The sequence below is a fragment of the Oryza sativa genome, chromosome 6 (assembly GCF_034140825.1).
Source record: "Oryza sativa Japonica Group chromosome 6, ASM3414082v1".
NCBI lineage: Eukaryota > Viridiplantae > Streptophyta > Magnoliopsida > Poales > Poaceae > Oryza > Oryza sativa.
In genome coordinates, this window is record NC_089040.1 from 4,454,609 (window position 1) to 4,592,684 (window position 138,076).

Genomic DNA, 138,076 nt, shown 5'->3' on the forward strand with positions numbered 1-138,076 from the left:
GCCAACAGAACTCATTAAGGCATAGCCAACCTGCCTTGCAGCTCACGAGAGTATATGCATCTTCACTTGGATAGGGTATATATATTGGTACTCTCCTCTAGTTTATTAATGGTTTGTTCTTCCCAGGATCTAATTCACGGGATCTCCGATCACATAGACTGGGTTACAACCATAGTATAACTCACATGGGTCTCAAACCCATCTCCTTCGATGCATTGTCTATCACATTTCGTGATAGTCCCTTCGTGAAGGGATCTGCCAGGTTTCTCGCTGTTTGGATGTAATCCAACGTTATAACTCCGGAGTTTCTTAATTTCCTGATAGACTTCAATCGTCTTTTCACATGTCTAGACGATTTCATATTATCCTTAGAACTATTCACTTTGACAATTACCGTTTGATTGTCACAGTTCATAAGGATAGCCGGCACCGGTTTTTCAACAACAGGCAGATCCATTAATAGATCACGCAGCCATTCTGCCTCAACAGTAGCAGTATCCAGTGCCGTTAGCTCTGCTTCCATGGTTGACCTCGTCAAAATTGTCTGTTTGCAAGACCTCCATGAAACAGCACCACCAACCAGTGTGAAAACATATCCACTAGTGGCTTTGATCTCATCCACATCAGAGATCCAGTTAGAATCACTATAACCCTCCAGTACCACAGGATACCCAGTATAGTGAAGCCCCAATTCCACAGTACCTTTCAGATAGCGCATTACTCGCTCAAGCGCACGCCAGTGATCATCTCCCGGATTAGAAGTAAATCGGCTCAACTTGCTCACAGCAAAGGAGATATCAGGCCTAGTTGCACTAGCCAGGTACATCAACGAGCCAATGATTTGGGAGTATTCCAGTTGATTCCTAGCAATTCTCTTGTTCTTGCGAAGCAACAAGCTAGGATCATAAGGTGTTGGAGAAGGCTTACTATCAATGTAGCCAAAGCGATTCAAGATCTTCTCCACATAATGGGACTGCAAGAGTGTAATCCCATTCTCACCTCTAATTAGCTTAATGTTTAAGATAACATCAGCTACTCCCAAATCTTTCATATCAAAATTTTGAGACAAGAATGATTTAACCTCATTTATCACCTCAAGGTTTGTCCCAAATATCAGTATGTCGTCAACATACAAGCACAAAATAACTCCCTCACCCCCACCATGGCGATAGTACATACATTTATCTGCCTCATTGACTGCAAAGCCTGCAGATGTCAATGTTTTGTCAAATTTCTCATGCCATTGCTTAGGAGCTTGTTTCAGACCATACAAAGACTTCAACAATTTGCACACTTTGCCTTCTTGACCTTCAACTACAAACCATCAGGTTGATCCATATAGATCTCCTCATCCAGCTCTCCATTAAGAAAAGCTGTCTTAACGTCCATTTGATGAACGAGAAGACCATGTGAGGCTGCTAGGGAAAGTAGCACACGAATTGTGGTCAATCTAGCAACAGGTGAGTAAGTGTCAAAGAAATCTTCGCCTTCTTTCTGAGTATAGCCCTTAGCAACAAGCCGAGCCTTGTACTTTTCAATAGTACCGTCAGGCCTAAGCTTCTTCTTGAACACCCACTTGCACCCCACAGGTTTACACCCATAGGGTTGCTCTGTCACCTCCCAAGTCCCGTTAGCGATAATGGAATCCATTTCACTACGGACAGCCTCCTTCCAGTAGTCTGCATCAGGAGATGCATATGCTTCTGAAATTGACTTAGGAGTGTCATCCACGAGGTACACAGTGAAATCATCACCAAAAGACTTAGCCGTCCTTTGTCTCTTACTCCTTCGAGGAGCTTCACTGACATCCTCCTCAGAGACAAGTTCATGTGTATGTTCAGTTTGTTCTGGTGGTGTGATTGAACTGGGAATTATTTCAGAGGGTTGGTTCGAACCACTATGTGTATCCTTCATTGGGAAAAAGCTCTCAAAGAAGGTAGCATCACGAGACTCCATAATTGTACCAACATGCATGTCCGGTACCTCGGATTTAACTATTAAAAATCTATAGGCAATGCTATGATGAGCATATCCCAGAAAAACACAGTCTACAGTCTTAGGTCCAAGTTTGCGCTTCTTCGTTATTGGTACATTGACTTTCGCCAAGCACCCCCATGTGCGCAAATAAGAAAGTGATGGTTTTCTACCAATCCATATCTCATATGGTGTTTTGTCCTTATTTCTGTTAGGAACTCTGTTTAACACATGATTTGAGGTCAACAATGCCTCCCCCCACCATGCCTTAGGCAGTCCCGCGGTGTCCAACATGGCATTCACCAAGTCAGTCAGTGTGCGGTTCTTCCTTTCAGCAATCCCATTAGACTCGGGAGAATAGGGAGGCGTCCTCTCATGTATGATGCCATGTTCCTCACAGAATAAGTCAAACTCGTTCGAGAAAAACTCTCCACCACGATCAGACCTAAGCCTTTTTATCTTTCTGTCAAGTTGATTTTCAACTTCTGCCTTATAAATTTTAAAATAGTCTAGAGCCTCGTCTTTCGTTTTCAACAAGTACACATAGCAAAATCTAGTAGCATCATCAATCAATGTCATGAAATATCGTTTTCCACCCTTCGTCAACACCCCATTCATTTCACAAAGATCTGAATGTAGGAGTTCTAGTGGTGCCAAGTTTCTCTCCTCGGCAGCCTTGTGAGGCTTGCGAGGTTGCTTCGATTGCACACAACTATGGCACTTAGAACCTTTGACAATGGAAAACTTAGGAATTAAACACATGCTGGAAAGCCGAGACATCAAGCCAAAATTAATATGACATAAACGTGAATGCCAAACATTAGCCTCATCATCCACACTGCCACAAATATGGTTCACAGACTTATTGCAGAAATCAGAAAAGGAAAAGCGGAACAGGCCTCCGCACTCATAACCTTTACCAATAAAATATCCATGTTTAGACACGACTACTTTATTAGACTCAAAAACCAACTTAAATCCGTCTCTAGTCAGACGGGAGCCACTAACAAGATTCTTGTCGATAGAAGGGACATGCTGCACGTTCTTCAGCTGCACGATCTTTCCCGAAGTAAACTTTAGATCTACCGTGCCAACACCATGAACAGAAGCATGTGACCCATTCCCCATTAGGACGGTGGAACCCCGTGCGACCTGATAAGAAGAAAACAATGAGATGTCAGCACAAACATGTACATTGGCCCCAGTATCAACCCACCAATTAGTAGATTGATTAACTGAAAAAACAGTAGGTAAATTACCATACCCGCTTCCATCTCCAGTGTTGCCAATGGTCACATTAGCAGACTTAGAAGTCTGCCCTGCAGGTGCCTTCATCCCCTTGCGCTGTGGACACTTCCTAGCCAGATGACCAACTTGGCCACACACAAAGCAAGTCCTCTCATCCTGATTAGGATTGTTGTTGTTCTTCTTCTGCTTCTTGAAGTTGGTGGTCTGCTGAGCTTTGTATTTCCCCTTGCTCTTGTTCTGGGCCTTGTGCACAACATTGGCACTGGACTGCCCACCATCGCCCTTAGACGCGGCATCTTTTTCCCGAGCTTTCTCCTCAACATCAAGAGACGCAATCAACCCCTCAACGGAGTATTCCTGTCTCTTGTGTTTGAGTGCAGTACCGAAACTCCTCCAAGATGGAGGTAGTTTTGCAATAATGCACCCGGCCACAAATTTGTCGGGTAAGACACACTTAAGGAGTTCGAGTTCCTTAGCCATGGTTTGTATCTCATGAGCCTGTTCGACTACAGAACGGTTGTCAGCCATTTTGTAGTCATGAAACTGCTCCATGATATACAGATCATTGCTAGCATCAGTAGCACCGAATTTAGTATTCAGTGCATCCCACAACTCCTTAGCGTCGGTCATATGCATATACACCTCGACCAGACGATCGCCAAGAACGCTAAGAATGCATCCCACAAAGAGAGTAGTGGCTTCCTCGAATTGCTTCTGCTGTTCAGCAGTAAGAACTCCTTCAGGTTTGCCCGTACTCACCCAGAAGCATTTCATAGCTGTCAGCCACAGAGTGACCCTGATCTGCCATCTCTTAAAATGCACACCGGTGAATTTATCCGGCCTCAGTGCACCGGCAAAACCAGCCATAGTAAAATCACAGTGCCTATAATAAGGTTTTTTGGATTGTTGAGATTATGGGCATATAATGATTTAATTTATTCCATAAATAAATTATGACATTACAGATGAAAACTAGCATGAACGCATCATTAGATCTACACATGTAAACTACGCAGAATAACATGAACATATCAAATATGCGTAACATATTGAACACGTACCGAGGTGACGAAAAGACCGGCTGCTTGGTCGAAACTTTTCGCAGGTGTCTACGAAGGCACGAAACACGCGAGCGAAGAGGAAGGCGAGCCGTCGCGAACGAACAGGGAGCAGTCGCGCGAAGCGCTTCCCAAAAACCTTATTGACGCCTTCTCCCGGTGCAGGACGTCAAAGGCAGAGGTTCCGGAGACCTGCTCTCCCGATCGCTGGTGCACGCCGGCGAGCGGGATGGAGTAGTCTACGAGCGACGGCGCAGTACAGAGTAGGAGGCAAACCCTAGATTGATTTTCGCATATATTGCGTGAAGACGGCGGGTCGGTTTATATAGAGAAGGGTCGCTTGATCAGGGCGCCCGCACGATCTCTACTGCGCGTAACCGAACCGGATAAGTCGCGCGTAACTTATCCGGACTCCACGCCGTTTGCACGCACCGGATTTTTCGGAACGTTTCCAAAACAAAAACGAATCCGAATTTGCAGCAAAACAAAACTGCAAAAGGAGGCTGCATTTGCGCAAGGGTGAGGAGCCAATTTTTTGGACCATTCGACGCGTACGTCGTGCACGCGCGCCGCCTGCCCTGCCAGGCGAGGCGAGCGAGCGCGCGCGTGTGTTTCCCCTCTTCTCTCCACCACACATGCTTCAAGTGGCTAGGAGGGCATCCTCCCTTTTAAGGAGGTCCCCCTCTCCTAGAATAAGTAAGGTGGTACTAAACTCCACATGCATGCCATCCCATGAGGTGGGCTTTTGTGATTTTCCAAAGAATTAATCTTCGAGTGGGCTAAGGCCCATTCATTAATTCCAACAGATGACTTATACGTATCGTGACTTATTTGTATAGGACACTTTGTAATGCTTGCTATATATGTGACTTGTGCTAGTTGTGTCAAAATTCTGTCGAAATGTTGTCAAAATTTTATTCAAATTTTGGTCAAATTTTGTAATTGCCTAGTATTTGTGATTTTTTTTAAAGTACAAAAACATCACAAGAAATGCTCATATTTGAATTATTTATAACAATCACACCAGCTGAAATCACAAAATAGGGGCAAAATCACACAAGGCTGAAAAAAATAGAGGCCAAAATACAATAACCACCAAGGGTATAAATGTCCTTTTCTCTACAACTAACACTGTTAAAACTAACTGTTAGAAGTGATGGTACACGGCTGATTCAAATTTAAAAGGTGAGGATAAAAATGCAAACCCTAAAAAGTGGGGGTAAAACCGTAATTGGCTTTCAAAGTAAGGGCATGGATGTAATTGCCCCTTGAACAAATTACCATAGTTCACATGTATCTCATTTTTGATAGGAGTCTCGCTGTAACTATAGTTTCACTGTAACTACAAATTTTATTTTTAATACTAAAAAGATGTAAACTGTATGACCAAAACAGGGAGGTAAGAATATTTTTCTTAGTAATGTACTGCTGTACATCACCAATTCACCATCGGGCGTGCTACGTCCTACCTTCGTTTCATATATTATAATTTACTTTGACTTTTTTAAAATATCTTCTTAAAAAATTAACAAATATATAGAAAAATATAATAATATTTATAGCATTAAATTAATTTTCTTAAATCCAATATTAAATATATTTTAATATTTTTTATGTTGAAATATTACTATATTTTCTTATAAATTTGGACAAAGCTAAATAAGTATGATTTGTGAAAAAGTTAAAATAACTTATGAGGTATGCGTGTTTAATTTACTTCAGTCAAAAGTTGCACGATGCAAATCTCTGTCCAATTAAATTTGCTAGTAGTGAATTTAAAGTAGGTTCCACCGGATAGGCAATCTAGCAGAATTGGCTAAAGTACTCCACAAACCCCCACAATTTAGACCTCCACGGTTGATGGTATTCGTTCATGATGAGTGGTCAAACTGCCCTTTTTTTCCAGACTTATTGCGGCCACCACAACACACGAAGCACTGACATGTAGTGCACACAAGGGCTCCTCTGAATAAAAGGAGTGAGAAAATGAAGGAATAAGTAAAATATAGGATTTTGATAGAAATTTTATTACAAAATAGAGGACTGTAAAACGTAGAAAAAAATACAGGAATAATCGTTTAATTAAACCGCAAGAAAAATATAGGAATGAGATGAGAGAGATAGACTCAATAGAAACTCATGAAGTTGGACCTCATGTTAAAAATCCTCTAAAACTTTGTGGATTGAGACTTTCCTTAGAAATTTCATAGGATTCAATAGTTTTCAATCATTTGTTTCAAAGGGTCATATAGGAAAAAAAATCCTATAGGATCATAATCTTACAAAATTCCTATATTTTTCCTCCAAATCAAAGGGGGCCTTACACTCGCGTGTTTTAACAAATAATGAAATCATGTACTTATTAAAAATCCGTACATAAAACTTGAATCATGCTCTGAATCTAACTATTTGCCTCCCTTACCAAATGTCACTCTTCAAATGTCTCTATTGCATCTGTCTTTACAGTCACAATATTCGGTAGTCGATCAAAGTTATGAAACTTTAGCCATTAATTTTAGGTATCAGGACAAGTTAATAAACTCTAATAAGATCATGATAACTTTTAAGGCTAATCTATGCATATAACTTTTCTTTTATAAAATACTAAGCATTTGAGAAGTTTTATTGGTGGTCAAAATTCAACTTTTTTTATTAGATGTAGTCTTAACTGTCAAATACTGTATTTATAACCAATGAGAGTATCATAGCTTCAATTTAATTGTAGAAACTGTTAATTTTAGAGTAAATTGTAGTTTAGAGTAGGTTCTTTTTACCAAAGTTTCACTTTTGGACTACCCCCAATTCAAAATTTTCACATAAAGCTAGGTATGTTTACCCCTTTTACATTGTGGGCCACTCTTTCTTCAGCTCTCTCTTCTCCACCTCTAGCTCCCACCACCACCTACATCTCTCTGTCGTCTTAAACCGATGGACTGCCCTTGCGTCATTCTAACCTGGCGGCGAAGCTTGTTGCCACCTTGCTGCCCCTACTTTTTGATCCAGCGGCATCGGTGGTTGAGACACTAGGGTATCCGAGGGAGAAAGAGATAGGGAAGGAGCTCACTGGTGTGGGAGAAGAGAGGCTCACCGGTGCCTCATCAATCAAGCTCCAGGTGGTGATTGGTGAGAGCTGGACGTGGCAAAGAAAGAGATGGAGAGGGTGATCCAAAGTGCAAAAGAGGTAAACGTATCTCAGCTTTATGTGAAAACTTTAGGTTAGGGGTAGTCCAAAATGAAAGTTTGGTAAAAAAAAATACTAACCCAAACTAGAATTTACTCTAAATTTTAAAATATATTATGGAAAAAGTGTAATTTACCCAACGGCGGAGGTGGAGCGACCTCTGGTGCCGATGGTGGAGGCGGAGGTGGAGCAAACTTGGGCGGTCGGCGTCAGAGGCAGACGCGGAGCGAGCTCGGGTGGCTAGCAGCAGAGGCAGAGCGATCTCGGGTGGCCAGTGGTGGAGGCGGCGAGCTCGGGCGATCGGCGGTGGAGGAGGAGGTAGAGCACACCGTCCGGGCCAACCGCCGCATCATTTTTCTGGATCCGCGCTGTCTGCACTCCAGCCCGTCGCCGTCCTCGGCCCCCCTCTACCACCCCCAGCTGGCCGGCTTCGCCCCCGCCTCCGCCGTTCTCAACTCACTGCTGCCGGTGAGTGATGGAGGTGAGGGGAGGGAGAAGAGGGAGAGAGAGAGAGAGAGCGGAGGGACGAATTGGGGAAAGAGATAGAATAGAGAGAGATATAGAGAGGGTGAGAAACTGACTGGTTGGGTCTTCCGATTTTTGTAAAAAATGTTTGTTGACTGGACTACCACGTAGGACCAAAATAATTGTGGATTAAGCCGGGAGAGAGAGGTTATTTGTTCGGTTTAAATAGGTAGGGGTGAAAAATGTCTGGTTTTGTGGTTCAGAGAAATAATTCATACAGTCTGATAGTTTAGAGGATAGTTCGTACTTTTTCTGGGTATTATTGCACGACCGAAGCACAAAGCTAACAATATTTTCCAACGACTGTACGTGTGCGCATCACCATCCGTCATGCATGCTAGTTGCTACGTGTGTATGCTTCACTAACTTCAGTCAAAAGTTGCACGACGCAAAATCTGTGTCCAATTTCCACCCGTCAAGTAATCATGGGTATGCTTTTTCAACCGGAAAAGCAGTCTCTAAGGATGTGTTGAACGCCTCTGAGTTCGTAACTAATTCGTTCGGTAGAAAAAAACGATACACCTCATCAGCTAATGATGATTAATTAATTATTCCCACAGTATTTTAATGTATGACACCGTTGACTTTTTATCAACATTTGACCATTTGTTTTATTTAAAAATATTTATGTCATCCTTAAAAAAATGTTTGATGATAATTAAATCAAGTCATAATAAAATAAATTATAATTACATAAATTTTAAGAGTAAATTTCATAAAACTACGTATACTTTGCACGATCTATCACAAAATTACATATTTAAGAACTTATTTCACAAAACTACAGATTCAATGTCTTCGTTTATCATAAAACTACAGGTACTTTGCACAATATATCACAAACCTACAGATTTAAGATATTGTTTCACAAAACTATAGATTTAATATCTTCATTTATCACAAAACTACAGGTTTTAGTGTCTTCATTATCACAAACTACATGTTTCAGCATTGTTAAAACCTGTAGTTTCGTGATAATGGAGATACTAATTAAATTTGTAGTTTTATGATAAATGAAGACACTAAATGTGTAGTTCTGTGATAAACGAATACACTAAATCTATAGTTTTGTGAAACAAGTTCTTAAATATATAGTTTTGTGATAGGTTGTACAAAGTACCTGTAGTTTTGTGATAAACGGACATACTAAGTCTGTAGTTTTGTGAAACAAGCTCTTAAATCTATATTTTTGTGATAAATTATGCAAAATACCTGTAGTTTTGTGAAATTTACTCATTTTTTAAATAAGACGAATGATCAAAAGTATATAAAAAGTCAACGGCGTTATACATTAAAATACAATAGGGAGTATTAGCTAAAAACTTTTAAAATAAATAAATTATTCTGATTTTTTAGGAACAATTTTCTTTATTTTTTTAAAAAAAAGCGTGGACGCGAAAAATAAATAAGCAGAAGTTGAGAAAGAAATTGTATAACCTAGCCTCAAGCCCCATGATTTAAGACTTTTATGGTTGACTGTATTCACTATGAGTGGTCAACCGCCGGATTGTTTTTTGAAAAAAAAAAGCCTACTAGGAGTGCCATGCATAGACTTGCGTACATATCTGCAACTGCAAGTGCATACTTAAACACTTGCATATTCTATCCTAACAATCTTTTTAATCAAACGAGCAAGCATTCAAATTTAAACCCGACAGAGGAAGTACTTAGGGGCGAACCAAGAAATGGGTCAACACCAGACCACCTTAGTCTATTTTTGGACCGAATATTTTGCTAGCCGGTGTCTGGTGACATTTTGCCCACTTTTTTTTTTTTGAGAAGACATTTTGCCCACTTCAACCAGGCTTCCTAAGTTCCTAGGCTCCTGACCATGGACTGGCCGAGTATTTGGTCCATTTCTAGGAGTATGCAAAACATAGAAAAAGTATCCAGATTACGTCTCTTAACTACGGGTCAGTTCGTGATTTTCCTCCTTAAACAATAAAACTTAAACAATAAAACCAAACCAAGTATATGACCTCTCTTAATTATTAATATCGGTTTATTTTACCTCTCTAGGTGGTTTTGACGATAGTTACATCCGATGTGATGTATATGTGGCATTACATTCAGTAAAAATACAAATGGAATTAACCTGCACGACAACGGGTCTTCTTCCTCCACCTTCTCTTGCTCCTCTTTTCCCTCTCATTCCTGTGGACTACACCAACAGCATGGCTCCAAGTAGGTGGCAGCCTGGTGGCCGACCGCATGATAATGGCGAAGGGGGATAGATCGACGAGGAGAAGGTGGATGTGAAAGCGGGAAGGATGACCTGGAGGTGGTGGTGAAAACAGATCGCACCGCCTAGCTCCCCTACCATTGCTATTGAACTCCTTTTGTCCTTGTCCTCCCCACGGACTATCACGAAACCCAGGTGGTGATTATGGTGGATATGGGGGTTGCACCTCACGCTGGCCCTCCTCGAAGCATATTGGGAGGCTCTACACCGCCACTCGAGCTCTGCACCGATTGCCACCGCCACTTAAGCTCGAGCTCTAGGAGGCCACCGATCATGAAGCCTAGAAAGCTATGGCGAGGGGTAACCAATAGATGGAGAGGAAGGAAGCAGGGAGGCCGGTGGTGGTGAGGCATGAGAAGACGGGCAAGGAGGAAGGCACATCAGTAGAGGAGGAGAGGAAGGTGCGGGGTAGGGGGAATGGATGAAACCATAGGAACGGTGATAGGGGCAGCGAGATAAGAGAGGAAGGACCATCTCAACAAATAGTGAAGGAATGTAAAGTAGACTTTTGCCATAAGACATCCACATGAGAGAGTTTGTGGGAGAGAAAGAATTGAAGTACTCCTGGTAAAATATGACCTCTATCTCATAACGTAAGGAATTTATCCATTCTAGTTTTGGCCTAAAATTTTAAGGGGTTTTGGTGCGGTACTTGTCTCATTAATTAACTCGAATTCAAATTTATTCCCATTATAGCCCTAGACCACCTTTCTATCCATAATCATACCTCAAGGGTATTTTAGTCTTTTTTTCATCCTTAATCTCTTACTAAAAACGGTAAAAGTAGAAGGGGGATTATAAGGTCCATATTGCAACATACTAGGAAGATGAGTCACTATCACAAAACTTTTGGTAGGGCTAGCACTCATACTAAACATTATTAAAAAAGCACCCCTACAAATAAGCACGTGGAGATCGCATCAGCACTAGCTAGCTTAGCAAGTTCAATTCAAATATTGTGATTAATTATGCCATGCCTGCTTGAATATACACTACACCCTTCACTTTCATACGTGAATCCGGAAACTCCAGATTTATGTATATCTTATATGTATACGCACGGTAACATTCTACATGTACGTACATATATACGTACAGTACGTACATGCATACACATTACAGACTTACATCAAGCTCGATCGTATACGTATACGAAATGCCAACGTACGTAACGTTTACGTGGACACCATGCATGCAACCGCAGGGAGCGTCGTGTACTCGTGTCATGCCAATCGCGCCACCTCGTCGGCGAACACCTTCCTGAACTCCGGCATGCTCTCCGGCTCCAGCGACAGCGCCAGCGCGACGGCGCCGTCCTTCCCCGGCGCGTTCATCACGTACACGAACCCGCTGTAGTACATGATCGCCGGACCCATGAACGCCGGCGAGCCCCACCCGAAGTCGGCGTCGGCGAGCGACATGCCCAGCCAGCTGATGGCGCGGAGGTCCGCCCGCGAGACGCCGCTCCTCGGCAGGTTCATGGCGTCCACGCCCTCCAGGTAGTCCACCACCGACCGCGCGTAGTCCTCGCCCTGGCTCGTCGCCGCGCGCGCCCGCCGCGCCGCGTGCCCCACGGGGCTCGACACCACCTCCCCGGCCGTCGCCGCCGTCGACGTGCGGATCACCGCGTTGCCGAAGTACCCCGGCGGCAGCGGCGGCGACAGGCGCTGCCGCGTGTCGATCATGGAGTGGAGCCTCGTCTCCGCCTCCGGCGGCAGCGCCCGCGCGCGGCACGCGCACTGCCACACCAGCGCCACCACCGCGCGGAACGTCGACGCCCCCGCGCACGCCGCCCTCAGCGCGCCGACCTGCTGCTTCGTCAGCGTGATGATGGCGCTCGCGTACGTGGACGCCGTGGCGGCGCGCGCCGGCGGCGCCGGCTCGGGCTTGTACTCCGGGTGGTCGTACAGCACCGCGCGCGCCGGCCGCGCGGCGAGCAGCCTGTGGTCGAAGCATGGCGGCACGGGCGCGTCCGCGGCGGGCGCGCCGCGCGCGATGCTCGCCCACGTCTCCACGAAGTGCGCCGCGCTCCGCCCGTCGGCGATGGAGTGGTGCAGCGCCATGCCGAGCACGACGCCGCCGCACCGCAGGTACGTGACCTGCACCAGCAGCAGCGCGCCGCCGCGCGGGCAGCAGCTCGCCGCCGCCGGCGCCGCGGGCACGAACAGGTCGCGCATCTCGTCGCACGGCACGAACTCGCCCATCAGGTCGTCGAGCGCGTAGTGCCCGGACCTCGCCGTGGCGAACACCACGCCCTCGCCGGTGCAGTCGACCTGGACGCGGCCGTCGCCGTCGAGCCCGAGGCGGCCGGCGACCGGGTAGAACGCCACGAGCGCCCTGGCGAGGCTGTCCCTCATGGCGTCGGCCGCGAAGAACCCCGGCTCGCCGTTGTGGCGGTAGAAGAACACCGTCGGCGTGTAGCCGCGGCGCGCGGCGAGGTCGAGGTTGGACAGCCAGACGGCGCCCGCCGGCGTCTCGCCGGCGGGGACGACCACCTCCGACGTCAGCACGTCCACCGTCGCCATGGCTTCTTCACGAGCTAGCTACTGATCAGTGGTGAGATGGTAGTGCAGGTTTCTGCGTGTGTTTCGTTCGCTTAAATAGAGGCGAAGTTCGTGGTTGGTGGAGCTGACAGTTTCCAATTCCAAATGAGTTTTTGGCACTGAAGAATTGATGAGTTCTATTTTTTCGATCGACTAACTATTTAAGTACCCGGCTAATGATTAAGAGAGTGAATTTAATTTAAACTATGGAGGGGACGTCCCCTGGTTATTCGTACGTCATAAAATAAATTAAAAAAATTTGAAAAAAATTATTAACATGTGATATATCACTTCACAAACATGCAAATTAAAATTCAACTTCTACAAGTCACAACGAAAAAACAAATTAAAATACAACTAGTTTACGTGTATTCACAGTCAATTTTTTTCGTTGCAAAATGTAAAAGTTAAATTTTTTTCATAACTATTTAAGTGGCATGCAAATATCGATGGGACGTCACCTTATAGTTTAGAATAGTTTCCCCTGATTAAATTGAATGTATGCTAATATTGCTTGGAACAAATTAATTGAAAGTTCTTTTTGACAATTTTGTCCCTTTGCATGTATATGCCTTTGCATAATAAACTTATATTTTATATTTTAAGATAAAATAATGTAGAATCATACGTAAAATGACTTTTATATGTAAATATGCAAAGGAAGAGTAGGTAAAAAAAATATAAATAAGTAATAATACTCTATACAATATTTGTTAGTATTACAGATAAATTATACCAAATACTTTTGTGTTAGGCTCGGTGAGGCCCACTATATATCAAGTCTTATACAGAATCAAGTCAGCTTATATATAGAAGGTGTTCCAGATAAAGAAGGAGAAACATAGTCCTAGGACTACTTGGATAGTTTTTACATACCTGTTTCCCTAGTTTTACTTGGATAGGAGGGTACTTAAGGGTATAAATACAAGACATCCATAGGAGGTTAAGAGAGAGACTAACATGGAAGACAAGACAAGACAATATATACCTAGATAAACCCAATATGGTGCAATAGAGACCGACATGATGAATCTAGAGCTACCCAATATATTTAAGAAAGCTGACTACGCTAGTCGCCGACCACATGTGAGTACTCTATGCTGTTAGGCTGATGGAAACTAGATTAGCTCATACCATATATTGTACTTGTGTGATTGATATATATATATATATATATATATATATATATATATATATATATATAAAGGCAATACCGGCTTCGATAAATAGGAGTATGACTATTACCTGTTAGTTAGGGGGTTCGAACGAACCTATATAAAATCTCTGTCTCCTATCGCTTTTACCTCAATATCATGTATACCCTAGTACCAACGATTCTTATACTATACAAATACCGTAGACGGGTATAGCCTGTCAATAGTTGGTGGAGGTGGCAACTTCACTGTCATAATCACTGCCTTATTTTGAAAGAAGTATAGATACTGAAAATGAGTTCATTAGTGTATGTACAAAGCTAGTGATGAGCTCTTAATTAGTTACACATCACTTAGAGACTATTATCTTAATATAGTTGAAACAATAAGACATCTTAACTAATTTGAATGAGAGGATCTTAGCAAATTATTGTCTTAACAAATTAATTCCCATATTAGCTCTTATGGTGCTAGCTGGTAATACCTCTGGTCTTTTTCGAAAAGCTCGATATATATGAGAGGAGGAGCTCACATGTTGATGTTTACTAATGCTATTCTCGGTTCCGTGGGTTGGGAACTAACACTCCTGCACACGCAAAACAGAGTAACTTAATAGCGTATGATTAAGTAATAGTTAATTTTTTTGAGAAATGGATTAATATGATTTTTTTTAAAAAACAACTTTTATTTAGAAAATTTTTACGAAAGACACACCATTTAGTAATTTGAAAAACGTACAAGTGAAAAACGAGAGAGGTGGATTTGGGAAAGTGAACAAAACATCTTAACTCAGCCTAAAAGGTTGTGGAGGCTTTAACTTAAACCGGCTAGCCCACCACTTATAATAAGACTCTGGGACTTTTTCCTTTATGAAAAATTTGAAATATCCGACAATATTGCAGCTGCTTAAGATTTAAGAAGCAATGATCTTTAGTGTGATGCGCGTGTATGCAAGCATCCAATTATCCAAGTGTTCTCTCTATTACAAAAGAGATTCTTAGTCAGTAAAGTCATGCATGATTAGAGAAAATTGAGCCACAACATTACTAGAAAGCCAATCTTGCTAATCTTGCCAAACTAATGTGGGCCTATATATTTAATATTTTTATGGATAGTAACTAAAGTTTGGTTTACCAAATTGTCTGGAAGCCACAAATAAATAATCTTGCTAGGGACCTATCAAGCTATGGCAGACTTTGCCTTCCAACCCATCAAGCCAGTACAAGTCTCGTGTGGACAATCTATTCATGCGTGGTGCAGGTTTTAACATCAGGCCATACGTGCTTTATAGGAGTAAAGCAACTGTTTTTTTTTCTGTCCCATTGGAGGAATCTCTGCTAAGAGATGCAGTCAATTCCTTAATCCACAGCATACATGTTAACATGTACTCCATGTATGGGTGTCCTTAATACGAGCTACCCCAGAGAAATTAAATACAGGTCTATATATATATACCAGTCCAGAAATCTAATCGAAATTATTTAAAAAATAGGTAATTTTATTTTCATCACACACCTGATTTTTATCCGTCTCATATCGCCCGACGCCCGCCATGCATCATCTGTCATCCACGCGATCCGATTTAATTAGATTCTGTCCGCCGTCCCGGTATTTTCGCATCACAGATCTCGGCCTCCGTACTGAACAAAGAATTGATACTCTCTCTGTATTTTAATATATGAAGCCATTAACTTTTTGATTAACGTTTGACTATTCGTCTTATTCAAAATTTTTGTGTAAATATAAAAATATTTATGTCATGCTTAAAGAACATTTGATGATCAATCAAGTCACAATAAAATAAATGATAATTACATAAATTTTTTGAATAAAACGAAATGTTAAACGTTTATAAAAAGTCAACGACATCGCACATTAAAATACGGAGGAAGTATGTTTTAGTGGATTTGTCAGAAAACTTACAGAAGTTTTTTGCTCTTAAAACTTTCAGATTTGTGATCATTGGATCACCTCGAGATTTGTGCATGTAAAAAATTATTAAAAAAAATTTCACATATGTCACGCGTAAGATCCTAGTCTTAGCTAACCAAACTATAGTTGAATGCAAATTTTATATATAAGTTATATTAAAGGTACAGTGTAGTTACAATATAGTTATAGTGCAGTTTTATAATATACTTCTATGTTTTAGACCAAGATCGACTATTCGACCCAACTTTTATAGAAACAAGATTTATATATAATCATCGTATACAAATATAAAGGATCCTAGCTATGTACAGCTATACATCCATTATATATGTGGACGAGGGTAGTATATTTCTTTTCTGGAAATACCAACTTAAAAGTAGATATAATTAAGTATGTAGTTAAATAGCAGCATGACCTTCCATGACGAAAGAATGAAAAGTTCGATAAATCCTGGTATGGAAATATATAGTTGCACCGTAGCCATCTGATGAATGGCAAAGCTTACCAACGTACAGGATATCGAACAGTAGAAGGTCGATCGTTCTTCCTGAGACATATTTCCAGTGCAAGTATATACATATATACCTTATCTGCCTACTTTGATTATGGAAATTAATGACATACCAACGAAGGTTTTGAGAGAGTTTTTAAGCTACTGCAGTTTCTTCCATAAATTCTTGCTCCCCAAAACAAGTTCAGATTCTCACCTAGATCCTAATAATTTGTAGTTATAAAATTTTAAAAAATATACTTAAAAAGCAGAAGCTGAGAAACCCATGTTCTTAGAAGCCGACTACCACCAGCTACAATGCTACATCACCGAACGTTATGTGCTACCGCTACTGGTTGTTCCCTTGATTGGTTAGACCTTATTTTAGCAACACCTGTAATGCATTATTGTTACGATCTAGCTATTTCTTATCAGATTTCCCTGTATTTTTTCTTCATTCTACCATTTTTTTTAATTAAAACACACATACCACTACAAACACGCACATCTCATGTGTCAGCGAGCACTATCCCTTGGAACATGCTCAAATAAGAAACAAATACCAGCGACATATATATCCGGCCTCGTTGAATTCCTATTGAAATGCCACCTCGTGTGTACGTAATATCCAGACATCAGGATTTGAATTCTGCAGGTGGAGTCATGCATGCACCACACACCACATCACCGGTGTTTTCTTTTTCAAACTCTACGTTAAGTTGATACACAGCTTTGATAGGAAAATTTTTCATATAATTGATCCTTCAAAAACCCTTTATTTCGAAGGAAACTATATAGTACTAAGTAAATGTACAATTTTCTATACTCCTTCAAAATGATCTAGTAACACTACTCTTTATAGTTTACTCTTTATAGTTTTTTATAGATTGACCATAATATTTTTTTGATATTACATAATATTCCAATGCTTGGTTTAGTCATGAATACCATATATTTGAATAAAGCGAACAAGTGTTATAAAAACATGTGTTTCCAATGAAAAATTATAATGTGTTTGTTGAAAACATAAGCATATTTATATTTAATTTATTCCATACTTAAATCATAACATTAGCCATATAAATTAATAGAACTATCGTATTTGATCTAGATATGCATACAAGAAAGATGCACATGAATAGATGAAACATAACTGAGATGTACTGACGGTTTTGGCTCGGTTGGGGATGTGGAGCAGCATGACGCACCACATAAAAAAAAACTGCAAAAGAAAACCGTATATTCACAACAAGTATATATATGGGTGGTTATTTGGTGATCAATCACACACATGTTGCGTGCATGCGGGCGCTACCCATGCCTAGTGAGGCATGTGAGTGTGTGCTCCTCTGGTTCTTCTCATCGCGCATTACTTACTCCCTCCGTCCCAAAAAAAAACAAACCCTGGTTTCCGTGCTCAACGTTTGACCGTCCGTCTTATTTGAAAAAATTATGAAAGAAATTAAAAAGACAAGTCACGCATAAAATATTAATCATGTTTTATCATCTAACAATAATAAAAATACGAATTATAAAAAAATTTCATATAAGACGGATAGTCAAAGTTGGACACGCAAACCCAAGGTTTGTCTTTTTTTTTGGGGACGGATGGAGTAGGTGGCTAGTATAATACTCATTCTTTATAATAAGGTCTCTCCTAGAACTAATAAGACAGTATTAAAAGTTCACATGCATCTTTTTTATAAGGTAGGGCTATGTGATTTTTATAGAAATTAGTTTTAATTTAAATGAGTTTTAGCTCACATTTTCAACAGTATTTTGTTTTATTTATAGTAAAGCATGGTCATATTCAGCTAGCAGTATAGAAAAGCGTGGAAGGAAAGATTGAATCATTACAGCATGCAACTAGCTTGTTGCCTTAGAGCAAGTTTAATATAGCCCACTACTAGATCCAATTCATCTATAGCCAATCTAATTGCCAATCCATACAATAGTTGCTTACTATACTATTAGTATATGGTCTCACCTGTCATACACACATTACGTTTTGGAGTTCGTGCTGCAGCTGGCTACAGATCTGTAGCCCGCTACTCTTCTCTCTCATCTTTTATCTCATTAAAATATATTTACAGCTGGTTAATAGCCTGCTATTTTACCTGCTCTTATTTTAACCCAATCATGGCGCGGTCATGATCACGACGACAACATTGCATAACCTTTTGGAGAAACTAAAAATTAATTGGACACAAGGGGTTGGTGACAGGCGGCCTGAACAATAGGGAGAATATAAATCAAATTATACTCACTCCGTACTCGTAAAGAAAGTTGTTTAAGACAGTGATACGGTCTCCAAAACACAACTTTGACTTCATGTTTCCATAAAAAATATTTATTGAAAAGTGATATATGTATACTTTTATGAAAGTATTTTTCAAGACAAATCTATTCATATAATTTTTACATTTTTAAACTCAACAACTTGAGAGATATTCATGATTTATATTCTAAATTTTTTACTTAAACATTGTCCTAAACGACTTCTTTTATAAGTACGGAGTAAGTATTAATTAGTAACTCTGCCACTTCAAGCTAGATGGCAAAATAATTATTGGCCAGCCATCGTATGTCACAGTGTCCAGCTTGATCAAATATTGTGGCATCACGTCAAACTAAGTTGACTCTTGGTCCTCTCAATAATAATAAAATAAAATGGGGCAGTGCTTGTTTCTGTCAGTAGTTTTCTCGTACCTACCTAAATCCGTGCAGCAAAGTTGGGCGTCTGGTGGAGTGGCGCCACCAACGCCGGTGACTTTTGTTGACTAATATTGCTCCATTTTCAATCACATATGTGTTCACTATAGGCAAATACTCTCACCGTTTTTAAATGTGATGTTATTTGTTTTTTATATAAAAAATGAGTTTAACTATATTCCTAAAAAATTTAGTACAAATTAAATATGTAATCCATATATGTAAACCATATGCTTAAATTAACTGCTTTTGATGATAAAATAATTACCTACTACTTTACATAGTTAAATGATGCACACGTGTTTTTAGTAAGATAAATAGTTAAACGTTATATTCAAAAGTTAAGAATAACATACACTTAAAAAAGGAGGCATTATTTATATTTCTGTATTATATGGAGAACCCACACGAGGACACACTCAACACCTACGAACTTCTACCAAAAACTTACACATCTGCAGGTAAATGTGACTACTATGTTTTGAACAATAGTAGGTAGAGTCACTCGCGGATTACTCTAGCTACCCATTAGACTGAAGATGCTTTCTCATATGTACTTCAATGTATGTCGATCTAATGATAGGGTATGCTGGATTTTGGAGTCAAAGTGTAAGCACAATTTTCTTGCTTTTCTAAACAACCTTCATTATTTATGTCCCATCTGTTCACATACCTTTCCTATGCAGTCAAAAATGTGTAGATTGATTGAATGATTTGCCACCAAAATAAAAGATATTCTTGTGCAACAAGGGAGGAAAAGAATTGTAGGACCACAAGGAACAGTCAGGCATATTTTAAAGAGTAAATTCCACAGAGCCAGCAGTTGATGGAAAGTTGGAAACCCAACTAATGAAGCAAATAACTTTGACTATAAAGGACCACGGCTCAAGACATTTACTAATATTACTACCATAAATTCTACAAATAGAGCAGTCATTTGATCAAGTGGACTTATCTGCCTCCTTCAGTTCTTGTAGATGTTTTAAGGTGATTGGATGTGTTTCAAGGTCATTGTACTTACTTTCAGTGTTTGTACTATGTTTCTTAAAAAAAACAATCTTAAATCAACACAAGGACAATACATATAAACGTATATACTAATTCATATGCATGCTACAATTTCAATGGTTGTACTATGTTTCTTAAAAAAAATCCTTAAATCAACACAAGGACAATACATATAAAAGTATATAACTCATTTATATATGCATGCATGCTACAAATTTCAATGGTTGTCCATTTTCTCATGCATCTAACCCTTCGTCCTATACAGGAGCAATCTTTGCTCTATCGACATTCATGCGCTCCATGATCAATCCAAGAAACTAATGTGTTTTTATATTGCTAGATATATATATTGCTTGAAAGGTAATAGGGATTAATTAAGAGCATGCACAGGATGGTTCCATTTATGATAGCATACGTACACAGGATGGTTCCATTTATGATTATATATGCGTATAAAATGAAGACTTAAGACACAATTAGTAGTTTTTTTTTTGCATGTGAGTGAACATGACGGATGATCTGTACAAATGCATATAGAAACACCCTTGATTTGTCCTCTTCTGTTTGTTAGTGCTGTACACGGAGACATGCATGGAGCCACGGAGGCAAATACTGCTAACAAAATGCAGAATTAGCTATAGGACATGCATCATGAAACTGTGGCATTAATTTACCATGTCGTCTAGAAAAAAACAGTGATGCTGCAACATCTTCCACCAAATCATGATTCATCAAAGAAGTCCATGAGATAGGTACATGCACCATCAATATAAAAGATCTTTATATATATACCTGCTTGTTGTCTTGTATATATGCACATTGTCCATCTACTATTGAATTACAACTGTGTTGTTGTCTTTATACATCAACACATTTCAGCAAGGCATGAACTGTATTGTGGTTTATATATTTTTTTTCGCATCATATAGATCAACAGAAGGACAATACTTCATTTTACTACCCAAGCTATTAGATAGTCCACTTAACCCCTAAAGTTTGTGACATCATCTTAAATCATCCTCACATCACAACAACACAGTAATACAGTACATTTGTAACGTTGAAGCCATAAAGCTTGTGTCATCATCTTTACATGATCTTAAAACCAGCAATGGGACAAAAATCGTGCTAATTGGTCTATACCCTCAATATTAATAGTCATATCAACCTATAAAGTCATGGCCTCACATCATCTTTTCATTATTGAAAACTAATTGTTTGTTACAATAATTGATTACTCTATTTCCCCACGCAATTGAGGTGGACAAGAAGGGATGAGGTAAACTTTTACCAGCGCATAAATAAATTAAAAAAATGCTGGTTTAAACTTCTCAACTTTTAGCGTAGTTAAATTTCCTTTCTAAACTTAAGATAGAGCCAAATTTGAATTTTAAAATTATTTTAGATAGTTTTTTATTGTCTGTTTTTCAGCCTTAATCTTTGGGTTGCTAAAGTAGATGTATAAAAATCTTACTCCAAAATCATTTTTTGGTTGCTCCGTATATTATTCTTAGGTAATAATAAGCCATAGCCCAAGCAAAGATGATAAGAGATTTAAGTTGCACTCTTTTGGTATTCGAGAGAAAATATATATATATATATATATATATATATATATATATATATATATATATATATATGATATTAGAATTCTGGGTGATATGAAAACTAAATTACAAGCGGAGTCGTCCTCCTTTCATCACCTCCTCCCAACTCGACTCGCGCAGCACGTACTACGCGAAAAGTAACCACCAGACCTAGTATTCTATTCTTAGTCTCGCTCCCAACCCCTCTTTAATTATATGGGTATGATCTGTTAAAATATATGGGCTCTTTTTTAAAAAATTATATAAGCTTGGCCCGTTACAACATATGAGTACATGATGTAACTAGTAAAGCAGAAGAATTTTGTTTTTCAAAAGGAATAAGTTCACTTTGACTCCCTTAAATGTGACCCGAATCTAATTCATAACCCTGAACGGCAAAACCAGATATCTTGACCCCTAAACTGTTAAAACCGGTGCAATTTGACTCCCTCAGCGGTTTTGGAGGGCGGTTTTGCTGACGTGGCGCCTACGTAGCAATATTGACCGAGTCTTTGTTCCACGTGGTGTTGATGTGGCAATTACGTGGCATTAGAATTAAAAAAATGCGTGGGACCCATTAGTCATTCACACAATAAAAAATTGAGCCCACTGACATGTGGGACCTCCCTGTCTCCTTCCTTCTTCCTCCTGCCTCTCCCTTCTCTCTCTCTCTCTCTCCCCCAATGCGCTGCAGCGCCTCGCCGCATCCGTGCTCGTCGTCGGCGCCAGCCTCGCCGCACCGCCCGCCAGCTGCTCCGCTTCGGCATCCGCGTGCTCATCCTAGAGGGTCACGCCCGCCCAAGCGGCCACGTCTACACCACTCATCTCGGCGGGGGTCAGGCCGCCATAGAGCTCGGCGGCAGCATCATCACGCATTTTTTTGTGTGAATATTTCTTTTTGTATGAATGACTAATGGGTCCACGCATTTTTTTAATTCTAATGCCACGTAAGTGCCACGTCATCGCCATGTGGAATGAAGACTCGGTCAATATCGCCACGTAGGCGCCACGTCAGCAAAACCGCTGAGGGAGTCAAATTGCACCGGTTTTAACAGTTTAGGGGTAAAGATATCTGGTTTTGCGGTTTAGAGTTATGAATTAGATTCGGGTCACATTTAAGGGAGTCAAAGTGAACTTATTCCTTTCCAAAATGAAATTCCCAACCACTGATCAATGATTAATGGGCCTTAGATCACCATTGGGCCTAGCCCGTCGCACGGCTAATCCATTGGATTCCACATTCGAAGTCCCAAATTGGATGCGCTCGTGCAACGAGGAAACCCAGAGTCCGAGACTCCAATGCACCCGCCGGCCGCGCATTCCGTCGAGCACCTGGCGCGCGCCTCCGCTCCCCGCGACGCCTCCGCTCTCGTCCTCCTCCTCCCGGCATGCGGGACCCTCCGCTCCCTGCGCGCGCTCCACGGGCGCCTCCTCCTCCTCACGAGCGGCCTCCTCCGCGGCATCCGCGCCCGCACCAAGCTGCTCAGCTGCTACGCGGCGCTCGGCGACCTCGCCTCCGCGCGCGGGGTGCTCGACGGGACGCCCCGCCCGGACGCGTACGCCTACAGGGTCATGCTCGGGTGGCTCGTCGACGCGGGGAGCCACGCCGACGCCGTCGCGCTCCACCGGGACATGAGGCGGCGGTGCCCCGCGGCGGCGCAGGCCGACGTCGTGCTGTCCCTCGCGCTCAAGGCCTGCGTCAGGTCGGCGGACTTCCGGTACGGGAGGAGGCTGCACTGCGACGTCGTCAAAGCCGGCGGCGCGGATGGATTCGTGATGAACAGCTTGGTCGACATGTATGCGAAAGCTGGAGACCTGGAGAACGCCCGGAAGGTGTTCGATAGAGTTCCTGAACGGAATGTGGTGTCGTGGACGTCGATGCTGAGCGGTTCCATCCAGAATGGTATAGCTGAAGAAGGATTGGTTCTGTTTAATGAGATGAGACAAGACAATGTGCATCCGAGCGAATACACTATGGTGAGTGTTCTTGCGGCTTGCGCCATGCTCGGTGGTTTGCACCAAGGGAGGTGGATCCATGGATCAGTTATCAAATACGGGTTATCTACTAACTCTTTCATCAGTGCCTCTCTGCTAGATATGTATGCCAAGTGCGAGAAAGTAGAGGATGCTCGACGTGTGTTTGATGAGCTCGAGTTTGTTGACATTGTTTTGTGGACGGCGATGATTGTTGGGTACACACAGAATAAGAGGCCTCTTGATGCACTACAGCTTTTTCTTCACAAGAAATTCGTGAGCATTGTTCCCAATTCAGTTACCATAGCCACTGTTATTTCCGCTTCTGCTCAGTTACGCCACTTACCCCTGGGAAGATCTGTTCATGCTATAGGGGTTAAGTTGGGAACGATGGAATCTGATGTGGTCAGGAATGCACTTGTCGATATGTATGCAAAATGTCAAGCTTTGCCAGAAGCTAACAGCATATTTGGAAGGATTTTGATCAAGGATGTTGTCGCATGGAATTCAATGATGGCAGGCTACTCTGAGAATGGGATGGCCAATGAATCACTGGTACTATTCAACCGGATGAGGATGCAGGGTATATCACCTGATGCCATCTCTGTGGTGAATGCCTTGTCAGCTTGCGTATGCTTGGCAGATCTGCATATTGGTAAAGGTTTTCATACTTATGCGATAAAATATGCATTTATGTCCAATATCTATGTCAATACTGCTCTGCTGAACCTGTACAGCAAGTGTGCTGATCTCCCATCTGCTCAGAGGGTTTTCAATGATATGACTGACCGTAATTCTGTCACTTGGTCTGCAATGATTGGCGGTTATGGCATGCAGGGTGATTCAGCTGGTTCTATCGATCTTTTCAATGAAATGCTGAAAGAAAATATCCACCCGAATGAAGTAGTGTTCACAAGCATACTTTCCGCTTGCAGCCATACTGGAATGGTTACTGCAGGAAAGGAGTATTTTGATAGCATGGCACGACATTTTAACATCACCCCTTCCATGAAGCACTATGCATGTATGGTTGATGTGATGGCCCGTGCCGGAAATCTGGAGGAAGCATTGGAGTTCATACAGAATATGCCAATCAAAGCAGGAATTAGTGTCTGGGGATCCTTTCTCCATGGGTGCAAGCTACATTCCAGGTTAGAGTTTGGAGAAGAAGCCATCAAGAAGATGGCAGCACTTCATCCTGAAACACCAGATTTTTATGTGCTGATGTCCAACTTGTACACCTCGTATGGAAGGTGGGATAAATCTCAAACCATCAGGAGATGGATGCAGGAACAGGGACTCGTGAAACTGCCTGGATGCAGCTCCGTGGGGCATGAAAATGGATGATGACGACACAGAGGTGCTTGCAAAATAGAAAAGACCATGGAGCTGTATCATTTGGTGTTTGGTAACATCTATATGCACTGTTGAGGACATATGGCAGTGGTAACATGAAAGCAAGAAGTTTTTAGATGTGCAAAAATATTATACTGGTGAAGGATTACCAAAGAAGCAGAACGAGAATAAGGCAGTAATACTCTCTGTATGGAGTGCACAATTCCTTGTGAATGCATGGAAGTTATGTGTACCAGCTCATGAAGAATTGAAGATCCATTATTATCCCCATTGAGCTCCAAAAATGTCACTTTCACAAATTGAATGGTCTACAGAGTCTAACTACAAGCAGCCAAGCACCGATGGACTAGGTAGGAACAAGTAGTCTTGCTTCTCATTTAGTTTGGAAGTTATCTCCTCTCTCAGGAAGCCTAACAGTCATCGACATTTCTCATACATTACTCTTAATCTTTTGATCAACCAAGCTACTTAAACAATCATTTCTTCATACTTACAGTTCAAAGATAAATATTTGGCTCCTGCTACTACTGCACAATAATATAAATTGACTATATTTCACAAATATAGTAATATTGCTTGAAAGACGCTAATATAACTGTGTCCAATTGCAACAGGAAGGCTTCTAGTTGGAAAGATGACACCCATCTGCAAGAACTGTTTTCCCACATGTACAAGTTTGATTATGTACATGCACTATCACAACCATCAAATTTGTCTCAAGATTGATACAAAGCTTCAAAGTTCAAAGCATTGAAGCAACCTGCCCATCTTCTATTCATCAGGATGCATGTGAACCTTGAAGCAGTTGGAATGGGCATAGAAGCCGATAGTTGACACAAGTGAACATGCATATAGAGAACTGGAGATGCACTTATCGCCCATCTGCTGAAGAATTTTCAAATGATCAAGACAACGAAACCCCAAAAGCAAACGGAGCACAATCGATGCTGAGATACTGCAGTCCTTTCAGCATGTTAGGCATAAAATGTATAGGTGTAGATTTGTTAAAGGAAAAGCAAGCAACTGATATAGATCGCATTTGACCTGGAGTAATTTTTTTGTGACTTCTTTCACCATCCTATTGGGCACTTGCAGACTGTTACAAAGCTTGTGTTTCCCTCGTAGTTCGTGAGATGACTTCTCTCATCATTCTACTGGCGAGAGAAACACTTATAGAGGCATAGACTGACATACTGTTTTCCTCTTCCTAAGTCAAGTTATGCCATTTAAATCCAACGCCAATGGCCAATTGGCAAAAGATTCACTTTGTGATGCATTACAAATGTGCTTGTTCCAACACTACGAAATTGAATCTGTAACCTGCTATGTTAGTTTATCGGTCAGTTCTGAAATTCTCCTGGTCCAATGAAAATTGGCTTTCTATGGTTGCAATTCTTGATCCCAGTGGCTCAGATACTCTTCCAAAGAGTAAGAGACGATCGTTTCTTTCATCACCAGAATAAGTCAATCATATGCTCGGGACCAGAGGCACTTCATTCAGCTGAATTGAATCACCAGTAATCTCCACAGGAGCAAACCCCATCTCTGAAATGATGAAACCGTGAAGCATCCCTAACCACAATCAGCCTCTGTGTCACCTTGGATATGAACTTGGTGGCGTTGTGGCAGTCTAGGCACACCCTAAGATTCTTTATGATCCTGATTTCCGTCCCCGGTTCAGTACTGAGTAATCCAAAGGCAATTGCCAACTTTTCGCTATGCACTTTCACCATGTGCTCCTTCTCTTCCTCCTCGACATCATACAATGCTGCCTCTGTCTCTGGTCGGTATCCAGCCTCAATCATCTTTGCAGTTAGCTTCTCCAAATACGAATAGATGGCCTCAGACTGTGGGTGGGCACGGTCACCGGCCATGAAAACATGTGGCTTATTGCCTATCTCGATTAGAGTATACCCTGGTGTTTTTACCAGCTTCCTGCTCTTTGCCTCCTGCCTTACCACAGCTGCTTCAGAGTATTGCTTCTTGGATGTGTGCAGATTAGAGAGCAGAACATAGTAGCCGCTGTTTTCTGGATCAAGTTCGAATAACTTCTGGGAGGCCAATTTTGCAAGATCACTATCCTTATGAACCATGCAAGCGCCAAGCAATGCCCCCCATACGCCAGGTCCGACAGCGCTCTTGGGGAATTCAGAGATGAGCTCAAAAGCCTCCTTGAGCTGGCCAGCTCTGCCAAGGAGGTCCACCATGCATGTGCAGTGCTCAATACCTGGATTGATCGCATAATCATCGGTCATTGACCGGAAAACTTTCCACCCTTCCTCAACCAACCCTCCATGGCTGCATGCATAGAGTACTGACAGGAAGGTAGCACTTGTTGGAAGAAGATGTGCATCCAGCATGTCCTTGTAGAGCTTCAAAGCTTCAGCACCTTGGCCATGAAGGCCATATCCAGCTATCATTGCATTCCACGAGACCACATTCTTGTTATCCATAGTGTTGAAGATTCTCCGAGCTTCAGAAATGCTTCCACATTTTGCATACATGTCGATGAGCGCTGTCATGACATAGACATTGGGCTCCAAGTCCTCCTCAGTGATAATCCTGTGCAGCCACTTCCCCAGGGACAAAGCTCCAAGCTGTGCACATGCGGAAAGAGTGCTTGAGATTGTGATTGGATTCGGTCGCACATTAAGCTTCACCATTTGCTCAAAGAGTGCCACTGCCATCTCTGTCAAGCCATTCTGAGCATACCCTGATATCATTGCATTCCATGATTCCATGGTCTTCTCTGGCATCGTATCAAAGGCCTTTCTTGCAGACTCCATATCATTTAACCTACAGTGCAAAGTTGTAATTGCTGTTGACACTGGAGAATTGGCAGTAAACCCAGACTTGAGGACAAATCCATGTAAACATTGAGCAAGCAGATCATGCCCAAATGGACTGTGCACTGGAATCAGTGCCACCAGTGTGCTCGAGTTTGGCCACAACCCCAGGGTCATCAACTCAGTAAAGAGATTAACTGATGAACCAACCATGCCATTCACAGAATAACCAGAGATTAAAGCATTGTAGGCAACTAAATCTGGCTTCTCCATCATGTCAAAGAGACACCGTGCTGATTCCACATCCCCGCACTTGGAGTACAGCGAGATGAGCCCGGTAAGAACATGCTCATGCTCTGCCAACCCGCATTTCTCTGCGAACGAATGCACGCACCTTCCCATTGTTACATCTGCCACCTCCGCCGCGGCTGGCAGGACGGAAGCCAGCGTGGTCGCGTCAGGCCGCACCGACCCATCACACACCATCCGCGCGAATGACTCCACGGCCTCCGAACCGGAAAGCCCAGCCAGCAGCGTGTTCCACAGGACGGTATCCGGCGAAGGCACCGTGTCGAACACCTTGCGTGCATGGTCGACCCTGGACAGCACGAAGTACAGCTTGGCCAATGCGGACGCCACGAACGTGTCCGCCGCGTAGCCCGCAGCCACAGCGAGCGCGTGCAGCGCGCGCGCCGCGGAAGACGACGCGGCGCCGCCTCCACGGGAGCACAAGGCGGCGAGCGAGGTGGCGGCGAACGCGAAGGAGAAGGAGTCGGGGCAGGGGAAGAGGAGGCGGGGGCGGAGCGACGGGAGGGAGCGGAGGAGCGCGTTGCGGAGGAACCGGTCGGGGCGGGGGAAGCCGCGGAAGAGGCGGAGGAGGTGGCCGGTGGGGGCGCGGAGCGAGGCGTAGCGGAGGAGGAGGGAGGTGGCCGGGGCGGGGTCGAGCGGGTAGTGGCCGGAGGCGAGGGAGACGGCGAGGATCTGGTCGAGGTGGCGGAGCGTGGAGGAGAGCGCGACGAGGCGGAGGTAGGGGCGGCGGAGGGCGGCGGCGTCGGCGGCGGAGGGCGGGCGGCGGCGCGGAGGAGGCATCGACACGCGCGGCGGTGAGGGAGGGAGACGATGGGTGGTCTCGTCAGGTTCAAACTTCAGTGTAACATGGATGATCGACCGTCCGATCGGAGATGGATGGTCAAGATGAATGTGGACTTGTAGAGGGGTTCGATCCAGCGTTTCGGGCTGAGTTGATAGACGTACGGATTAATCAAGTTACTCCCTCGATCCCTCAGTTTCATATTGAAGTGTTTTTTAAAAAAAAATTGTTAAGTTTAAACAAATTTAAAAATATTTAGCAACTTCTAAAATATTAAATTAGTTCTGTTAAATTTTAACATTGAAATATGTTTGTTTTGATAGCATGGAGTACTATATTTTTCTATAAATTAGGTCAACTGGAAAAAAAAGTCAAACGACTTATAAAGTTATAATATAAAGTGGAAAGGGGAGTATTAGATATACAAATTTAAAAAATAGATTTGTTTTTTAAAAAATACACTGTTAAACGGTTTGAAAACGAAAAATGAAAAAGTAGCTCGTACTGCTATTTGGACCCTAGTAGAATGGATACCATTTGGATAAGTACGAACAAAGCCACTAAAAAAACAATTTGCTTTTCAGAAACTAACGCTGAAAAATAGACTATGTTAATAAAAATCATAAAATCCTTTAAAACTAAGTTTCAAAAAATTATTAGTGTCTCTAGCTGATAAACCAACAAGCACACGTTAAGTGAAAGCTCGCATGCGTCTTAAAAAAAGATGTTGACCTTCTTATAAACCTCCTACAAAATGGTTTATGGGGTACCCTCCAAACTATCACATTCCAAAGGATTAAGCAGTCCAGAGCGACGGCAAACGAACCATGTGCCACCACAAAAAATGGGCAAAAAATAAAAGGGAAAAAGAAAACAGTAGTACTACAGCTCCAGGGGCCTTAATAAATGCAAGACTCTGGACGTTGCAACGAAGCGGATAAGGCGTGGGACTAAAACTTTTCAAGTCCCTATCACATCAGATGTTTGGACTCTAATTATAAATATTAAACGTAGACTATTAATAAAACTCATCCATAATCTTGGACTAATTCGCGAGACGAATCTATTGAGCCTAATTAATCCATAATTAGCCTATGTGATGCTACAGTAAATATTCACTAATTATTGATTAATTAGGCTTAAAAAAATTGTCTCACAAATTAGCTTTTATTTATGTAATTAGTTTTGCAAGTAGTCTATATTTAATACTCTAAATTAGTATCTAAATATAGAGACTAAAGTTAAAGACCCTGGATCCAAACACCACCTAAAAAGATGGTGACAATTGCCTGGTGACAATTTGTTCTACGTTCTACCCATGCGCGGAGGCTCTCCCACTGAAAATGACCAACACCCGCCCAACGCTGCAACGCGCGCGAGGTCCCGCAGCATTTCACGTGTCCGCTTCCCCACCAGCCCACAGCACCAGCTAAACAACACCCGCCTCTTTTCCACGTAACACCCTTGGGGTTCCTACAATTTGGATATGGTCCAAACTTTTGGAAGGAAAGACTATGCGCACAATTTCGAATGCGGATGGCAAATTAAGGGGTTGTACTTAGAGTTGTCATAGAGTTTAAGCTAACTTACCTAAGATCTGGCCAACAAATTTGGCATGACTAACTTGTGGCTAGAACCAAACACTATACTAACTTAGTCAATTCTACTTGCCATACTTGTGGTAAATTGAGGCAAATTTTTGTTAGTAACCAAGCAGCCCCTTAAAGCCACACTTTAGGATATGTTTGTCACAGCTCCAGCTCTATGAGGGGTGGAGCTGGAGCTGGAGCCTAGCAAAACTAGTTAGCAAGAGATAACCTTGCCACACTTTTTTTAGTCATTGACTAATGACTAATTTAATGGATAAAAAAAATATGTGAAGTGTGGTTATGAACTAAACACATAACTAATATAATCGAACCTGCCTCACTTAATATGTGGCAAATTATGATATATTGTGGTTTTCAACCAAATAACCCCTCAATGTTAAATTTCTCGAATAATGGTATGGAGCTCACAAGGTTAACCTCTTAAACACAGATAGTCTTTGGTCCACAGCTTCATGCATCCATCATATCGACAAACAACCCAGGAGAAACTGTTGTTCAGTCTTTTGGTCATAAATATTTGATCATAAAAATTAACTAAATCATGTTATAAAAATTAAATATTAATGATCTTAGGGAGTATCTCTTGGATTTTTAGTATATCTTAACGTAGCATTCAATCCAAAAATCTCGTACTCCTATATCATTTTCTCAAAAAAAAAAACAAAAGGAGCAAATCTAATGCAGCACAAATACTATTCCAGAAATCTGTTCTTCCTCAGGGCCGTATCCACAAAAATTCCCCCGCTCCTTAACCAGAATCGCCGCGAGCCAATCCGGCGCCGCAACCACTACGCTAACCAGTAACCACCCCTGCCGCCTCGCTTCCACTTCCTCTCCTCTCCCCTCGACACAGCCACACGCGGCGCACGCCAGCGCGAGCCACATGGCGTCCACCACCACCACCACGGCGGCGGCCGCGGCCCGCTTCACCTGCCTCGCGCCGGCCACGCGCCCCGCCTCCGCCTCCGCCTCCGCGGGCCGCTTCCTCCTCCCGGCGCGGCAGTGGGGGGCGGCGACGACGCACGGGAGCGCGGCGGTGCCCGTCGTCGCGGCGCCGTCGCGGAGGTGGGCGCCAGGGGTCGCCTACGCCACCGCCGCCACCGGGAAGAGCGTCCACGACTTCACCGTCAAGGTTGTGGCATTTCGAGCCCTCGTGATTTCGATCCCTTTTGCCCCTCGTGGTACTGGTACTGGTACCGCCCCCGCGCTTTAGTTTGGATTCGTTGCGTGTGATGTGACGATGGGATATGGGTGAGGGCATGAGGCGCGTTAGGTTTTGAGAATTTGGATGTTGCGGTGTGTGTGGTTGATGTGGCTGGTAGTGTTGTTGAGGTAGGTACACCTTGGAAGCACGTATATATCGATAGATTATCGTTTAAATTTTGTTCTGTTGTTGAACGTGTTTGCAATTGGCTGGGTCAGGTGAATGCTGTTTTGTTTTTTAGATAATGGAAACGGATTAAGGTGAATGCTGTTGTATTTACAAAATCTCCTGTTTTGACATTATTTTTTTAGATAATGGAAGCTTTGATTGAACTCAACAATTACATCAAGGCGATACAATTATCCTGAGAACACTTCCAACCTCTCATGTTATGACATTATAACATTAGCAAATCAGCTATCGCCTATCAGGGGCGTCCTGTATCAGAATTGTTGGTACTTAGGTAGAAATGATGTGCTGAATTTCAGTAACTAGGTATTTTTGAGGTTTGTCTGAGTCATAGGCTTATAAGTGCACATAACTGTAACCATAGATTGATCACCGAAAGATGTGTCGTTGAACGTGATTGAAATTTAGCCAAATCAGATTAATGCAGTCAGAAGCTTTGTTGGTTTGTACTGCAAATTGACATGTCACAGCTCCAGCTATCAAGGGCACATTGTGCCAGAATTATAGGTTGAGATGCATGCCTGAACAAAATTGCTCTGTTTTGTGCAGGACATTGATGGAAAAGATGTTGCGCTTAGCAAGTTCAAGGGAAGGGCGCTGCTAATTGTTAATGTTGCATCTCAGTGGTATTTTTTCTTAATACATTGCTCCTCTGATATACTGTATACTAATATAGTAAGTTATACAGCATTACCTGGCATTAAACTTCACGCTGTTCTTTAAATTAAATTCCAGTGGGCTGACAACAGCAAATTACACGGAACTATCTCATCTTTATGAGAAGTACAAGACTCAAGGTAATATAATCACTGGTTTAGGTTTTGGTGCATTGAATTGTTCAGCTATTGCATAAGAAACTAGACAACACTTGGCTCTTTTATTTTCTTTTTTCAAAGCTTCTGTAGGCATGGAATGAACATGGATTCATATACTGTATGCGATATCACCTTAGTCCAATACTTCATCTGATTTTGCAGGATTTGAGATTCTTGCATTTCCTTGCAATCAGTTTGGTGCACAAGAACCTGGGTCAAACCCGCAGATTAAGCAGTTTGCTTGTACAAGGTTTAAAGCTGAATTTCCTATTTTTGACAAGGTATGTTAACTCCATTGTAAGAAGCGATTGGCTCAATATTTCCTGCCAATTAATAGTATATGAATGCATGATGCATTTCTGTGCTTGTACGTGCAATGGCAGGTTGATGTCAACGGGCCTAACACAGCCCCTATTTATAAGTTTCTTAAGTCGAGTGCTGGAGGATTTTTGGGTGATCTTGTGAAATGGAATTTTGAGAAGTTCTTGGTGGACAAAACTGGAAAAGTTGTTGAGAGATACCCACCTACAACTTCACCATTCCAGATTGAGGTGAATTTTGTTTCTGCCTTTATCATAACACCCTTGCTTTATTGTATTCGCTTGGTTTGCCAGATTGAGTTCTCGAAATATATTTTTTTCTGTACAACTTTGAAGATCAATGAAATAATTCATATCTATCAATATGTATTGTAACCTTACTAACTTCAGTTATCTGTCTCTACTAAGATTCCCAACATATGTTACACTGCATTTGTAAGAAGATTAATGGACTAGCCTTTGTGAGCCTACCATGTATGCATACTTTTGGAAAGAAGCAAGCATGTTTTGCATATTTTTTTGTGTACCTAGGTACTGATGGTGAGGCAGCCCTAATAGTGGTTGCAAGATATTGTGCAAATCTCTTTGAACCATGCCATTGTCGTAATATATATTTCTATGCCAATTTTCCCCAGCTGTAAAGATTCAATCTAGAATTTTTTTTCCTCTTTAGTAAGAGTTGACATTACTAAAAAGTCATTACCTCATTATTATATTAAGAATTAATGGATACAGTCCCTTGGTGTGTTGTTGGCGTCCACCTAATTATTGACCTTTCCAGGTCTAACAAAAATGAACACTAGAGCACTGATCTGACGGTCTTACAATAGTGTTGGGGAGCCCTTAGATATACCTATTTGCACCAGAGCCCAGATGGCCTGAGGCTGCCTATGGAGTTTGCATGGGCTCTATTGGCTATTTGCTTTAATATAGTCCCAGAACTCAGTTGAGAGTTGCTCAGTTGGAATGCAAGCTGCAAATAGATAATGTGGTTCAGAACTTCAGATGGTACTAACCGTTAAAGGATATATCCCTAAACTGTAGCCATTTCATCAAATATGGAGCTTTAGACTCATGGTGCTTGCTTTGGTATAAAAATATACCAATTTGCAGTACTAGGTGCATTGTCACATGTAATTGCGTTGTGTTATCATCACAGAGTGGAAAGCCAGAGTCCATCAGTCACAAGTCAATTTTTCTTATTATTGAATCGATTCACTATTTTACTTTCGGCCAATTTTCATGCTATATTTTAGTGTCATGAAGATAGCTTTGCTAAATGTACTAATTACCTTTGAATTATTTCAAGTGCTTTCCATATAAAAGTTTATGCATTTGGTTGAGATGCACATCCCTGAACCCTCTTTTGGTTATAATATTCCAAATCACTTGTGCCGCATTATTCTGTTTAATGCATTGTGCCATTCCCCGTTGCTCACAGTCTTCTTTATATACATCTCTTGCAGAAGGACATCCAGAAACTCCTTGCGGCATAAGTACTAGAGGTCACACTTCAGCTAAGCTCTTCTGTACATATGCCTTGCCTCATAATTAGAGTTTTACTTGATTATATATCATTTTTTTCTTGTGTAAAATTACTCACCGGTTATATATATGTGCACGTATATAGTTGTAACATGAGACTTATAGGATATCAAATCTGTAAGCTTATCTGGCCCCTGTAACCGTCTCTGTTGCAGCATCCTTTTTGTTCCATATATTTTCGTGAAGTTACATTCCAATGCATTTGTTCCTTAATACTCCCTCCGTGCTTAAAAAAAGCACTTCTGTTGCAGCATTAGAAGTTAGTTTTTTTTCTGGTACGGAGGTACGAAGGAAGTATCCGTTGTTGTGGGTGTCGTCAGAATCTACTTTGAGGCGCATATATCATCACTTTTTTTAGATAAGGGCATTTTTTTACCTGGCCTCTACATCCAACCATATATATCATCACTATGTCATCATTTTTGCTCTATCATACTCCCTCTGTGTCAAAATAAATTAACCCTCGTATTAGGATGTGACAACAAATCTGGACATACTTTATATCTGATTCTATTTTAAGGTTGGTTTATTTCGAGACAAAGTGAGTAAATTGGTACTCAGGTTTTGGGCTGTACATGGAATCATTGATACTCGTACTGTCCTACATAGAACTCTCTGGCAGCACCACAGCATTGGACATTGCATCGTTATATTTGGCACTTTTGATTCTTTGTATAGGTTTATTTATTTATATGATTGTTTGGAATATGGGAACATTTCCAAATTCATAGAAAATTGAATTGTTCCCACACTTGTTCATTCTGGTGTGTACCATGGGATGGTGTTAAAATTTTAAATGGTAACTTGGTAAGGGAGTAAAGTACACCAACAAAAATGTGTAATGCGTTGGACGATGCTTTTCTTGCTCACAGACAAAAAAGAAAAAGAAAAAGAAAAAAGCATCGCCATTCGCATGCGGTTCAATTTTGTCCAATCACCTGACATGATCATCCCATTAATTAATCAATCACAGATTTGCCATTATCCACTATCCACTATCCAGCCTAATCGTTGAGTGAAAATTTGATGGCAAGAAAGCATTGACCCTTCAATTCAACGGCTGGTAGGACCCAGTTGACCGACCCAATAAAGCTTTCCCTCCATCTCACCATTCATCCAACATTGCTCTTCAGCTTGCACTTACTGTACCTAGGGGTCCATCATTTGAAAATAAAACGCTATCAAAATTGAAATTTTAAAACTTAATTTGGAGTTAATTTTAGGGTGTTTTAACGTACTTCCTTTTTCAGCATTAACTATTAAGTCGTTAAGGATACATCCATAAAATTCTATCTATAAATTATTTTGATAAACTATTAGAGCTTATAATCAGCTCTGGGCTAACCGAAGCCGGAATGAAATTTCTCCTATACAGGGTTTGCAATTTCGCAATTTTGAAACAGGGGTTTTTACTGGTGGGGGCCGAATGAACTGAAATCACCGAAATTTTGTAAATTTTGGTATTTTTTGGCCGATTTTTTTTTTTGAAAATTTGACGAATTTGAATAAACTTTAAACAAATTCACAAAACTTTAGAAAAAAACCGAAAATTTCGAGCGAGATATGTGCTTGCATGTGGGGAGTGAAATTACCGATATTTAAAAAATTTCCAAAATTTCATTCCGAAATTGCAAACACTGCTCATATACCAATATACCATCTATAAATATCTGTCATTAGCCATAGCCTCTCTTCAGAACTGGAAGGTTAGCTGGTCCCCATATCTAAGCTAGAGCTGTCATTCACTCATTCTACACTCCAAAGCAATTAGTAGCACAGGTTAATTAGGCACTAATATAACCTACTATCTTGATTTGATCCATGCATGCATGCACATCCTCGTAACCCCGTTGACAATGCCTAGGTTCCTCGCCATCCTCTCCGCCATCGCCGTGGTTGCTATCTCCGGCCATGCTCCACCCGCTGCTTCCACCGCCGCCACCGACCGCGCGGCGCTCCTCTCCTTCAGCTCCGGCGTCCATGGCAACCTCTCCGACTGGGGCTCCCCGGCTGCTGCCATGTGCAACTGGACGGGCGTCAGATGTGACAATCGCTCCGGGCGCGTGACCGGGCTGCTCCTGTCGAACTCCAACCTCGCCGGCGTCATCTCTCCGGCGATCGCCAACCTCTCCATGCTCGAGAGGCTGTATCTCGACGGGAACCACCTCGCCGGCGGCGTCCCGCCGGAGCTCGGCGCGCTGCCGCGGCTGAGGGAGCTGAGCCTCCACTACAACCTCCTCGGCGGCCAGATCCCGGAGGCGCTCGGCCGCCTGACGAGCGTCACCTACCTCACCCTCGACGGCAACGGCCTCGCCGGCGGCATCCCGGAGGCCGTCTTCTGCAACTGCTCCGGCCTGACCTTCATCGGCATGAGCGGCAACTCCCTCACCGGCGACATCCCCCTCCGGCCGCGGTGCCGCGGCCTCCCGGCGCTGAGGCAGCTCAGCCTCTTCGGCAACGCGCTCTCCGGCGTGATCCCGCCGGCGCTGTCCAACTGCACGGATCTCCGGTGGCTGCTCCTCCAGGACAACTCCCTCTCCGGCGAGCTTCCGCCGGAGATGTTCGGCAGCATGCCGAGCCTCGTCTTCCTCTACCTCTCGCACAACCATTTCTCCAGCAGCGATGGCAACACCAACCTCGTGCCGTTCTTCTCCTCCCTGGTGAACTGCACCGGCTTGCTGGAGCTCGGCGTCGCGTCGGCCGGCGTCGGCGGAGAGATCCCGGCGATCATCGGCAACGTGTCGTCGGCCAACCTCTCCTCGCTTTTCCTGAGTGGCAACGAGTTCGTCGGTAAAATTCCTCCGGCCATCGGAAACCTTGTCAACCTGACAGAATTGTGCTTGTTTGGCAACATGCTGGAAGGGCCGATCCCGCCGGAGATACTCCGGCCGCCGCGGCTCGCGCTACTAGACCTGTCGAACAATCAGATCGTCGGCGAAATACCGAGATCCGTCGGCGAAAGCCAGCGTTTAGAGACCATTAACCTGTCTCAGAATAAGCTCCAAGGCACACTACCAGAGTCATTATCCAACCTAACTCAATTGGATCACCTTGTTCTTCACCACAACATGCTGTCAGGAACCATACCACCTGGCCTCAATTGCAGCCTGATATTGGATCTTTCTTACAATAAGCTGACAGGCCAGATTCCTTCAGAAATTACAGTGCTAGGAAACTTCCATGTGTATCTCAACCTCTCTAACAATCTCTTGGATGGCCATGTGCCACTGCAAATTGGCAACATGGAAATGACCGAAGCTCTTGATCTCTCCATGAACAACCTCTCCGGCGCGATCCCGGCGACGATCGCCGGCTGCGTCGCGCTGGAGTACATCAATCTGTCGGGAAATTCGCTTCAGGGTAGCTTGCCAACCTCCATTGGCAAGCTACCAAACCTCCATGTCCTTGATGTCTCCTCCAATGGCCTCACCGGCGTTCTTCCACCGTCTCTGCAAGCGTCGCCGGCGCTCCGGTACGCCAACTTCTCCTACAACAAGTTCTCCGGCGAGGTGTCCGGTGAAGGCGCCTTCGCGAACCTCACCGATGACTCCTTCGTCGGTAACCCCGGCCTATGCGGGTCTATCGCCGGAATGGCTCGATGCGACCGGAGGAGGCATGTCCACCGGCGCCTCCTCTGCATAGTCGCCGTCGCCGTCGCTGTCGTTGCCGGTGTTTCTGCCATGGCGTTGACATGGTTGAAGAAGTTGACGACAACCTCAGTCAGTCCACATCTAAGCAGCGGCGGCGTCATGGATGAGAGAAACAGCGAGCATCCGAGGATCTCACACCGCGAGCTCGTCGACGCGACCGGCGGCTTCTCGGAGGCGAACCTGATCGGGAAAGGGGGGTACGGCCATGTCTACAGGGGCGTTCTCCACGGCGGCACGGTGGTCGCCGTGAAGGTGCTTCGCGCCGGCGATGATGTCGTCGTCGCCGGCAGCTTCGAGAGGGAGTGCCGGGTGTTGCGGAGCATCCGGCACCGGAACCTCATCCGCGTGATCACGGCGTGCAGCTCGCCGGAGTTCAAGGCGGTCGTGCTCCCGTTCATGGCGAACGGCAGCCTCGACGGCCTCATCCACCCGCCGCCGCCGCCGCCTCCCGGCGGCAAGCCGGCGGCCAAGGCCCACCGGCGGCTGGACCTGGAGCTGCTGCTGAGCATCGCAGGCAACGTCGCCGACGGGATGGCGTACCTGCACCACCACGCGCCGTTCGGGGTCGTCCACTGCGACCTCAAGCCCAGCAACGTCCTCCTCGACGACGACATGACGGCCATCGTCTCCGACTTCGGCGTGTCGAAGCTGGTGGCGCAGCAGGAGGATGCCAAAGATCCAGACGCCATTGACGACGACGACGACGACGCATCATCCACTCCTTATCCACGCAGCTCCATCACTCGATTGCTCCAAGGCTCCGTCGGCTACATCGCTCCCGGTAATCGATCAATCCCGTATCTTCACAAGAAATAGTCCAATTCATATCAAAACTTACTACGCATAATTTCATATTAAACAGTACAATTCATGTACTCCGTCCATGCTAAAATTAACTAACCTTGTACTGCTGTCCAGATTCATCGTATTAGGATGTGTCGTATCATTTCATATGAAACAACCCAATTCATGTGCTCCATCCATTCTAAAATAAGTCAATCTCACGCTGATGTCTAAATTTATCATACTAGATGTATCATATTTGGTACGAGGTTGGTTTAGGTGTTCAGATTCATCGTATTATAATGTATCACGTCCAATACGAGGTTGGTTTATTTTAGTGCGAAGGGAGTAGGAATCAAGAAAAATTCCCGCGTTCCAAGCCGAGTTTTAAGATTTTTTGATCCATTGATGCAGAGTATGGATTGGGGTGCAACCCGTCGACGCAAGGCGACGTGTACAGCTTCGGGGTGCTGCTAATGGAGATGATCACCGGGAAGCGGCCGACGGAGGTGATCGCCGAGGAGGGGCACAGCCTGCACGAGTGGGTCAAGAGGCGCTTGTCGTCGGACGACGATGTGGTCGCCGCCGTCGAGCTCTCGGCGGCGACGTCGCCGCGACATGAGACGCATGTCGTGGTGGAGCTGCTTGAGCTCGGCGTCGCGTGCTCTCGGATCGTGCCGGCGATGAGGCCCACCATGGATGACGTGGCGCAGGAGATCGCTCGCCTCAAGGACGGTGCTTGGAGGAAGTGTTGCTGCGAGGATGACAACGACCACTGCATACGCTCGGATCCAAGAGACAATAGTGTGCTTGGAGAGGGATTCTAATTATCCCATGGGCGTCCACTCGTATTTTACATATCAACTACACGGTTAAAATAATTTAAAATAAATTATAATATAGATTAATATGTAATATACCACTCTATAAACACACGGCTACTGTAAATCGTATTCATGTCAAAATTGTTACTTTCGTTATAACTGGAAGAAGTTAAATTTAAAATTGCTTGTTTTATGAGGTGATATATTACATATTAATCTTTTTTTTTAATTTTTTAAAAAAACTTTAATCATTTAAGTGACATTTAATAAACGAGTGGACGCCTACCAGGAAATAAAAAGAGTTTCCCTAGTGTGCTTCTGCACCATTGCTTCAGTTTGATTCAAGGTTTGTCAAAAGGAAATGCCTAATTTCCACGTAGATATTGGTGATATCATGTAGTTTCTTCTCTTTTTTCAATTCAAGGTTGAGGTGCTTATGACATTGTACTTGCACACAGTTTCTCTTTCAAAAAAAAAAAGAAACTCATATTGGTAATGTCATGTCCGACTTACAAAAATACAGGTACTATTCACCCACTATTCACTCTACACATGAAGAAAAAAATATTTGCGCTATACGTACTATTTGTTGTCTAATTTTATTATTTTTGTTTATTTTCTCTTATTGTAAATTGAACTTACCTTGCATGTTTATCTGTAGATTTATATCATTGATGTTATCATTTTTTTATTTCTTTTATAATTATTTGAGTCTTGTGTAAATAACAGGTGAGAGTGAGATTGTATCTATGTGTAAAACAAACATTGTTCTAGTGGATATTAGTTGACTATCCTATGGATAAATTCTCAGGGTGAAACACTCCACAATATGGGGTGACGTTTCGCGTTGAAATGTTAGTGTTTCAGCACGATTGTGAGACATGTTATTGTCAAGTGAAATACTATATAGTAAAACATGTCACGAGTAATTGTCTGAACTCGAGATCGCAGCCCTTTGGTCAACGGTCAGTGTTGATTTGTTCTTTAGACATCTATAGTTTTAATCGAAAAGTGAAATCCCCATTAGAGGCCAAAGAACTCAAAAATAATTTGAACAAACTAAATTAGCACTGACTTTCACCAACCCAGTAGTTCATACTTCTTTTTACAGACATTCTCTTTAACTATACATGGCTTTTGAAAAAAAAAACATATATATGTATACATTGATACTTCGTTGCATCTTCTTCCACTCGATTAATCAAGAGAGAAATTTCAAAAAAAGCATTGTGCTAACACTAAATGGCACATCAAAATGTCCTAAAATACGAGTTAAATTTAAGCATCAAAATGTGCAGTGCATGAAGTTTGTATTACACTACACTACACCACGAATTAATCTTTTTGGGCCATAACGCTAGTAACTCAAAGACGAGTCCGAGGTGGAGCACGACCGCTCGCTCGCCGTCATCGCCACCGACGGCGGCGCCGCCGCGGCCATCACCGTCGCGGCGGCGACCACGTCGCCGCCGCTGCCGCCGTGCCCGTGCTTGGCGAGGTCCTCCTTGAGGAGCGCCATCTCGTGGCACACCTCCACCATGGTCGGCCGCGCCGGCGGCGAGTGCTGCGTGCACGCGAGCCCGACGTTGATCAGCTCCGCCACGACGTCGTAGCCCACGGCGGCGTCCGTCAGCCACGACCGCGCCACCACGGCGGCGACGTCGTGCGGGTAGTGTCGCCTGACCCAGTCGTGCAGCGTGAGGCCCTCGTGGAAGATGACGTCAGTTGGCCTCTTCCCGGTGATCAGCTCGAGTATCATCACGCCGAAGCTGTACACGTCACCCTGTGTAGATGGATGCCCTCCTAATCCATATTCTAATCACAAAATCAAACACGTAATTAGTTCAAGATTAGAAGATGATAATTAAGATTAGTACAAATTTTGTGATGATTATAATAGCTAAGTTGATTAGTTAAGTATACCTGGTGCAATGTAGCCGACTGAGCCTTGTAACAATCCGGTGATGGAGTTGCAAGGATCAGATGAGGCGGCGGCGATGCTGCCGGAGTTGGTGGTGACGTCGCCGTCGGCGTTCTTGACCAGCTTGGCGATGCCAAAGTCGGCGACGACGGCGGTCATGTCGTCGTCGAGGAGGACGTTGCTGGGCTTGAGGTCGCAGTGCACCACCCTCACCGGCGCGTAGTGGTGCAGGTAGGCGAGCCCCTCGGCGACGTCGGCGGCGACGGCGACGAGCTGGGCGAGGCCGAGGCCGCGCCCGGCGCGGCCGTCTCGCGGGTAGAGGCGGCCCTCGAGGCTCCCGTTGCGCATCAGCGGGAGCACGAGCGCGTGGAAGTCCGGCTGGCTGCAGGTGGTGACCACGCGCACCAGGTTCCGGTGGCGCGTCCGCCGGAGCACCTCGCACTCCCGCTTGAAGCTCCGGGACACCTCGCCGCCGCTCTTCGGGTCGAGCACCTTCACGGCGACGCGCGTGCCGTCGCGGAGCGTCCCCTCGTAGACGCGCCCGAACCGCCCGGCGCCGATCAGGCTCGCCTGATCGAAGCCGCCCGTCGCCTCGGCGAGCTCCCGGTGCGAGATCCTCGGGTGGTCCCTCTCGCCCGGCTCGTCGCCTGCGCCGCCGGCGAGCAGCATCGACCGGCGCGCGTCTCGCCTCACCACCTCCGCCCTCGCCGCCGCACGGCACGCGACGACGCCGAGAATCGCCAGCGTGAAGCCAACCACCGTGACAACAATCGGCAGCAACACGCGCCGGTCATGGAGCACGCGGCGCTTCTCGCCGCGGCGGCCGCCGCACCGAGCCATGCCAGGCCTCACCCCGCACAGCCCATCGTCGCCGAGGAACGCGTCGTCGGGGAAGCTCGCGAAGGCGCCATCACCCGGCACCTCGCCGGAGAACCCATTGTAGGAGAAATTCACCCGCCGCAGCGACGCCGCCGCCCCCAACGACGGAGGCAGAGCGCCCGAGAGGCCATTGTAGGACACGTCAAGAACCTGCAAGAACGGCAGCGCGGCGACGGCGTCGGGGAGGCCGCCCTCCAGCGCGTTGCCGGAGACGTTGACGTACTCGAGCGCGACGCAGCCGCCGATCTGCGTCGGGATGTCGCCGGAGAGCCGGTTCGACGACAGGTTGAGCACCTGCAGCATCGCCATCCTGCCGATGGTCGCCGGGATCATCCCTTCCAACAAATTACTCGAAAGATTCAAATAAAGCAGCCCACTCAGCTCCGACAAATCATCAGGGATCTTGCCTCTCAACATGTTGTGAGAGAGATCAAGATTCTGGAGGTTCACGCATTGCGCGATGCCGGGAGGGATGACTCCGGCGAGGTGGTTGTGATGCAGGACGAGCCACCGGAGCTGGGTGAGGTTGGAGAGCGCGGCGGCCGGGATGCCGCCGGCGAGCCGGTTGCGCGAGAGGTCGACGAGCCCGAGCCGCGGGACCTCCCCGAGCGACGGCGGGATCTCGCCGGAGAGCATGTTGTCGGAGAGGTACAGCCGCTCTAGCCGCCGCATGCCGGCGACGGCCGCCGGCGGGATGGAGCCATTGATGAGGTTGTGCGACAGGTTGAGCGCCGTGAGGTTGGTGAGGTTGGAGAGGTTCGCAGGGATCGCGCCGAAGATGCTGTTGTACTCGAGGTGGAGCTGCGTGAGGCCCGGGCCGAGGCGGCCGGCGATCGGCGGGATCACGCCGGCGAGCTCGTTGCCGGCGACGCCGAGCTCCTTGAGGCTGGTGCAGTTGGTCAGCGAGGCAAAGAAAGGCTCAAGGTTGGTGTTGTTCTCTGGGCTCCTGAGGTAGTTGAACGATAGGTACAAGAGCTCTAACTTCCTCATGCCGCCGAACATGTCGGCGGGGAGCTCGCCGGAGAGGTAATTCGACTCCAGCAGAAGCCATTTGAGATTCGTCGAGTTCGACAGCGAGCGAGGGATCTCGCCGACGAGGTTGTTCGCCCACAAGACGAGGAACATCAGGTTGGGGAGCGGGCAATCTATGGGGATCTCGCCGTCGAGCGAGTTGGAGGAGAGATCAATGTACTGCAAGGAGGAGAAGTTGCAGAAGATGGCCGGCGGGATGCGGCCGGAGAGGTTGTTCTCGCCGAGGTTGAGGTAGCTCAGGTTCGACATGCGCGTGAGCTCCACCGGAATTTTACCCTCCAGGAGATTGTTACCAAGGCTGAGCTGCTGAAGCTTAGAGAGGTCGCCGAGCTCCGGCGGCACTTCGCCGGTGAAGAGGTTTCGGGAGAGATCAAGTGTATTTAGGCTAGAGAGGTTCCCAAGCTCAGCCGGGACTCTCCCGACAAAGGTGTTCGACGAAATGTCAAGCAAGGTGAGTCGGAAGAGATTCCCAAGCTCCGGCGGAACTCTCCCGGCGAAGAGGTTCCCCGAGAGATTGAGTATATTAAGGTGGGATAGATTGCCGAGCGCGGGAGAGACCTCACCGGAGAGCTTCTGGTCTCGTAGCATCAGCTTCACGACACGCCGTCTCGACGCGTCGCAAGAGACACCGGTCCAATTGCACACATTGAGGGATCCCCAGTTGGCGAGTGCTCCATTAGGATCATTAGACACACCAGACTTGAAGGACATAAGCGCGGAATGGTCATTTGACCCGAGAGTCGGTATCGAGCCGTCGAGGAGGAAGAAAATGAAGATGAAGACGAAGACGAAGACGGAGATGGGCACGGGCGCCATGGGAGGGAGGAGGAAGAGAGCATGTGGTTCTAACCTCTTAAGACATTGGGTGCAAAATGCAAATGCTCTTGATAGCTACGTTTGCTACACCGCTGGGGATTTTAAAGGAGGGAAAGGAAGGGGGGGAGACATGGCTGCCTAACTACCGTTTGGGCTATAAGCTCTAGCCGCAGCCGTTACACCTTGGCGCCAAGTATTTGACATCGTGCGAATAGGACACGTGGCGCAACGTGAATGGGCTCAGCGTCTCCGGTGTCTCACTGAAAGTTGGGGCCCATTGGTGTGGATATACATGTTTGGTTTGACCGTCGGAATGGATTAGGGATGGAAATGGTTAAATAAATAATTGACAGTGGGTTAGACAGGGTGATTAAAGTGCTAGCTGCGTGTGATCATGTATGCGTGCGTACAAAAAGGTACGGTGCACGCGTACACAGCGAAACAGTCCTATGTTAATCGCGATTTGATCGAAATATATTAGTACTACTTAGTTATCTAGTAGTAAAATCTAAGGTAGAGTAATGTTTTAAAGCAAGAGATTATGAGAAGCAGCGGATGAGAATATGAAAAACCCATGGTTTTTTTTTATTGTCTACTAATTTCTATATTTTATATACTATTAACTTTCAAAAAATAATAATGAGTTTGAAGTGTTTAGCGAGTTAGAGATTCTTTGAATAGCTCTGCAGTTGCTAAATCCCCAAAACTGAGGCCAGACTAATTACTAGTACTTAGCTGTATGCCGCTATATGTTGATTAATTAACTGGCTTTCGGCTGAGATGCGTGTTCGTGTTTATGGTGTGGACCGGCTGGCATTACTCACAAAGCAATAGGTCTATTAATTAATTAACTATAGGTCTTTGGGGATCTAGGGTTAAATCTTAATTTTACTTTGTTGGTAAAAGAAATTCTTATTTTTACTTTAACATTGTTTTTCCAATTAAGAAACAGAGTTCAAAGTGGCACATTTTTCTAGTGAAGTGGCACAGATTCTACCTCCACAAAGGCAGCAATTTTAGTTAGGATTACAGGTTGTTGCAATCAAGAAATACACATTTTACAGAGGTAGGTCAAACCTGCTCTCTGAATATGCTTGTGTAGCCTACATTGTGTAGATGCTTGGTAATGTCAACAAAACAACTGAATTTTAAGTTTAGTTGATACTCCTGCCTAACTGATTACTATTGGTGCCAAAATAAGCTTCTGAGAATCGGCCTGGACGCAGGGGAGGAGATTGAAGGATGTTGCGCCGCTTGTATACGTAGCCTCCAAAAAAAAAGAACAGAACGCTTCAACAGGCTTTGCAAGCGAACCAATGGCTTCTTGACTTGGACCTGCCAGGGACTGCGGGCTGAACGACAGACCTGATTGATCAACTTGTCGGGGTTTGGAGCGCTGTTCAGGCTATACACCTGGTAGAGCACGAGGAGGACAATATAATATGGAAGCTTACTAACCATGGGCGAGTACACGACAGCATCGGCATATAACGCACAACTTCTTGGAACCACCGCTACCAACTTCAACAGGCTAATCTGGAAAGCCTGGGCGCCGCATAAGTGCAAGACCTTCGCCTGGCTAATCATCCAAAATAGAGTCTGGACCTCTGACAAGCTGGCGACAAGAGGTTGGCCAAACGGTTCCATTTGCCCCTTATGTCGTCGGACCCAGGAAACAGCCCTGCACCTCCTCGCAGCATGTAGATACACAAGGAGAGTCTGGGCAGCGCTAGCGGAGTGGGTAACGTGCGAGCAACTAAATCCTAGCCAATGGAGGCAAACTTCAACGGTGCTAGATTGGTGGGAGGCTACCGCAAATATACAAGAGACACCTAAGAAGACACTCCGCACTTTGATGTTGTTGGTCGCCTGGAAGATATGGAACGAAAGGAATCGTAGAACCTTCCAACAGAAGGAGCTTTCAGCTACCTCCCTTTTAGCCAAGATTAAGGAAGAGGCCAAAACTTGGGTCTTAGCAGGAGCGATAAGTCTTAATAGCTGGCTTTCTTTTAGTTAGCTCGGACCAAAGGTCCTAGCTCCTTTCTTTTTTCCTTTCGCTTTGTAAAGTTCTCCTTCTCTATTCAATGAAATTGGCGCTCGTTGATTCGTTAAAAAAAACTGATTACTATCGTTTTAAGAAGTTATAGTAATAAATCACAGTCCATTAATGCTTCTCATAGACAAAGCTAATATAACTGGTACGAAACATAAACATAGTTGATTATTTTAACGTAGTTAGTATATGATTAAATTAGCATTTCGATTTAGGATATTAGTTTTAATTTAGTGGATTATCTTCGTCAATATTCTTCGGACCAGTTTGTCGATCTTAAACTGAACAGGAAAGCTAATTATTGGGTAGTATTCATGGGAAACTAGTTTAAGCTCTTGAGTGATGTATCCTATGTATTCACTTCTTTAGTGATAAATTTGGTGGTTCTAAAGCTTTTGTTGTTGTGAATAATTAAGAGTAGACATTAAATCTTAAAGAACTAATAATATTCTAATGTCAAAATTATCACTAGTAGAAGTGAACTCAACTATTGATGTATGAGCTTTACTACCAGTTCAAAAATTATTCTACTATTAGTAGTTAAGATAATAGTATAAAAATATGATCATTGGATTAGAAAGCATAAATAATTTAGATTAATTATACTACCAGCAAAGACCATTATAAAACATCTCTTGTAGAAAACTAGTTTATGTGTTCGGCGCCCCTTCTTACCAACCTATTTCTCTCGTTTTCCGCGTGAACGCTTTTCAAACTGCTAAACGGTGTGTTTTTTTTAAAAAGTTTTTATACGAAAGTTTCTTAAAAAATCAAATTAATCCATTTTAAAAAAATAGCTAATACTTAATTAATCACGCGCTAATAGACCGCTCCGTTTTCTGTGTGGGTACTTCGTGTTGGAAACCAGGTGTTCCGAACACACCCGACATCGAGTGCATGTGTCCTAGCTAGTACTACTTTAGTGATAATATTTGGTACTTCTAGGAAGGTTTTGTTGTTGTGAATAATTAAGAGTAAGGATTAAACCTTGAAGAACTATATATAGGTAATTCCAAATTGGAAGGTAACATGATAAGACATGCAAGGAAAGCACTAAAGCTACCATCATCTGATTCAGATCATTAGATGGATCACACTCTGAAATGGAAGACCTGTAACCTTTTCTTTTGTTTTGTTTTTGTCTGCAGTTTTCTTTTGCAAAGAAAAGCCAGTGGAACAGCATCTTTTGTATGATAAAGAGGAGCAAACAAATCAACCAAAATGCGTCATACTGCCAGTTTGGTACGCAATTGCAACATGAATGAGAAGTCACTCACACCTTTATCTAGCTAGATCTTAGTTACCATCACATCAATCTTTGCTTATTGCTGATCTGCCTGCAAGACTGCAACAACAATTGTAATTTATACTATCTTATTATTATGCATGATCTGTCATGTGTGCATGCCCACAATATTGTTCAGTTCTTTAAGGCTCTTTACCTTGCAGAGATCATCTTGTATTTCCTGCCATTGACTACATATCTTCAGTACTTTGTTCTTTCAGTTTAAGTTAATGAAATGATGTAAGGTCACTAGTCAGAGTAAGTATGAACATATAAACACAAGATCACACTTTGAACTACATTGCCTTACCCTTTCTTACACATCTTACAATATCCTGATATAAAAGTCTGACTACTAGAACATAAAAGTCCAAAAGCTCATGGATGCAGAACACTTTGCAAAGTCGCCACTAGGTTTTATATATTCAGGTCAAAACCCCACAAACACTAGCAATTTAAAACCTAAAATGCTTCAGGTAACAATCTTCAATTCATATCTCTCAAAAACAATCTTTAATTCATGAGTAAAACCAGTATATTGTGTGTCAGTCGCTTTCTGCTAATCCTGAACCTGACTAAAAGCCAGCAAGCGTGCTAATTGAAAAGCCTAAAAAAATCTGGCAGTAGCATGGAAGTTCTTGTCAAATCAAGAACAAAATTAAACTACATTGCTGGGTGGTGAATTGGAAGACAGCATGATATCATCAGATGCATCGAACAGTGACGACTTTTGCAGCATTTGGATTTGTTTATGTTTGATCATTAGCACCTGAATAATGACCTAACTGATCAAGATCCATTTCTCTTCCTCCTTCAGCTGTACGTTGTTCTTATTCAAGTATATGCATGGCCGGTTGCTAATGGAGTCCGACATGTTTGCAACATGAACAGATTAATCGAGTGCAGCTTCCATTGATGAATTAATAACAGAAAGAATTTAGCACTAGTTAGTAGGCGATCCCCTAACCATCCAATAAACCAATATACTAATCACATTCCCTACCAAGGCAGAGATGATTAGAGATCATGAGAGCTAACTCAAATGCGCTACGAGAAGGAAGCACTAGTGATTTCTCCGATCCTTCTCAAAGGTCTCAATAATATTAACAATGGCGAAATGAGGATTGTGACGAGAAGTTTCTCGTGGCTAATTAGGTGTTAATTAATTGGAGAACAGCGAGTCGTCCTTGGTCGTCGACAACGACCTGCCGTCGTCGTCGTCCTCGTCCTCGTCGGTGGCGGCGGCGATGGCGGCGGCGGCGGCGGCGTGCCTCCTGATAGCCTCGTTGAGCAACGTGATCTCGTGGCAGACGTCCACCATGCTCGGCCGCAGCGCCGGCGAGTGCTGCGTGCACACGAGCCCGAGCTCGATGAGCTCGACGGCGGCCACGTCGGCCGCCGCCGGCGACGCCGCCGTCGACATCGGCGACGGCGCCTCCCGGCGCCACGGCGCGTGCGCGACGACGGCGGCGACGTCGTGCGGGTAGTGTCGCCTGACCCAGTCGTGCAGCGTGAGGCCCTCGTGGAAGATGACGTCGGTCGGCCTCTTCCCGGTGATCAGCTCGAGTATCATCACGCCGAAGCTGTACACGTCACCCTGTCGAGATGGATGCCCTCCTAATCCATATTCTAATCACAAAATCAAACACGTAATTAGTAAGGGACTATCTTAAAAAACTGAAAAACTTTCAAATCTAAATATATATGTATCTGTGATATAATTTCACTACAACTATAATATAATTTGTATATATAATTTTATATGTAACTTATATAGATATTACAATATAGTTATAGTACAATTACACTATAATATAACTATATTATAGTTATAATATAGTTATAATATAACTATAGTATAATCATATTATAATTACTACAGCTATAGTATACACTATAGTAACGTTCGAAAGTTTTTTTTTTCTCAGAATACATGCACAATTCCGATTAGTAATAAGATGGTGAGATAAGTGCAAGTTAATTGCAAAAAAGTTGTGTGAATGGATGCATGGATGCATGCGACGTGCACGTACCAGGCGCGATGTATCCGACCGAGCCTTGCAAGAGTCCGGTGATGGAGTTGCACGGTGCGGACTCGTCGCTCGTGCTGCTGGCGCCGCCGTCTCCGACGGCGGCGGCGGCGCCGGAGATGAGCTTGGCGATGCCGAAGTCGGAGATCACGGCGCGCATGTCGTCGTCGAGGAGGACGTTGCTGGGCTTGAGGTCGCAGTGCACCACCCTCACCGGCGCGTAGTGGTGCAGGTACGCGAGCCCCTCCGCGACGTCGCTCACGACGCTCATCAGCCGCCCGAAGTCCAGCCCGTCGCCGCCGCCGGCGCCGCCGCCGGCGCCGCGCTCCGGCGGGTAGAGGTGGCCCTCGAGGCTGCCGTGCGGCATGAGCGGGAGGACGAGCGCGTGGAAGGTGGCCGTGCTGCAGGTGGTGATCACCCTGACGAGGTTCTTGTGCCGGGTTCGCCGGAGCACCTCGCACTCCCGCTTGAAGCTGCCGGAGACCTCGCCGCCGCCCTTCGGGTCGAGCACCTTCACGGCGACGCGCGCGCCGCCGCGGAGCGTCCCCTCGTAGACGCGCCCGAACCGCCCGGCGCCGATCAGGCTCGACTGGACGAAGCCGCCGGTGGCCTCGGCGAGCTCCCGGTACGATATCCTCGGGTGCTCCCTCTCCGCCGCCGCCTGGTAGTCCTCGACGTCGACGAGCCGGACCGACTGCCGCTTCGCTCTCGCCGCCGCCATCGACCGGCACACCACCGCGCACAGCATGGCGCACACGGCGGCGACGATGCCGACGACGGCGGGGAGCACCGCGCGGCGGTGGCGCGTGCGTCTCGCCGTCGCCGCCCCGCACGCGGCAATGCCGGGGACGTACCCGCATAGGCCGGGGTTGCCTCGGAACGCCGCCGCCGAGAGGTTCGCGAGCACGCCGGCGCCGCGCGGCACCGCGCCGGAGAAGTTGTTGCAGGAGAAGTTCGCGTCCCGTAGCGACGTCGACGCCTGCAGGGAGGACACAGGCAGCTCGCCGGAGAGCCGGTTGCGCGACACGTCGAGCACCTGCAGGAACGGGAGCGCCGCGACGGGCGCCGGGAGCGCGCCGCGCAGCGCGTTGCCCGACAGGTTGAGGTACTCGAGCGCGACGCAACCGCCGAGCTGCGCCGGGACCGCGCCGGCGAGCGCGTTCTCCGACAGGTCGAGCGCCAGGACCATGTCCATCTTGCCGAGCTCGAGGGGGAGAGGCCCCTCGAGGTGGTTGTTCGACAGGTTCAGGTACAGCTTGAGGCCGCTCATGGCGGCGACGCGCGGAGGGATCCGCCCCTGCAAGCCATTGTAGGAGAGGTCCAAGATCTCAAGGTTCAGGCAGTCGCCGAGGCTCGCTGGAACATCGCCGGAGAGGTGGTTGTGGTGCAGCATTAGCCGCCTCAGCTGCGTCAGGTTGGAGAACGTGTCCGGGATGGTGCCGGCGAGCCGGTTGCCGGAGAGGTCGACGAGGCCGAGGTGCGGCATCTCGCCGATGGATCGCGGGATCTCGCCGGCGAGGAGGTTGTTGGAGAGGTAAAGCCGCTCGAGCCGCCGCAGCCGCGACATCTCCGGCGGGATCGAGCCATTGAGCATGTTATTGGAGAGGTTGAGGTAGGTGAGGTTGACGAGGCCGGCGATGCTGGGCGGGATCGCGCCCGTGATGGCGTTGTCCTCGAGGTGGATTTGCCGGAACTCGCGCGAGAGCTCGCCGACGAACGCCGGGAGCTCGCCGCCGAGGTCGTTGCCGGCGAGCTCGAGCTCCTGCAAGCGCGTGCAATTCGTCAAGGAGCGGAAGAAGGGGGCGAGGTCGGTGTTGCCGCCATGGCTGGACAGGTTGTTGTACGAGAGGTAGAGATACTGGAGCCGCGGCAACCTGTCGAACACCTGCGGCGGCAGCTCGCCGGCGAGGTAGTTCGACTCGAAGTCGACCCACTCGAGCAAGGAGGAGTTCGACAGCGCCGGCGGGATCAGGCCGGAGAGGTCGTTCGACCAGAGGAGGAGGTAGCGGAGGCTGGGGAGGCGGCACTCGCCGGAGTACGGGATGTCGCCGGCGAGGGAGTTGTTGGCGAGGTCGACGTACTGCAGCGCGGTGCAGTTGCAGAACAGCGTCGCCGGGATGCCGCCGGAGAGGCGGTTGCCGCTGAGGTCGAGGAAGTAGAGCCGCCGGAGCAGCCCGATGCCGGCGGGGATGGCGCCCTCGAGGCGGTTGCCCGTCAGGCTCAGCTGCGTCAGCCTCGACAGCGACGCGAGCTCCGCCGGTATCTCGCCGGAGAAACCATTGTTCGAGAGATCAAGAACCGTGACGAACTCCAGCCGCCCCAGCGCCGGCGACACCACGCCGCGGAGCCCACGCCCGGCGAGCACCAGCTGCGTGACCCGCCGCCGCTCGCCGCCGCCGCACACCACGCCCGTCCAGTTGCAGAACTCCGGCGAGCGTCCCCAGTCGGCGAGAGCGACACCACCGGAATCGGCCGACACATTGGACAAGAAAGCGAGCAGCGCAGACCAGTCGTCGGCGACAGCGGCGGCCGCCATTACTGGTGGTGGTGCGTCGACGGCGACAGCGATCGGCACGAGGTAGCAGATGATGATTGGGATGAGGAGCAAGTTGGCCATTGAGGCCGAAAGGGCGGTGGCGTGGAGGTGGGTGAGGTGATCATTTGATAGCAACGTGTGCTACAATGCCATGGTTTTTATAGAGGAAGAAGAAGGAGAGGGGAGGTAGAAGCTGGAGAGGAGGAAGCAAGAAAAAAAGGCGGGAGGCCTAACTGCTGTAGAAAGGGATTTTCAATTTGGCGCCAAATGTTTGACTTTGCAATCTGGATAAGGGGTTGTAGTGTTGGACATGTGTACATGTACATGGGTTGGTGATTGATCTCATATGCAGCTGCCATTTAGGTGTCAAACCTGGGCTAGTTTTGTTTATCATGGAATTATGGTCCAAATTGTATTGAGCTTACTTCGCTGGAGTTTTTTTTTTTTATGTTGCTTGTTTGAGGGAAATGAAAAACATGTAAACGTACGGAACTGTCTATATAACATTTGACAGAAAATCCCCTTAAAATATGTCAAATACAGCAAATGTATAATTATTGTGTAATGTATTGTAAGTTACAATATTACTTGCATATAAATGGTGTGTAACTAATAAAAAATATGCCTTACGGTGGTAGCGTGACGGGACCTCGGTCTAGGGAATAGGATTTGACTCCCGTAGTCATGTGTGCTTTTTTTTTTCCACCTCATGCACAAATCTTAGATCCAATCAGGATCCAAAATCTGACAGATTTTCTTAAGACAATCTGTTAAAAGAAATATAGGAATTCCGTGAACTTATTTATATCAAACTGTTATTGTTAATTTCTTTGGTACATGTGTTCCTACCTTTGGACTGACATGATTTCTCAAATAAAAGATTTTTTATGTGCTAATTATTCTTTTTTGGGTTAACTCTTAGTTATCTTGAGATGATTGTAATTATTTTGAGATCCATGTAGTTGTCGGATTACATTCTCCTATTCAGGCTCTGTGTAGTTCTCAAAACAAAAATTTCCACCCTATCACATCAAATGTTTGGACACATAGATGGAATGGAGTATTAAATGTAGACAAAAAAAACCAATTACACAGATTGCATGTAAATTGCGAGACAAATATTTCAAGTCTAATTGCGTCATGATTTGACAATGTGGTGCTACAATAAACATTTGCTAATAACAGATTAATTAGGCCTAATAAATTCATCTCGTAGTTTTCAGACAGAATCTATAATTTATTTTGTTATTAGACAACGTTTAATACTTCAAATGTGTGTCCGTATATTCGATATGACACCCCAAAACAATTTTTTTTTGCCAACTAAACGGGCCTTATATCCCCTCCTCCCCCGCCCAAAAAAAAAAAAAAACAACCACCACCACCAATGCACAACCTCTATGCCATCTCACTTCAACAGCACCTTCTATGAAATCAGCCACCACCACCGTCACCCTTATTCTCTGACACTATCTAACTACGAGACCAATGGTTAATCCCCCTAGATATATTTATTTTTACCTTTGCAATGTGAAACATCGTACAGTAGTTTCACAAACCAGCAATCGACCTAACAGTAAGCACACACTATTCAACAAAGTAAAAGCATCTTCTCAAATGAGACACCACACATTGCCCCCATTTTCTAGCATCTGTAGCGTCATCTAACATTCAAACATCACTACTTGACTTCTCTTCGAGTTGCAACAAAAAGAACGACTTAACAAATTAAACTATAGTGGTGGTCATATTTGTTTTTTAAACTTATAGAAGTTAAATTTGAATTTGCATTGGTGAAATGATACAATATATATTAATCTATCTTTTTTTAAAAGACATAACTATTTAGATGGCATGTAAGAAAAAGGAGCATCTAGAGAGATAAGGATAGTGTCCTGATCTCTCTCTAATTAGTGAGATATCATTTCTACTTTTGCAATCGGAAACATCATACAGTATTTCGCAAACCAGATGTCGACCTAAGGATATATATATATCACCAAAGGCACACGCTGTTCTACTAAGTAAAACTCTGCACGCACGCGTGATCATTGACCAGTGGAGTCCTCGTGATCACATCGTTTAGGCAGCAGGCCAGGGAGATTTAAGCCCCTATATAACACGCATGCGTTTAATTAGTGACCCAACAATTATAAAACAACAATTCCTAAACGCTACCCAAGTTGTACTCTGTTCGTACACGGAGAATCCCCACCTCTCCTACTGTATTGCTGCGTGTGTGCGCGTGTGCGGTGTGATGTGGCGACCCGTTGCGAAGGATCGCAACGGGTGTGATGGTGGGGTTGGGGAGGCTTGTCGATTGATGTTCTTGTGCTCGGTGATAGTGACATGCGAGTAACGAGAGGGACAAGCGGAGAAGGTGCTTGATTGCTTGATTGATTACTTAACAATATCATATCATAGAAGCCGAAAGAGTTACAGGTCACATACAGTGGGAGAAGCAGCAGCTGTGATGGTAGTAAGTGGTGTGACGTGATCTCTCCAAAGAAAGGCTACTTGCGACAAATCGGCAAAGGGTGACAAAGCTAGCTGTGTCACGTCACGTGTGAGAAGAGGTTTCGGCACACGTGTCAACCGTCTCGCCAATCGAGTAGTTGTCAATGTTGGAGTTAAGCCAAACAGAACTCTACTTGCCCAACTAACACCCTTGTGTAATATGGTTGTGTCTATATTAAATAAAATCCGCACAAAGGCCGTGTTTAGTTTTTCCCTATTTCTAACTTTCCATCACATAAAAAAAAACTTTCCTATACACAACATTTTTTTCAAACTTCCAACTTTTTTCAAACTTCTAATTTTTTTAAGGAACTAAACACACCCAAAGTTAAGTTTTTTTGGAATGTCAAAACATGTAAGAGTATTTTATGACATTCTCTGTTTTTAATGTATGACATTGTTGGTTTTTTAAGATACGTTTGATTATTCATCATATTCAAAAAAAATTATGTAATTATCATTTATCGTTTATTATTTTATTGTGACTTGATTTATCATTAAATGTTCTTTAAGCATAATTTTTTATATATATTTGCATAAAAGTTTTGAATAAGACGAATGGTCAAACGTTTGTCAGAAAGCTAACGGGGTGTCGTGTATTAAAAACGGAGGTAGTATGTACTGTAGGTTGTGCCCCACATCCACACCGATGAAAGTTCATGCGAGGGCATTGACTAGGCGATGTGTTGTGTGTCCACACTGAATTTTTCAAAGCCTAAAGTTTTACAGGATGTCAAAACAGATCGAGTAGTACTAAACAACATAGGTGTGCCCACGCACCCACACTTGATGAAAGTTAAGGATTGGGCATTGACTGGACAACTTGAAATGTTATTTACATTTTTACATAAGCCAGAAGTAAAAAGGTTATTTGAGTGGAAGGTGAATTGGTCATGGAGATCTAAAGGTCAAACATGCATGCCAAATACTTGATAGCAACAGGCATTGGAAATATCTAAGACAGCAGAAAAAGGCAAGCATAAGTTAATTACGGCATAGTGATTATGGCCTTAATGGACAATCGACATAGCTAAATGTGGTTCAAGCATGTGTCCTATGATCCTATCAAAGTTTAATTATAAAACTTCTATAGAAAACAAAATTACTTAGGTTGCTGGTTGCATGCTTCGGTCATGTTATTGACAGTACATTTCAGCTTGCACATATTCATATTATCATAACACTATCAGACATGAAAAGGGAAAAGTATCAAATGTACAACCTAGCCATTCTAAAGTATACTGCTGATCAAGCTAAAATAAAATTTCATGGCTTAACATAGGTTCATCAGGGTGGATATCAAACATAGTGCACAAAACTAATGCTTCGTGCTACAATAACTCCATCCTTCAAAGTGAAAATCTTGGTTGGAAAGACATCACCAATCGAAAAAGCCTTTCCAAAAGGCGCAACTAATAGCAGACGACAAGTAAAAGAACAAAAAAGGAGGCTTCCTGAAAGATAAAAGGGCAAGAATGTGGCTTGGCTTTCTTTTTTAGTGGAGGATGATGCATGTTTCATTAAGTGGTAACACTAAAACCTGAAAAAAAAATGACATGAACAAGCACATATAGAAGGATAAGGTATGCAAACCTTGTGTGATGGACTATCTCCTACAGGTTTTCTGGAAATGGCTGCAAAAATATAGAGGTGTTCATCTGCAAAAGTATTAGTAAGGACACAGATTTTAAAGATGGCAATAACTAGTATGATTTGTAACTATGAATACAGATGACATATGACAGAATAACACTATAGCAATCATTTGTACTCATAGAGAACTATATTGAACAAGTATAGACAGGTAGCAGGAGCATAAAGATTTGTTCATACGGATTAAAGGAAGATGAAAAATAAAACTGGACATAACATTAGCATTCAGCCACATCTTACGGAAAAGGAAATAAAAATGTATGCTGTACACACATCCTGTCGACAACAATGTGAACATTCACCCTTGATTAATAGTTTTGTTATACACAACAATGTTATACACATCCTGTACGACAACAATGTGAACGTTCACCCTTGATTAATACTTTTGTCTTAGGTTCATATCAATATCAACAGACAGTGTCGATTCGTGGCACGAAAACTATTTCATGATTTTGTTCCCTATTTTATTTAGGGAAGAATTGTTACCAATATATGGTACGAGTTCCATGTGATACTAGCAACCCCGTCTGAGTTACCTTTTGTGATCTTGGTAATATATAATTGTAGCCAAAATATGTTACACATCACTGTAAAAATCTTGAACACTGGGCATTGGGCTCCCAGCCAAGAATGATTTGATGAGAATTAGAGCCTGTTTGGGCCTATGCAGAGGAACCTCATGACCTGCGCCCCTCACAGTCACGAAGTTGAGTCCCTTGTACCCTTGAGTCCAGCCACCAACCTGATTGAACACAAACAGATTCAGAAGCTACAACTGGAGGATAGATTCCCCAAACAACATAAATAATTGATCTAGTAACAAACAAATGATAAACACAAAGAATGTTGTAGCCTGAAACAGCTAATGAGCCATATGACTTGTGAGATTTTTCTCCTGGGAGCAAGGGCTCTGCCAGTGATTTCCTGGCTCCCTGCAACTCTAATGCCAGATAATTTCAACTTAAAGTTAGGTGACTAGACCATTAGGAGTTTAGGACATATGTGCCACTAAACCACATACCCACAATAAAACTATGAGTTGTCTAGGACCAGACGTATTGTGCACAAAACAAACCAGAAACTATCAAGCTTTTGAACATTCATGGTGTTTTTTAGTCAAAGAAGAGACCCTACCTCACCATCATCGTCATACCAAGCATTCCAAGGGGTTACCGTTGGAAGTTTGAGGGCATTGATGCTGTATCTAGTTGATGTTACTGGAAGCACTGCATCTGTATCTCCACTGGTCAAAGTAAAAGGAAGATCGAAGCAAATAAAAAGGTGTTTATCATGCATAACAAAAAGGGAAAAAACTTGCAGAATGACAGCGAATTCTGGGGAAAATAATGGATGCAGGATATCAGTTGTACTTGCCATGACAAATTTATACCCACCTTTTTATATCCTAACTATTTTTTTGAACATAGAACCAATTGAAGCAGGAAGCTATGGTAGCAAACGAAATGGATCTAACTTTGGGTGCCTGAGTGGACAAAGACCTATTAAGTACACAATAATACAAAGCCAGGAATCACCTGAACACCCATATACGAAGACCATACTGTATAAGTTCATGATAGATATGCAGCACAGATCTTTCGCAGTCCTTCCAGTTAGTGTTAACAACATCACTGCAAAGAATGTAAGTGTCAACAAGTTAATAGATTAGACAAGAAAAAAACTAGTTTCCTGACCTTCTTATCAACAAGAAGAGAGTTCGAAATTCATGTTTTCCAATTTCAGTTACTTGGAAACACTGGATCACAATAATATATTAAATTGTGCCTTATTGGTCTGAAAAATAATTAACTTAATCTAGGATGCCTAAAAATACTCAGACTCAAATTCAAATAGAATTCTCCCAATGCCACATGTTTTACACTACTGGAAAGTCCTACATTGAGGGAATGAGTGGAGCTGTGGAGGCGGGGTCAAATTTTAATCCTGATAATATATGGAAATAATTGCAGCTATGAAAAGGCAAGAGCCTTCCACAAGGTTAATTGTAGAGATGTGATAAATAATCCTCTTCAAAAGCATGAAGAAATGAATCATCATTAGTACTCAAGCGTGCCACAGCAACAGTAATATCAACCGAGTTTCCAAAAAACATAAGATTTACCTGCAGGTTTCCCATTTAGATTTGTTGATGATCGGACTAACATGAAGTGCCTTTTGCACCTCAGCCAGATTGAAGTATACAGTTGAATGCTTTTCAGTGCATGGATCATACCGCTCTCCCATTTTCCCAACAGACTATAAAAAGAAACCATCACTGTGAATCAGATAAATACAAACCATCACTGTGAATCAGATAAAAACAAACATATACATAGAGGAGTTTATGAGCAGTGTGCGACCAATTGCACGCAATACAAATGCATATGGTCAGATCAAGAAAGTTTCACCTGCTTGTATACAATCAGTTTTTGTGCCCAAGCCCAGAACTCTTTTGGACGTCTTTTTTAAGTAGATAAAATATGGTGCTTTTCACTATACTGTTTTTCTTTTTTTTTCTGGAGAAAAGCATTACGATTTTCTTGATTCCACTAGAGTTACTTAGCAACCAACTCAATGCATGCATGGCTAAGTATTAAGACCATTAAATTTATTTTAATAATACTCCCTCCGTTTCAGGTTATAAGACGTTTTGACTTTAATCAAAGTCAAACTGTTTCAAGTTTGACTAAGTTTATGGACAAATATAGTAATATTTATAATACTAGATTAGTTTCATCAAATCAATAATTGAATATATTTTCAAAATAAATTTGTATTGGGTTAAAAATGTTACTATTTTTTTCTACAAACTTGATCAAATTTAAAGCAGTTCGACTTTAACTAAAGTCAAAACGTCTTATAACCTGAAACGGAGGGAGTATCATGTAAATGTAAAATATTAAAACTCAACTTGAGTTGCAGGAGCTTCAATACTTACATGTAACCTTTTCATGACTTTGTTCCTTGAGGAGGCAAAAGATGCATGGCAAGTAGGTGTGAAGATGCTATACGAATCGATATTCCCAGCTTCGTCACTAGCAATGTCAAGAATCTTATTACACTGTGAAGATGTATGCACAAAGGACTCGTAGTCACAGAAAACATTCAGTAGCCTGTATGTTTGATCAGAAATCAAGCCATTGGTCCACATGAATTGAAATATGCCAAGGTGATCGTGGAAATCATCGAACAGAGCATTTCCTGCCTGCAAAAACATGTCATTACATACAAAGAAAATAAATTAAATAATACAGTTCCTGGGAAAATGGCATGTTCGAAATGAGAATATATGTATTACGAGGTGCATTGCATTTTATCAGCTAATATGTTCAAAATTATTGTAAAAAGAGACACATCTTAAGGGAAGACAAACACAAAGGAAATCACTTCCATCATAATTTCAAAATGATGGCAGCTATGTAATTGGTGCCTTAATCAAAACATATGATTTGCTACTTTTGAACTAAGCAATCAAATTGCATAACAAAATTAGAGAACTAGAAGCAAAAGCACCAAAGCCATACCATATAGCCCTTTAGATTGATCGATTTGTCTCCAGTGGCTTCATGGTGCCTCTTTATAGCTTGTGCTAATTGAGGAACATAGTGGCCTAACCAATTAAGATTTAGTTGGGCTTAATTTTTTTAATAGTAAATACAAGAAATAATGGATGATATAGAAATAGAAGCTCATAAAATAGTCGCTGACCAGCATAACTCTCTCCTGTCACGTAGAACTCACGCCCCTTATACTGAGGAAATCGTTCAATCCACTTTGTTAAGAACGTCAAAGAATCATTGGCTGTGAAACAAGAAGAATATCAGTGAGCAAACTATAATATTGTTACATCTGGGGGACATAACTTTCATTTCAACCACATGAAAAGCAAAGTGAAAGTACCAGTCCTGGCATCCCCATTATTTAATATATCATCAGAGGCGTTTGAGTACGAATAACCAACACCAACTGGTGAATCAAGGAACAAGATATTTGCCACTGCAAAATTTCAGGAATTGTTAACAAGTATATCATACCAACAACCAATCTAGTAGTCCAATAAGTTATAAGACTGATATAACATATGCACTCCAGGGTGACTAGAATTAAGAGAGAGAGAGAGAGAATGCGAAGGAGGGCCAAGCTTCTTCCTTTTTATGAAGAAAAGTATCCAAGTTCATCCTGACAACTAGTAGTAGGGTGTATCAAAATGATAAAAATAAGAGAAGACGATACCATATAAAGGATTTAAGTTAGTAAAGGCAATTTTGCTTCTGTTGAATATTACCTTGGTTCCACGAATAGGGATTCAGATGTACACCCTGTCCATCTGCATTAACATGAAAAGGTCCCACTTCTTCCGCAACGCCATATGCAATTGATGAGCAACCTGGCCCTGGAAGATTAAATGCAGTAAAATCAGTAGTGTGCTCTCAGAACTCAAGGATCGTAGCACTGCAACCAAATGAATTTCATGGAGAAACTAATGCATAATATTTCAGTTAAGGTTCTTAATTATCATTTATCAATACCACAAGAAAAAAAAATCAGATTCACCGACAACATCTTGCCTCATGTAAGAATAGAAAAGTTGTCCTGGTCATCTTGAAATATTTTAAGAGAGAAACCATTTTATGCCACTGAGTTTACTCTAGTTCAACGATTTGCCATCGACTCCATCTACAATATGCCACTGACTTTTTCAATTTTTTATACAATACACCATTGGAGTGTATATTTTTCAAAAACTGCCTAAAATGCCTTTCAAGACTTACAAGAGGTTACAATTGATTGACCTACAAAAATATAAAAAAATTTGCGTAAACTCCTTGCATAATATAGAACTGTGTGTATATATCAAGATTTTCATTTTGCATGTATTATCTTTAAAAATATATAATTTATGTTTTATATGCTAATAGAATACTTTGTGTTAATGTTCTTTTTGTACATCATCATTCACATGTTATATAATTTTTTTTATGCAACTATCTTTCGTGTATGTGATTCCTCTTTCATATGCTATATAAAATAGTTTTTTAGAAAAAAAACATGAAAGAAAATCTTAAAATATACACACAAACTTTAATATTTTGTAAGAAGGCTAAGTACACAAAAACTTTCATGTTTTTAGAACTTCTAGTGGGTCAAATAATTGTCTTCTCTTGTATGACCTGAAGGGTATTTTAGGCATTTATTGAAAAGTATCCACCCCAATGGCATGTTGTAGGAAAAAAATGATAAAGTCAGTGGCATATTATAGAGGGAGACAAAGTCAATGGCAAATCGTTGAAATTAAGGTAAACTCAGTGGCATAGAATAAATTCTCTCATATTTTAACTATAAAAAATTATAATAAGCTGGCTTTAGAGGATGTATATGAATGCTGTGTAGTGGAAAATTTTGATAGGTATTGCTGGAAGCTTGGAGGTTAGTTCAGTAAAGCCTAGTACATGTGAAAACAAAAGGGAAAAATCACAAAATTAAACTATAAGAGTTCTAGATAAGTGCTAATTGTGGTGCCCAAATGTGAAATATGATATGAATCAATAATAAGAAAAACTATACCAATTTTAAGAACCCGAGTACCATACAAAAAATATTTGCCCTTTCGTATCTCCAAAATAAAAATAAGTTTTTTTAGTAAGAAATGAAAATGAGTTTGATCCGGAAATTGTGTAGAGACAACAGCCCCTCCTCATCGGAAGAAGATCCACTGACGTTACTGTTCACCGTGACTGACATGTGGACCCATCACTCTCGGGCCCACATGTCAGCCACTATGTCTGAGGATCTCAATCCTCCTCCGTCTGCGGATACTTCCCCCCTCGAACGAATTACAGTTACTTGTGCATTTCTACCACATCAGTAATAACTAAAACCCTCGAGATATCAAATCGACTAATCTCCATGTACTAGTCTTAGCATAATCCCCACCCCCCAAAACCCCAAATTGTGCATCCGAATCCTGCAGAAGAAAGCTGCTCATCAGATAAGGAATCAACGGAAGGTAGCGACTTTCCCCCAACCACGAACGCAACAGCTATTCGTCGTGCGTCTCGGACTCGGATGAGAAAACAGCAGCAGCAGCAGCAGCAGTACAAGTCAACAAGAGACCAAATCGGAGAGGCGGGGCGGTGGCGGCGGCGGGCGCTCACCTCCGTTGAGCCAGAGCACGAGGGGCTTGGACGCCGGGTCGTCGGCGGCCTCGAAGAACCAGTAGAAGAGCGAGGCGCCGCGCTCCTCGCTGACGGCGACGTACCCGGCGTACTGCGCGAACCCGACGTCGAAGTCCTGCCCGGGCACCCGCGCCACCCGGTCCCGCTCCTGCTCCGCCCGCCACGCCTCCCCTCCGCCGCCGCCGCCGCCCACGGAGGCGGAGCACACCCCTCCCACCACCACCACAAGCAGGAGCACGAGGAGGGAGCCGATGGCGCTCGTCGTCGTCGTCGTCGTCATCGCGGCGATCTCGGAGAAAGTGGCTTGCGTGCTACCAATGGGGGTACCAGTAGTAGTAGTAGTAGCTTGTTATAATGAGCTACTATTCCCCTCGAAATTTTATTTGATTACTACTTACACCGTTTCAGGTTATAAGACTTTTATCAATGTCTATATTCATATAGATGTCAATAAATCTATATATATATATATATATATATATATATAAAAGAATGTGGGCAATGCTAGAAAGTTTTATAATATAAAACGGATATAGTATTTTTTTAATTTTAAATTTTAAAAATAAATATTTTTAAACTACTCGCTCCATCCCATGATAAGCTCATTTTTAGTTCGTCCCAAAATAAGTTTGCTTTTAAAGTTATATCATATCAAAGTCTGTGAAAGTTGGAAATAATTGTATCGGAATTTGATCAAGTATGGATGAGTAGGATGAGTGAAAAATAAACTTATTTTATGACGGAGACAATATAATAGAGTTTGGTTTTATGAGATATATTCTAATACTAGATCAAAGAAAGTGTCCCTTTCATTCTATAAAAAATACAATCCTAACTACGAATCTAGATTTTAAAAATAAAATTTTAAGTAGCATATTTTTAAAAATTAATACAGTACTTAATAGGCAAAATTGCTACAGGACACCCGAAAATCGTGTAATTGGCTGTGAGACACTGCAAAATATTGGCTTTGCCCACGGACATTATGAATGTTGTGAAATTGGCTGTGAGACACCGGAGGCAATATTTTATAATTTCCGAGATAAAAGAGGTCAGATAATTTTCTAAAAGACCAATCCACCCCTGCGCAACTGGTATGCCACGGCATGCCGGCATGGCGTGTGCGCGCCGCGTCGCGCCGCGCACAGACGCGAATAGGCCCGTTCCTGGCGCGTTCCTGACATCAAGCTAGCAGGAGATTCCGCATACAAAGAAAATCTCTCGCTCGTCTTCTCCGCCTGCGCCATTACTGTTTTTGGCTGCTTCTTCCACCTCAATCCTGCACGGCGATGATGCAACTCCTTTTATAATCCACTCAGAAGCTAATTGGTCTATGGCACCAGGAAATATTTGTCACCAAAGGACAACTTAATTAGTTAATTAACTGACAGCTGTGCAGAGAACGTGTCCTCCATTTAGAAACTAAGCTCCGCCGTCCACCGCTATCGGCTTGAAACCGCCGCGCCGCGCACTTGCCGCCAGGACTCGTCGGGTTTGCCACAAGGATCGATTTACTGCGTCATCATCACAGCTCCAGTGGCCGCCGTCGTCGCCGTCCTCAACACCGTCGCTGGCACCGCCACCGTCGCCAGCCCCACCATCGCCTAGGGTTAGGGTTTGAGACTGGGAAATCGGGTTGGGGAGGGAGATGGACAGCTGGGCGCAGGGGTAGATTGATCTTTTAAAAAATTATTTGACCTCTTTGTCTCGGAAACTATAAAATATTGCCTCCGGTGTTTCACAGCCAATTTCACAAATTTCGTAGTGTCCGTTGGCAAAACCAAGATTTTACGATGTCTCACCGCCAATTACACGATTTTCGGGTGTCCTATACCAAATTTTGCCTACTTAATAAGTTATTCCCCTCGTGGTCTCTCGTGGAGTACTGGAGTGGTGGGCTCACCTCACCTGCGATGGCGAAATGATTGGTGGGTGGGTGGTACGGCTGTGTGTGTGTTTTTGGTCGCTCGCCGGCGGAAGCAAAAGAGGAATTTTTTTTTCGCGGGAAGAAAAGGAGGAATCTTGGGGCATCATCGGCGATGGGGACGTGCGACTTGGCAATTCTTTTTTTCATTTTTCAATTCTACTCGCTTTGTAAAAAAAAAAACTTAACTTCTAAAATTTAAATTTTATCCAAAAAAAATACAACCTCTATCATCCTATCTACCCTTAGCATATAAAATAAGGGTGTGTTTGGTTGGGTGGATGAGTCTGGATGGGAGATGGCCGCCGGATTTTCTGTGGTGTTTGGTTGGAGGGCAAGGTGGATGGGGCGGCCCGGAATAGGGAATATTCTCTCGATATGCTGGATGAGTGCATCCGGCCGATTTGGCTGGATGAAGCCATTCAGTTTTGGTCTGGGTGATGTGTCTTATTCTGATTAGGTGTGGTTAGTTTGATTTTCTGTTAAGCAAGCTCCAAATGATTTTTTTCTCCTAAACCGTCTATCTAATTTATGATTTGATTACACCATTATATTTGTTATAATTAAATATTAAAAACAAGATCTCGGATGATTATATTTTGATAAAAAAATATATATGACAAATGGGTCCCACTAACTTATGGCTTTTTCCATCCATGCTATATCCCTGCAACCAAACAAGAAATTGGATTGCCTTATCCATACAAATCAAACAAAAAATTGGATTGCCATATCCAACAAAATATGGATGGCCATATCCCATCCATGCATGTCCGTGAACCAAACACACCCTAAGATGTTTTATCACTTCAATACATTTTACTTCATCCGTTTCATATTATAAGATTTTATAACATTATCCATATTCATATATATAGTAATGAATCTAGCCATATATGTGTACATAAATTCATTAACATCTATATGAATATGGGCAAAGCTAGAAAGTCTTACAACCTGAAACGGAGGGAGTACCTATCTATCACTCTTACTACTTTTTTTAATGATTGAGGATATTTTTGTCATTCTTACTTTTCACTAATTTTGCCTTGGGATGCTAAGAATGGATTTATTTTTTTAAGGACTGAGTGAGTAGGATCGAAGGTGGGACACGTCAAACAAACTGACAGCCATAGATAAAATGAATTCAGATTTTAGCAGATATTCAGATATAATGTGAATTCAGGTTTGAGCAGATATTGGCCCGGCTTGAAACAGTTTTTTATTATTTTTTTTACACGACAGATTGTTTACTTGATTTAACGTAATATCAAGTGGTCTAAACAAACCACTGGAAGAAATGTTCTTGAGAATCGTATTTTCACGAAAATGACACAAATATCCGTCGCAAAAATCTAGAAAAAGAAAAGCGAAGACAACAGGGATATTATGTGAATTCATATCTTTATGGATCTTTTTCTTTCATAGAAAATACTCACACAGACCACTAAATACACAAACGCTCAACACATGTTTAAATGGACGAAATTAATACTACGTCGAGAACTAAAGATTCTAAGAGGATGATAAAAATATAAAAAAAAGTTTCTCATATTCTAAACTCTACTTCATTTTTTAATTTATTGAAGCAGTTTAATACTCCCTCCGTCTCATAATATAAGGGATTTTGAGTTTTTGCTTACACTGTTTAACCACTCGTCTTATTCAAAAAATTTTAGAATTATTATTTATTTTTTTTACTTACTTTATTATCCAAAGTACTTTAAGCATAACTTTTCGTTTTTTATATTTGCATAATTTTTTTTAATAAGACGAGTGGTCAAACACTATAAGTAAAAACTCAAAATCTCTTATATTATGGGACGGAGGGAGTACTAGAGTAATTACTAGCTATAAGTTTGTATTATAGGCAATATATATTTTTAAGTTTGTATTACTAGCTATAAGTTTGTATTATAGGCAATATATATTTTGGGATGGATTGAGTATTTGTCCCGGTAGGTAATTGGGGTTACCGCTAGGTACATGAGTAGTGGTGGTGGTACTAATGCTACCTTCTGTATTAGTATAGATTTGTAATTACTAAGATTTTTTTCTGTATTAGTATAGATTTGCAATTACTAAGAAATTTCTCAGATAGGATTTAAATCACTAATATCACTAAATTTTGTTGAGAGTGTACCCATAGATTTAGTGGTGGAAGAATTGAAAAGGACATTTCTTTAAGGAAAAAAATCCGTGCCAATTGAATTTCTACCTAACCAGAAAAATTACTTTAGAGCACCCCTTTAGAAACTCTACCCTCCAAGATTTTTTTTTTTGGATGATATTTACCTATCCATTTCACATTCACCACGTTAGCATCGAACCAAGTACATCAATTCAACTTTACTCGATACCACCAAAACAAAAAAAAATTGATAATATCTACCTATTCATCTCACGTGCACCACGCTAGCATCGAACCAAATACGTCAATTCCAATTTACTCCCTTGGAGGCTCATTCGATTTAAATAATATCCAAATAATCATTATTGTATGAATTGAAACCTTACAATTTTTTCTATATGCATCATTCATAGATCCTTCCAAATTCACAAGAATAATGGTAGGATTCTTAGCATGAAGTGAGATCTCTTAGAAAAATTCATATGGATTAGAGTAGTGTCATTCTGTTTTTTTTTTCTATTCCTATAATTTGAAAATCTTATGAACCGAATAAGCCCCTAGGCGTGTTTGAGATGACGAAAAATAACAAGATACGCAAAACTAGATGAGTCATTACTTATTAGCGCACGATTAATTCAGTATTAACTATTTCAAACTTTAAAAATGATGAAGATGATTTTTTGAGTAGCTTTTCTATAAATTTTTGGGTAACACGTGTATAAAAAAGACAAGGCTGGGGGTTAGGGAGAGTGTATGACTCAACAAACTGACTTATCGAAGTCGGTAAGAGAGAAGACGCTCATATACAAAACATTGGTCTGTAAATTTAACTCATTTCTAGTTTTCCATACATATTATAACATTGGTCACCCTTTGAGCATTCGCTCGGGGGCTATTTCTATCTAATATTCTTTCCTGAGTATTGATTTCAGGAAAATTCTATTCGACATTGACGAAGGCTCCATGTCTCTATGGTTCTACACCAAGATCGACTAAGACGAGTATGACAAATGTTGACAAGGCTTCGTCGCAGATTCTACACCTTCTCGATCGCTCAAGAACGGTTGGTGGATCTCGACAAGGAATACAAAATGAAGAAATGGTGTACCCGTCGAGATAAAATTTCTTGACTTCAATCCAAATTCTCGATTACAGCAAGACGGGAGACTTAGTCGTATGCTATGTACTTTCTTGGTTGACGTCGGAGATTGACTCAGACAAACCCTTTAGGTGCCCGCACGAGGCTGATAAAGGAATTCTAACGTTATCTCTGAACTCACCGAGAACGGTCACGTGAGCACGATAACAGTTACTCCAAGGTCTGCGCGCGGTTGAGAATATGAATTCGTTCATTTGCATCGAAGTCGGGGGCTACTGTCAGGGTTATGGATACCACATACCTAATAGTAGTTGACTAAATCTCGACAGGACCCACCACATACCATGTCTTATACGGATACAACCTTCGGATATAGGAGAAGTTTCGCATAAGGAAGGATGACTAGAGTTCTACATGGAAACGACAAGGACTACTCGGAATGTATCCATATTAGTTTCCCTAATTCTACTTGGACAAGAGGACACCTATGGGTATAAATACAAGGCCCCCTAGGAGGAGAGGGGACACAGACAACATAGACGCCACAAAGCCACAAGCCAATACAAGCCAACAAACGCCAAGACAAGCCATCGGATATCGACATCAGAGATACGCCTGGATCGACCCTATCCGGTACCTACAGAGGCTGGTCGTAGGGATCTAGCGTTGTCTCTGATCTCGCCGGACACGAACTCGAGGAGGAAGACTGCCCTGTTGTCGACTACGAGTCAAACCTTCAGACCGCCATGTCGACAACAGTTAGATAGGCTACCCCAAATATTGTATTGGTGTGATTATGGTGAATAAGAGCAATACCGGCTTTGGCCAACAGGATGTAGGGTTATTACCTGACAATTCAAGGGCCCGAACCTGTATAAAAATCCTCGTCTCCATCTCTTTTACCTCAGTCTCGCATATACCCTAGTACCAACGATCCCCATACTTTGCAAATACCGGAATCGCGCCATCAAACGTCGACAATAGTTACTCTCTCTCTTTTTTCTGCCGAACGCAGCCACAGAGCTGCAACCGCATAGCATAGTTTTGCTACTCTTACTAGTTATTATGATGGCAACCAGGGGTGGATCCAGCGTGGGTGCTGTGGGGGACTCGAGTCCCCCCTACCCCGCTGGATCACCATCGATAGAAGGGGAGATGAAAGAGAAAGAATAAGGAGAAAATAAAGAGTAGAGAGAACTGAAGAAGGAAGAATGAGATGAGTCCCCCTTAAATCTTAAATCTTGTTCTAATCCACCCTGATGGCAGCTACATCAATATAGCCGCAGCAACATACAACAATCTTAATCGTAACACGCCTAAGTATCGAACAAAACTGACTCTTAATGTGTCTTCCCTCCCACAAATCGACCCTGATGCATGAGCAACGTTACAAATACTAAGTGGGTTCCCACTTATTCAAAACGTTTATATTCGATACTCTACTTTGGTTGAGTTTGTTACGAGGAGATGGGAACAATTCTCCTGCGCATGGAGAACGGAGCGGTCTATTAACACGTGATTAATTAATAATTACTCCCTCTGTCCCAGAATATAAGCAGTTTTAGAGTTAAACACGGTTATTAAGAAAGTAGATAGAAATAAGTGGTGAAGGTTTGCGATTTGATGAGCAATGGAGGTAGGTGAGAAAAGTGAATGGTGGAGGATTATGATTGGTTGGGAAGATAATGTTGGTGAAAAAGTTGTTATATTTTGGGATAAATACCGAGGGCTAAAAATTGTTGTATTTTATAACGGAGGGAGTAGCTTTTTTTTTAGCGGTATTCCTGCAGGTCCACCCTCGAAGCAAAGCTGCAACAGAGAGTGACCGTACTGAGCTAATCAGAAGGTGGTGTTTGGATCCAGGAACTTAACTTTAGACCATGTATTTAGACACTAATTTAAAGTATTAAATATTGACTACTTACAAAACTAATTACATAAATGAAAGCTAATTTGCGAGACAAATTTTTTAAGCCTAATTAATCCATAATTAGAGACTGTTTACTGTAGCATCACATAGGCTAATCATGGATTAATTAGGCTCAATAGATTCGTCTCGAGAATTAGTCCAAGACTATGGATGGGTTTTATTAATACTCCATGTTTAATATTTATAATTAGTGTCCAAGAAGAATGCGACTTTCTTTGGTGCCCTGATTATCTGTCCGTAGTCCGGACTGGTAATTCGTTCTTAAAGATTAAGTTAGGTTTTATCGGTACAGTAGACTTGGAAGCAACCTGTATCTGTGTTAACAAGGGATTCGATCTGGTAAGCTCTCTGCATCGTAGTGCTGTTTCGTATAGAAGAAAAAACAGATTATAGCAAGCGTAGGAGTACACGGCTCTCTCACGAAATTCCAGCTTCTAACAGTATGTTGCTGAAATTCAATCCAATCAACAGCATGGACGCTCCCCGCAAAAAAAAAAAAAAAAAAAAAAAAAAAAAAAAAAAAAAAAAAAAACAGCATGGACGCTGGGTTGTAGTTGAGATCACATTCGTTTCGCATGTTTTCCACAATGTTTTTTTTTTTAAAAACAAACTAGCAAAGGCAAAAGCTTTGTCTTTTTTTGTATTGATAGAGCAAGGACATATTTCCACATTTGAGCCTGTAATATTTGAACTTTGGCAACTCCATATTGCTGCAGTTTGGCGTTCAAAAATCTCTATTGTGAGAAGAGGATGCACGAGTTAATTAGTTTTAAAATTAGTAACATACTCATACGCATTACAATACAATACAATAGATCCATATAATAATTAGAATGGATTGTACCTGAACGCGTTCTATAACTTAGGAATGAGGATATATTAAGAGTATGAATACATGGTGGCACGATGTGGTACTCTGATTTGGCAAACAAAAGCGCCATCAAAGGTGAAATTATTTATGTGGTTGGCCGAAAAAGGACGCTGCCTCACGGCGGATAATCTAAGTAAGCGTGGTTAGTCGCACTAACATGTTTGCCAACTTTGCTGGGTGGGTGATGAAGATTGTGAGCACCTATTTGTGTCTTGCATCTACATGACCAGGATGTGGAGAATGATCAAGAGCTAGATTGGGGTTGGCTTCCTGCTGCCATCTGAGTCATGCTTAGACCTAGGAGAATGGTGGTTAGCAATGTGGCAAAATTTTCAGAACAGCTACAAGGACGCCATTGACAGCCTTATACTGCTTGTTTGTTGGATGGTTTGGAAGGAAAGAAATACGCGTGTGTATTTTAGAATCAGCAGCGCTCGGCAGGTTTCCTGTTTGGTTCAATTAAAGAGGAAGTGGCGATTTGAAAGGAAGTTGTGGTTTTTAGAAATATAGGAGAGCAATCCCTTAGTGTAATCTGTTTTCTTTTGGGAGGTTGCTCTTGTGACAACTTCTATTTACTTCGACAGTTTATTGTTGAAGTCAAAACTTTATATATTTGTTTATATTCCTCAGTCTTAAGTAAATCAGGTTGGCCTATCTTGACCGGCCCGGCAATATCAAAAGTATGAATTGAAATTCAGCTCCTCGCGGATAGGAGGAGGATTGATATGCGACCGATTTTCTGGGTGGTGGGAGGAGAGGAAGGCGGATGAATATGCAAGTAGTACTACTTGAAAAAAAAAGTAAATAACAACTCAAAAATATTTTTTTTCTGCTATTTTATATTGGAGTAGTCCTCCCCCCACCATCGTAGTTTCCTCGTGTAAGAAAACAACTCCCTAAAAATACTAAACCAAAGAAAATATTATTTTCATGCAAAAATAAAAAATATATATTAAAAAACTGAACCAATTATAATTCCATTGCTACACAATGTCATGGTATCTCTACTATCTTAAAAATTCGTCCTCTTTTCATCCCCTCCTCTCAAGTCTCAACGTGCGCAGCACGTCCGTATACCTAAAAGTAATCACTGTCCATCCTTATCACATGGACTTCTCCCATCAATATACGGATTTCCTGTCTATCACTAATCCTATATACTTATATAGTTCATTCCCACTAAATGTAGTTAATGAAATTTCTCTCTTCTCTCATTAATCCACATCACCCTAATTATTTTTAGCCTTTGGATGATAGATATATGATTCAAATTGTCTCTTCTTTATTCTGTCATAAAACCATGCAATCTCAATTATTTTTAGTCTCAAAATTGTACTATCAATTTGTTTTAGTTTTGATAATCATATTACATCTTATTTGTACATATAATAATATAACTTAATTTTCCGCAGCAACATGGCGGGAAATTCATCTAGTTATATTAACCTGACGGACATGTAAACTAGTAAAAAAAAACGGAGCATAGGGCCAAACGAGTGATCTACTCGCATTCGCTTTATTGGGCCTCCATACCCTTATACATGGGCCGCAAAATCCAACCATTGGGCCCTCATTCCCGCCCACGCAGACTACTCGACCACACCACTTTTTTTCTTTTCCAATTTCACACCGGATCCCCGAAATTCTCTTTGTTTCGAACGAACGCGACGCGAAAAAGCACACCACCACTCGCCTCCGCTTCGCCGCCGGCCGCGCCGCCCCCAACCACCACCCCACCCACCCACCCACCCACGCGCCGCCGCGGCTGCGGCTGCGGCCGCCGGGAGACGCGGGCGGCGGAGGTTGCCGGGCGAGAGGCAGGCGAGCGAGCGAGCTGCTGCTGGGTTTGGAATCGGGAGGAGATGAGCGGCGCGGCGCTGTGCGCGGCGCTGACGGAGCTGGGGTTCGACGGGGAGGACCCGCTGGACGCGGACGCGCTCGAGTGGCCGTTCCAGTACGAGGAGGCGCGGCCCCTCCTCGCCTGGATCTGCTCCTGCCTCCGCCCCTCCAACGTCCTCTCCCCCTCCCACCTCGCGCAGTGAGTTGGGGTCTCGATTTGGCGGTTGTTGTTGTTGTTGTTGCTGCTGCTGCTGATGCTTAGGATGAACCAGCTGTAATGTCGTGATTCTCTGCTAGTTGGTGTCCACAGTGGATGCTTGCAGCGCGGAATGGGGGCATATGGTGGTGTTGGTGGTTGCGGGATTCGGAGAGCTGATGGAGGTGGTTTGCTAGGGTTCTAGATGTGGGTTTGTGCTTCTATGAGAAACAATATGGGGGGATTAGTGAGAATAGGCTTTTACAGTAGCTTTTTTTTTGAAGATTTTGCTGTAGATCTTGATCGGGTTGATTAGTTGCACATTTGAATCTAGTGTTTGGCATCTCGGTAAGTTCATTGGTAGCTGCATTTTTGCTTGTTGGCATGTTTGATTCTGAAGACAGAGGATTGTTCACTCGGAAAGTGTGCCCATTTGGGATAATGAAAAAAATGGATTGTACAAATGTGACATATGGCAATGCCACATCGAAATTCTACTGGCATCTCCTTTTCCTGGCACAATGGGGCTTTAGAAGTGACCTATGCCACATAGAGATCATTTATGATAGTTTCTACGCTTTTGATTCCTTGCCAACCTCATTGAACCTGCAGCTAAGGTTTTCGTAGGATTCCTGATTTTTTACAAATTCATTTTGATTTGTCATCTTAAACACATAGCAGTACTCAACATCCTGCGGAACTATTGGGCAAACTCTATCAAATCATGTGCGGCATTGTGTTGAAAAACTTGGTTTTTACTGTATCACTATCGTGCATGAGATGCTTCTAAATTTACATTTTCACTCACACCTGCATTTGTATTGTGTAATCTTGGATGAACCAGGACAATTTACCATTGTTTGGTTGCCATATTTAATTAGTAACATATTTGCATAGATGACTTCTAAAGCTTCCCCTGCTTCTTTTGCTTGAGTTATTCTCAAATGACAAAATAGATTTTGCATTGCAGGTATGAGCAACTTGTGGAAGAGGGTAGGCTGCTAGAGGTATATTCACCAAGACCTTTCTGGAACGTATAATTTCTGTTATCTTTAACAGTATAGGATGTTGCGGAGCTGCTCCTGTCAGATTGTGCAAGCATGGTTCCAACTTCCAAATGTTGGATGCCTCTAGGACAGGAGTTCCAGTTTGTGAACAACTAAGATATTAAAAAAATTTCCTAGATTTTCTGGCAAAATATAAGATATTAGCCAGTTTTCAATGGTTGTCATGGGATGCTGAACCTCAAGGAACTATTCCCATCCAAGATCTGGGACTCTGCTTACAAACTATAAACTCAAAATTGGGTTTTTGTTCTTTACATTCTATAACATAAGCTGTATTGTCCACTTGTGTTTTTGAACACTTATATCTGTGATCCTGCTAAACCTTAAAACTCATGCTATCATTGGCATTGTTTTCTCAGGGTGAGGATTTGGACTCTGCTTTTGATAGTATTTCAGCCTTTTCAAGCAAGAAAGATAATCAAGAGGCTGTATTTGGATCAGAAGAAACAATCCTTGATATCCGGTATGCTTGGAAGTTCAATCTTATAAAATTATAGTGGAAATTGGCATCACCATTGAACACTTACTACATTTACATTGATTCTTGGGCTCAAATCCTAGAACCCAACTGAAATGCGATTATACCTCAGTTTTTATAGGGGAAAAAACTTTGTCCTTTCAGAATTTATATTCCAAACGGAGCACACTACTGAGAACCAATTTCTCAAAAAATCATACTAGGACCAGATTTTGAATCGTGCTGGAAATGATAATTTAACTAGTATAAAACATTGAAATCTCAAAACAAAAAACAATAAATCAAGTAAAATAGCTGTTTGGTGAAAAAGAAACTAGCCAGGTAACGCAGACCATACCACTCAAGTCCATGACTAAAATTCCAAAATGTGGAGAGCTATGTCAAGACACTAGTATTTTGTAGTCTGGTTTAAACTTTAAAACTCCTGTGCGGAGCCCGGTTCCTGCCAAATGCTAGCTAGTTGAAGTTACCAATTGGACATTGGATGTGCTTTTCCTGACATGTATTTTATTATGCTATTGCTGCAGAGAAGAAAAACTAGCATACAGAGCTGAGGTTTTTGAATTACAGAAGCAGCTTGCGCGGCAACAAGCACAGTTTGATTTGCTTGCAGGGCAAGCTTCTACTCTTATCCAAGGCAGACGGGCACGTGTAACTGCCATGTCTGCAGTTAGTGGACAACTTATATCATTGGATGAACAACTTTCTTCTAGAAACTTAGAGGTATATTTCATTATGTTGCATCTTATATTTTTCTTTCCAACAATCTCCATAATTTTGATCTCCTATTAGTATCTCCTTAAAAAGATTGAATGTGGAAGTTCTATCTCAATCATATGCTTTGTTAACCATGATTCATTTCCGAACAGTGGCATATATTTATTTATGCAATAAGATATTTAAGATATCTAGAGTTTCTTTCATGAGGAAATTGTTCAATTAAGATGATTCATTATCTTCTAACTTTCAGATGAATGCAGTTCTCGGAAGAATCACTGCTACTACCCAGGAATTGGCCCATTATCATTCAGGAGATGGTATGCTCTTTACCTATAGATAATAGTTCTGTTGTTTTTTTAGCTTATTTTGCAGAAAATAGTAAGGGAGTATTCTACTGGTATAATTATACAAACATATACGTAAACTACATATATGGAGGGGTCCAGGACTCCAGGATTAATGCTACCTTTACATGCATGCAACTTAAGAAAGAATAATGCGCCACTGATGGCTTACGAATCATCAGACAACAAGAGCATAGAGAACTACAGTAATCAGAATGGAATCCTCTTATTATGTACTGTGGCTAAGAAATTTGAAATCTTAAAAACAAGTACCCATCCCAAACAGCTGTTAACATTCCATGTTTTCTTAGAGCTCTCTTTCATATTTATCTATTTCTTAATACTAACACTTATATGAACATTGTGTTTTATCCAATAAGATTCCTCTATAACTCATTCATCATTCATATGTGCAGATGAAAGTATATACTTAGCATATTCAGACTTCCACCCTTATGTTGTTGGAGACTTGGCTTGTACAAAGGAGCTGAACCGCTGGTTCTCGAAGCAATTTGAGAAGGTAGGTTCTCTTTGGCTGTCATGTTATTCTCAGCTTACTTATTTATTTAACACTTATTCTGCTTACTTATTTATTTAACACTTTCTGTCAGGGGCCATTTCGACTTGTTGCTGAGGAAGGGAAGTCCAAATGTTCCTGGGTTAGTCTTGACGACATCACCAATGGCTTGATAAGAGGTAAATACCAGTTATAGTAAATTGTATGCAATGAATAGATTGATTATATTATTTAAAGAGCGTAACTCTGATCCTAGATTAGTATGATGTGCTTTGAATGAACTAATTATGAAAAACTCATTCCTATTATGCAGGAGATTCTGAAAAATCACATCATCACCAGCGTGTGGCTGAATTGCAACGACTTCGTTCAATGTAACTATCCCTTGATTTATCGCTTATCCAAAGTTCCAAACCTTTCTGTTTGAACATATCATAGTTTTTTTTTTTACCATGAAACAGAAGGGGAATCCTCTATGTTGAACACATCATAGTTGCTAATGTTTCATGCAATCTTGTTATATGGTGCCTATTGAGATATTCAAGTGATTTTATTTTTCTTCCTATTGCACTTCTTTTTGCATCAGTCTGCTGGAATTTTGTCATTGTGCTATCCTCTTATATGTCTAGAATTTGCTTTATATCTTTGTGGTGATTCTAATGACCTTGAACTGTAAACTTGCTCTAATTTGGGAACAGATTTGCTACAAGTGAAAGACAGTGGATTGAGGCACAAGTTGAAAATGCTAAACAACAGGCCATACTCTCGATTTTAAAATCACAAGTGTCATCTGACGAGGCTCATATACATAGGGATATTCATTCTCTTAGGTATACATTCGTTACTGTTCATCACTATTATTTTATCAGAATAACTGAAACGAAGAAAAGATAGATCAATTACATTCTCCGTATCTTATTTATTTTAGGAGAAAAGGTTCTGAGCTTGCTGGAGAACTCTCGACTCTTTCTCAAAAAGTACAGGCTTTTGTATCTGAGGTATGCTCTACCCATGTAGAGGCACTGCCTTTTCTTGCAAAATACTTACATTATATTCCCTAGTTACAAAAATTGGCACTTCATGAGTCTGTTTAGCTGGATGCATATGGGTTTGCCTGTCAATTGATGAAATGTATATGGTTTTCGACAGAGTTTTCATCAACGTAATGCCACATCCATTTAATACCATAAGGGTTGAATTGCATACTTGCATCTGGTAGGATTTAATGATTCATTGCAGATTAAATTCCTATTTCAGAAGAAAAAGTGTTCCAAGCACTGTCATAAAATAGCTTTCAGTTGTGAAATCTCTAAACCACGGGCAGCTAGAAATTATAATCTGTTATGCAGATATTAGCTTTGTTCTGCTATAAGTTCTCAGGAAAAAGAAAAACACTCATCACTTATAAGATACTTTCAGCACTTAGAGGATAATATGCCAATAGTAATTCTTACTGCAGTGCATCAGACATACTTCTTTTAGCATATGGTTAAAATTTTCCCGAGATAGGCTTGTTTTTCCCAGTATTCACTCGTTCTCCCCCTCCAGACTATACCATGCCTCTGCTCAGAACTCGCTCAACTTCAAGGCACATATATTTTGCAAGGTTTGTTGATGATATTTACATTACTTTCGCTGGCTTACATGATTCTGTTGTATCATTTCCTTGATATTCTAGCATTCAAATATGTAGGGGACTACGATTTAAAGGTCATGCGCCAGGAATACTACATTAACAGGCAAAAAACGGTATGCACATTCATCACATGGTATATATGTCATGTACACTTATTTATTGTCAGCAGTTCCTTTGTTTGCTTATTGGTGGTATCTTCTATAATGTTATGAAAGTTTATAATCGAGATAACTATTCAGATAGTGTTATTACCTATTTTTCCTTCTGCCTTCAAATCTATGGGTGGTAAGACACTTGCACCAAATAGCCTAGGGGGCCAAATATTCTTGTGACAAACTTTCAATGTTTAGATTTAGTTGGCCCCTGGGAGTATTCATTAGAAAATCTGGTTGTTCTACACCTTGTTGACCCTATTTGTTTTTCGTATACACTCAGAAGACAAATTTAAGTGATCAGTGAAAAATGTGCTGCTAGCTTGCACCAATACATGCTGAGATCACCTTAAGCCAGCTACTTTTGCATTTGATGGAACAGTGTTTTACATTTTTCTGCCAAGGTCATACATACTGCCAGGCATATGATTGTTTTATTACACATCCTTCTGATTCTGCACTGTCTTCATTCTGCAGTTCATCAGTCACTTGGCTAATCAGCTAGCCAGACACCAGTTTCTGAAGATTGCTTGCCAGCTTGAAAGGAAAAACATAGCTAGCGCCTATTCACTGCTTAGAGTAATAGAATCCGAGTTGCAAAGCTACCTATCAGCTGTCAATACCCGTTTGGTAAGCAATCTCATTTGTTGAGAACCTCCTATGTTGTCATTTCTTCTTTTTTATGTGTCTACATGTTTCATGCTACACTCGGTAGTTTTTGTTCAATCTGCCCTTCTTAGTTTTCCAAGAAATGATTCTTAGTTGACCTAACAAAGAAATGTTTTTTTTAATTCTTTAGGGCCATTGTACTTCATTAATTCAAGCTGCGACCGAGGTGCGTGAGCAAGGTGCAATTGATGACCGTGACACTCTCCTCCATGCCGTACGGGATCTCTTATGTGTTCACTCAAGTAAGCTGACAAGTGACAACTCTACTCAGATAGCTGTTTGAACGTTTTAATTTCGATATTCAATGTTTCATGTCACTTCTGTAGATGTCCAAGCAACAATGCCAACATACATGTCAGCGCATGCCTTGGTTCAGCAGATATCAGCCCTTCAATCTGATTTGCTTTCTCTTCAGTCTGAACTTGAAAGTGCTCTGCCAGCCGATCGCAAAAGATGTATCAATGAACTGTAAGTGATACTATAGCTCACACTATGTCTAAATATCAGTTGCCTTTACTTTATCTCCTGCCTGAAATACGCAAAATCAAATTTTTGAATTGTTGCTTTTAGTGTTTCTTCTGATCTAAGCAAACCTACCCACATTCTTGGTTTAGTGAATAGAACAGTAGTGTCCCATGTTGTTAAGGCGGTAAGGCATCCTAACTCCTGGCAGTCCATAGGCAGTATGGTAAGGTGGGCCAGACGCCATTACTCCTGGCAGCGCCTTACAGCCATAGCGACGCTATGGTGATGCCTTGATAACCATGAGTGCGTCAACTGTGACTGACTCTGAGGTCCTCATGTATAATCAAGTTGAATATTGAGACAACCATGAGTGCGTCAACTGTCACTGACTCTGAGGTCCTCATGTATAATCAAGTTGAATATTGAGACAGATGATACTTTTCAAGTTTGCAACGGATCTTTGGTTGGTACGGTTTGCTTGTTGGCTTAACTTTGCGTCTTCACCTATACATGATGAACTGTTGTCTCAGCCCCCTCATCTACTGCTCAAATATAAATTTCCTTTTAGCTGGTGGTGGTGAATCTTCCACGGTGCCACCAATCCTCTACATTACATTTTCTAAAAACTAGCCCCTACAGTTTTTAGCATTACGGATTATAGTCCATTTATATACTGATTTGGCCTCCTTAAATTCAAATTTAGCAGTCATTTTTCATCCTTTCCACTCTTGCAGATGCACCCTAATTCAAACAGTGGAACAACTTCTATTTGCATCATCGACGACTGCAGAACCAATATTGACACCTTGGGTACATTCTTTCATCCTTAAAATTATCCCATTTCTTATATCTCCCGTGTTATTTTCAGCACTCCTTCCTTTTCCTTTTGAAAGTTATGAATTGTTTTTACCTGTGCTTGTGAACTAAATCTATGCTTGGCACAGCCTCTGATGCGAGCACTCGATGATATGGAAAATGCCAACGCACAAGTTGAAGTTTCTGTGGAAGAAGTAACGAAGGCTCGCACCCAAAAGATAAAGGTATTATCATGTGCTTCTTTTCCCTAGTCCCTACCAAATAACATGGCAAAGCTTGTGCGTTACATATTCATCGATAAGCATCATGGTCTCAATTGCACATTAGATCTTTGAGAATCGCGCTCATGAAGTTGGGAGGGAGAGGCAAGTGTTCGTCGATTTCTTCAGCAACCCCGAGCGACTCAAGAATCAAGTCAGAGAGCTTACCTCCCGTGTGAAAGCTCTCCAGGAATAAATAGATAGATAGATATCCCTCGTCTAGTTTGGTAAGCACATGAGATTCAATCTCTACCCCTGTTGCTCATATACAAGCCATAAAATCTCACCCTCTGTTTCTAGCATTTGTGTGCCAGGTCGTCCCGCGAAATGGGAAGCAACAGCCAAGCTCGCAATGATGCTGTTGCTTGCAAAGTTTCCCTTCCTCCAATGCGAAGTTTGGGGGAACCATCGGTTAGTTTGTTGGATGTTGAGGTGCACAGCTGCTGTTGTTATATTTTGGGGATGCAGTCGTGATTGTTGTAAAGTAACCACGAGCCCGTTTCGTCGTCTGATTGATATTCAGGCTAGATGGTGGTTGTACATTTGTGTACTGGTGTTGGGAGACTCGAAAACTAGCATTGCTTAGTGTGTATATTAGATTGATCTTCAATTATTTGAACACTGCTAATGAGCCCTATATTAGATTGATCTTCAATTAAACACTAACATTTGATGCCAATGTGCGCTGTGAGGGTTCCTTCATATTTAGACTGAAAAATAATAAATAATTGGGACTTGTTCTTGCTCGCCGGTGGCGCTGGAAGTTTCATGCTCCGGGATTAGAGATCAGGTGACCAAATCAAAGTCAATATACCTCAGCATTGAAGAAAGTTGTAAACAATTTGACTTGAATTCTAATTTTGCACAAGGGCAAGCCCGAGTTAAAAAGAACCAATGAACACTTTATCCACGACCCATAGCAATCCTGAAAGATACCGACACGATCCGAAGCAACCTAATCGATTACACATTTACAGGGTGGATACTGAAGACTAAGAACAGCTCTCTCATCTCATCCACAGAAGACAAGAGAGGGGGGGTCGGGCTGGCTTATTGCTCAGGTACAAATCTCTTTTTACAGAAGCTTCCCTCATTTAGGGAATGAGGAATTGAGGATCGAAGTCCTGGGATATCCAGACTCAATTCTCAGAATCCTCGGGTATCTTGAAAAGGAACTGGGGCAACGAGGCGATGCGGGGAAGATTCATCAGCAGATCTCCGAAGGAGTCCTTCCTTGACATGGCTGGTGGCTGAGCGGGACCTGTAGTTTTCACTGTGGATGCAGCCGAGCTAAATTCTTCATCGGAACCTTCGGTGCCATCGCCTCCAATGCTATCACTGTCGTTTGGTTCAGGCTTTGGCTGGGCCACCGGTGGCGTATCTTTCTGAATCAAACAGCAGAGGGAGTCCACCCTCGCCATCAGCGATCTCTCGTCGGATGTCGATGCCGGTGGGCCCTGTGCATCTCCGAGAAGGTACTGAGCGATCTCCTCCAGTGTTTCTTTTGTTGGCACCTCGTTGCTGGGCAATGTAGGATTGACTGATGTGATCTGCTCCGAGATGCAGTTTCCCAAGTGGTTTACCAAATCATCCACTGACATAGACGGTCTAAGCCCAGGCACTTTCAGTTGACTCCACCAGCTGGGGATATTTAACTCTGGAGCACCATTTACGTTTCTGCTGACTCCCTGAACGTTCACTGCACTAGGTCCTGGTAAATAACTATAGAATTAGAAAATTCAATCTTGAACACAAGAGAATTTTGTGTAGAAGGCATTGTAACTTATAATCATATTATAACTAGAAGTACTAGGTCAGCACATCAGTCTAACTACATGTGTAATTTAATTGAACAGATATGACGCATCTCAGATGACCAAAAAAATTGTGGTGGAGAATCTATTGAAGTAACTAAATGTAGTAATTCTGAGAAAAATTGCGATGCATCTACCAGCAATATATCTAGTCAAAGACAGGAAGTGCAAGAAGAGGGACAGTGGAAATGGCATCATGGGCAATTTACCTGGGTTTCCTGGCTGAGCAAGAAATCCTGCTTGCGTTGCAATGGAATCATTGACTTCAATCTTAGCAGACATGGATGAACCAGCACAGGGTGACAGAGAACCTGAAAACCCAGATAATTCATGTTCGTCCTTCAAATTAGTAAAACCTTGGCACTTCGATTCAACTGGGTCCTCAAATATAGAGCATCTGGGTTCAAAAACGGGAGAGTCCAATATGATGTCTGGTTGCTGACTCAATTGGTTTAGCCGCTGATCACACTGGAGAAGCTTTTCAAAGTTTTTGCTCAACAAGCTTGAAGGGCACTGTAGAAAATGCCTCCTGCAATTTTTTTGGAAACACTGAATATAAGAGGGTGGGGTGGGGTGGGGGGCACATCGAGATTGGAAGCTCAGCAAGTAATAAACTGAAATGGAATTAGGCTAAGAAACATACTCCCTCCATCCCAAAATAAACCAATCTCATACCAGATGTGTGTCCAGATTCATCGTACTAGGATGTGTCACATCCCGTACGGGGTTGGTTTATTTTAGGACGGAGGGAGTAGTCTCCTACGAGGAGATGATGCTGAAACTTCTTCTGTAGATAGCTGGCTTAAGGCTGAAGAGCTATCTTAAAGTTTATGTTGACTTTCTTTCTCGTAGCTGTGAGCTTTAAATATTTCTTATGACCTTTTTACCTCCAGAAAGAAATCAGAGTTCCCTCAGTAAATCTACTAATAGAAAAGGCACCATAAAAGTAATCTTAAATTAAAAACCAGATTAAGGATGCAGTAACCATAGACTAATGTACTACAAGACACTGATAAGTGGTAAGCATAGTTCGTGTTCTGTATTACCCTACTTATAGAGACAAAAATAACAATACTTGCTGTCCTGTTACTGTAATGTTGGGTTCTAAGATGCAATTTTCTATATAGGAGTTATTTTAAAGAATCAATAAATCCATTTTTCAAATTTATAATAGTTAATACTTAATTAATCATGCGCTACTGATACGCCCCATTCTCTGAGACAACAATAGCTACAGGCAAACATCCCTGCCAAACTCACCCTAAGATCCCATTACACCCTAGCACCTACCCAAAAGAAATGCATTCAAATTTTGCTCTAGCATACATTTAATGCTTTCCTTACCTGTTCATACTTGCTTGGCCACCTGTGAAATCAGATGTAGCTTGCCACAGTGTGTGTTTCCTTGGTTGAGGATCCGTCTCTTTGAAGAAGAGAGGAGGTCGGGCCAACTTCATTAATAATAGAAACCTCTCAGAAAAAAAGCAAGATAGGAAAGTAACATGAACCAATAATCTTTAAAATAACTTACCACCACATCCAAGGTTCCCTGTCCATTTTCAGGGCAAGATGCCTTCAATGCAGTAATATCCGACCACTGAATTTCTATCTTACTCTTCAAACCACCTTCCAGAACTTCCCATACAAGCTTATGTTTTGCGAAGTAACATTTTGCCACCAAATCACCTTCATACCGTGATATATACTGCTCAGAGATAGAATACAGTTAAGATTATGGCCAACAATTGTTCAGGAGAACTGCTCTAAATGTGACTAAACACTAGGTCGTAGATTCAACAACATGCAGGAATAAGGCTTTTGGGCAAATGACTACCTACTGTAGCAAATAATTGGCCATTAGGACAGGATATAGGATGTTTTAATGTTGCATTAACATCTCACAGTGGTGTACAATATAAACTATAGTAAGTACTATGCTTACATAAGATCGGAAGTATTACATGCAAACAGCATCACCACAATGAGACTCAGAAACTAAGAATGTACCTCAACAAAAGAATGTTTCTGTGTAGATAGTAAATAATTTTGATTGAAAGAAATAAAAAAGCAACAGAAAAGGAGGACGCCAAAATTAAATAAATGTCAAGGTTGTGGCAGAACTACTAAAAGCTATATCTAGATTCTTACCTCCCATGTGCCAATTCTCAAAATATTTGCAGGAAAGTTTGAAGCTTTCAAGCGCTCCCCAGCTGTTGATGTGCCTGATTTAAGGTCTTTCTTTTTTGGAGGCTCAGAACTGCAATCATCTGCAGAGGACTGTCCTGCAGTCGAATTTGCTTGAGAAAGTCTCATCTGAATCAAATCCAAGAGAGATGGACTTTTTCTTAACCGCAGACCCAATGGGCTAGGCTCGTCAAGTACATTGTGATACATATCCTGCAAATGTTCAAGTCAGCAAAGAATATGAATACCAAAGCTGCCATTTTAGACTATAATTGGTTACGTATACATTACCAACTAACATTAATTAGTCACAAAGAGGACAAATTTGGAATTTCACAAATAACACGAAGTGGCGAAGAGGACAAATTTGGATTTTCACAAATAGAACAAGTCAAGAAGAGGACAAATATGGAATTTCATAAATAACGCAAGCAATCTTTCGTGTATTGATAAGCAAGCATGCATCCTAGGCAAATCCTGGACCATCTAGCATTCTAGTTTGACCATTTCATTTATGTAGCCATTAACATTTTCTCGTCTTTCCGACCAAAACCGTCTATGAACTTTATGATGACTCTGTTAACCATTACAGTACTACATGCAAACTACACGTGAACTCTATGATGGCTCGTCTATGCACTTTGCATGTCGGCCTGGTAATACACCAACGCAATTTGCATATCAGCTTGATAATATGCCAATGCTCTACTTGAATAGAACACAGTCAGTTCCACAAATAAACATTGATATCCAAGTCACATATCAACACCTAATCAGCAAATCCTGATACGGATCTTTTTCCATGGAATATAGAATCATAAATCATTGAATAGGTTAAAAGGGCAGACATTTATAAGCTATTTCAACTATTAGGATTGCTCTAGCTCCCAAGCGTTAGAAAATGCATGCATGGGATAGTCATATGGCATATTTCACCTATTCCATGGTTCATAAAGAATACCAGCTAGAGATTTTATTTAAGATTGGGAAAAAATGAACTAACAACGCATTTTACTGCCCAAGTAGGAAGCACTCAAAATGGTGTGCTATGCATCGGTTATTGATTATATCACACACATCTTACTGGATTCTGACGAAAAATTTTTATTCCAAGCTCCAAATAGGTACACTACTTGCAAAGGGAAGTTAGCATTGATGATTGGTCCTAGAAAATTTTCTATAACACGCAAAGTACGGAACTTAGCAGTTTGACATACTATAAACAGGCATTACCCTATTACATTGAACAAATGCACATGACTTGTGACATGAATACACAAAGTTAAATATATAAATAAGTGTGCCGCTGCAGCAAATCATCGGACGTCAATGAAGCCCCATCAGCCTCAAAATGGCACAATAATACCAGGCTCCTGCACAGCATATTATCATAGAGATACATCCAAAACATATCCATAAACTTGAACCCCAACAAGCAGACTGTGACCCTACCTGATTCAACTAAGAACAGAACAACCATTTCTCAGTACATTTACAACACAAACCGTGCATGCGATCTCTCTAACAACATCAGCTAGCGATTCCATATCCGAACAATCAAATCACTCCAAAAAAAAAACTGTACTATTCTATTCCATCCACCTATACCCCTCTATTCCATCCATCTCGAGTCCACATATATACAGTATTTTCGGATCAAACGCGTCAAAAACACGCCAGGGAAGAAAGGATTCCCCTCCCTCAAACAATCCAGCACCAAAACGCGCCGTCTCGCCGCCAAGCATTACGAATCCGACGCGCTACCACCTCATCCCCCGATCAAAACCCACCAAACGGAATACGAGAACACGAAACCCCCCCCCCCCCCCGGATCTACCTGCTGCTGCGGGGGCGGAGGCGGAGGCGGCGGCGCGGGCATCTGGACCCCCGCCTTGGCGCGCTTGCTGAGCGGGCCGCCGTCCTCTTCGCCGCCATGCAGCATCTCGTCCGCCTCCAGCTTCACCGTAGCCCCCGCCGCCGACGCCGCCGCCATGGCCGGCTCGGCCGGCCGCTTCCCGGAGCTCGGCAGCTGCACCATGGGAGGGATCACCCCCGGAAACCCTAACCCTAACCCTAACCCTAACTCCCCCCAAACCGACGCCGCCGCCGCCGCCGCCGGCCGAATCGAAGTCGAAATCGAAGCAGAAGGCGAACGCGAGGCGAAGCGAAGCGAAATCGAATCGAAGTGATTCGAGAGGAAGGGAAGCGAGGAGGAGGAGGAGGAGGTGATGGCCTTTGGGGAGAGAGAAGGGTCCAGAAATAGGCGCCCACGCGGGGTGCGCAGAGAGGCGGCGCACCAGTGGATGACAGGTGGGGCCCACGCGGAGTGGGCCCGGCGTGTCGGCGGCGGGTGGTGCGGATCTCGGTGTGGATAAAGTGGCGGGGCCGGGGGGCGTGGAGGTGGAGGTGATGGTGGTGGTGGACGGGTGTCAGTGGCTAGAATGGATGACAGGTGGGGGCCACTGCGTTGATGGTGTGTGAGGGCTTTGGCTTTCACGTGCAAAACGTTTTCCCACCCAACCTACTCTCGTATACGGCACTACTACTCTACTGGTCCTCTACATCCTATACATCCTAGAGTATTTACTACCACCGTACTACACTACTACTAGCATGACAAAGTCGTCGTGGGTTCATTTTATATTATAGATATGTAACAAGTATTTAAGGTATATAATGGATTTAATAAAATAATAAAAATATATATGTAACGGATATTTCATACATCTAAAGGATTAGAATCTAGCTGTCGTCTCGGGTTGCCTCCCGCGGGGTAACTACAGAGGCGCCTAACCCTAGTTGTCATCACCATTCCCAAAATCTTCTCATCGTTGTCACTGGCGCCGCCTCCGACGGGGCTATGGCGATGGGCCGCTCTCTCTCCATCCAAGGTAAGATTAGGCATATCATAGTTCTCATCACCAAAGGCGATAGAATGGATAAATTGAATTAGGAAATGGTTTGTTTTGTCGCCGTTGTCGTCATGGCCTTTCTCCGATGATGTTCCGTCGCCTTTCATTGCCAGATGATTTGATGAAGGGCGTAATGAGATTGAATCAACTATTAGTGGGTTGTGAGGTGTCACCGCCGCTATCACCGAGGTCAACAACTCTTTAGATGGGGTGGCGTTTTGTTCATATTTTGACCGCTAAGGGCCCCTTTGATTCACATGATAGGAAAAATATAGGAATAGGAAAACACAGGAATCGAAGTAGTAGGTTTCTCAAATCCTACAGGAATCAACAAACACATGAAAGACAATAGGAGTCCTTTTATAGTGCTGTGAGAAAAACAAAGGAAAGTTCACAAAGAGGTCATACCTCTTGCTATTTTTCGTATGAAATGCGAAGCATAGGAATACAATCATATGGAAAGTTTACTTTCTTTCCTATGAATCAAAAGGACATGTAGGAAATAAATCCATAGAAATTTGAATCCTATAAAAGTCCTTTGCCAATCATATGAATCAAAGGGGCCCTAAAGGGGCTTGGTGCCTCATAGTCATGTCAATCTGAACAATAATCAAGAGGAGATCCGATCGACTGGTGAAGGGGCGTGGTGGCGCTTTCTTGTCAAGCTGGCATGATGGGTTCTATGTAGATATCGCATATGATTGGTTGGGATACCTATTGGGTGTATGCCTCACTACACTTGGTAGGGGCTATGGGTAGGATACTTGGGGAACCACCATTGTCATTGTTCCTATTTGGGACAGCAAATTGATGATAGGTGGAGTCAGAAGATTCCTAAATAGGCTTATTTCATTCATCAATGAGGTGGATAGATGAGGTCAGTGCTTTGCAAATGGTGTTCACCCTTTGATTTTGCTTGGTTTTAGCCTTTGGTGATCGGATGACAGGGACTACATAGATGGTGACCGCCATTTGGATCATGATGATCGGGCATGACCGCTGAATTGAGCTCGCCACAATCAAATGGCAACATGAGGTACAATTGGCGGAGGCTCTAGGGTGAAAACCCCGATGTGGTCATTTGGATTTGACAACGTAGTGTTTGTTTTGTCATTCCCTTGTTGAAGGTGTCGTTTCAGATTTTGGATGAAAATCTAGACCAGACTTAATATGACAATGGTACACATTCGTCGGATCCTTCTTGAAGGCGTTCTTTTGGATTAGTTGTAAACTTTTCATACTCATTTTGGTTTGTACTAGAGTGAGCTTCCACAGAACTGCATGATTTGTTCTCGATGTCCTTTTTTTTCTATTTCTAGGCCATGTGCATCTTGGTAGATGCAAAGGTCGAGTGTAATTTTGTTTATTAATGAAATCTTCCCATTATATAAAAAAGGATTTGAATCTATACATATGATGGGTATTTTAGGTAATCAAAAGGATTTGACAATACAATTGGATAAATCCGAAATACAGCTTGTAGATGTCATCATTGTCGTTGGTCATCCTCGCTCGTATATTGGGCAACCTCTCTTTAATTTATATCTAGTGGTTTATAAAGTGTTATACCAATGTGAAGGGGGAACAAAAGGGTGAATCTTCAAATATGCAAAGTCTTACACGGGCAATTCACAAAATGTATTGAGGAGACGCTGCGTGGGGTAAGGCTAAATTTATGGCGCATGTTCTAGATCCAACGGTCTACAATCTTGTTTTGAAAATTTTCACATAGGTATAGATTTGCATTACATATTTCCCCCCTAATACGCAATGGACATTTCAGGCGTTGAAATGATTTGGCAGTACAATGAGAAATAAATATATTATATAATGGTCATTTCAGGCATTCAATTGATTTGGGAATACAACGAGAAAAATCTATATTATATAATGGTTATTTGAGGCATTCAATGGATTTGGCAATACAATAAGAAAAATATATGAACTTGCTTGTTATGTTACATGATCTAAACAAAATTTTAGGTTGTTATTAGGTCTAAAATCTGTTTAACGAGATATAGTTTTGATTTTTTTAAAAAAAAAACAGAATGGCTCCAATGGATATATGGGGAAGAGTGTCTGACAAAAAAACCTTTTTAGTCCATGACAACTCATAGTTAAGAGTGCATCTAAAAAAACTATAGTTAAGAATGATTGCATATATCTGAAAAAGGTTTAAATTTGACTTCGAGTTTTAAGTGGTTTTACCGCCCCATTGTTTCGCTTATTTCTCGAATAAGCGAAACGACATATTTGCAAACGAAAAATAATTTGTGAATAAATTTTTTATATATGTGTTTTTAGCGATGTAAAAGCAAAAGCTAAAAAATAAACTTCGATGAAATAACCCCAAAATCAACTCCAAATTTAAGGTTGAAAATTAAAATTTTGGCTAATAAGCATAAGCATAAGCAAAAAGATAAGGCCGTGATTCCAATCAAAATCAATATATCTACCTAGCCTGAAATTCCTGCTTCTAAGAAAGAAATCATATAATTGTTTTAGCATCCACCAAACTGCTTGCACACCGTTCACCTGTTCATGAAAACCTCTGGTTCACTGGACTATACTAATTTCTCTTCTTCCATCCTGCAAGCATGCAGCAGTAGAGCAGGAAGTGCAGGACTACCTAGTTGGAGAAGGGAAAATGCTTACCTTAATGAGGAAGATAAATTCACAGTTGGTAAGACCATAAGTCGAAAATTGCTGGAGCAGTTCAAACATCCCAAGATCGAAATTTCGGGCATTCGATTTTTGTCAAAGGAAAATGTTCTGAGTACAACTGTTGAGTATCTAATGTGCTGCCGTAAAATGAATGAATATGGCACAAACAACAAAAAAACGTAAAACTAATGGTGTGATTTTCTCCTTTTCTATATATCATTTTCAATCTTGTCCTGAAATGAATCCATGCATATAACCTATCAACTCCTGTTGGCAAGCAGTGAAGCCTCGTCATCGTCGTTTTCGACAACGTCCTGATTTTTGCATTCTTGGTGCAAACTACCGGTGCTCGATTTCCCATCCACTGTAAGAGAGGTTAACTCAACATTGTCCATTTGATATTGGGCAGCATCATCCTCAGGTAGCAAGTCAGCTGGAAGGAGATTAGAGTTCTGGTCACTTCTCGGCACCAAAAACAACAGGGCCAAAGGTAGTAACCTCATTGCATTTCGGATTAGGATCGCGGCCCAGAGGTTTTTGAACTCTGTTCTTGTGATGTTCAACACATGAAGGATCAATCCACCTGCCCAAGATCCAGATAGCAAGCCAACATTGTCGATGGACATGAGCAACGCATAGAATGTGCCCTCAATGCCAGGAGGGCAAAGCTTTGAGCTAAGTACCAAAAGAGGCATCCATTTTATGCGGTTGATCATTTTGGAGACACCCTCGTCGATCACAGCAAAGTAGTAGTCAGGTATCCCCAGTTTTAGATTGAGACGAAGTACCAAGATCAGGTCAAGCATTCCTGACAAGCTCAGCAACAACTGACTTAAACAGAGAACGCTGCGAAAAGAATGGTCCTTCAGAATATTTTGGTAAAGTATGACCCCAATAAGAGAACCAACTGACCCAACTGCGAAGATAAACCCAATTAATCCCTGGCAGTAAAAAAAAAGTGATTTGGTCATGCTGCACCAACGAGGGAAACTAACTAGAGATAGTAAAGCTAACATTATCATCAAAGCAACATCTTTCCTGATAAGTTTTCGTACAAAAGAATTAGCTATAGGCAAGCTTTATTCCCATGTAGGCCACGAAAACCACAGAGCATAGCATAAGATTTGTAAATTATAATATACCTCTGAAAAAGATAGCCCTGCATTTCTATCTGTGTACCAATAGAACATTCCTTCTTGAATGTCCACGCTCAAAGCAAGAGACATGTACATGTAAACACATGGTCGCCATACTTCAGGACATTTTAAGGTTGCCATCATTGTTCTACTTGCTTCTACAAACTTCATATGGGCCTAATTTTTTAACAGTAGACAGGAAAATGTCAATCCAGGAAAACAAAATAGTACTTATATCTGACATGAAAAAGCAAAATTGTTTACCAGCTCATATGGAAAGTTGGGCATATGGACGTCCTTTATCATCATTCCAGCTAGGATTACCAGGGCAGAAGGTATTGCCAACATGCCAAGGGCACCCTTGAGAAACACAAGATTAATCTATGATGAGACACCGTCACAAGAAAAACTGAAAAAGCAGCAGTGGATAAAAGAGAGAAGCACCACCACCACCACTTCACTTATATTTATGCAGAAACAGGATCTTTCAGTGGAGAATAATTTAAATTTAAATTGATTGCCAGGACTATAGTAAAGTGGTATAACCATTGTGATTCTCATTTAGAAGTACAAAGTACTAACAAACAAGTAAAACCAACGATACTCACTTGAGAGCCTATTGCATGGACAAGGAAACCACTTATTGAGAATCCAATAAGCCCTCCCACAGATGCACAGAATCCGTTTAAGCTTATCATGTCAGCAGCAAGATGAGGGTGCACTATACTGTTTTCAGCAACACAGGCATCTATAGTTACATCGGCTATTGCCACACTAGCACTTCCGGCCATCAATGCCAACAACGCGAACAATACATGAAGCTTGCTGTGGAGAGATAATACAAGCATCGCGACTACTCCCATGAAGCCTGCAATTCCTCAGCAAACAGGGAGGCATAATCAATAAAAATAATTCCATAACCTGTAACTGAATAACAGTCGCACTTAATCAAAGGAACATTATGTTGAGGAAATAACAGTAGAAAAAAACATATCATCAGACTTGTCAGTACTAAATAAGTCACCGGGAACATGAAACTATGCCACGTTCCTCGTCCCGGGAACGCCGTTCCCGTTCTGGGAACACGGGAATAACCTCGTTTCCCCCCATGTTAAAACATAAAAAATGTAGCGTCCCATGTTCCTTGACCCATCGATCCGGGAACTTTTATGACATAGGTACTAATGCTACCGTGCTACGGCAACAGCTGATATATTTGAGTTAGACAGCAAGGCTGTTTATAGTAATGCACCTACATAACTGCATTGATCCATCCAAATTAGGTAATGGACAAAATTTGCTCCTTCAACCCTTTTATGTAGTTCAATGATCCAAAATATTAATAACTCAATGGAAAACTGTTCTATGAACTTCGGCCTAAATAATTAACACTCCTCAGCTAAAGCCTAGTAATGAAAAGAGATAGTGTCCCAAGGAGCATATCGAAACTCGATACGCTTCCTTGCTACAATTTCAGCATCTAATCATCAGACATCACTACTCTCAGGTCCTAAAATTTCAGTTTGCGATTCATGATTAACCAGTAACTCGTTTTTTTTTAACAAAAGATGATTAACCAGAAGTTTTCCATTGCAATCATCATCAGCAGCAGCAAAATGGGAAGCGTGAAGTACTGTTACCACCTGCGATGACGAAGTAAGGGCGGCGGCGGTAGCCGGCGATGGGGAGGACGTCGGTGAGGAGGCCCCAGAGCGGCTTGACCATCCACGGGATGGAGGTCACCCCCTGGTACACCTGCGCCGCCGACGGCTGCACCCGCTGCACGTCCTTCCAGTAGTAGTCCGACGCCACCCGCATGACGCCGCCGCCGAGCCCCTGGCTGGCGCCGTACGTCGCCACCACGCCCGCCACGAAGCTCCAGTGCAGCTCCCTCCCCAGCATCCTGAACCACCCCACCGGCGACCACGCGCCGCCGCCCTCCGCCGCATCGACGGCGAGGAGGACATTGGCCTCCTCTTGCCTGCTGCTGCTCCTCCCCCCCTTCCCCTCCTCCTCGGCGCGGAGGTCGTCGGCGGCGGCGGTGGCCGGCGACATCTTCTTGCGCAAAGATCTCTCGCCTGGTTTTACCCGAATTGCTCCGGCTTGAATCTGGAGCTCGGATTCCAGCACCAGATTTGGGTTTCTTGAATCCAAAGCTCGGAGCTGCGAGGTAGGTGCATCAGTAATCGAATCGATCCCCAAAAAGTCTTAAAGAATCAAGAGAAAATGTCGGGGTCTTGGCAAGAACATCAAATCCAACTGCTGCTTCAACCTCTCAGCTCCTTTCACATGCTTACTACTCCACACAGATAGAAAACAATCGCCAAAAACAGAACAGAAAAAAAAAACTATATGCTAAATTTGCCGCAGAATGCTGCCTAATTGCATCCAAAAACACCACTCGAGTATATAAACAGCAGAGATTTGGTGCCTGAAAACAAGAAAGAAAACGGGGGAAAGAAGTGGAGCCGAGGAGTTATTAAATTTGCACGCTAGAAGTGAGGAAGTCCAAAGAAATTGAGAGATCCCTTCTGGTTGGTGTGCAGGTGTAGTAGAGGTATAGATGGCCATATGGCCCGAGGCCCACGGCCCGGCACAAAGCCCGCAATTTTGGCCCGGCCCAAGCACGGCCCGGCCCGATTAGGGTCGTGCCCGTGCCGGCCTGGCCCGACAGCCGGGCCGTGCCTGGGCTGCACCCTCGGCACGGTGGGCCGGCCCGGCACGGCCCGATCAAATAAAAAAAATATAGGGACAAAAAATAGACTTATATAATCGTATAAGGCATGGCCCAAGAAAATAGGTATACAAAATAGACTTATTTTCCAGCCATTTAAACACAACCCACAGAGTTGAGGGACCAAAAATAGACTTATTTCCAGCCATTTAAACACAGCCCACAGAGTTGAGGGATCAAAAATAGACTTATTTCCAGCCATTTAAACACAGCCACAGAGTTGAGGGACCAAATATAAACTCTTTCTGTGAGGCAGCACAATAGCCCATCGTGCCTTCGGGCCGGCCCGGCACGGCCCGACTAGTATTGGGCCGTGCCTGGGCCGTGTATGCCGCCCGTGGGCTGGCACGGCACGGCCCGGTGCATCGGTCGGGCCGTGCCGGCCCGACAAGCCTCGGCCCAGGCACGGCCGGGCTTGGGCCGTGCCGTGCCGGGCGGCCCAGATGGCCATCTATAAGTAGAGGAGAGGATAGCCGTTTGTCTTATTAAAATTTTAAAATTTTAAGAGAAAATTCGATCTTTAGTATAGGAAATAAAGCGGTACCAACAAATAACACAAAAAAAAAGTTTCCACTTTCGATCCATAGCATAGGCCACCGATTTTTTTTCGTCCTGTAGCACTTCCGTCGCATTTTGAAGTAATAGCGTTAGATCGGGAGTAGAGAAAATTTTTGTCGGACTCATTTGCCCTTCCTTCCCCACATTCCCCACCAGGTCTCCTCTTCCGCTCCCTCCTGGATGGCGGCGCGGCAACCATCGGCGTGCTGGGAGAACGCCTCGTCTCCCCGCCACCGCCGAGCGAGCTGCGGCGCTCGTCCGGCGCATTTCTTCCCCGCCGGCGACTACTTCTCCTCCTCCACCGGCGGTGGCGGCTGAACAGATGATGATGATGGCGCCGGCGGAGTCCGTGGCGCACTTCGACTCTGCGCTCAGCTCGCTCGTGTCGTCTCCGCAGGGCGGCGGTGATGAGATGGCGGCCATCGGCGACCTGATCGGCCGGCTCGGGAGCATCTGCAACCACGGCAGCGCCAGCGCCAACAACTCGTGCTACAGCACGCCGCGAACGCGAGCCCGAAGCTGTCCAAGGTCGCCGGAGCCGGAGACGACAGCGACTCGGCGGCGGCGGCGGAGGATAAGCTGGAGCCAGCCACAAAGACTACATCCATGTGAGGATGAGGAGGGGACAAGCCGCCGATAGCCATAGCCTCGCCGAGAGGGTAATTAATTAATTACCTAATTAATCAACTAATTAATTAGATCCTAATTAGCTTTTTGCTGGTGCACTAATCCGCGCGGCTCAGCTTCGCCAAGTAGGAGCAGCATCTCCGTGAAGCCGTCGCCATCGTCGTCGAAGATGGCCATGCTCTCGCTGTAGCAGCAGCGAGCACGCTGCTCGACAGCCCGAACCCCGTCCACGAAGTCGGAGAGCGGGACGGTGGGTGCTCGCTGGAGGAAACGGCGGAGGAAGCGCCACTTGTGCTGCTCCATGGCGTGGAGCTCGTCCCGGCCGCGGTGGTAGGGCCCAATGGACACCAGCCGGGGCTCGTACAGCTGCTGCTGTTGTCACGACGGGAGCCGGCGGGAACACGGAATGGTGTGCGGCTGGTGACGGAGACGGCGGCGACGCGACTGGGGACGGGGATCGTCGCCGCGTCGCTGTTTGGCGACGGCGCCATCGTCGTGGGCACCGACCGGAGAGAACGAGATGACACAGGAAGACGAAGGGCAAATGGGTCCAAAATTTTTTTTCTATACTTCAATGTAACGCTGTTAGCTCCAAACCTGATGGAAGTGCTATGGAGCGAAGAAAAACCGGTGGCCTGTGTTTCTAATCGAAAGCGAAAAATTTTTATGCTATTTTTTGGTACCGCTTTTTTTCCTATGCTGTTGATCGAATTTTCTCAAATTTTAACTGTAATTCTGCGCGCTCGCTAACTGAAACCTACCCCTATGCAATCTCACAGCTTCTGACAGGTGGGACATGCTGGTTGGGACCACAGAGCAGTGAGGGTAATGCGTGCCTGTACGACGAGTGACTAGCTTAAAAAAATTATACGAGTTGCTTCGAAAAATCATATTAATCATTTTTCAGAAAAAAAAAATATTAGCTAATACTTAATTAATCACATGATAATAAGCCACCTCATTTTACGTGATAATACGTGTTTTACGACCTCTAACATACCGAACACAGCATTAGACGGGTACAGTTACCGAAAATTGGCCCTTTTACAAAATTTACTGTAAGAGTGAACCATGTCGAAAACTAATTGTAAAAGTGAGTCTGACCTCAGCGCATGTAGATGTAACATCTTAACACTAGGGTTGGCACTGTGCTACTCCCTCCGTCCTAGGAAACCCAACCTAGTATGTAATAGGTGAGTTTTTTTTTTTTTTGACAGATGAAGTATTCTCCAACGTGACTCGAATTTTCCAAATTAGCATAGTTCAGCACCATGAGAGCTCCGGATCGAATGAACCTGTTCATGGTACTACCATGTATGGTGAAGTGGCTCTAGCCTAGTGGTAGAGCACCTTTCACTCTCATGTCTTGGTGGCTGTGGTTGTGGTTGTGGGTTTTTTCTTTAAAATATCACATGTTTTGTTCCAATTTTATTTTATAAATATCACAATAAAAAATGAGAACTTAAATTATAATATTAATATTAATACAATATTTAGCTCAATAACTATAAATTTGTATTTTTTGTACATCTTAATAAATAAAAGTTACATCTTTCTGTTTAAATTTAAAAATAAACTTAAGAACCCATTTGAATCGCAGGATTGAAAAAGGTGATGAATAGAAAAAATACAGGATTCTAATAGAAATGTAAGTGTATAATAAAAGATTGCAAAACACGGAAAAAATACATGAATGATCGTTTAATTGTACCACAGGAAAAACGTATGAATCGGATGAGATAGATTCAAAGGAAATTTTTCAAGAGGTTGGGCTCTTGCTAAATTTCCTCCAAAATCTACACACAACGAGTCATTTCATAGGATTTTAATAGGATTTAGAAAGTTTCAATTCTTTAAATCAAAGGGCCAAATAGAAAAATTTTCTATAGGATTTAAGTCCTACGAGATTCCTATATAAATTCTTTGATTCGAAGGGACTCTAAAACATAGTATGAACTATCAGTAGAAACTAGTTTTCACTTTTCAGAACTTGATGGTAAGCCTCCCGTGAAAAGAAATGGAAAAGATGAAGTGCATGGGGGTTCAAATCTATGATGCAAGGATAGGAGCCACAGACCCGAACTAAATTTGAAAATATATTGTCTATTTATTTTTTCTCAGAAATATTCGGGATTCAATTTTTTTTGCACAAATATACCGTCGGTATCGCTCAACGGATATGCGAAAATGACGTGGGCGTGACAACGCTGACAATGTCGCACGACGACGGCGCAAAACCACTCGTTCTCGCGCAGCGCTGGCGTGAGACCGAGCGGTCTCGCACAACAAAACAGATTATCATTTCAAAATGGCTTAATTAGTGATTAATTAGCCTGATTAGCGAATTAATAAATTATTAATCAATCACTATCTATTATTAATTAATCAATAATCATGACAATTAATCACTAATCAATCAATTCTCAAAACGGTTTCGCTGTTTGGCCGTGCGAGACCTCTAGCATTGTCACGTCCACGTCATTCTCGCGCAGTGGTTAAGTGATATCGATAGTATATTTGTGCTAAATAATTTGAATCCCGAATATTTCTGAGAAAAAACAAATGAACAATATATTTCAAATTTAATTCCCACTAACCCTACAACTGAGCTAAGAACGTTCAAACAAATATGGCTTCCAGCATATTTGGAGGCAGCAGAGGTCGGCGCCAAGCCGCCAACTGTGTTGGCACTGAGATCTCATGACGTACCGAAAGTTGCCACCTCGGACACAATCTCAGCGTCAAGAAAGCTTAAGTGATTCAGACACGATGCCACTACATCTAATTCGTTTCCCGAAAGTTGCCACCTTGGACAATACACCAATAGATTGAACTAGGAGTGTTTTTCCCTTACCCCAAAATTCTTCTTCTCAATGTATGTCACCGCGAACTAAAAGCGCACAACGCGAACTCAACTGGAGCTTCCGACGGCAGTAGAATCCAGCACCAGCCAGAGCTCACCCACCACGCAAGCCGCACAATTAGGAATATCTGATTGAAAATAAGAATCAATTTGCACAATTAGGAATATCTGATTGAAAATAAGAATCAATTTGCCACAATGGCAGTGTTTGGTTTGGTTCATAAATAATTCTTTCGTGTTTGGTTCATAAATAATTCTTTCGATTTTACATGCGTACTGGTCTCCTCCTGGAGCAGAGTGTAGACGCGGCTCAACACCTGTTGTGCTCGTGACTTCGTAACAAACGTAGCCTAAACTGCAGTTTGTTCAGCTCAATCACAACATTTTAGTGCTTACCTTTTTAACGGACCACACAATCTCATCAGTAACGAAAGATATTAGCAAAAACACATAGCAGCCACCAACAACACATACTCAACACATAGGGCATACTCCTGTGTTCTTGGTGGCTGCTATGTGTTCTTAGCACTACGAAAGATATTAGCAAAAAACACATACGAAAGACTGCTCCAAACCGGGATGAAGACAAGATACATTCAATTCTTAAATCTAGCTACAGCACTAACACAATTTACTGCACCCACAGAGCAATGTTTGTCAGGGTAAGTCATCTTACGCTTACCCCTATTCATCTAGAAGACCAATGGGTATCCATAATGAACCGTAAAACCAACCCAACCGTAAAGTCTGTAACCAATATCCCACTAAGACTGCATGGCATCATCTCCTGCTTCACCCGGCACTTCATTGAACATGTACTGGCTCTGATACTCCATCAAGTACTGCGTCGATCTCTTGACGTCCAGGAACAGCTGGTAGACCCTGCTTATATCCTCCATCTCCACAACCTTACCCTTGCGTTTCTGGCAAGCTAATGCAGCCGAAGTGATCAGGTGGATAGCATACCTCAGGGACGTCTCCACTCCTATCTTTGTGAGCAAAACCTTAGCATCTGCAGACATTTCCACATCTTCTTCATCGCACCTGATGTCTAGGATCTTCCGGATATCATCCTCGGTGTAAGGCTGTGTCGTGATGATTAACAGACGATCAAGGAAATCAGGTGGTATCCCATGTGGTGATCGGTAGTTTGTCCCACGTATGGATGTGATCCCTCGGTTAGTTGCAATGACTAGAATTGGAGCCATGTCATTTTCCAATGCACGGTTTAGGAAGGAGAAGCATTCGATATCTAGCATGTGGACTTCATCAATAAACAGAACACCAGGGACAATCTCAGCCTTCCCTTCCTCCCTCCACTCAGCAACTTTTGTATCAATCTGCTCTCGAACCTCTGCACGAATTTCACCAGTGTCACCAGTGAAAAGTGCAAGAAAACCTTGTGTCCTGGACAGCAATAACAAAAAACAAAAATGAGTTTGTGCAAAGATAGTCTCACTTAATTTTTATGGTAGGTAGAAAACCACATCTGAAAGCCAATAATCTTGGTCTAATGACCAAAAAACTACCAAGCCAGTTATAAGTTAGATTTTTGGTGATTAAAAAATGGAATGTTCAAAAAGATTCACCAAAGAATACTATTTAGAACACATCAGATAGTTGTTTGGCTGATAACATACTTAGAGAGAGAGAGAGAGAGGAGAGGGAGACAGAACACATCACAATCACGATCAGTTCATGATTTCAAACTAGTTGAAGCATATTCATGTACCTTGTCTTGGAACATGGTTCATTTATGTGCACATGATACTCCCTCTGGGCTGATAATACTTGTCGTTTTAGACAAGGGTGATGTCAAACTTTAGAATCTTTGATTATGAATCATTTTTAAAATATTTTTCTTTCAAATATGGTGACCACCACATGGATAGATTAGTCTTAAAAAGCACTTTAATAAAATCATATATTTGTTAACACTTTTATACATATTATAATGAAAAATAATGGTCAAAGTTGTTTTTTGTACACTGTGCCCTTGTCCAAAATGACAAGTATTATCAACCCGGAGGGAGTAATTGCTAAGCTATCCAAAGTACCATTAGGCTTGACTAATTTTCATCACATTATGTCCTCTAGCAACATCGTGCAGGTCCTTTCTTTCACAAGAGTTACAACAGGAGGCTGCTCTCTATTGTTATTTCTCTACGGGCCAAAAGAAAAATTAGATCTGATTTGGGCAGCTGAATTGTATTTCAGCTCCAAGCCCAACAAGATCATATATGCCATCCAGTAGTCAGTAGACCATATTTTCTTAGTATTGGCTAACTGTGTGGATGCGGCACTTAGTAGGGAGAAACTGATCCAACTAGGGCTGTCCAAATCCAGTTTAACCGAGTTCTGTCAACCCGCATTTTACATGTCTGCAGGTGAATGAATGAGATGACTAGGTGCGACGTAGTCACTGGAACACTATGGTTAGCTATGGTTTGGCCAATTTTGCTAATGCAGGAATGCTCAACCCTTTGATCTAGTTCCAGCGTCATTCAATAGGATTTGGGTGGTGCTGAGAATGGGACAGGGGTTGTACAGTATAATGCAGGGACTTCCGTGCAAAGAGCATGGTCACAGTGTAAGGCAGCTAAGCAAGATTAACCGATTTCAAATTTATTATGTGATTCTGATCACTGCAGATACACGACACAGAAATTATTTTCCATTCAGGCTCAGAAGCAAAATACAAGATTGTAAGGCAGTCCTTAATTTGGAATTTGGAGCGACAAGCTGACAAGTGATCCTTTGTGTGCAAACGCTGGAACAGATTTTTCAAGACTGAAAAAGAAACTTTGGTGGCTAAGCTATCACCTGGATAATTAACATACAAGCAAGCACACAGCACATATGTCCAGGGTAACTGAAAGTCAATGTGAAATACCAGAGCTGATAGAATTTGAAATACTTCAGTTGGTTATTTCACTTGTATCTATTTTTCAGTTGAGTGATACCAAAGCTGACAGAGACTTCACTTTTGTCCGCTTACTCGTTGCAGTAAGATGTGATAACAAACGCCCTTTAATATGTAGTTCTCTACTATGCCAAAATGATTAAATACTTCAATGTAGATTTCTTGTCAGGTAGTATGAAATATCTACTCCAGTAATGGACGAATTTTTGGGAAGGGAATGTGAAATTACCGGCTATTGATGACATCAATTTCATGTAAGGTGACACAATGCACGACCTCCTTGCGCTTCTGGAGCTCGCCCTCGGGGCACTTGACGAACTTGGTGTGAGGACCAACAGCATCGTAATCCCGCGACCTCCCGATTGAGCGGCCAAGCTTGGTCACCTTCCCGGAGGCCTTGTCGAGCGCAACCACATCCCCGCTCTGCACCTTCTCCTTCCCCAGGGCCTCAATCATCTTGCCGCCGAGCTCGTACACGGTCTCCATGTCCGTGGTCTTGAGCGTGAGGCGCCCGGTCTTGCCAGCCGCGGCGACACCGGAAGGCGCGGAGCTGCCGGCGGCGGCTGCGGCGGAGACGGGGCGGTCGATCGAGATCTCAACGACCTCGCCCTCGATGATCTCCGCCTCCTCCTTGATGCGGACGCCGATGGAGCGGCGGAAGGCCTGGGTGAGCGCCTCGGTCTTGGAGAGGTCGAGGGAGAAGAGCTCGGACGCGGCGACGGAGGCGAAGGGCGTCTCGGCGCCGAGGGACTTGGCGATGCCCATGGCGAGGGCGGTCTTCCCGGTCCCGGGCTGGCCGGCGAGGAGCACGGCGCGGCCGGCGATCTTCCCCTGGCGGATGAGCTGCAGGATGAGCCCCGCGGCGCGCCGCGCGGGGAGCTGCCCGACCATCCCCTCCGACGAGCCGCGGGCCTCCAGCGAGGAGTCCAGCCCCAGCCCCCGGATGTGGGAGTGCGCCCCGATGCGCTCGATCCGCGTCAGGTCGCGGCTCTCCGACAGCCGCTTCAGCTCCGCCATGGCCACCACCCGCCGCCGCCGCCGACGAGGTGCTTTTGGCTTCCCGAGGGTACTAAAAGAGAAGAAGGTTTAAGGCGAAAGGGGGGGAACGAGTTCTAGGGTTTTGCCAGCCAGCTTGGGTTGGGTTGAGTGGATGGATATATGAAGACGAAGACGAAAGGGGGGAGCACGGAGAGGTGTTGCACACCTGCACTTGTGACATAATGGGCCGTTACTAGTTGGGCCAGATGTCTTTTTCGGCCTGTTTGGAACCAAAGTTTTTCCTATTGGATTAAGTCCACATGACGTTCCTAGTCTATTAATCGAGTTTAAATCGCATCCCCGAACCGCAATATCTTTGACCTCCCAACTTGCAAAACCGGGTTGAATTAGGTCCTCCAGTAGCATATAAGGCCGGTTTCGCTGACGTGGCATGGTCAACCTACCTGAGTTAGCATGGGCCCCACATGTAAGTCGCAAAAAAAATCCCTTCTCTCCCTGGCCGAGAGTAGTCGCCATAATAGTCGGGTGTGGCGGCAGCGAAGCTATGTGTCCTTGGCTGCTTGCAGGTCCACCAGCCTTGCGTCCCGGGTCATCGCGTCTCCGTCATCCCTGAGTGGGAACGATGATGGATCTAATTTTATGCAAATTCAAATGGCATGACTACGTATATACGATTTGTAATGCCATTTATCTGAATTGACATATCTGCAATAGCGTGGATCCAATTAACCCTTACATAAATTCCGAATTCATGTGTTTCCCCTGTACCCTACCCCATCATTGAACTCTCCCTTTAATAACGGGGGAATTTAACTATTTGCAACTATTAGGTTTGTCAATTATCTAAATGCCCCTCTTAGAATTGCATTTATTTTTTTGCCATTGAAGAGAGAGAACTTCTTAATTCTTTGCCACTTTTGCATATATAGCACGCCAACAAGGTTGTCCCGTCATCTTATTCCTTCTCCACCTCCTCTCTATCTTCTCTCCCCCTTCTCTCTCACCTCCGGCATCTTGTTGGACAAACGGCGAGCTCCTACTCGTCGAGCACTGAGCCTCGCTGAGCCCTCTGAAGGAGGAGCTCGCTGACCGGATGGTGCCCAAGTATGGCCGTGTCACGTGAGGTTGGGGGTTGCGGCAGACATTGTCGACTGCAGAAGTGTCCTAAGGAGGATGACGAGGAGAGTCCATGGACCGAGGCACAACGATGAAGCGGGGATGCGGCGGTGTGGAGGAGGGAAGGGTGGACTTGAGGAAAAGAGGCTTGCTACTGGCAATGGCGCTCATTCGCGGCTCCGCGACCCGTTTCACTTGACCTCACTGTTGACAATGGCGCTCCTCCTTATCAACATCCACCGCGAGCACAAAACCCTCATCTTGTGCGCCTTGTCCTCCTTTGGTGACAGCAAGCTCCTGGGTCCCTGCCGCGCCACATCTCCACCTAACCAGCCAAGACAAGGGAGCTCGCTGGCTACCCAAGAAGATAGCCGAAGGTGAGGAAGGAGAGAGAAGATAGAGAGGAGGGGGAGAAGGAAGAAGATGACGGGGCGGCTTTGTTGGCGTGCCACGTATGTAAAAGTGGCAAAAAAAATTAAGAAGTTGTTTCTCTCTAAGGGCATAAAATTAAGTGCAATTTTTAGAGGGGCATTTGGATAATTGACAAACCTAATAGTGGCAAATAGTTAAATTCCCCTTAATAACCCTCTAGGGCCAGATTCTCAAATTCTCATCACTCGAGGGGTTAAAATGTAAAAGAGCGAAAAACTCCCGCGCGCCAAATCGTGATGGAACCCTAAACTCCACCGCTCCCATCTCGTCTCGATCCCCTCCATTTCAAATCCACACTCCGCCTCCCCTCTCCGGCCGCCGCCGGCGAGATGGATCTCTCCGCCACCCCGTCCAGATCCAAATCCGGCCTCAGATCCTCCCCGAGGAAGCCCGTCGCCGCCCCCGCCGTGGCCCAGATGGACCTCTCCACCCCGTCCAAGCCGACCCCCAGGCGGAAGCCCAAGGCGCCGCCGGTGGCGGCTCCGATGTCCCCCGTGACCCCGTCCTCCGTCCGCCGCTCCTCCCGCCTCCTCGAGACGCCGACCAAGGTAACTTCCGAGACCCCCGTGAAGCCCACCCCAACCCCGAAGCGGAAGCGCGCCGCGCCGTCGCCGTCGCCGAAGACGCCGACCCAGTCCGAGCCCAAGCGGCAGCGGCAGAGGCAGAGGCAGAGGCAGCAGCCGAAGAAGCCGAAGAAGAGGGCGTACTACCGGAAGGTGGTGTACGACGGCGGGGAGTTCGCCGCCGGGGACGACGTGTACGTGAAGCGGCGGGATGGCGCGGAGTCCGACGCGGAGGACCCGGAGGCGGAGGAGTGCCGCGTGTGCTTCCGCGCCGGCGCCGCGGTGATGGTGGAGTGCGACGTGTGCCTCGGCGGGTTCCACCTGCGGTGCGTGCGCCCGCCGCTGCGGCGCGTGCCGGAGGGGGACTGGGCGTGCCCCTACTGCGAGGCCGAGCGCGCGGGGAAGGCCATCGAGAGGCCCAAGCCGCCGGAGGGGAAGCGCATCGTGAGGACCGCCAAAGAGAAGCTTCTCTCCAGTGATTTGTGGGCTGCACGAATCGAGAGGTCAGTGAAAATTGTGCTCTGTGGTTATTTTGTAGTCAGTATGGTAGGCAGAAGTTGATTCCGTTCAATTATTGTTTCGATTCATTTCAACTTGCTTGAACTAGCCACATTACGACGAATTCTAGTGAATCTTATAGTCAGAATGAGGTAGCATTGAGCAGTAATGACGAACTGGTGGTGTGATTGTGTGAATAGGATGTGTAACGGCGCATCCTTGTCATGATTTAGTTGTTCCAGTAATGAATTCTGCATAGACAATCGTTTGTTCTGGCCTTGAATTAGGTCTGATACCCCATGTCCCCAGCAAAAGAAGGTTGCATCAGTAATTGGGGTTGGTGCAAGATGCACCTGGATAATTTCTGGATGTTTATCGTTGCAATTAAACCTCTAGTTCTCTACTGTAACAATTTCACTCGACTGCTTGTAAAGTTTGAGACATACAATTTCTTACCAATACCGTTGGTTGCAACAGTTTATGGAGGGAGCCAGATGGAATATTCTGGGCAAAGGTAAGATGGTATATTATCCCTGAAGAGACTGCAGCAGGAAGGCAGCCACATAATTTGCGTAGGGAGCTGTACCGCACCAATGATCTTGCAGACATTGAGGTGATAAGTTATTTTCGAGTGATAAATTGGTTCCTTTGGATGGTATTTTTGTTCATTATTCATTCTGTTCCTTGCTTTTATGGCTTTTGCAGATGGAAACAATTCTTAGACATTGTTATGTCATGAGCCCCAAAGAATTTAAGGATGCTAGTGATCAAGGAGATGACGTATTCTACTGTGAATATGAATATGACATACACTGGCATAATTTTAAGCGTCTGGCAGACATCGATGATGAACCTGAGGTACATGTACTGAAACTTGGTTATAGACTGTTCATAGTAGGAGTGTAGGACTCAGGGGCACCATTCTGGTAGTCAAGAAGTGAACCTCATCCTACTCTGTTATTGTAGACAAAGGAAGATCCTGGCGACGAGCCATACAATGCTGGTAATGATTATGTCAGTGACTCGGATGAAGATTCTGAATATGATGAGGAGGAAGAACCTACTAAATGTAGTTCTGCTAGAACACATCAATCACATGCGTTGGCTGCGGTACCAACCATTCCTCGTCCTCCCCCCCTCTTGCCTGTCTCCTCTCTGCTAGTGTTGCACTTCATGCTTTACTGAAATGACATGCCCATTTGCAGAATCTGCGGAAAGGGAGGACATATGGCCTACAAAAAATTGGGATCCGTAAAATTCCTGAACATGTCCGGTGTCATCAAAAGACCAATCTGGAGAAGGCAAAAGCAACCCTGTTATTGGCAACTCTTCCTAAGTCGTTACCTTGTAGGGATAAGTATGTTAGTACATTTTTGCAGCTTGTTTCAACCACTTTCTTTTGCAAACTGCTTTTGAGTTGAAGTCTCATGTCAGAGAAATGGAGGAGATATCTGCATTTGTGAAGGATGCAATTTGCAATGATCAATGTCTAGGACGCTGCCTTTATATTCATGGTGTACCAGGCACTGGCAAGGTAACTAACCATCCTTTACTGTCCCCTATGATGGTTTGATGTCCTTTTCTGTGGCTGAAGGCTAAGCAATATTTTCTGTGCCTACTTTTTCAACCTGTAGACTATGAGTGTACTTGCAGTTATGAGGAGGCTAAGATCCGAGCTTGATTCTGGGAATCTGAGGCCTTATTCTTTCATAGAGATTAATGGTCTTAAATTAGCTTCTCCAGAGAATATCTACAAGGTATGTGAACTTCTATCTTGGTTGAATACTATGATTGTCCTAGTAAACCATATCAGCCATGTTAAAAGGATTATAATGCATATAATTTTAATATATGCAGGTTATATATGAACAGTTGAGTGGGCATAGGGTAGGGTGGAAAAAAGCCCTTCATTATTTAACCGAGCACTTTTCAGGTGGCACTAAAATTGGCAAACAAGCAAACCAGCCAATTATTTTGCTCATCGATGAGCTTGATCTTCTTTTGACGAGAAATCAGTCGGTAATAATTTGTAGCTGAACCTGTTGAGTAGTTCAGCAATTTTGTATTCTATTGTTTGGAAAATGATAATTGTTTGATATTTCGTTTTGTTTGTCACTTTGTTTTACCATGTAGATTCATGTTCATTGACATTTGAGCTAATGTTTTGTCAGGTGCTGTATAACATTCTTGACTGGCCCACCAGGCCAAATTCAAACCTAGTTGTCATAGGTACCTATACTTTTGTTTGTTTTACGTGTGATTTTAGATGGCCTTTTAATTACTCTTTGGCTGTTACTGAACGCAGGTATAGCGAACACAATGGATCTTCCTGAAAAGTTATTGCCTCGTATTTCAAGTCGGATGGGTATCCAACGACTGTGTTTTGGCCCATATAATTATCGGCAACTGCAGGAGATCATTACAAGCCGTCTAAAGGGCATTGATGCCTTTGAAGACCAAGCTATTGAATTTGCTTCTAGAAAGGTTTGGAATGCAGTGTCATGTGTAAATCTTTTCTATTATTCACCCATGTCTTTTCTGTGACTGTTGCTTTGTCCATCCTATTTGCAATTTTTTTTCCTGAAGGGTGAATTTATGCAACATGTCTTTTGTTTTAAGGTTATTTCATTATTTTGTTCTCTGCATATGAATTTTCCATGCCATTAAACACCTTTTTGCTACCGCTTGTCCGATAACAAAAACTTTGGATGTTCTGAGTTCCTAGTCAAACTAATAAATGAGTGGCAGGTGCTGTAATCACTCTACACTTTTCCCTTTTCCAACAAATACTGTACAGAACACATTGTCTGTTTAGTCAATGATTGCATGCCATACGTGTAGCAGTCTTACTTTTGGGGGATTGAACTTACAAACTAAGGAACACCTCATGATCTAGGAGATCAATTATTTGTGTCATCTGTAGTTAGTTACTTAAGACACTTAGCAATTTCTTTTCATTGTAGTTCCTTTTTGTATGTTCCTGCAAGTTCAGTTGACAGTTGACACCAACGGAAGCCAGTGGACTAACTGCATTCACAGCACTGTGGTTTGGTTGCACACTGACTGTTAAGTGTCATCTGTCATTTCATCCCGGATGAACATTACTTATTACTTCACTGAGTTTCATCATTCCATATTACAGGAAAAAGTTATATGTTTCTATAGAAAAGTCAAACAACAAGCAATGGCCCATACAACGCCCCCTCCTGTTGTCACATGCTGTAGGGTTCTGTTGGCATGTGTTTTATTCAACTGACTATTGCCTACTTGTACAGGTAGCTGCTATGTCTGGTGATGCAAGGCGAGCCTTAGAAATATGTAGACGTGCAGCAGAGTTTGCAGATTACCGCGTTAAACAATCTGGGCACACTTCTGTGAATAGAGGTACGGACCACATATCTACAAGCCATTTATTGCAGTCATGGATTCTGGATTTATGTAATCTTGATGAATATATATTCAAGTACTATGGTCTTATGACTTCATCCCTTCATTCGTATCCAATTCCAGCTGTGTATAGTGATCAAACTTTAATCTGATACCTGTAGGAAAAAATGTTGTTTGCATGGGTGACATAGAAGCTGCTATTCAGGAAGTCTTTCAGGCACCACATATTCAAGTAAGTGGGCACTGATTGCTTGTTTTAAGAAATCAGACTCCTAGTTCACTTTGTAATGCAGTACATTATTCAGTTAGGGGTTGGTTACTGCACATACTTAGCTTGCCCTTCCCTAACAAGACCAATTACTTTGGCTAGGTACACCTTCAGGTGTAGAGACCAGGAGTTATCGTCCATTATCTAACAAAACTTAACCAATTACTAATGTTAGCTGACCTTCTAAGCCTCACCTGTAACTTTTTTCCTCTAACAGGTAATGAAGAACTGCCCAAAATTTGGAAAGATTATATTGGTCGCTATGGTTCATGAATTATACAGAAGTGGGCTAGGTGAAGTGATGTTCGATAAGGTGAGCACCCACTTTTTGTTGTTTTAATTTATAGAGCACTGCTACACATACTAGCTTTTTCTTGCTAAATTTTTACTAACAATCATCTTAACCGTTTGATTTAGGTAGATGGAAGTTATAAAAAATTTAGATACTCATAGAATGACACATCAGTGTTAGTAAGAAAAAAAATAGTACATAGAGCCTTTTCCTAATTTATATGTTGCTGGCCTAGCTTTGTGAGCATAAAGAAAAAGCAAGGTAGAGATTGACTTTTCTCTGATTCTAATGCAAAAATATCACCTCTGTTTATTCTCTAGTAGGTGATTCATCAAACTTATTAGGCCTTTTTAGACAGCTGTATCCACTGTCTTTCAAGTTTCAATAGTACAGCATATTACCGTCCTTCACATGACTTCAGAATTCACTGTAACAGTATTACTACAACACATACTGGTTATTTCCCTGAATCAGTACAATGGCCTGCAGGGCTGAAACGTGCAAGTGTTTTGTACTTTGTCATGTATTCTTCATTAACATTTTCAATGCATCGTTTTATTTTAACAGCACCTTGTATTTATGTGAATTGAGGCAGATACAAAGTCTTGTTTTGCTTAAGAAGTTCCCTTGGTGTCAGTACTTTTAATTCTTTAGTGAATTACTTTTGAGATGTCAATAATCCTAATTGATGTTATGCTCATGCTTAATATTGTTGGTGGTTTGAAGGAAGAAATCTGATGGGCTTTCCTATTATGCTGTAGCTGGCAGCAACTGTCCTCTCTTGGTGCCATGTCAACAGAGAATTATTGCCTGGCTATGATACTCTTCTGAAAATCTGGTAAATGAATCTGGTTTTTTGTTTACTTCATATTACATGATTTTTTCCCCAAATGTGGACGGTGCTCTTTCATTTGCTTAAGTTTGGATTGCAAGCGCAGGTGCATTGGCATGCTTGTGTTCCAAGAGGGATAAATATTACTCCCTCCTTCCCAAATTGATAATCATATATGGAATACACAATTTCTCAAATTGATCATCATATAACTGCATGGATACGGATTTCATCGGAATATAATTAATGTAGCATGGGAGAATGTGTGCATGCTAAGGGTGTAATTGGCATGGTGTTTTAATCGATATATACATTGTGGGAGAATGTGTGCATGATGTCTTGATTGATGTGATTTAAATTATCATTGGCCTTGGCGTATAAACATATATGATGATCAATTTGGGATGGAAGGAGTAATGAACAATGAATCCCAGTTCTAGCCAGGCAAAATATTCTTAGAATCATAGAAATGGATGGGGTATTACATCTTCGATTAAATTTCACAAAACTACAGATACTATGACCAAATTATCACAAAACTACATATTTAACTCAGTGTATCACAAAACTACACATTTAACATCAAATTTATCATAAAACTACACATTTAAGATGAAGTGTCACAAAACACATGTTTAGTAACTAAATTATCATAAAACTACGGGTTTAGAACCAATTTAATCACAAAGTAATAATGTTTATAGCTCCACCATAACAATGGTGCTAGGGATTTAAACTCCAAAAGTTGTAGTTTTGTGATAAGTTCAATATTAAATATGCATTTTTGTGATACTTAACCTAAAATCTGCAGTTTTGTGATAAATTTGGTACTAAATGTGTAGTTTTATGATATAACTCCTTAAATCTGTAGTTTTGTGATAATTTGGTCAAAATACCTGTAGTTTTGTGAAATTTACTCTACATCTTCTGATAAAAAAAACACATGTTAAAACATGGCCTGCCCTGCTATCATTTTTTTTCTTCTGTTACTAGTTCCTGCCAAGATTTCATTCAAGTGACAGTATATCTGCTGGAACTTGACCTCTCTCATTTTCACCCTCTCTGCTAGTTGTATGGGGGCATTAAAACATTCACAGTGGTGCTGTTTTATCTTCATTCTCGAATGTGACTAATTTCGTTTATACTTATGTGTATGAAATAACTTGGTGTGTGTTCCTATTGCAGTTGCAAGCTTGGTGAAGGTAAGATAATTCTCTGCGAGGAAGGCACTAAGCACAAGTTGCAGAAGCTTCAGCTTAACTATCCAAGGTTAGCTTGCAAGATTGTGTTTGCCATTGAAATTGGCATTACAAGGCACCTTTATGCCGACTCTTTACTTACTGCCTTTTAAAGACTATCAGAGTCATCTTTTGGGGGAAAATTCAATTTGAATCATTTACATGTTTAAATTATACATCGTGTGTATTGTTCCCTCGTCAACTTAACTTTTTGTTTGAACGAATTAAAGCCTAGAGGTTCTAGTTTTAAGACTTGGCACTTAGCTACCCCATTATTAGTGATCCACTTCGGTCATTGGTGGAGCCTTGACGTGAGCGGAGAACTTTTGGTTAATCTAGCTGGATGAAAACTTAATATGCACCTCTTTTATCATGTAAAACTGTACTGATGATTATTTTTCTTGTCTGGCAGTGACGATGTAACTTTTGCCCTGAAGGAATCCCCAGATATTCCATGGTTGTCCAAGTACCTGTGAAGTTTACACTTGCAGCGGTTGTACTTTCCCAGCATTTCATTCATCTACTCCTGGAGTTGGAGAGCAACGATCGCAACTACTTGCCCTTGATCAGCAGTAAGTTTGAACATGTTCCCTTGTTCATTTTTTCGTACCTTTGCAGAAGTTTGAAGGCCATCTAGTATTTTCTTGTCATGAACCATACTCCACACTGGAGCATGCAACACTAACAAGCCTAGCGCATCTTCTGCAGAATCTCGGAATTTATGTGGGTCCAATTGTTCATCTTCCAAAAGATATCGACTCGAAGGATGCCGCTGCAACAAAATGTAAATGCAGTGTCGCACCAGGACTGTAACATATGTATGATTCGAAGGAGATTGTAGGTCGCCATTTTATTTTCGCCAATCTGTTGTTACCCAAGAAACTTTGCTCTGGCAGTGTTGTTTTCTCTTGCATCCCTCTGTTACGTACTCCCTTCGTTCCAAAAAAAGACAAACCCTGGTTTCCGTGTCCAACGTTTGACCGTCCGTCTTATTTGAAAAAATTATGAAAAAAATTAAAAAGACAAGTCACGCATAAAATATTAATCATGTTTTACCATCTAACAACAATGAAAATACGAATTATAAAAATTTTCATATAAGACGGACAGTCAAAGTTGGACACGAAAACTCAGGGTAAAACTCAGGGTTTGTCTTTTTTTTTTTACGGAGGGAGTACGTGCGAGCTGATTGTACTACTGCACATTTGTAACTGGTTACCTACAAATCATCATCAAATTATCTGTTGTGAAACATTGACAAATGTATGATGGATTGATGATATCTGTTAAAACATTGACAAATTATCTCTTTTTCGCTTGTGAATTCCCGTGGGATATTAATCTCTCGTTTGGAATTCACGCGGGCTCTCTCTTCTTCGTTTTATAGCTTGGACCCATCGCCTTCCTCTCGCCGCCGGCGAGCCCATTACCAATGGCGAACGCGAGTGCAACGCCCAAGACCCCTCGCCGCCGCCGCCGCGTCACGTTCCTGGCTAGGACTTGCCACCGCCTCCTCCGCTTGCTCGCCACTCACCGCCTCCGCCGCGGTGGCCATGGCCTTAACTCCATCAGCGCCGGTGACGACTCCCCTCCCTCCGGTCAGCCGCCGCGAGGCCGGGACGCGGAGGAAGCCGAAGCGACCCAGGCGGCGGCGGCGGCGCAACGGCGGCACGAGGAGCGACACGGCGACGACGACGCCGCCGCCACCGAGGAGGCGGAGGCGGCCGTGGCGGGGAAGTACTGGGCGCAGCGGCGCAGCCTCTTCTCCCTCTACGACCGCGGCGTGCGGATGGACGCGGAGGGCTGGTACTCCGCCACCCCGGAGCCCATCGCCGCCGCGCAGGCCGCCCGCGCGCCGCCGGGATCCCTCGTCCTCGACGCCTTCGCCGGCGTCGGCGGCAACTCCATCCAGTTCGCCGCCAGGCACGCCGCCGCCACCACCTCCATCTCTCTCCATTTGCAACCTCGCTCGCTAACCACCCCGTCTCCCCTGCAGGGGTTGCTACGTGGTCGCCGTGGAGATCGACCCCCGGAAGGTGGAGCTCGCGGCGCACAACGCCAGGATCTACGGCGTCGACGACATGATCGAGTTCGTCGTCGCCGATTTCTTCCACCTCGCGCCCTCCTTGAAGGTATGCTCATCCCTTTACTCAATGATACTGAAAAAGAAACAAAAAAAAATGAAGCGTCAATGCTTCGCATTTAGGTTCAACTCCTAAATTTAGTTTCAGGAGTTAAGTTTGAAATGGAGTTCTGAAGCGGCCTAAACCCAGCTCTATCTCCCTAGTTTAATTTGTGAGAAAGCTTCACCCGGCTTGGCTCCTATTTTAGGTGAAGCTGAAACTGTTCGACTGAGAGCTATGCCAAACATGCCATAAATGACGAAACTTGAGCAGAGCTCCAGTTCGTTTATTTTCTCCTCTAATTTATTTACTCTAGTTGTAAACTTGCAATAACGTTCGGATGTGCGTTTCTGAATTTCAAGCTGGATCAAAGTTTTTTTTAAAAAAAATGGATTCTGATTGTTCTTGTTGCATTGATCAGGCAGATTTGGTGTTCCTTTCACCGCCATGGGGAGGGCCATCCTACAGCCAAGCTCAAGTTTACTCCCTTGATATGCTGAAGCCAAGAGATGGGTATGTTGTTTTTTTTTTTTGCCGATTTCCTGTCATATCCACAATATGAAAAATAATGTGTTTAATCATGCAGATTTACAATTTTCCAAGCTGCTCAGGAAATATCTCCAAATATCATCATGTTCCTGCCACGGAATGTGGACTTAAGCCAAGTAGAGCAACTTTCTTGGTTGTCTTCTCCCCCCTTGGATTTTGTGGTACGATCTGTTTCATAACCTTTTTCTTTTTTTTCATCGAGCATTTAAAACTTTCAATATGTGAAAAAATTGACATGGTATTCCTGTTGTTTTATAGAGCGAAGAGAATTACATAGAACATAGATTCAAAGGGATAACCGCCTACTTTGGAGGTTTGGCACAAGAAGTTCTGAAGCAAGGATAAATTTCTTTCTAAGGTTTCAATGTCTAGCTTCCCCTGAAATTCTGGTCTAATATCTTGCAAATGCCCCTTAGTTGGTGTCTCAACGCAAGAGAAGCTAAGGCTTGATGGTAGCCCAACGTTTTTATTTGATTCAGTATATGGAAGGTATATCCCATATTTTTGGTTCACTACAAGGTCTCAACTGTGTCGGTGGCGTGGTGGGAGATTTGGTATTGTGCTGCTCCACAAATTTGGCTTCGATTATTTGGCATTCTGGCCTTTTAGCAAATTGCTACCATCATTGTCAAGATTGCCCCTAACTCCACATGCAGCGAAGCAGTCCTATCTCGTCAATGCTAAATTTAGAAAATCTATAAGCAACCCCAATTTACTGGAGAAAAATACATAGAGGGAAAACCACCATCACTGCTTCCATTCCCTTCAGCAACAAAGAAATAGTTCTTTTGGGAGATGGATTTTTGTCCCTAGAGAGAATGTCCAATGTCGTCTAAAAAGTCATTAAAAGAGCTTTAAAAAAATTTGGTAAGATAGAACTTTTAAATTTGACTTGTACAATTAGAATTTTACAAAAACAATAAAATTACCGTGAATTACGTGTTCTATTTGAAGTCAAATTTATTATTTTTGTTTCTGAATTGACCATGAGTTTATTATTATACAGAGTCAAATCTATTGTTTTTGTTTTCAGAGTCAAATTGACCGTGAATTATGTGTTCTATTTGAAACCTGTATGTTTATGGTGTGGTACCATTTTTATTATTTTTTGTGCGACCTAAAAAAACCCCAAGGGAATGGCCCCTCGAGGGATAAATAAACTTTCCCATTCTTTTGTCAATGTAAACTTTAGAAAACCTATAAACAACCTAATTTACATGACAAAAATACAACAAGGGAAAAAAAATTAACAAAAGAATCAATTCCTCCTTCCATCCCCACAAACCCCCCAACAACAAAAAAAACAAAAATGTTCAACACATATTTATATATTCACTAATGCTAACTATACTAACAATTTATATAATCGTCATCACAAGCGGCTCCTGAATGCGTGAGTTCCTCTGTTGTAGCCGTAGTAGGAGAGGTACCACCGGACGAACTTCTTGAGCCCCATCTCGAGGCTGGTCGTCGGCTTGTACCCGAGCTGCTCCCTCGCCAGGCTGATGTTGGCGTGGGTGAAGGGCACGTCGCCATTGCCGGGCATCTCGACGACGTGCCTCCTCGCCTTCACCATCAGGCACCTCTCCAGCATCGCCACCAGCGCCGGCACCGTCACCGGCGACGTGTTCCCGAGGTTGAAGATCCTGTACGGCGCCGCCCCGCGCTTCCTCCCGCCCCCGCCCGTGCTCCGCCCAGCCGTGTCCAGCGCCGCCAGGCACCCCCGCACGATGTCGTCGATGTAGGTGAAGTCCCTGGTGTTGGAATATAAAGTGAATTGTCCATCTTTTCTCACCAGCTCAAGCTTTTGAGTTGAACTAGTCGGTGCATGCAACTCAATATGGTATCAGGGTTGGAAATTTCGGAACGAAATTTTCGAAATTTGATCATTTCAGACCCCTCCGATACGATATTATTTCAGCTGAAATTTTTAAATTTCTACGTGAAATTTTGGTAATATTTGCTCAAATTCAACTAAATTTTGTTCAAAATTTCGGACCGAAATTGACCGAAAATTTCAGCATTTCGGTGAGGCCCGATCAAATCGGCCTAACCGATAGGATCAACCCTGACTGGCTGACTCAATATGGTATCAAAAGTTAGAGGTCTTGAGTTCGAATTCTGGCTGAATTGCAGCCCACTTCTATTCCATGCAACTTAATACCTGGCGATGTCGACGTGATCACGGCCCCGGTAGACGGTGACCGGCTTCCCCTGCAGGATGTTGCGGGTGAAGAAGAAGTAGGCCATGTCGGGGCGGCCCCAGGGACCGTACACCGTGAAGAAGCGGAGGCCGGTGATGGAGAGGCCGTAGATGTGGTTGTAGGTGTGGGTGATGGCCTCGCCGGCTTTCTTGGTGGCGGCGTAGAGCGACGCCGGCTTGTCGGTGCGGTGCGCCTCGGAGAAGGGGACGGCGTCGTTGAGACCGTAGACGGAGGAGGAGGAGGCCCAGACGACGGCCGGCTGCGGGTCGGCGTCCTTGCAGGACTCGAGGAGGGAGACGAGGCCGGCGACGTTGGAGCGGACGTACGACGAGGGGTTCTCCATGGCGTAGCGGACGCCGGCCTGCGCGGCGAGGTGGAGGACGTGGGTGAAGGGGACGACGTCGAACAGCTTGGCGAGGAGGCGGCCGTCGTTGATGTCGCCGTCGACGACGAACACGCCGTGCGAGCCCAGGAGGGCGCGCCGCGCCTTCTTCAGCGACGGGTCGTAGTAGGAGTTGTAGTTGTCGATGCCGACGACGCCGTCGCCGCGCTTGCGGAGGGCGAGGGAGCAGTGCGCGCCGACGAACCCGGCGGCGCCGGTGACCAGCACGGACAGCCCGGCGCCCTCCGCCGACCCGGGCGGCCGCCGCGGCGACGCCGACGCCCTGATCTGCCGCTCCCAGTGCAGCCCGCCCCACGACGCCGCCGGGAAGTAGCGCGACGACGACGCCGCGGCGTCGCCGGCGAGGGAGCGGAAGCTCAGGTACGTCGCCGTCATCGCCACCAGGAACAGCGCCCACAGGAACATGGTCCCCGTCGACGCGAAGCACCGGTGAACCTGCCGGCTCATCGCCGCCGACGACCGCTGCTCCACCTTCACCTTCCCCGGCGTCGACGGGTACATCACCTCGGCCTCCTCCTCCTCCACCACCACCCGCATCCTCCTCCTCCTCCTCCTCCTCCTCTCCTCACGCAACCAAACAACACACCATCGATTCAGCTCGAACGAGATCAAATATTTTTGAGTTCCGTTGCTCGAAAAAGAATTAGAATTTTGAGTTCTTGCTGAATTTTGGTGGTTTTGTTGTTCTGAGAAATGATTTTTTTTTGTTTTCTTTAATTTTTTTGGCCGTGGGAAATGGGCGGGAGGGATTAGTGGAGCGTGCGAAGGATGTTGCATAAATAGCGGTGGTTTTGTGTTCGGAGGCTCGGCGATGATGGTGGGGGTCCCTGTAATTTAGCACTGTTTATTTTTAGGCCATATGGTATAACATTTGAGGATGTTTTGAAAATGGCAGGACCATCATCCATTGAATGCATTAGGGCATCTACAAAGGTAGAGTCAGATATGAGCTCTACGTTATCTGGAGACTAGCATCCTACAACAGTTAGAGACAATATGGTCTCAACTTTTTCTTACTTTTATTTTCTTTCTTTCACCACCATGCAACAAAATTTGCTCTAATAAATGCTAAGAGTCGACTCTGAGCTGTTGTCATGCATAACAACCATACTCCTTTCTCTTTCTTCCATGTCATCAAACTTACTTGCATGGCAATAGAGAGAGACCACTAATAAACACCGTTGTACATGCCCTTATGCATGAGATTTGCGAAGAAATAGGGAACATATGTATCGAGGTTTGTCTAGCATTTTAATCCTTTCCTTATGCCATTAGGCCAATACCATATGCCATTAGTTGGTTTCAGTTTTGTAGTATAACCTAAACAAAACCCACTATATTTAGACTTGGTGCCAATGCAATGATGTACTCCATCCGTCCCAAAAAAAGGCAAACTCTGGGTTTCCGTGTCCAACTTTGACTATCCGTCTTATATGAAATTTTTTTATAATTCGTATTTTCATTGTTGTTAGATGATAAAACATGATTAATATTTTATGCGTGACTTGTCTTTTTAATTTTTTTCATAATTTTTTCAAATAAGACGGACGGTCAAACGTTGGACACGGAAACCAGGGTTTGTCTTTTTTTGGGACGGAGGTAGTACCTATTATCATGTCATGCGCTGAAAAGTGTAGTCTGCCGTTTCCGAGCATCCGAGTGCCTCTCTTTTAGCACATCAAAATGTGATGGAGGCTAGAACAAATTTATAAAACCGTTGAACTTAGTTTTTTTACTTGATATATGTGTTAAGAAACTTAGAGCTTGACCAATGAAGACATGAACCAAATATATTTATTGGGTCCATCACCAAACTTTTCATATATGGATTTGCACTACTGTCCAAAGAGGAGAGGAATTACTCATTTGTATACTTGATGAAAGGATTGGAATAAGAGAAAATAATCTCACCTCTAAATTTTGTATCTCCACTTTGCTCTTAAATTATACAACCGTGTTGTACTACTCTCTATATTATCAAGCACGAAGCTATAAGGGAGACCAAGGTAGAAGAAGGAAGAGAAATCTCTTATACGATTTGCACTTTAAGAATTGGACTAAGGGTGTGTTTAGTTCACGCAAAAATTGAAAATTTGGTTGAAATTGGAATGATGTGATGGAAAAGTTGGAAGTTTGTGTGTGTAGGAAAGTTTTGATGTGATAAAAAAGTTGAAAGTTTGAAGAAAAAGTTTGGAACTAAACTCGGCCTAAAAAATGAATTTCTTGTATCCTCCTTGTTTCGTTTTGGTGCCTTCTGACGACTAGCCGATTCGATTCACCGGCGACTAGCCGATTGGGGTTTTGGGTGTGCTCCATGGTAAACAAGAAGTCGATGTTGCATGTATGGAGCAGAGACGACGTCGGACCGTGCCATCGAACGATCAGGCCATACATGACGGTGGAAATCCAACCCAACCCAAATGCAACGGTAGAAAAACTGTACTGTACACCTCTCCGTGCTCAGCAGCATCGAGGAGTGGACAAGATGAGCCCGGGCGTCCTCCTCATCATCGCCATCCTGGACGTCGTTTTTTTTTTAAATGAGGGTAAAAGCTTTGCCTCGTATATTAATAGAGATGGAGAAAAAACAAAACAAAATTAGAAAGGGAAATATTTACAGGGCAAGCCAAAAGAGCTAAACCCGCAAGAATTGGCCAAGAGACTAAGTGATATCTCCAAAAATTCCAAACTCTTGAAGCTTTGAGGCTCCAGCCTTGACCCAGGCTCGAGCCTCCTCCTTGATCTTGGCGATGATGGAAGCCGGCGTTAAGGTGGTGTTTCGGAAGATTATTGCGTTTCGTTCGCACCAAACTTCCCATGAAACCAAGATCACCAGTGCTCACAAAGGAAAGCGGGGGGTGTTAGGAGTGTCTACCACTACGTTCCACCATTGCTCCACCGAGTCGCAGTCCACCGAGTCGTCTTCTTCCTCTTCGGCATTCTCAACCTGCTGGTGCAGAATCTCCTCAGACAGACTTCAGAGTTCAAACCAAATTGGCCCTAAATTTTCGGCATATCGAGTGGTGTGCTCTGACGCTCAGACTCCGCTTGTTTTACACACAGGGGTTCAGACTTTCAGTTGCCCCTCTGCAGCAACAGCCAACAAGCCCACCCTTGCAGAAGCTTTGTCGCTAGGAATCTAGTTTCTGAACTTTTGGAAATTCGGAATGTCGTCGAGATGAACAACACATCTGCAATCTCACCTCCCTCTTGCAGAGTTTTAGTGTTCTCCATTTTTTATTTTTGCCCTTGTCTAGATCCACATGTACCAAATCTAGAACATGAACTTCAATCTGAGTATCCAGTAAAACCTATGACATGGACCCTAGCCAAATTATTCATGCTTTTACCAAATTTCGAGTAGACTTCAAACCGAACCACACTAAATTTTGAGAAAATTGCATATCTATCATTGCATAAGTTAGGATTCGCTCAACTACTATCACTTAAATGGGCTTAGCTAGAATACCATAATTAACCAATGTGTATTTGCTAAAATACTATCCCGGACAGAAATACCCTGGATCTTCTTCTTCATCCCTCCCTCCAATGACTGAATAGGTCGCCAGTGGCCACCGCCGGCTCCACTGCCGCGCCATCGCTCACGTCGTCTGGGCTGGGCACCGTTGCGCATCGCCGCCCCACCCTGACTCGCCGGCTGACGACAACCTCGCCCCGACACCTTGCTGCCACCGGCAATTAGGGCGTTGCCCTCCCTACCATCGGTCCATCCTGGTATGTGTCGGCGAGGCAGCACCTGTGAAGCCGGCGGTGGCCGCCAGCAACCTCTTCAAGCATGGGAGGGAAGAAGATGAGCTAGGGGCATTTCATTTCTAGATAGTATTTTAGTAATGATCGATTGTGGATGGTATTCTAGCGAAGTCCATTTTGAATAATTGTATTTTTATCCAGTAGATATGCAATTTTCTCCTAAACTTTTGGCCTATCTGGACGTGTCAGGGGATGGGGTGACACATTGATGAATGGTGTGTTCTGACTCTGCTTGTTTTACGCAGGATTCAGATTTTCGTTGCTCCCATGCAACAACAAGCCCACCCTTGCAGAGGTTTGTCGCTAGGGAATCTGCAAAATTTGTTTCTGAACTTTTGGAAATCCGGAATGTCGTCGAGATGAACAATACACCTGCAATCTGCAGTATCAGTATGCTCCCTCTTGCAGAGTTCTCCAATTTTTTTTTACTGACATCGTAGTTTGATACTCTGTGCAACCATAAGTTTACGTGACCAACTTTAATTGTACGTATTATTTAATTTTTTTTATAATTAGTATTTTTGTTGTTATGAGATAATAAAACATGAATAATACTTTATGTGTGACTTATGTTTTAAAGTTTTTTCAAAAAAAAAATTAAATAAGAAGGACGATTAAAATTGAGCACGGAAAAATATGGCTGCAATTAATATATAGCCGCAATCAGTAGTTTCATTGCATTGCGTACATCAGCATGACGTCATCACCTACCATCTCTTCTTCTCTACGACGTCGCCTCGTATAACAACAAGCTCTTCTTCTTCTCGTGTTACCATTTGTGACAACAATGGACACGTCGGCGTCCACCTCGCCGCCGCCGCCGCGCTCTGTGCTCAGCACCATCGAGGACAAGATGAGCCCGGGCGTCCTCCTCATCATCGCCATCCTCGCCGTCGTCTTCTTCCTCTTCGGCTTGCTCAACCTGCTGATCCAGAACCTGCTCCGGATGCGCCGGGCGCGGCGGCGGCGGCGGCGCGTGGGCGACGGCGGCGGCGGCGTCGGCATGGGCAGCCCGACGGCGTTCCAGGGCCAGCTCCAGCAGCTGTTCCACCTCCACGACGCCGGCGTCGACCAGACCTTCATCGACGCGCTCCCCGTCTTCGTCTACCGCGCCGTCGTCGGCGCCGGGCTCCGCAAGGACGACCCGTTCGACTGCGCCGTGTGCCTGTGCGAGTTCGCCGGCGACGACAAGCTCCGCCTCCTCCCGACGTGCGGCCACGCGTTCCACGTGCCCTGCATCGACGCCTGGCTGCTGTCGCACTCCACGTGCCCCATCTGCCGCGGCAGCGTCCTCGCCGCCGCCGCCGCCGCCGACGACGACGACGACTCGTCGGCGTCCACCCCGGTAGCGCGGCGCGTGCTCGACTCGGAGAGCCTCGGCGAGACGTTCGCCAACAATGGAGGTGGGGACAGCGAGGGGTCTTCTCCCAAGGCGGCGGCGGCGGAGGAGGAGGAGGTCGTCGAGGTGAAGCTTGGCAAGCTCAAGTGCATCGACGGCAATGGCAATGCCGGCGACCTCGCCGTCGTCAAAGGCACCACCACCAGCAACGATGGCGACATCGGCGGCGGCGGCAGGGGAGATCTTGGACAGAGACGGTGCTTCTCCATGGGATCCTACGAGTACGTCATGGACGAGCACGCCGCGCTCCGCGTCGCCGTCAGGACGCCCAAGCGGAGGCCGCCGGCGAGGTCGAGGTCTCGCCGCCGGCTCGCGCTGTCGGAGTGCGACTTCGCGGGCTCCGCCTCCAAGAAGGGCGCGTGGGAAGCGGCGGTGATAGAGGCCGCGTCGGCGGACGCCGCGGCGGCGAGGCTGAACAGGGACAGCTTCTCCGTGTCCAAGATCTGGATGACGTCAGCCACTAGGAAGGAAGATGTCCGGACGGCGGCGGAATTGGCCGGCGGAGGGAGGCGTGCGGCGTCGTTCCGGTGGCCGGCGATGGCCGAGGCCAGCAAGAAGCATGGCGGGATCAACGACGAGCGCCGCGACGTCGAGGCCGGCGGCAATGGCGACTCGTCTCTCGCCGACGAGCGGCCGTCGTTGGCGAGGACGGCGCTGCAGTACATCGTCGGCGGCGGCGGCGGCGGGCGGCAGCAGAGCAGCCGAGTTGGAAGCCATTCTTGAACCATTTGGTTTGCACATTGAACACAGAAAAAATGTCCCCTTATTTTTTTTCTTTTCATTGATTTTTTCCCTACTTTTCTTTTCTTTTCCAAAATGATTATAGTGATTGCAAAGCAACAAATTTGTGAAGAAAAAAGCAATTGAAGCAACTGCATTTGTGTGTTAGTCATGGTCATATTAATTAGTTAAAGAGACAAAAGGCATTCTTGGTCTTCATTGGTTTGAAATATCAGATTGTAGTGTAACATAAGCCAGGTTGATTTGCTTTTAAAGTTCAGCAGAATAGGAGGAACTTGGAAGACACTCATGAACAAAAGAAGCATTGGTTGTTTGGATTTGTCAGGTTGACAGTGATGGAATTAAATCAAATTAGCAAACCTTATAACAACCACTGAAGATTAATATTTGTATCATATGTGGCAATATAATTTGTCTTATGCATCATTTTAGGATGGCACGAAATTTTTATCTGAATAAACAAGTGCAGAACACTTGGCTTAGCTGTCTCACCACTGCATCTGATCTACTCCTAACTTACTAAGCATTCTTGGTTTAAACTGAACCAAGAACTGGCTAATACAGACAAAGTGTATACAGGCATGGCAATGCAACTATGCAAGTGAGAGAAGTGGATTCTCTCTAATTAATGACATAAACAAATCAGCCAGTCAAATCCCTCATTAAAGAAGCTGAACCCAGTGTCTGTTTGCATAATTGCTACTACTACTACTAAGCATTTAGTGAAAGTGCTGGCAACATTTGACTTGCAACTGCCTCATCAGGGTCTGGTGTGCATGTGGTGAGAAGGTGAGAGGAAGCTTGATTATCGGAGTTTCAAATACAAATCCATTTTTCTTGCCATGTTATGCTTGATTTCATGAGCTGTTCTTCTGTTGGAGCTGAGTTTCTGTTTGAGTAGTGGACTCGTGTGCAAGATAGTAATACTGCATTTACAGGCTGTTGCAACTTGCAACAGTACAAGCACTTCGCTCCTTTTGTCCGCAGGCTGTTGCAACAGTACAGATGTGCAATACTACTTCACTGTGATGTAGGTGCACAAATTTATAAGAGTTTAAATACCAACCTTGATGATGCTGCGGCACCGTCAGATTTTTGTCTGTTTAGTCGTCAGGTAATATTTTTGGCAGATCAACAATTTCATTGTAGCATGGATGGAATGAAATTGGATCTCCCTATTAAAGAATGGTGGCTGAATGCCTCTACCTCTGTACCTTCCCTGAAACTTTATTTCAGAAGATAGAGGTTCAGACTTCAGAGTTACAATTCTAATAATAGGTTTGCTAAAAAAGCTTAAGCTGACAAGAAAATGTGGATGATATAAAGTAGAACTTTCATGAACTTTTGTAGTAGCTTGCGTTGTGACAAGTCACAATCGATATATTTTGCCCTTTTCAATCTAAGAACCTTCTTGTAATATCTGTGCATAGAATATATTTAATTTGAAAGGAAAGTAAAACATAGAATTGCAGAATGGTAGTTTGTATTGTGCATTTGTGCCACCTAGGTCACTAAGCTAAGCTGGCGAGTCAAATTTTTTAGAGAGCAGAGGACCACATACAGCTACAGTAAAGCGAACTTTTGAATTCTTTTCGCTTGTTTTAACCCAAGTTCACGGTGTGTTCATGCTGGATGCATCATTAGTTCACAAATCCGGGTGAGCTAAAGCTGAATGCGACCGGTCAATCGGCACAAAAGCATGTTTGGAATTGACCATGTTAGGAGAACAGGAGCAAAGCTAGCATGCATGCATCATCTTGAGTAGATGACAAGGTTCGGACACAACAAGCAAAGCATGAGTAGTTCAGTATTAGCAGGTCTGAAGACCATGGAGAATTGGAGATAGAAGAGGTCAAGAAAAGGAGAAACAGGTCTGGGCCATCTTCAGAAAAAAATAATCAAATATAAGTACCAGTTTACATTACACAATATAGAAGCTTGAGAGATGATCAGTGAAGTAGCTTAAAAGATTGGAGATTTAAGACTGCTAGTTGCACATGAGTAGTTGAGGAACTGTCAGCAATTACCATGACAGGTTGGAGATTTTAAGTTTGAAATGCTATCCAATAAACAAGTGTGGTCACTCCTGCGCATCGTTTTTTTTTTAATATAGTTTGATATTAAAGTACTGAAACATAGTTTTAGTTTTTTTTTTGTTAGACAAGTTGCAAGTGATGAACGTGAGTTTTCTGGTTTTCTTCCACAATTCCTGCAATTAAATTGATTCATGTATAAATCCAGCAAAGTTAATGCATAATATCTACTCCACGAAGACCCTAAAAATTTCTACCATTCTGACAGACTCGACAGAGGTTCTCTATTGAGGTAATATTGCAAATAAATGCTTGCATAAAGAACAGAACTGATGCAAATAAAAAGGTTCTGCATATTATCTTTTTCTATCGAAAAATGTGCTCCATTGTCTTGCCCTTCACTGGATTTCTGTACAACAATTTTAAATTTTCTTTTGAAAAAGAATTCATGGATTGAAGTGTGGGCTACTAGATTTACCAGTGGTTAATCACTGACAATGTTTTTCTGCCTTGCCATGGCAAGATTGAAAGAACAAAATTTATAACTAAGTTATTTTCGGTTTGTTACCCTTTACTTACAAAATCAAATAGGCTATTCAGATAAGCATATCTGGTGTGCTTGTAAACTCCTGCATCCTCCGAAATCAAAATAAACCAAAAGAATCCCTGATCAAAGTGATCATCAACTCAATGTGCCATAGCCCATAACTACTACTCCTCCGTTTCAGGTTATAAGATGTTTTGACTTTGATCAAAGTCAAACCGCTTCAAGTTTGACAAGTTTTTAGAAAAAATAGTAATATTTTTGACCTAAAATAAATTTATTAAAAATATACTTAATTATCAATTTAATAAAACTAATTTAGTAATATAAATATCACTATATTTCTCTATAAACTTAAAACAGTTTAACTCTGACCAAAGCCAAAATATCTTATAAACGGAGAGAGAGTACTGGTACTGTTCATCATCAGTTGAGCCTGCAAGCTGCAACAACCCCCTTGTCCCATGCTGCCGTCCCCAATCTGAACCTCATATTCTCATCCCATCTGTGCGATCGATCGATGCACGCGCTACATCACTATCATCCTTCGACCAAATCCCCAAAGCGTCACTAATCCTTTTTTTTTTTGTCGGCGTGGATGGAGTCACTCGCTTACTCACCCCTGCACTTTGACAACTGACAACATCACCAGGAAAGAGAAGATTATGGCCCCATTTGATTTGTACGAAAAATATTGAAAAATTAGATGATTTTAATTCTATAAGAAAAATAGTACCTATTAAGGTCTTTGAAACAAATGATTGAATTATTTCCTTTCAAATCCCTATGGAATAGATAATACTATGAAGAGATTTTAAAGAAAAGTTAGCAAGAGCTTCAATATGTTGAGTCTATTTTTCTCATCTGATTCCTAAGTTTTTCTTTTAGCTTATTCAAATAACCATTTATGTATTTTGCAATCGTTTATTTTGCAGTTACATTCATGTAAAAATATTACGTTTTTCCTGTTCTTCCTATTTCTTTTTTTCAATCTTTTGCTTCAAATGAGCCATAAGGGTCCCGTTTGGACGATAAGATTATAGATTATTCTAACTTTGTGATAACAATTGTTTTTCCATTACACGAGAGACGCACGTGCACACACACCACTACATAGGTAACACCATACTCATACACCCACGAATGTGTTATGCACATGTTTAAAGGAACAGAAATCAACGTCACATACTTGGACTCTGTGGCCTTCACTTATTGGGAGGCAATTATATAGTAATAAAATATTAGTATTCCGCGGGAGAAGAGAAAGGTCCCCATTGTTTGGCTTATTTCCTAATAAGCCAAAACGGCTTATTAGGAAATAAAAATGAAATTGTGGGTAAAACTTTTGTAAATGTGTTTTTTTTGACTTAAAAGCCAATTTGAAAAAAAAAACTACGTTGAAAATATGTCAAAATCAATCTTAAAATTAAGCTTGAAAATTTAAAATTTAGCTTTTTCTTTGGTTTATTAGGCCATCCGATGAGGCTGAAAAAATAATCCAAGACGGCTTGGCGATGAACAGCTGCAACCAGTAGCAGCAGGCAGGATGTTCCTTCGTACTTCCAGTGTAGACCAGCCTTGTTTTATCTGGGCCTCTTCGGCCTGGGATAAGCCCAGGTTCTGCTCCTGCAGGCAGGAAAGCCGGATGTTCCATACTTCCATTCTCGAATAATTGACACGGTTAATTATGATCATGTCATTTTAACCGCATTCTTTTAAAATAATTATATTAAGTAATGAATAGAAGTTATATTTATGATTATACAACGCTCAATAATATAACATGTTTAAAGTATTTATTAGAAATGAAAATTAGTTAATGCTAAAACTAAAATAATATCGATATCAATTATTGAAGAACAGGGACGAAATCATCCAGACAACACTAATTTACACTACACACCACCTTTGGGAAGAAATCAGGCCAGAGGAAGGTGTGCTCTGCTTTGGGATCCTTTGGAACAACTTACACTTGACACCACCTTCCCTTCCCTTCGTTCTGAAGCCCTTAGAGAAACTGAGGCAACGGCGAAAGATCTTAGGGCTCCTTTGGAACAAAGATTCTTAGAGGAATTCAATTCTATAAAAATACCTTCTTATGTGGTCCTTTGTATCAAAATCCTTGAAAGTTCCTTTGGATTAACTAAAGGCTTCATCTTTTTTGCTTATGTTTATTCTTATCAACCAAAATTTAAATTTTCAAGCTTAAACTTGGAGTTTATTTTGGGGTCTTTTCATCATAGTTTATTTTTTAGCTTTTTTTTAGAACACGTGTATAAAAAATTTATTTATAAATTAGTTTTCGTTTGCAAATATAGGTATTTTAACTGATGTGGCTTTAAAAACATAGGTATTTGAACCAAAGGTCCAGTCTCTTAGAAAAAGAATCATATATATCAATCGGTTCATGTGTTTTTCCTACGCTCCACCTAACTAATGATTCCCATAACTTTCTTATTTTTTTTAATCTATAGGGACTTCTTTAAAACATGGGAATATGAAAAACACATGATTCAAATGTCATCGCACCTTGAATCCAATGGAATGAAAAATACATAAACCCGTTAGGATGAAGCATAGGAAAACACATAGGATTTAGAGATGTAGACAGAAAGGAAAATTTCTAAGAATTTGGAGTTAATGCTAGGAATCCTTCAAAATTATCATGAAACATGTCATTTCATAGAAATTTCAAAGGAGTTCTACAGACTCAATGCTTTGTTAAAATTAGTCTCATAAAAACTTTTTCTATATGATTCAAATCTTTTTAAGTTTCTCTACTTTTCTTTTGTTGTAAAGGAGCCCAAAGATTTAAGGTGATAAGACACTTTAATTCTGTATTTTTTTTTCCTATCCAACATTATAAGAAGGGAAAATTACAAAATTCACCTCATAAGTCACTTGAATTTTGACATTCCACCTCATAAGTCATTTTGCTGCAAATACACACCTTCTATTTAGTTTATTGTAAAAATCACCCGAATGCACACGTGCGTAACCGAATCAATTCGTTATCGCTGATGTACAGTTACCACAGGCTAAGCTAGTCAAATCAATCGTGTCCAAGTGCTTGCATTAGACTTAGGGGGTGTTTAGATCCAGGGGTGTAAAGTTTTGGCGTGTCACATCGGGTATTATATAGGGTGTCGTATGAAGTGTTCGGGCACTAATAAAAAACCTCATCCACGCATGGCACGGGTCGCGTACTCGCGTGGCCCTCCTCGCTGCCGTCCATTAGCCGCCGGACCTTGCTGGCCACCTCCATGTAGGGGTGGTAATGGGCCCAACATTTTGGCGTAGAAATTATGAGGGTTGGGTAAAAAAAGGTTTGGCTGAAATTTAGTAGTTTTTTGTGCTAAAAAAATTTAAGGGTTAAGATGGATTGTGAAAGAACCCACGGGTCTTGACCCATTACCACCCCTACCTCCACGCGTCCGACAACAACAGCGGCGTTCGGCCCCCGGAGGAGGCGGTCCACGCGAACGCCAGCGCAGAGGATGTCCGCCACATGCTTCGCGTTCGCCGCCTGCTCCGCCATCACCGGCCACGTCAGCATCGGACGAACGGCGGCGAGGCTCTCCAGCACGGAGTTCCAGCCGGCGTGGGTGACGAACGCGCGCTGTGGCACCCAGCCACGGACGATCTTCCCGTCGCCGCCACTGGACCGGCCGATGGCCCAGAGGCAGGCGTGGCCGGAGTCCACTACCCCGTGCCGGCCGTGCGCGAGCGTGCCGAACGACAATTCTGTACTTTTTTTTATTGAGTGATTTCTATAGTTTTCTTGTTCTTTTCGAATAATAGTATTTTGACACGATAATTCTGTACTTTTTTTTTATTGAGGTCCTGTTTGGTTCCCACGCAAAAACTTTTCACCCTGTCATATTGAATGTTTGGACACATGCATGGAGTATTAAATATAGAAGAAAACAAATTACATAGATTGCATGTAAATTGCGAGACGAATCTTTTAAACCTAATTACGCCATGATTTGACAATGTGTTGCTACAATAAACATTTACTAATAATAGATTAATTAGACTTAATAAATTCGTCTCGCAGTTTACAGGCGAAATATATAATTTGTTTTATTATTAGACTATGTTTAATACTTCAAATATATGTACGTATATCCGATGTAACGCACCAAAATTTTTTTATCCCAGTACAACTAAGGGCTCGCGAAAAGAAAATTTTTGGCGTCACATCGGACGTTTGACCAGATGTCGGAACGGGTTTTCGGATACGAATGAAAAAACTAATTTCATAACTTGCTTGGAAACTGCGAGATAATCTTTTGAGCCTAATTAATTCATCATTAGCACATGTGGGTTACTGTAGCACTTATAGCTAATCATAGACTAATTAGGCTCAAAAGATTCGTCTCGCGATTTTCCCCCTAACTGTGCAATTATTTTTTTAATTTATCTATATTTAATACTCCATGCATATATCAAAAATTCGATGTGATGTTTTTAGAAACTAAATGGAGCCTAATAAACAGTGCCTGGCGTGCAGCGATCCGGTGCAGGCGTGCAGCAGCAGCACTGCCAGTGCCAGATGCTGAGATGGGGGAAGTATAAAGTACAATCTCCCCATTCAGCCCAATCATGCAATCTTCATCTTCCATCGTTGGATTGAGAAATAGACGTCTAAAATTCGTCCACGTCACCATGAGTTAAAAATTAACTCGCAGATTCACCGTGAGTTAAAATTTAATGAGAGTTAATTTTTATTCAAACTTAAAATGACATGACGTCGATCACTCACAGTTACCACTGTGTCGACGTGTTCTACAGTTCGCTCAACACTTGCCACTGCCGCCATTCGCCGAGCTCGCCGCCGCCGTGCCGTCGCCGGCGACGACGTAGCTTGACCGCAGCTCGTCGACCAGCCGCCGCAGCGCCTCCCGCGACGCGCCGCCTTCTCCCACCGCCGCGCGCGCCGCCTCCCGGACCTCCTCGGCCCTGGCGCGGATCGCGCGGCCCTCCTCGCCGCCGTCCATCAGCCGCCCGACCTTGCCGGCCACCTCCGCGCGCCCGACGACGACGCCGCCACCGCGGACCGCGCGGACGCCGGCCCCGATGATGTCCGCCACGAGCTTCGCGTTCGCCGCCTGCTCCGCCATCACCGGCCACGCCAGCATCGGCAGGCCGGCGGCGAGGCTCTCCAGCACGGAGTTCCAGCCGGCGTGGGTGACGAACGCGCCCACCGCCGGGTGGGACAGCACGCGGCGCTGTGGCACCCAGCCGCGGACGATCTTCCCGTCGCCGCCGGCGTCCACCGGCGGCGACCACTCGCCGCCGGACCGGCCGATGGCCCAGAGGAAGGCGTGGCCGGAGTCCACTAGCCCGTGCGCGAGCTCGTCGAGCTGCGCGTCGGGGAGGTGCGCCTGCGTGCCGAACGACACGTACACCACCGACCCTGGCCTCGCCGCCCGCTCGTCGAGCCAAGCGACGCAGCCTTCCGGGTCGTCGTCGTCGTCGTCGTCTTCCTCCTGCTTCGTCTCCGGCGACTCGCCAGCGGCGAGGAACAGTGGGCCGACGAGCCACGCGCGGGATCCGGGGTGGTAGAACGACTCGAGGATGGCCGCGTAGTCGCCGTCGAGCGCGGCGAAGCTATTGACGAGGACGCCCCAGCTCCGGTGGTCCCAGTCGCGGACCTCGTCGTGGAGGAACTGCGTCACCGGGTCGTCGGGGTTGCCCCCCTGGATCACGGCGTCCGGGACCTCGTCGGCGGTGATCCTCACGTCGTCCGGGAAGCCGGGCACGTGGAACTCCGCGCCGCCCTCGACGCCGACGTGTGGTCGCCTCGAGGCGAGGGTGAAGCAGAGCGCCAGGGAGAAGGGCGACATGCCGTTGAACGTGAGGCGGCGGACGCCGGCGTCGTCCGCGACTCGCTGCGTGAACCCGAGGAAGAAGTCAGAGACGAGCACGAGCGGCGGCGGCGACGGGAGGGACGCGAGGAACTCGGCGAAGGGCTCCCGGAGCAGCGCCGTGGCGCGGAGGAACGCCGGGAAGAGGGACTGCGACGGGAGCGCGTCGGTGGACTCGACGCCGGGCGGGATCTGCGGGTGCGCCGGGAACGGGATGGCGACGACGCGCACCGACGGCGACGGCGGCAGGCGGCGGCGCGCGAAGGCGAGGTTGGCCGGGGTGGTGACGAGCGTGACGCGGAGGTGGTCGCCGTGGTGCACCGCGAGCGCCGCGGCGAAGTGGAGGAGCGGGATCATGTGGCCTTTGGACATGAGCGGGAAGACGACGACGTGGTCGCGGCCGGCCAGGGTGGCGCCGTCGTTGCCGCCGACGCCCTCTGCGGCAGGGCGTGTGGCGGCGGCGGCGGAGGCGGGCATGGTGTTCGACGAAGCGTTGGACAATGGGTAGTTTGGTGAGCTACAATAATTGGCAACAAAGTGCAGTAACGAAGGCTTTATATTGTGTAACTTGTGTTTGCATGCTTATGGTTCTATACTTCTCTATAATTTTATATATTATGCGGTGTTTGAAAAGGAGGGATTAAACTCACAAAAATTTTAGTCTCTATGGGAGGGGCAAAAGCTGTCTAGTCTCTACTTTCCAAACACCATCTTAGATGATGCCCTATATGGCAATATTTCATATGAATTTTTGTTAATATTATACTATAAACGATGGATAGAAATATTTTGAAATAATGTGAAAATGACATGGTAGATGAGGATTTGATATGCTTGCATATTAGTAAGCTTTAAAATATACCCACTTTATCCCATTGCATAATAATTTCTAGAGTTTAGATTTTGGTTGTTCTAATGGTAGATACGCACAAATGAATATGCATAGTGATAGTGTTGACAAACTTTAAGTTGCTCAACTGTAATGAATATCTCCGTCAAGTAAACTGTGACAACACCTAATAAGTCAATTTAGTATATTAAAAAGACAATATTGATGAGGTCACTGAAATCGTGAGAGCATAACTCTATCTCTCGATTTCTCGATTAAATTAATCGTGATATCTATAAATATTAATTAAATATGTGAATACGCTTTAAATAGTATCTTAAAAAAATCCAAGGATTTATTGCTGGTCCAAGCATGCATTAATTAAGAAAGGTACACTCATATGCCTGCGATGCCGACTTATTGGCTATAAAGTTTTTTTTCAGCCTTCTCTTAACCCACACATATAATAGTTAGCTATTTATAATTAATACATGACCCACTTGTCTTTCTCACAATTTTTTGGTTATTGTGTCCAAGTCGGCTGTAAGTTTACAGCCCGCTTCTACTCTCTCTCTTCTCTTCTCTCCTCCACCTCAGCATTTAGCCGACTTACAGCCTCTTATTATACTTGCTCTTAGTCGTTATTACTACCTCTGTCCCCAAATATTATAATTCTAGATTATTTAGCATATACTCACTTCATCCACAAAAGTTGCACATATTATTTTTGTCACAAAAACCAAGAAAAAATTAAATCATCTTCGATGTTACAAAATCAAGGAGTGAATGCAAGCATGCAACCAGTGAGTATTTAGATGACTCCTTAAGTTTTAATCAAACATTTAATTTATCTCATCATTTAAGTCTTGAATGTATAAAGACTACAAATAAGAACAACTTATTTGAAAAAAAACTTAAATATGAAATATGTCAAACTTTTGTGGATGGAGGGAGTATTAAGGTTTCAAAAGAAAAACTATGGTGCCCTTCGTCAAATGGTGCATAGGTAAAAGTTGGGGAGTGGTTGAGGGTAGAATATAGAGAAATTTGGATGAGAAATCATTGATGAGACCATTAGTACTTTACTATGACAACTGTTTTGGGGCAAATTTGAATACTAAAAATACAATTATTATGAGATGGACGTAGTACTCTATATAAGTACAACTACAAACGAACATGAAGGTTGAACTCCGAGTTCCAAATTAACTTGATACTACCTTCTACACCCTTTGTTCCATAGAAAATAAATCATAGCTATAAATCTGGATATGTGTGTCAGGTTCATAGCTATAGTTGAACTTTTTCTCAGAGGGAGGGAGTATGCTGAGTACAACTATAAATCTTCAACTCATTTGATGTGTTGTAGTAGATAATCTGCAGTGGACAACATACTACTCACTATATCTCAAAACATAAGAAACTAGTACTGGATGTGAAATTTCATAGTATTAAGATTCGAAGTACTACAATGTACAATGTGTCACATTTATTACTAGATTCTTATAATTTGGGATGGAGATAGTACCTCCGTCATTTTGGGACGAATGGAGTAGTTATTAAGATCGGACCGAATCAGTGGTCCAATCGGAAAAAAGACAAAACCAAAGCCTCAGCCGATTCGGTCTAGCTAAAAGATCGGCCATGCAATCAGATCGGAGAAAAACCGGTTGAACCCACGTTGACGATTTAGTTAGAGACACGTACATATTTGAGCCGTGTTGAATCGGTGGTCGAACTGGTTGGAGTACCATACTCATTGTAAACCGAGGGCTCACCGGTTCGACTTCTGGTCCAGTGCTAATAACTATGATAGAGAGAATTGCTTAAGGCAGCTAGTTGTATTACTAAAATGTCCCATTTTTAGGATCATTCTTAATTATTAACTTCTCAGCGAGTAGGTTATTAGCTTGTATTTTAAGAGCACGTTTTTCATGGTACGTACTTCCAATATAATTTTTCTTTAAAAATTAAATAAATTCAATTTTAAATTTATAATAAATAATATTTAATTAATTACTCGTTAATGATCACCTCGTTTTATGTGTACCAGCTGATTAGCTCAGCCTTGCCTCTGTGTCCGAACTCCGAACGGGGCCTCATCGTCATAGTTGACCACTAATTTCAAATACGAAACGAGGAAATCCAACAAATGTGAGATTTACTCCTGTCCGGCAGCATGTACCGGCCAGTAGTACCGGGAGATACAAGATCAAATCTGACTGTCCATCTTGAAGGGATACGATTGGAAATAGAAAGAGCAAGAGGAGCGGAACGATTCCGGAGTCGCGCCGCCGCTTTCCTCCTTGCGCTCTTTCTTTTTTCCCTCCCTGAATCGCTTCTTTCTCATCTGTTCCTCCCTCCGAGCACAGAAACGGAGCAGTTGCCCCGCCGGCCGATTTGATCCCCATCCATCTGCCGTCGGCGGCCACGGTACTGGAGAAAACCTCACGGCGCGCTCGCCCCGCATGCAGTGTCAGGAGCACAAGCAGATGGTGGTTCTTTGCCTTCATGCATGCTTAAGCTCTAGCAAACCAGATGATGACATTGTATCAATTGATTCAGGCAGGAAAGAAGGCGCTCCACTCGCTGGTACCGTGACTTCCTCAAGGATATATGGATGCTCCTCGGCAATGGGTTTGGGGCAGAGCTCGGGAATTCGGTCACTGGGGAGTTCGTTGTTGCTGAGTGGATGTGGAGCCACAGTCGCGACGGGAACGGGATGAAGGTGCTCCGTAGCAGTGACGGGAAGAGGAGACGCCGCTGCGATGGGCCGCCGCGACGACGGGAAGCGGAACCACCGCCGCTGCGATGGGCAGGGGAGCCGCCGCTGTGATGGGCCGCCACCGCGACGGGAAGCGGAGCAGCCGCCGCTGCAATGGGCAGGGGAGACGCCGCCACGACGAGAGCCGGAGCAGCAGCCGCCGCTACGACGGGCAGGGGAGATGCCGCTGCAATGAGCCGCCGCCGGGACGGGAAGCGGAGCTGCCGCCGCCGCCGCCGCCCACTGGATACGGATCCCGCCGCCGCCGCCCACCGGATGCAGACCCCACCGCTACCACTGACCGGAATCGGATGCATCCCTACACGAAAAGACAAAATTACCCATCCACCCCTCTATCTATTCCGGTACCACCTCATTGGCAAATTTGTACCTGAGGTACCGGATAATTTCCACCGTCCGATCGAGCTGAATAAATGGCTGAGATTTGGTACCTGGCTAGTACCGTGGTACCTGCTGGATAGGAGCAATGCTCAACAAATGTACCTTGTTCAACGTAGCTAAACCTGGCCAAATGGGCCGTGCCAAGCCGGGCCGGCCCGAGCACGGTAGTACTGTAGCCGGCCCAGGCCCGGCCCGGCACGCCAGCCTGTGGGCCATGCCGGCACGGCCCGTTATCCCGTGCCGTGTTTAGGCCGATGCCTCAGCCCGTGGGCTGGCACGGCACGGCACGTTTACTGTAGCGTACCGGCACGGCACGGCCCAGGCATGGCACGGCCCACCGGCCCATTTATTTTTCCTACGATTTTCTAATTTTTCCCATATATTTCTCATATTTTTTATTTTTTTCCACATTTTATCCTATTTGTACCATATATTTTATGATATATTTCCTAAATTTTCCTCACATTTATCCTATATTTATCATTTTTTTCCTTTATATTATGTTTTTTCTGCCTTTTTTCTTTTTTTTCCCCTCAAATTTCAATTTTTATGGGCCACATGTACTAGTGGGCCGGCTACCAGCCCACGTGCCACTACAGTAGCCGTGCCGGCCCGGCACGGCCCAGCACCTTCTTGGGCCGTGCTTGGGCCGTGGCCTTGGCACGTGGGCCGGCACGGCACGGCCCGCTATAGGAGCCGTGCCTAACGGGCCGTGCCCTAGTGGGCCGTGCCGTGTCGTGCTGGGCCGGGCCGCCCGTTTGGCCTGCTATAAACGTAGCAGTACACTAGTACAGTACTACAAACTTGACGAGGGAGAGGACCGAATATGCAGCAATCAGCATTGGTAAAAGCTTAAGCGCATGTGCGCCAATTGACATCCCCTGTGATACTGCAGACGACATGCGCAAGTATGAGCATTATCAACCTTCGAGACTTCTCTCCCACCAGTACACTAACTAAAAGTTATGTAATGTTCCCAACCTTTTGAAATGAATAAAGGTTTAGGCTGGCAAAAGCCAGCCGTAGTTCCCTTCCGAAGGGTATAAGCATCGAGATTTCTGACATGGCTCTGTTTGGATTTAAGAGATATTTTTTAGCCCTCTCTTAAATAGCCCAAATAGCTCAAAAAGATTCAAAAGGGTGAGCTATTTGAGAGCTATTTGGAAATAGCCCACCCAAAAAAACTATCCCACCCAAGAGGGAAGAAAATTTGGTAAGACTTAAGTCCTACGCTTATCCGAAAGACTCTGCTTCCCGCACGACACCTGTCCGCACAAATCTTAAGAGTAGCGAATATCTCTTTTGTACCCTTTCTTCTTCCTCCGGCCAGGGACTTGGCGACAAATCCAACTCGCTCTTAGGACCGAGGGTCCAGCATCTTCAGACGTAGCAAGGTCCGGGGGCAAGGTCTGGAGCAGAGTTTCCGGTTGCCACCGCACCCGTCATGCTTCTTCCATGGAAAATATTCACCTGACATTGTTGTTGGTCAAAGGTAATGGATGAACTTGCAATGCACTAGAACTTGGGAAAACATCAAATTGATAGATGTCGCCATGTCGATGTGTGTGTGAAGCCTCTGTATACGTTGCATCCTAGTAAATGATTAGGCCTGGTTGTCAAAAGAGAAAAATGATTAGGCCTGACCTTAAAACCTATTGACGGCGGTTGGGTTGAGCACGAGGTCGATGCCGCTGCGCCTCCTTGGCGCCCCCTTTCTTCAACACATCGTCCAGTGCTGCTAGCTGTGACCTCGCCGTGGCCAGAGATGCCAGTCAAACTGTGGGCTTGATGCCTTGCCGGCGGCCGGCCGGGTAGTACGAAGATGGGAGATTGGAGAAGAGAGAGAGGAAAGAGAACTGTTGGGAGAAGAGACTTGCTGCTCTAAGATTCGTTTGGACAGGTGTCGTGTGAGGAAGCAAAGTCTTTCGGATGAGCGTAGGACGGAAGTCTTACCAAATTTTCTTCCCCCAATAGATGCTAATTGGGGCTATTTTAGGTGGGGCCACTGAAAAAATGTCTTTTCTCTTTATCTCTCTCCATGAGAAGTTACGTTAAAAGCCAAATAGCTCTCAAAATAGCTATTGGATCCAAACAACTCAGAGTTATTTTATTGGAGGACTATTTACTTGTGCTAAAAAATAGCTCTCAAAATAACTCTTGGCTAGTTCTCTAAACAGGGCTATTAATTGATGGAGTCATACACCCACGACTTTATTCATGAGGCCACCATCTACCACACAAAAACTGTTTCGTACTATTCCACCGTACCGAAATTGTTCCGCTATAGTATTAAGGCTGTGTTTAGTTCAGCGCAAAGTTTGGATTTTGGTTGAGATTGGATATGATGTGACTGAAAGGTTGTGTGTATGACAAGTTGATGTGATGGAAAAGGACTGAAGTTTGAATCCAAATTTTGGATCTAAACACAGCCTAATTTTTGGTAGGTGTTGCTGGACAACTAAAAAAGTCACATAAATCATTGTTGCCACTTGCCATGCTACTATTGCTTGTGCAATAACATTTGCTGTGCTTATCACATAGGGATGAAATGTGAACAAGTTATTAGAAGTTTTTTTTATGAAAAATTAAATAAAAATGAACTAAAAAAACAAAAATCAAAATGTATAGTATCATATTGGCTATAATGTATATTTTCGCTTCAAATTAATAATAACTAGTCCAACCTATTATGGCAGTGGTAGTCAAATCAATCTTCTCACAAGTCTTAAAAATAAATAATGGAGTGTTTAGATCTAGCGGCCAAAAGTTTTGGCGTGTCACATTGAATATATGGACACATATTTGAAGTATTAAACGTAGACTAATAACAAAACAAATTACAGATTCCGCATGTACACTGCGAGACGAATTTATTAAGCCTAATTAATCCGTCATTAGCAAATGTTTACTTTAGCACCACATTATCAGATCATGGAGCAATTAGGCTTAAAAGATCCGTCTTGCAATTTACATGCAATCTGTGTAATTAGTTTATTTTTCTTATATTTAATACTCCACACATGTGTCCAAACATTCGATGTGACAGTGTAAAAAATTTTGCCAGGGGATCTAAACAGGCCCTAAGTTTGTTACTATACTCTATAAACCTTGTGGTCACAAATTTTAAGTTTCCATGCACATTGGAAATTCTCATCTCCCAACCACGGATGCAGGTCGTTTGCAGTACTGCACATACAGTACTGCAGGGGATCTCAATTGCTGCCCAATCACACAACTACTAGTAGCAACTAGCATAACTGCAAGATAGATGTTCAGATGGCCCAACCGAACAAGCCAACTATCTCTCACTCTTTCTCAAAAAAAAAAAAAAAGAGAATAAGTTCACCGATCGTCACTCAACTTTATGTTGAGTTTGTTTCACATCCCTTATCTCCAATACCAGAAATCTTCACCCCTAAATAATACAAAACCATGCAATTAGAGTTCCACAACAGTATGTATCTCCGGTTTCGCTAACGTGGTATCCTAGTCAGCGATAAAAAGGCCCACATGTAAGTTATAAGAGAAAATGTGTGGTCTTCATATCTTCTCTATTCTATTTTCTTTTCTTTCTTCTCCTTTCTTTGGTGAGCCCGGGAGGTCGCCGCTGGCAGAGGGGGGGGAGAGGTGGCCGGCGAGCCCGGCCGAGCTCCGCCGCTATCGACGCCGCCTCGAGCGCCCAACAAAGCCATAGCTAACCTCGCCTGCGTCTTCTCGGCGGAGGCGAACGCCCCTGTGGCGGGCGTCGCACCGCACCACTCTAGACTACCTCGCCAGCGAGGGAGTCGGAGGCGAGCTCCTTGCGGATGCCGATCTCGCTATTGCAGAGGAGCTCATCAAGCCGATCCGCTGATGTAGCCGCTGGCAGCCCTGGCCAGCCCGGCCGAGCTCCGCCGTCACCACCTCAAGCACCCACTGAAGCCGCAGGTGACCTCACCCACATCTTCTTGGTGGAGGTAGCGGTGAACACCCCTGCGGCGGTCGTCGCACCGCACCACATCGGACTACCTCGGCGGTGGGGTGAGTTGGAGGTGAGCTCCTTGTGGATGCCGACCTCGCCATTGTAGAGTCCCCGCCCGTTGACGAGGTCGACGACGTGAAAGGATACGAGGGAGGGGGCAGGCAGACGCGAGGGAGGAGCTCGTCAAGCCGAAATGCTGTCGCTGGTGGTCCCAACGTCTACCCCTCCGGCACCGGCAACCATGATGAGATCCCACTCTAGCTCGTGGAACACGAGTGGGAGGCTACAGAGGGCGAGGCGACATGAGGTGTCGGTAGCACGGCAAGGTTTGGTTAGGATGTGCAGAGCTGGTGGTGGTGGAGGGCAATGAGTTCACGAGCGGTCGAGGGTGCCGGAGCTGCTGCTGTCGGTGGTGCCATCCTCCTCACCGGCTGCTCTTCCTCACCGTCTGTTGCTGGGCGCTGCCCGATGATATGAGCACAGAGGAGAGATTGAGAGAGAGAGGGGGGAGGGAGGGGGGGGTGAAAGGGAAATGGTCATTGACAAGTGTGCGTCGACATATGCTACGTCAACAAAAACCGAGGATAATATGGTCCATATTGCTAAGGGACTTATTTAACATGGTT

At 43.7% G+C, this 138,076-nt stretch overlaps 17 protein-coding genes, 2 long non-coding RNA genes and 1 other non-coding gene across 21 annotated transcripts; 8 read left to right on the forward strand and 12 right to left on the reverse strand.

Moving 5' to 3' along the window:
• Positions 1-11,163: 11,163 nt before the first annotated feature.
• LOC4340338 (hydroxycinnamoyltransferase 4-like) lies at positions 11,164-12,859 on the reverse strand. Its single transcript, NM_001421365.1, has one exon. It carries the CDS (start codon positions 12,751-12,753, stop codon positions 11,452-11,454), a length of 1,302 nt encoding a protein of 433 aa, NP_001408294.1. The 5' UTR covers positions 12,754-12,859; the 3' UTR covers positions 11,164-11,451.
• Positions 12,860-22,936: 10,077 nt separating this feature from the next.
• On the forward strand, positions 22,937-25,747 carry LOC4340339 (pentatricopeptide repeat-containing protein At2g03380, mitochondrial). The gene is made up of 2 exons (XM_015787449.3): positions 22,937-25,333; positions 25,598-25,747. The coding sequence occupies exon 1, from the start codon at positions 22,953-22,955 to the stop codon at positions 24,972-24,974; it is 2,022 nt and encodes a 673-aa protein (XP_015642935.1). The 5' UTR covers positions 22,937-22,952; the 3' UTR covers positions 24,975-25,333; positions 25,598-25,747.
• Positions 25,748-26,337: 590 nt separating this feature from the next.
• Positions 26,338-28,934, reverse strand: LOC4340340 (pentatricopeptide repeat-containing protein At4g30700). The gene has a single exon (XM_015787448.3). The coding sequence runs from the start codon at positions 28,856-28,858 to the stop codon at positions 26,495-26,497; it is 2,364 nt and encodes a 787-aa protein (XP_015642934.1). The 5' UTR covers positions 28,859-28,934; the 3' UTR covers positions 26,338-26,494.
• A 2,313-nt stretch (positions 28,935-31,247) lies between these two features.
• On the forward strand, positions 31,248-34,739 carry LOC4340341 (probable phospholipid hydroperoxide glutathione peroxidase). Its single transcript, XM_015787450.3, has 6 exons — positions 31,248-31,601; positions 32,412-32,488; positions 32,598-32,659; positions 32,840-32,958; positions 33,061-33,228; positions 34,464-34,739. The coding sequence occupies exons 1-6, from the start codon at positions 31,353-31,355 to the stop codon at positions 34,491-34,493; spliced, it is 705 nt and encodes a 234-aa protein (XP_015642936.1). The 5' UTR covers positions 31,248-31,352; the 3' UTR covers positions 34,494-34,739.
• Positions 34,740-36,199: 1,460 nt separating this feature from the next.
• On the forward strand, positions 36,200-39,980 carry LOC9269236 (putative leucine-rich repeat receptor-like serine/threonine-protein kinase At2g24130). Its single transcript, XM_015787447.3, has 2 exons — positions 36,200-38,973; positions 39,390-39,980. The coding sequence occupies exons 1-2, from the start codon at positions 36,372-36,374 to the stop codon at positions 39,800-39,802; spliced, it is 3,015 nt and encodes a 1,004-aa protein (XP_015642933.1). The 5' UTR covers positions 36,200-36,371; the 3' UTR covers positions 39,803-39,980.
• Positions 39,981-40,797: 817 nt separating this feature from the next.
• On the reverse strand, positions 40,798-44,518 carry LOC107276838 (putative leucine-rich repeat receptor-like serine/threonine-protein kinase At2g24130). The gene is made up of 2 exons (XM_015787451.3): positions 41,723-44,518; positions 40,798-41,614 (listed from the first exon to the last, which is right to left on the reverse strand). The coding sequence occupies exons 1-2, from the start codon at positions 44,445-44,447 to the stop codon at positions 41,157-41,159; spliced, it is 3,183 nt and encodes a 1,060-aa protein (XP_015642937.1). The 5' UTR covers positions 44,448-44,518; the 3' UTR covers positions 40,798-41,156.
• Positions 44,519-48,833: 4,315 nt separating this feature from the next.
• LOC4340343 (putative leucine-rich repeat receptor-like serine/threonine-protein kinase At2g24130) lies at positions 48,834-52,961 on the reverse strand. The gene is made up of 2 exons (XM_015787452.3): positions 49,819-52,961; positions 48,834-49,414 (listed from the first exon to the last, which is right to left on the reverse strand). The coding sequence occupies exons 1-2, from the start codon at positions 52,430-52,432 to the stop codon at positions 48,948-48,950; spliced, it is 3,081 nt and encodes a 1,026-aa protein (XP_015642938.1). The 5' UTR covers positions 52,433-52,961; the 3' UTR covers positions 48,834-48,947.
• Positions 52,962-55,465: 2,504 nt separating this feature from the next.
• LOC136357079 (uncharacterized) lies at positions 55,466-56,603 on the reverse strand. Its single transcript, XR_010742138.1, has 2 exons — positions 56,462-56,603; positions 55,466-55,823 (listed from the first exon to the last, which is right to left on the reverse strand). It is a non-coding gene; the product is annotated as an uncharacterized lncRNA (long non-coding RNA).
• A 195-nt stretch (positions 56,604-56,798) lies between these two features.
• LOC4340344 (serine carboxypeptidase II-2) lies at positions 56,799-63,019 on the reverse strand. The gene is made up of 10 exons (XM_015787453.3): positions 62,680-63,019; positions 60,810-60,917; positions 60,425-60,520; positions 60,233-60,325; positions 60,049-60,134; positions 59,463-59,729; positions 58,647-58,780; positions 58,060-58,155; positions 57,659-57,767; positions 56,799-57,266 (listed from the first exon to the last, which is right to left on the reverse strand). Exons 1-10 carry the CDS (start codon positions 62,978-62,980, stop codon positions 57,102-57,104), a joined length of 1,455 nt encoding a protein of 484 aa, XP_015642939.1. The 5' UTR covers positions 62,981-63,019; the 3' UTR covers positions 56,799-57,101.
• A 9,275-nt stretch (positions 63,020-72,294) lies between these two features.
• Positions 72,295-80,493, forward strand: LOC4340345 (AUGMIN subunit 3). Of its 2 annotated transcripts, none has more exons than XM_015787629.3 (19): positions 72,295-72,693; positions 73,661-73,697; positions 74,117-74,220; positions 74,763-74,958; positions 75,206-75,272; positions 75,716-75,819; positions 75,911-75,995; positions 76,130-76,190; positions 76,515-76,646; positions 76,745-76,814; positions 77,365-77,422; positions 77,510-77,565; positions 78,082-78,234; positions 78,404-78,515; positions 78,600-78,741; positions 79,473-79,548; positions 79,683-79,778; positions 79,882-80,041; positions 80,115-80,493. In XM_015787629.3, exons 1-18 carry the CDS (start codon positions 72,518-72,520, stop codon positions 80,008-80,010), a joined length of 1,854 nt encoding a protein of 617 aa, XP_015643115.1. In that variant the 5' UTR covers positions 72,295-72,517; the 3' UTR covers positions 80,011-80,041; positions 80,115-80,493. The 2 variants fall into 2 exon arrangements, with proteins under 2 accessions (XP_015643115.1, XP_015643116.1); XM_015787630.3 differs by having other exon boundaries at positions 80,129-80,493.
• Positions 80,494-80,605: 112 nt separating this feature from the next.
• On the reverse strand, positions 80,606-86,042 carry LOC4340346 (uncharacterized). The gene is made up of 6 exons (XM_015787631.2): positions 85,650-86,042; positions 83,777-84,025; positions 83,160-83,333; positions 82,973-83,079; positions 81,838-82,157; positions 80,606-81,525 (listed from the first exon to the last, which is right to left on the reverse strand). Exons 1-6 carry the CDS (start codon positions 85,848-85,850, stop codon positions 80,954-80,956), a joined length of 1,623 nt encoding a protein of 540 aa, XP_015643117.1. The 5' UTR covers positions 85,851-86,042; the 3' UTR covers positions 80,606-80,953.
• A 3,410-nt stretch (positions 86,043-89,452) lies between these two features.
• On the reverse strand, positions 89,453-93,054 carry LOC4340347 (probable folate-biopterin transporter 2). Its single transcript, XM_015785619.3, has 5 exons — positions 92,168-93,054; positions 91,133-91,392; positions 90,789-90,884; positions 90,531-90,701; positions 89,453-90,329 (listed from the first exon to the last, which is right to left on the reverse strand). The coding sequence occupies exons 1-5, from the start codon at positions 92,577-92,579 to the stop codon at positions 89,649-89,651; spliced, it is 1,620 nt and encodes a 539-aa protein (XP_015641105.1). The 5' UTR covers positions 92,580-93,054; the 3' UTR covers positions 89,453-89,648.
• A 4,792-nt stretch (positions 93,055-97,846) lies between these two features.
• Positions 97,847-101,358, reverse strand: LOC4340348 (uncharacterized). The gene is made up of 2 exons (XM_015788935.2): positions 100,459-101,358; positions 97,847-98,713 (listed from the first exon to the last, which is right to left on the reverse strand). Exons 1-2 carry the CDS (start codon positions 101,244-101,246, stop codon positions 98,071-98,073), a joined length of 1,431 nt encoding a protein of 476 aa, XP_015644421.1. The 5' UTR covers positions 101,247-101,358; the 3' UTR covers positions 97,847-98,070.
• A 1,653-nt stretch (positions 101,359-103,011) lies between these two features.
• On the forward strand, positions 103,012-110,795 carry LOC4340349 (origin of replication complex subunit 1-like). The gene is made up of 17 exons (NM_001402747.1): positions 103,012-103,842; positions 104,315-104,450; positions 104,543-104,695; positions 104,804-104,947; positions 105,043-105,194; positions 105,272-105,371; positions 105,472-105,594; positions 105,695-105,856; positions 106,009-106,066; positions 106,143-106,321; positions 107,113-107,221; positions 107,386-107,456; positions 107,710-107,805; positions 108,546-108,622; positions 109,802-109,885; positions 110,267-110,426; positions 110,563-110,795. The coding sequence occupies exons 1-16, from the start codon at positions 103,106-103,108 to the stop codon at positions 110,328-110,330; spliced, it is 2,445 nt and encodes an 814-aa protein (NP_001389676.1). The 5' UTR covers positions 103,012-103,105; the 3' UTR covers positions 110,331-110,426; positions 110,563-110,795.
• LOC112939501 (small nucleolar RNA snoR28) lies at positions 104,603-104,680 on the forward strand. Its single transcript, XR_003243215.1, has one exon. It is a non-coding gene; the product is annotated as a small nucleolar RNA snoR28 (small nucleolar RNA).
• A 472-nt stretch (positions 110,796-111,267) lies between the features above and the next one.
• LOC107276136 (uncharacterized) lies at positions 111,268-113,038 on the forward strand. The gene is made up of 5 exons (XM_015786100.3): positions 111,268-111,777; positions 111,851-111,986; positions 112,399-112,490; positions 112,564-112,687; positions 112,785-113,038. The coding sequence occupies exons 1-5, from the start codon at positions 111,287-111,289 to the stop codon at positions 112,869-112,871; spliced, it is 930 nt and encodes a 309-aa protein (XP_015641586.1). The 5' UTR covers positions 111,268-111,286; the 3' UTR covers positions 112,872-113,038.
• A 572-nt stretch (positions 113,039-113,610) lies between these two features.
• Positions 113,611-115,872, reverse strand: LOC4340350 (UDP-glucuronate 4-epimerase 1). The gene is made up of 2 exons (XM_015787233.3): positions 114,691-115,872; positions 113,611-114,280 (listed from the first exon to the last, which is right to left on the reverse strand). Exons 1-2 carry the CDS (start codon positions 115,668-115,670, stop codon positions 113,899-113,901), a joined length of 1,362 nt encoding a protein of 453 aa, XP_015642719.1. The 5' UTR covers positions 115,671-115,872; the 3' UTR covers positions 113,611-113,898.
• Positions 115,873-119,561: 3,689 nt separating this feature from the next.
• LOC107277525 (RING-H2 finger protein ATL13) lies at positions 119,562-121,175 on the forward strand. The gene has a single exon (XM_015787222.3). The coding sequence runs from the start codon at positions 119,692-119,694 to the stop codon at positions 121,024-121,026; it is 1,335 nt and encodes a 444-aa protein (XP_015642708.1). The 5' UTR covers positions 119,562-119,691; the 3' UTR covers positions 121,027-121,175.
• A 7,122-nt stretch (positions 121,176-128,297) lies between these two features.
• On the reverse strand, positions 128,298-130,140 carry LOC4340351 (UDP-glycosyltransferase 73B4). Its single transcript, XM_015786654.3, has one exon. The coding sequence runs from the start codon at positions 129,969-129,971 to the stop codon at positions 128,424-128,426; it is 1,548 nt and encodes a 515-aa protein (XP_015642140.1). The 5' UTR covers positions 129,972-130,140; the 3' UTR covers positions 128,298-128,423.
• A 4,339-nt stretch (positions 130,141-134,479) lies between these two features.
• Positions 134,480-135,372, reverse strand: LOC107281338 (uncharacterized). The gene is made up of 2 exons (XR_001546638.3): positions 135,134-135,372; positions 134,480-134,959 (listed from the first exon to the last, which is right to left on the reverse strand). It is a non-coding gene; the product is annotated as an uncharacterized lncRNA (long non-coding RNA).
• Between the last annotated feature and the right edge of the window lie 2,704 nt (positions 135,373-138,076).

What these genes read in the sequence shown, in the direction of transcription:
- LOC4340338 (NM_001421365.1), bottom strand. Translation starts at nt 12,753, where the DNA reads ATGGCGACGGTGGACGTGCTGACGTCGGAGGTGGTCGTCCCCGCCGGC.
- LOC4340339 (XM_015787449.3), top strand. Translation starts at nt 22,953, where the DNA reads ATGCACCCGCCGGCCGCGCATTCCGTCGAGCACCTGGCGCGCGCCTCC.
- LOC4340340 (XM_015787448.3), bottom strand. Translation starts at nt 28,858, where the DNA reads ATGCCTCCTCCGCGCCGCCGCCCGCCCTCCGCCGCCGACGCCGCCGCC.
- LOC4340341 (XM_015787450.3), top strand. Translation starts at nt 31,353, where the DNA reads ATGGCGTCCACCACCACCACCACGGCGGCGGCCGCGGCCCGCTTCACC. An exon ending in GTTAATGTTGCATCTCAGTG is followed by an intron (nt 32,489 to 32,597) that starts GTATTTTTTCTT and finishes ATTAAATTCCAG; the next exon opens with TGGGCTGACAACAGCAAATT. An exon ending in AATTTCCTATTTTTGACAAG is followed by an intron (nt 32,959 to 33,060) that starts GTATGTTAACTC and finishes GTGCAATGGCAG; the next exon opens with GTTGATGTCAACGGGCCTAA.
- LOC9269236 (XM_015787447.3), top strand. Translation starts at nt 36,372, where the DNA reads ATGCACATCCTCGTAACCCCGTTGACAATGCCTAGGTTCCTCGCCATC. An exon ending in CGTCGGCTACATCGCTCCCG is followed by an intron (nt 38,974 to 39,389) that starts GTAATCGATCAA and finishes CCATTGATGCAG; the next exon opens with AGTATGGATTGGGGTGCAAC.
- LOC107276838 (XM_015787451.3), bottom strand. Translation starts at nt 44,447, where the DNA reads ATGGCGCCCGTGCCCATCTCCGTCTTCGTCTTCGTCTTCATCTTCATT. An exon ending in AGTCGGCTACATTGCACCAG is followed by an intron (nt 41,615 to 41,722) that starts GTATACTTAACT and finishes TTTTGTGATTAG; the next exon opens with AATATGGATTAGGAGGGCAT.
- LOC4340343 (XM_015787452.3), bottom strand. Translation starts at nt 52,432, where the DNA reads ATGGCCAACTTGCTCCTCATCCCAATCATCATCTGCTACCTCGTGCCG. An exon ending in GGTCGGATACATCGCGCCTG is followed by an intron (nt 49,415 to 49,818) that starts GTACGTGCACGT and finishes TTTTGTGATTAG; the next exon opens with AATATGGATTAGGAGGGCAT.
- LOC4340344 (XM_015787453.3), bottom strand. Translation starts at nt 62,980, where the DNA reads ATGACGACGACGACGACGACGAGCGCCATCGGCTCCCTCCTCGTGCTC. An exon ending in GACAGGAGAGAGTTATGCTG is followed by an intron (nt 60,135 to 60,232) that starts GTCAGCGACTAT and finishes TTAATTGGTTAG; the next exon opens with GCCACTATGTTCCTCAATTA. An exon ending in TCAATCTAAAGGGCTATATG is followed by an intron (nt 59,730 to 60,048) that starts GTATGGCTTTGG and finishes ATGTTTTTGCAG; the next exon opens with GCAGGAAATGCTCTGTTCGA.
- LOC4340345 (XM_015787629.3), top strand. Translation starts at nt 72,518, where the DNA reads ATGAGCGGCGCGGCGCTGTGCGCGGCGCTGACGGAGCTGGGGTTCGAC. An exon ending in ACATTAACAGGCAAAAAACG is followed by an intron (nt 77,566 to 78,081) that starts GTATGCACATTC and finishes TTCATTCTGCAG; the next exon opens with TTCATCAGTCACTTGGCTAA. An exon ending in AACCAATATTGACACCTTGG is followed by an intron (nt 79,549 to 79,682) that starts GTACATTCTTTC and finishes TGCTTGGCACAG; the next exon opens with CCTCTGATGCGAGCACTCGA.
- LOC4340346 (XM_015787631.2), bottom strand. Translation starts at nt 85,850, where the DNA reads ATGGTGCAGCTGCCGAGCTCCGGGAAGCGGCCGGCCGAGCCGGCCATG. An exon ending in AGGGAACCTTGGATGTGGTG is followed by an intron (nt 83,080 to 83,159) that starts GTAAGTTATTTT and finishes TTATTAATGAAG; the next exon opens with TTGGCCCGACCTCCTCTCTT. An exon ending in GGCCAAGCAAGTATGAACAG is followed by an intron (nt 82,158 to 82,972) that starts GTAAGGAAAGCA and finishes AAAAAATTGCAG; the next exon opens with GAGGCATTTTCTACAGTGCC.
- LOC4340347 (XM_015785619.3), bottom strand. Translation starts at nt 92,579, where the DNA reads ATGTCGCCGGCCACCGCCGCCGCCGACGACCTCCGCGCCGAGGAGGAG. An exon ending in CCCTTACTTCGTCATCGCAG is followed by an intron (nt 91,393 to 92,167) that starts GTGGTAACAGTA and finishes GAGGAATTGCAG; the next exon opens with GCTTCATGGGAGTAGTCGCG. An exon ending in TCCATGCAATAGGCTCTCAA is followed by an intron (nt 90,885 to 91,132) that starts GTGAGTATCGTT and finishes GTGTTTCTCAAG; the next exon opens with GGTGCCCTTGGCATGTTGGC.
- LOC4340348 (XM_015788935.2), bottom strand. Translation starts at nt 101,246, where the DNA reads ATGGCGGAGCTGAAGCGGCTGTCGGAGAGCCGCGACCTGACGCGGATC. An exon ending in ATTGATGTCATCAATAGCCG is followed by an intron (nt 98,714 to 100,458) that starts GTAATTTCACAT and finishes ATTGCTGTCCAG; the next exon opens with GACACAAGGTTTTCTTGCAC.
- LOC4340349 (NM_001402747.1), top strand. Translation starts at nt 103,106, where the DNA reads ATGGATCTCTCCGCCACCCCGTCCAGATCCAAATCCGGCCTCAGATCC. An exon ending in TTGAATTTGCTTCTAGAAAG is followed by an intron (nt 106,322 to 107,112) that starts GTTTGGAATGCA and finishes CTACTTGTACAG; the next exon opens with GTAGCTGCTATGTCTGGTGA. An exon ending in GCACACTTCTGTGAATAGAG is followed by an intron (nt 107,222 to 107,385) that starts GTACGGACCACA and finishes TGATACCTGTAG; the next exon opens with GAAAAAATGTTGTTTGCATG.
- LOC107276136 (XM_015786100.3), top strand. Translation starts at nt 111,287, where the DNA reads ATGGCGAACGCGAGTGCAACGCCCAAGACCCCTCGCCGCCGCCGCCGC. An exon ending in TCCATCCAGTTCGCCGCCAG is followed by an intron (nt 111,778 to 111,850) that starts GCACGCCGCCGC and finishes TCTCCCCTGCAG; the next exon opens with GGGTTGCTACGTGGTCGCCG. An exon ending in CTCCCCCCTTGGATTTTGTG is followed by an intron (nt 112,688 to 112,784) that starts GTACGATCTGTT and finishes GTTGTTTTATAG; the next exon opens with AGCGAAGAGAATTACATAGA.
- LOC4340350 (XM_015787233.3), bottom strand. Translation starts at nt 115,670, where the DNA reads ATGCGGGTGGTGGTGGAGGAGGAGGAGGCCGAGGTGATGTACCCGTCG. An exon ending in GATCACGTCGACATCGCCAG is followed by an intron (nt 114,281 to 114,690) that starts GTATTAAGTTGC and finishes TTCCAACACCAG; the next exon opens with GGACTTCACCTACATCGACG.
- LOC107277525 (XM_015787222.3), top strand. Translation starts at nt 119,692, where the DNA reads ATGGACACGTCGGCGTCCACCTCGCCGCCGCCGCCGCGCTCTGTGCTC.
- LOC4340351 (XM_015786654.3), bottom strand. Translation starts at nt 129,971, where the DNA reads ATGCCCGCCTCCGCCGCCGCCGCCACACGCCCTGCCGCAGAGGGCGTC.